The 118323-nt window shown below is 33.8% G+C and overlaps 232 non-coding genes across 232 annotated transcripts; all 232 read right to left on the bottom strand.

Annotated features, from left to right (window-relative positions):
• Positions 1–33409: 33409 nt before the first annotated feature.
• On the bottom strand, positions 33410–33481 carry TRNAD-GUC (transfer RNA aspartic acid (anticodon GUC)). Its single transcript has one exon. It is a non-coding gene; the product is annotated as a tRNA-Asp (tRNA).
• A 9-nt stretch (positions 33482–33490) lies between these two features.
• TRNAF-GAA (transfer RNA phenylalanine (anticodon GAA)) lies at positions 33491–33563 on the bottom strand. Its single transcript has one exon. It is a non-coding gene; the product is annotated as a tRNA-Phe (tRNA).
• Positions 33564–33776: 213 nt separating this feature from the next.
• TRNAD-GUC (transfer RNA aspartic acid (anticodon GUC)) lies at positions 33777–33848 on the bottom strand. The gene has a single exon. It is a non-coding gene; the product is annotated as a tRNA-Asp (tRNA).
• Positions 33849–33857: 9 nt separating this feature from the next.
• On the bottom strand, positions 33858–33930 carry TRNAF-GAA (transfer RNA phenylalanine (anticodon GAA)). Its single transcript has one exon. It is a non-coding gene; the product is annotated as a tRNA-Phe (tRNA).
• Positions 33931–34143: 213 nt separating this feature from the next.
• TRNAD-GUC (transfer RNA aspartic acid (anticodon GUC)) lies at positions 34144–34215 on the bottom strand. Its single transcript has one exon. It is a non-coding gene; the product is annotated as a tRNA-Asp (tRNA).
• Positions 34216–34224: 9 nt separating this feature from the next.
• On the bottom strand, positions 34225–34297 carry TRNAF-GAA (transfer RNA phenylalanine (anticodon GAA)). Its single transcript has one exon. It is a non-coding gene; the product is annotated as a tRNA-Phe (tRNA).
• Positions 34298–34511: 214 nt separating this feature from the next.
• On the bottom strand, positions 34512–34583 carry TRNAD-GUC (transfer RNA aspartic acid (anticodon GUC)). Its single transcript has one exon. It is a non-coding gene; the product is annotated as a tRNA-Asp (tRNA).
• A 9-nt stretch (positions 34584–34592) lies between these two features.
• TRNAF-GAA (transfer RNA phenylalanine (anticodon GAA)) lies at positions 34593–34665 on the bottom strand. The gene has a single exon. It is a non-coding gene; the product is annotated as a tRNA-Phe (tRNA).
• Positions 34666–34878: 213 nt separating this feature from the next.
• Positions 34879–34950, bottom strand: TRNAD-GUC (transfer RNA aspartic acid (anticodon GUC)). Its single transcript has one exon. It is a non-coding gene; the product is annotated as a tRNA-Asp (tRNA).
• A 9-nt stretch (positions 34951–34959) lies between these two features.
• On the bottom strand, positions 34960–35032 carry TRNAF-GAA (transfer RNA phenylalanine (anticodon GAA)). Its single transcript has one exon. It is a non-coding gene; the product is annotated as a tRNA-Phe (tRNA).
• Positions 35033–35245: 213 nt separating this feature from the next.
• TRNAD-GUC (transfer RNA aspartic acid (anticodon GUC)) lies at positions 35246–35317 on the bottom strand. Its single transcript has one exon. It is a non-coding gene; the product is annotated as a tRNA-Asp (tRNA).
• Positions 35318–35326: 9 nt separating this feature from the next.
• TRNAF-GAA (transfer RNA phenylalanine (anticodon GAA)) lies at positions 35327–35399 on the bottom strand. Its single transcript has one exon. It is a non-coding gene; the product is annotated as a tRNA-Phe (tRNA).
• A 213-nt stretch (positions 35400–35612) lies between these two features.
• On the bottom strand, positions 35613–35684 carry TRNAD-GUC (transfer RNA aspartic acid (anticodon GUC)). The gene has a single exon. It is a non-coding gene; the product is annotated as a tRNA-Asp (tRNA).
• A 9-nt stretch (positions 35685–35693) lies between these two features.
• TRNAF-GAA (transfer RNA phenylalanine (anticodon GAA)) lies at positions 35694–35766 on the bottom strand. The gene has a single exon. It is a non-coding gene; the product is annotated as a tRNA-Phe (tRNA).
• Positions 35767–35979: 213 nt separating this feature from the next.
• On the bottom strand, positions 35980–36051 carry TRNAD-GUC (transfer RNA aspartic acid (anticodon GUC)). Its single transcript has one exon. It is a non-coding gene; the product is annotated as a tRNA-Asp (tRNA).
• Positions 36052–36060: 9 nt separating this feature from the next.
• Positions 36061–36133, bottom strand: TRNAF-GAA (transfer RNA phenylalanine (anticodon GAA)). Its single transcript has one exon. It is a non-coding gene; the product is annotated as a tRNA-Phe (tRNA).
• Positions 36134–36346: 213 nt separating this feature from the next.
• On the bottom strand, positions 36347–36418 carry TRNAD-GUC (transfer RNA aspartic acid (anticodon GUC)). Its single transcript has one exon. It is a non-coding gene; the product is annotated as a tRNA-Asp (tRNA).
• A 9-nt stretch (positions 36419–36427) lies between these two features.
• On the bottom strand, positions 36428–36500 carry TRNAF-GAA (transfer RNA phenylalanine (anticodon GAA)). Its single transcript has one exon. It is a non-coding gene; the product is annotated as a tRNA-Phe (tRNA).
• A 213-nt stretch (positions 36501–36713) lies between these two features.
• TRNAD-GUC (transfer RNA aspartic acid (anticodon GUC)) lies at positions 36714–36785 on the bottom strand. The gene has a single exon. It is a non-coding gene; the product is annotated as a tRNA-Asp (tRNA).
• Positions 36786–36794: 9 nt separating this feature from the next.
• Positions 36795–36867, bottom strand: TRNAF-GAA (transfer RNA phenylalanine (anticodon GAA)). Its single transcript has one exon. It is a non-coding gene; the product is annotated as a tRNA-Phe (tRNA).
• A 213-nt stretch (positions 36868–37080) lies between these two features.
• TRNAD-GUC (transfer RNA aspartic acid (anticodon GUC)) lies at positions 37081–37152 on the bottom strand. Its single transcript has one exon. It is a non-coding gene; the product is annotated as a tRNA-Asp (tRNA).
• A 9-nt stretch (positions 37153–37161) lies between these two features.
• TRNAF-GAA (transfer RNA phenylalanine (anticodon GAA)) lies at positions 37162–37234 on the bottom strand. The gene has a single exon. It is a non-coding gene; the product is annotated as a tRNA-Phe (tRNA).
• A 213-nt stretch (positions 37235–37447) lies between these two features.
• Positions 37448–37519, bottom strand: TRNAD-GUC (transfer RNA aspartic acid (anticodon GUC)). Its single transcript has one exon. It is a non-coding gene; the product is annotated as a tRNA-Asp (tRNA).
• A 9-nt stretch (positions 37520–37528) lies between these two features.
• Positions 37529–37601, bottom strand: TRNAF-GAA (transfer RNA phenylalanine (anticodon GAA)). Its single transcript has one exon. It is a non-coding gene; the product is annotated as a tRNA-Phe (tRNA).
• A 213-nt stretch (positions 37602–37814) lies between these two features.
• Positions 37815–37886, bottom strand: TRNAD-GUC (transfer RNA aspartic acid (anticodon GUC)). Its single transcript has one exon. It is a non-coding gene; the product is annotated as a tRNA-Asp (tRNA).
• Positions 37887–37895: 9 nt separating this feature from the next.
• Positions 37896–37968, bottom strand: TRNAF-GAA (transfer RNA phenylalanine (anticodon GAA)). Its single transcript has one exon. It is a non-coding gene; the product is annotated as a tRNA-Phe (tRNA).
• A 294-nt stretch (positions 37969–38262) lies between these two features.
• Positions 38263–38335, bottom strand: TRNAF-GAA (transfer RNA phenylalanine (anticodon GAA)). Its single transcript has one exon. It is a non-coding gene; the product is annotated as a tRNA-Phe (tRNA).
• A 213-nt stretch (positions 38336–38548) lies between these two features.
• On the bottom strand, positions 38549–38620 carry TRNAD-GUC (transfer RNA aspartic acid (anticodon GUC)). Its single transcript has one exon. It is a non-coding gene; the product is annotated as a tRNA-Asp (tRNA).
• Positions 38621–38629: 9 nt separating this feature from the next.
• On the bottom strand, positions 38630–38702 carry TRNAF-GAA (transfer RNA phenylalanine (anticodon GAA)). The gene has a single exon. It is a non-coding gene; the product is annotated as a tRNA-Phe (tRNA).
• A 213-nt stretch (positions 38703–38915) lies between these two features.
• Positions 38916–38987, bottom strand: TRNAD-GUC (transfer RNA aspartic acid (anticodon GUC)). The gene has a single exon. It is a non-coding gene; the product is annotated as a tRNA-Asp (tRNA).
• Positions 38988–38996: 9 nt separating this feature from the next.
• Positions 38997–39069, bottom strand: TRNAF-GAA (transfer RNA phenylalanine (anticodon GAA)). The gene has a single exon. It is a non-coding gene; the product is annotated as a tRNA-Phe (tRNA).
• A 213-nt stretch (positions 39070–39282) lies between these two features.
• TRNAD-GUC (transfer RNA aspartic acid (anticodon GUC)) lies at positions 39283–39354 on the bottom strand. The gene has a single exon. It is a non-coding gene; the product is annotated as a tRNA-Asp (tRNA).
• Positions 39355–39363: 9 nt separating this feature from the next.
• Positions 39364–39436, bottom strand: TRNAF-GAA (transfer RNA phenylalanine (anticodon GAA)). The gene has a single exon. It is a non-coding gene; the product is annotated as a tRNA-Phe (tRNA).
• Positions 39437–39649: 213 nt separating this feature from the next.
• TRNAD-GUC (transfer RNA aspartic acid (anticodon GUC)) lies at positions 39650–39721 on the bottom strand. The gene has a single exon. It is a non-coding gene; the product is annotated as a tRNA-Asp (tRNA).
• A 9-nt stretch (positions 39722–39730) lies between these two features.
• Positions 39731–39803, bottom strand: TRNAF-GAA (transfer RNA phenylalanine (anticodon GAA)). The gene has a single exon. It is a non-coding gene; the product is annotated as a tRNA-Phe (tRNA).
• Positions 39804–40016: 213 nt separating this feature from the next.
• Positions 40017–40088, bottom strand: TRNAD-GUC (transfer RNA aspartic acid (anticodon GUC)). Its single transcript has one exon. It is a non-coding gene; the product is annotated as a tRNA-Asp (tRNA).
• A 9-nt stretch (positions 40089–40097) lies between these two features.
• On the bottom strand, positions 40098–40170 carry TRNAF-GAA (transfer RNA phenylalanine (anticodon GAA)). Its single transcript has one exon. It is a non-coding gene; the product is annotated as a tRNA-Phe (tRNA).
• Positions 40171–40383: 213 nt separating this feature from the next.
• TRNAD-GUC (transfer RNA aspartic acid (anticodon GUC)) lies at positions 40384–40455 on the bottom strand. The gene has a single exon. It is a non-coding gene; the product is annotated as a tRNA-Asp (tRNA).
• Positions 40456–40464: 9 nt separating this feature from the next.
• On the bottom strand, positions 40465–40537 carry TRNAF-GAA (transfer RNA phenylalanine (anticodon GAA)). Its single transcript has one exon. It is a non-coding gene; the product is annotated as a tRNA-Phe (tRNA).
• A 213-nt stretch (positions 40538–40750) lies between these two features.
• Positions 40751–40822, bottom strand: TRNAD-GUC (transfer RNA aspartic acid (anticodon GUC)). Its single transcript has one exon. It is a non-coding gene; the product is annotated as a tRNA-Asp (tRNA).
• Positions 40823–40831: 9 nt separating this feature from the next.
• On the bottom strand, positions 40832–40904 carry TRNAF-GAA (transfer RNA phenylalanine (anticodon GAA)). Its single transcript has one exon. It is a non-coding gene; the product is annotated as a tRNA-Phe (tRNA).
• Positions 40905–41117: 213 nt separating this feature from the next.
• TRNAD-GUC (transfer RNA aspartic acid (anticodon GUC)) lies at positions 41118–41189 on the bottom strand. Its single transcript has one exon. It is a non-coding gene; the product is annotated as a tRNA-Asp (tRNA).
• Positions 41190–41198: 9 nt separating this feature from the next.
• TRNAF-GAA (transfer RNA phenylalanine (anticodon GAA)) lies at positions 41199–41271 on the bottom strand. Its single transcript has one exon. It is a non-coding gene; the product is annotated as a tRNA-Phe (tRNA).
• A 213-nt stretch (positions 41272–41484) lies between these two features.
• On the bottom strand, positions 41485–41556 carry TRNAD-GUC (transfer RNA aspartic acid (anticodon GUC)). Its single transcript has one exon. It is a non-coding gene; the product is annotated as a tRNA-Asp (tRNA).
• Positions 41557–41565: 9 nt separating this feature from the next.
• Positions 41566–41638, bottom strand: TRNAF-GAA (transfer RNA phenylalanine (anticodon GAA)). Its single transcript has one exon. It is a non-coding gene; the product is annotated as a tRNA-Phe (tRNA).
• A 213-nt stretch (positions 41639–41851) lies between these two features.
• On the bottom strand, positions 41852–41923 carry TRNAD-GUC (transfer RNA aspartic acid (anticodon GUC)). Its single transcript has one exon. It is a non-coding gene; the product is annotated as a tRNA-Asp (tRNA).
• Positions 41924–41932: 9 nt separating this feature from the next.
• Positions 41933–42005, bottom strand: TRNAF-GAA (transfer RNA phenylalanine (anticodon GAA)). The gene has a single exon. It is a non-coding gene; the product is annotated as a tRNA-Phe (tRNA).
• Positions 42006–42218: 213 nt separating this feature from the next.
• On the bottom strand, positions 42219–42290 carry TRNAD-GUC (transfer RNA aspartic acid (anticodon GUC)). The gene has a single exon. It is a non-coding gene; the product is annotated as a tRNA-Asp (tRNA).
• A 9-nt stretch (positions 42291–42299) lies between these two features.
• TRNAF-GAA (transfer RNA phenylalanine (anticodon GAA)) lies at positions 42300–42372 on the bottom strand. The gene has a single exon. It is a non-coding gene; the product is annotated as a tRNA-Phe (tRNA).
• A 213-nt stretch (positions 42373–42585) lies between these two features.
• TRNAD-GUC (transfer RNA aspartic acid (anticodon GUC)) lies at positions 42586–42657 on the bottom strand. Its single transcript has one exon. It is a non-coding gene; the product is annotated as a tRNA-Asp (tRNA).
• Positions 42658–42666: 9 nt separating this feature from the next.
• Positions 42667–42739, bottom strand: TRNAF-GAA (transfer RNA phenylalanine (anticodon GAA)). Its single transcript has one exon. It is a non-coding gene; the product is annotated as a tRNA-Phe (tRNA).
• Positions 42740–42952: 213 nt separating this feature from the next.
• Positions 42953–43024, bottom strand: TRNAD-GUC (transfer RNA aspartic acid (anticodon GUC)). Its single transcript has one exon. It is a non-coding gene; the product is annotated as a tRNA-Asp (tRNA).
• A 9-nt stretch (positions 43025–43033) lies between these two features.
• Positions 43034–43106, bottom strand: TRNAF-GAA (transfer RNA phenylalanine (anticodon GAA)). Its single transcript has one exon. It is a non-coding gene; the product is annotated as a tRNA-Phe (tRNA).
• Positions 43107–43319: 213 nt separating this feature from the next.
• On the bottom strand, positions 43320–43391 carry TRNAD-GUC (transfer RNA aspartic acid (anticodon GUC)). The gene has a single exon. It is a non-coding gene; the product is annotated as a tRNA-Asp (tRNA).
• A 9-nt stretch (positions 43392–43400) lies between these two features.
• On the bottom strand, positions 43401–43473 carry TRNAF-GAA (transfer RNA phenylalanine (anticodon GAA)). Its single transcript has one exon. It is a non-coding gene; the product is annotated as a tRNA-Phe (tRNA).
• Positions 43474–43686: 213 nt separating this feature from the next.
• Positions 43687–43758, bottom strand: TRNAD-GUC (transfer RNA aspartic acid (anticodon GUC)). The gene has a single exon. It is a non-coding gene; the product is annotated as a tRNA-Asp (tRNA).
• Positions 43759–43767: 9 nt separating this feature from the next.
• Positions 43768–43840, bottom strand: TRNAF-GAA (transfer RNA phenylalanine (anticodon GAA)). The gene has a single exon. It is a non-coding gene; the product is annotated as a tRNA-Phe (tRNA).
• Positions 43841–44053: 213 nt separating this feature from the next.
• On the bottom strand, positions 44054–44125 carry TRNAD-GUC (transfer RNA aspartic acid (anticodon GUC)). The gene has a single exon. It is a non-coding gene; the product is annotated as a tRNA-Asp (tRNA).
• A 9-nt stretch (positions 44126–44134) lies between these two features.
• TRNAF-GAA (transfer RNA phenylalanine (anticodon GAA)) lies at positions 44135–44207 on the bottom strand. Its single transcript has one exon. It is a non-coding gene; the product is annotated as a tRNA-Phe (tRNA).
• Positions 44208–44420: 213 nt separating this feature from the next.
• Positions 44421–44492, bottom strand: TRNAD-GUC (transfer RNA aspartic acid (anticodon GUC)). Its single transcript has one exon. It is a non-coding gene; the product is annotated as a tRNA-Asp (tRNA).
• A 9-nt stretch (positions 44493–44501) lies between these two features.
• Positions 44502–44574, bottom strand: TRNAF-GAA (transfer RNA phenylalanine (anticodon GAA)). The gene has a single exon. It is a non-coding gene; the product is annotated as a tRNA-Phe (tRNA).
• A 213-nt stretch (positions 44575–44787) lies between these two features.
• Positions 44788–44859, bottom strand: TRNAD-GUC (transfer RNA aspartic acid (anticodon GUC)). Its single transcript has one exon. It is a non-coding gene; the product is annotated as a tRNA-Asp (tRNA).
• Positions 44860–44868: 9 nt separating this feature from the next.
• TRNAF-GAA (transfer RNA phenylalanine (anticodon GAA)) lies at positions 44869–44941 on the bottom strand. Its single transcript has one exon. It is a non-coding gene; the product is annotated as a tRNA-Phe (tRNA).
• A 213-nt stretch (positions 44942–45154) lies between these two features.
• On the bottom strand, positions 45155–45226 carry TRNAD-GUC (transfer RNA aspartic acid (anticodon GUC)). Its single transcript has one exon. It is a non-coding gene; the product is annotated as a tRNA-Asp (tRNA).
• Positions 45227–45235: 9 nt separating this feature from the next.
• On the bottom strand, positions 45236–45308 carry TRNAF-GAA (transfer RNA phenylalanine (anticodon GAA)). Its single transcript has one exon. It is a non-coding gene; the product is annotated as a tRNA-Phe (tRNA).
• Positions 45309–45521: 213 nt separating this feature from the next.
• TRNAD-GUC (transfer RNA aspartic acid (anticodon GUC)) lies at positions 45522–45593 on the bottom strand. Its single transcript has one exon. It is a non-coding gene; the product is annotated as a tRNA-Asp (tRNA).
• Positions 45594–45602: 9 nt separating this feature from the next.
• TRNAF-GAA (transfer RNA phenylalanine (anticodon GAA)) lies at positions 45603–45675 on the bottom strand. The gene has a single exon. It is a non-coding gene; the product is annotated as a tRNA-Phe (tRNA).
• Positions 45676–45969: 294 nt separating this feature from the next.
• TRNAF-GAA (transfer RNA phenylalanine (anticodon GAA)) lies at positions 45970–46042 on the bottom strand. Its single transcript has one exon. It is a non-coding gene; the product is annotated as a tRNA-Phe (tRNA).
• A 213-nt stretch (positions 46043–46255) lies between these two features.
• Positions 46256–46327, bottom strand: TRNAD-GUC (transfer RNA aspartic acid (anticodon GUC)). Its single transcript has one exon. It is a non-coding gene; the product is annotated as a tRNA-Asp (tRNA).
• Positions 46328–46336: 9 nt separating this feature from the next.
• TRNAF-GAA (transfer RNA phenylalanine (anticodon GAA)) lies at positions 46337–46409 on the bottom strand. The gene has a single exon. It is a non-coding gene; the product is annotated as a tRNA-Phe (tRNA).
• Positions 46410–46622: 213 nt separating this feature from the next.
• TRNAD-GUC (transfer RNA aspartic acid (anticodon GUC)) lies at positions 46623–46694 on the bottom strand. The gene has a single exon. It is a non-coding gene; the product is annotated as a tRNA-Asp (tRNA).
• A 9-nt stretch (positions 46695–46703) lies between these two features.
• On the bottom strand, positions 46704–46776 carry TRNAF-GAA (transfer RNA phenylalanine (anticodon GAA)). Its single transcript has one exon. It is a non-coding gene; the product is annotated as a tRNA-Phe (tRNA).
• Positions 46777–46989: 213 nt separating this feature from the next.
• On the bottom strand, positions 46990–47061 carry TRNAD-GUC (transfer RNA aspartic acid (anticodon GUC)). The gene has a single exon. It is a non-coding gene; the product is annotated as a tRNA-Asp (tRNA).
• Positions 47062–47070: 9 nt separating this feature from the next.
• On the bottom strand, positions 47071–47143 carry TRNAF-GAA (transfer RNA phenylalanine (anticodon GAA)). Its single transcript has one exon. It is a non-coding gene; the product is annotated as a tRNA-Phe (tRNA).
• A 213-nt stretch (positions 47144–47356) lies between these two features.
• On the bottom strand, positions 47357–47428 carry TRNAD-GUC (transfer RNA aspartic acid (anticodon GUC)). The gene has a single exon. It is a non-coding gene; the product is annotated as a tRNA-Asp (tRNA).
• Positions 47429–47437: 9 nt separating this feature from the next.
• TRNAF-GAA (transfer RNA phenylalanine (anticodon GAA)) lies at positions 47438–47510 on the bottom strand. Its single transcript has one exon. It is a non-coding gene; the product is annotated as a tRNA-Phe (tRNA).
• Positions 47511–47723: 213 nt separating this feature from the next.
• Positions 47724–47795, bottom strand: TRNAD-GUC (transfer RNA aspartic acid (anticodon GUC)). Its single transcript has one exon. It is a non-coding gene; the product is annotated as a tRNA-Asp (tRNA).
• Positions 47796–47804: 9 nt separating this feature from the next.
• Positions 47805–47877, bottom strand: TRNAF-GAA (transfer RNA phenylalanine (anticodon GAA)). The gene has a single exon. It is a non-coding gene; the product is annotated as a tRNA-Phe (tRNA).
• Positions 47878–48171: 294 nt separating this feature from the next.
• Positions 48172–48244, bottom strand: TRNAF-GAA (transfer RNA phenylalanine (anticodon GAA)). The gene has a single exon. It is a non-coding gene; the product is annotated as a tRNA-Phe (tRNA).
• Positions 48245–48457: 213 nt separating this feature from the next.
• TRNAD-GUC (transfer RNA aspartic acid (anticodon GUC)) lies at positions 48458–48529 on the bottom strand. Its single transcript has one exon. It is a non-coding gene; the product is annotated as a tRNA-Asp (tRNA).
• Positions 48530–48538: 9 nt separating this feature from the next.
• Positions 48539–48611, bottom strand: TRNAF-GAA (transfer RNA phenylalanine (anticodon GAA)). The gene has a single exon. It is a non-coding gene; the product is annotated as a tRNA-Phe (tRNA).
• Positions 48612–48824: 213 nt separating this feature from the next.
• On the bottom strand, positions 48825–48896 carry TRNAD-GUC (transfer RNA aspartic acid (anticodon GUC)). Its single transcript has one exon. It is a non-coding gene; the product is annotated as a tRNA-Asp (tRNA).
• Positions 48897–48905: 9 nt separating this feature from the next.
• TRNAF-GAA (transfer RNA phenylalanine (anticodon GAA)) lies at positions 48906–48978 on the bottom strand. Its single transcript has one exon. It is a non-coding gene; the product is annotated as a tRNA-Phe (tRNA).
• Positions 48979–49191: 213 nt separating this feature from the next.
• TRNAD-GUC (transfer RNA aspartic acid (anticodon GUC)) lies at positions 49192–49263 on the bottom strand. The gene has a single exon. It is a non-coding gene; the product is annotated as a tRNA-Asp (tRNA).
• A 9-nt stretch (positions 49264–49272) lies between these two features.
• Positions 49273–49345, bottom strand: TRNAF-GAA (transfer RNA phenylalanine (anticodon GAA)). The gene has a single exon. It is a non-coding gene; the product is annotated as a tRNA-Phe (tRNA).
• Positions 49346–49558: 213 nt separating this feature from the next.
• Positions 49559–49630, bottom strand: TRNAD-GUC (transfer RNA aspartic acid (anticodon GUC)). Its single transcript has one exon. It is a non-coding gene; the product is annotated as a tRNA-Asp (tRNA).
• Positions 49631–49639: 9 nt separating this feature from the next.
• TRNAF-GAA (transfer RNA phenylalanine (anticodon GAA)) lies at positions 49640–49712 on the bottom strand. The gene has a single exon. It is a non-coding gene; the product is annotated as a tRNA-Phe (tRNA).
• Positions 49713–49925: 213 nt separating this feature from the next.
• On the bottom strand, positions 49926–49997 carry TRNAD-GUC (transfer RNA aspartic acid (anticodon GUC)). Its single transcript has one exon. It is a non-coding gene; the product is annotated as a tRNA-Asp (tRNA).
• A 9-nt stretch (positions 49998–50006) lies between these two features.
• Positions 50007–50079, bottom strand: TRNAF-GAA (transfer RNA phenylalanine (anticodon GAA)). The gene has a single exon. It is a non-coding gene; the product is annotated as a tRNA-Phe (tRNA).
• Positions 50080–50292: 213 nt separating this feature from the next.
• On the bottom strand, positions 50293–50364 carry TRNAD-GUC (transfer RNA aspartic acid (anticodon GUC)). The gene has a single exon. It is a non-coding gene; the product is annotated as a tRNA-Asp (tRNA).
• Positions 50365–50373: 9 nt separating this feature from the next.
• Positions 50374–50446, bottom strand: TRNAF-GAA (transfer RNA phenylalanine (anticodon GAA)). The gene has a single exon. It is a non-coding gene; the product is annotated as a tRNA-Phe (tRNA).
• A 213-nt stretch (positions 50447–50659) lies between these two features.
• TRNAD-GUC (transfer RNA aspartic acid (anticodon GUC)) lies at positions 50660–50731 on the bottom strand. The gene has a single exon. It is a non-coding gene; the product is annotated as a tRNA-Asp (tRNA).
• Positions 50732–50740: 9 nt separating this feature from the next.
• On the bottom strand, positions 50741–50813 carry TRNAF-GAA (transfer RNA phenylalanine (anticodon GAA)). The gene has a single exon. It is a non-coding gene; the product is annotated as a tRNA-Phe (tRNA).
• A 213-nt stretch (positions 50814–51026) lies between these two features.
• TRNAD-GUC (transfer RNA aspartic acid (anticodon GUC)) lies at positions 51027–51098 on the bottom strand. Its single transcript has one exon. It is a non-coding gene; the product is annotated as a tRNA-Asp (tRNA).
• Positions 51099–51107: 9 nt separating this feature from the next.
• On the bottom strand, positions 51108–51180 carry TRNAF-GAA (transfer RNA phenylalanine (anticodon GAA)). Its single transcript has one exon. It is a non-coding gene; the product is annotated as a tRNA-Phe (tRNA).
• Positions 51181–51393: 213 nt separating this feature from the next.
• Positions 51394–51465, bottom strand: TRNAD-GUC (transfer RNA aspartic acid (anticodon GUC)). Its single transcript has one exon. It is a non-coding gene; the product is annotated as a tRNA-Asp (tRNA).
• Positions 51466–51474: 9 nt separating this feature from the next.
• Positions 51475–51547, bottom strand: TRNAF-GAA (transfer RNA phenylalanine (anticodon GAA)). The gene has a single exon. It is a non-coding gene; the product is annotated as a tRNA-Phe (tRNA).
• A 213-nt stretch (positions 51548–51760) lies between these two features.
• TRNAD-GUC (transfer RNA aspartic acid (anticodon GUC)) lies at positions 51761–51832 on the bottom strand. Its single transcript has one exon. It is a non-coding gene; the product is annotated as a tRNA-Asp (tRNA).
• A 9-nt stretch (positions 51833–51841) lies between these two features.
• TRNAF-GAA (transfer RNA phenylalanine (anticodon GAA)) lies at positions 51842–51914 on the bottom strand. The gene has a single exon. It is a non-coding gene; the product is annotated as a tRNA-Phe (tRNA).
• Positions 51915–52127: 213 nt separating this feature from the next.
• TRNAD-GUC (transfer RNA aspartic acid (anticodon GUC)) lies at positions 52128–52199 on the bottom strand. The gene has a single exon. It is a non-coding gene; the product is annotated as a tRNA-Asp (tRNA).
• Positions 52200–52208: 9 nt separating this feature from the next.
• On the bottom strand, positions 52209–52281 carry TRNAF-GAA (transfer RNA phenylalanine (anticodon GAA)). Its single transcript has one exon. It is a non-coding gene; the product is annotated as a tRNA-Phe (tRNA).
• A 213-nt stretch (positions 52282–52494) lies between these two features.
• Positions 52495–52566, bottom strand: TRNAD-GUC (transfer RNA aspartic acid (anticodon GUC)). Its single transcript has one exon. It is a non-coding gene; the product is annotated as a tRNA-Asp (tRNA).
• Positions 52567–52575: 9 nt separating this feature from the next.
• On the bottom strand, positions 52576–52648 carry TRNAF-GAA (transfer RNA phenylalanine (anticodon GAA)). The gene has a single exon. It is a non-coding gene; the product is annotated as a tRNA-Phe (tRNA).
• A 213-nt stretch (positions 52649–52861) lies between these two features.
• On the bottom strand, positions 52862–52933 carry TRNAD-GUC (transfer RNA aspartic acid (anticodon GUC)). Its single transcript has one exon. It is a non-coding gene; the product is annotated as a tRNA-Asp (tRNA).
• A 9-nt stretch (positions 52934–52942) lies between these two features.
• TRNAF-GAA (transfer RNA phenylalanine (anticodon GAA)) lies at positions 52943–53015 on the bottom strand. The gene has a single exon. It is a non-coding gene; the product is annotated as a tRNA-Phe (tRNA).
• A 213-nt stretch (positions 53016–53228) lies between these two features.
• On the bottom strand, positions 53229–53300 carry TRNAD-GUC (transfer RNA aspartic acid (anticodon GUC)). The gene has a single exon. It is a non-coding gene; the product is annotated as a tRNA-Asp (tRNA).
• Positions 53301–53309: 9 nt separating this feature from the next.
• TRNAF-GAA (transfer RNA phenylalanine (anticodon GAA)) lies at positions 53310–53382 on the bottom strand. Its single transcript has one exon. It is a non-coding gene; the product is annotated as a tRNA-Phe (tRNA).
• A 213-nt stretch (positions 53383–53595) lies between these two features.
• Positions 53596–53667, bottom strand: TRNAD-GUC (transfer RNA aspartic acid (anticodon GUC)). The gene has a single exon. It is a non-coding gene; the product is annotated as a tRNA-Asp (tRNA).
• Positions 53668–53676: 9 nt separating this feature from the next.
• Positions 53677–53749, bottom strand: TRNAF-GAA (transfer RNA phenylalanine (anticodon GAA)). The gene has a single exon. It is a non-coding gene; the product is annotated as a tRNA-Phe (tRNA).
• Positions 53750–53962: 213 nt separating this feature from the next.
• Positions 53963–54034, bottom strand: TRNAD-GUC (transfer RNA aspartic acid (anticodon GUC)). Its single transcript has one exon. It is a non-coding gene; the product is annotated as a tRNA-Asp (tRNA).
• A 9-nt stretch (positions 54035–54043) lies between these two features.
• Positions 54044–54116, bottom strand: TRNAF-GAA (transfer RNA phenylalanine (anticodon GAA)). Its single transcript has one exon. It is a non-coding gene; the product is annotated as a tRNA-Phe (tRNA).
• Positions 54117–54329: 213 nt separating this feature from the next.
• TRNAD-GUC (transfer RNA aspartic acid (anticodon GUC)) lies at positions 54330–54401 on the bottom strand. Its single transcript has one exon. It is a non-coding gene; the product is annotated as a tRNA-Asp (tRNA).
• A 9-nt stretch (positions 54402–54410) lies between these two features.
• On the bottom strand, positions 54411–54483 carry TRNAF-GAA (transfer RNA phenylalanine (anticodon GAA)). The gene has a single exon. It is a non-coding gene; the product is annotated as a tRNA-Phe (tRNA).
• A 213-nt stretch (positions 54484–54696) lies between these two features.
• Positions 54697–54768, bottom strand: TRNAD-GUC (transfer RNA aspartic acid (anticodon GUC)). Its single transcript has one exon. It is a non-coding gene; the product is annotated as a tRNA-Asp (tRNA).
• A 9-nt stretch (positions 54769–54777) lies between these two features.
• TRNAF-GAA (transfer RNA phenylalanine (anticodon GAA)) lies at positions 54778–54850 on the bottom strand. Its single transcript has one exon. It is a non-coding gene; the product is annotated as a tRNA-Phe (tRNA).
• Positions 54851–55063: 213 nt separating this feature from the next.
• TRNAD-GUC (transfer RNA aspartic acid (anticodon GUC)) lies at positions 55064–55135 on the bottom strand. Its single transcript has one exon. It is a non-coding gene; the product is annotated as a tRNA-Asp (tRNA).
• Positions 55136–55144: 9 nt separating this feature from the next.
• On the bottom strand, positions 55145–55217 carry TRNAF-GAA (transfer RNA phenylalanine (anticodon GAA)). The gene has a single exon. It is a non-coding gene; the product is annotated as a tRNA-Phe (tRNA).
• Positions 55218–55430: 213 nt separating this feature from the next.
• On the bottom strand, positions 55431–55502 carry TRNAD-GUC (transfer RNA aspartic acid (anticodon GUC)). The gene has a single exon. It is a non-coding gene; the product is annotated as a tRNA-Asp (tRNA).
• A 9-nt stretch (positions 55503–55511) lies between these two features.
• TRNAF-GAA (transfer RNA phenylalanine (anticodon GAA)) lies at positions 55512–55584 on the bottom strand. Its single transcript has one exon. It is a non-coding gene; the product is annotated as a tRNA-Phe (tRNA).
• A 294-nt stretch (positions 55585–55878) lies between these two features.
• Positions 55879–55951, bottom strand: TRNAF-GAA (transfer RNA phenylalanine (anticodon GAA)). Its single transcript has one exon. It is a non-coding gene; the product is annotated as a tRNA-Phe (tRNA).
• A 213-nt stretch (positions 55952–56164) lies between these two features.
• Positions 56165–56236, bottom strand: TRNAD-GUC (transfer RNA aspartic acid (anticodon GUC)). Its single transcript has one exon. It is a non-coding gene; the product is annotated as a tRNA-Asp (tRNA).
• Positions 56237–56245: 9 nt separating this feature from the next.
• TRNAF-GAA (transfer RNA phenylalanine (anticodon GAA)) lies at positions 56246–56318 on the bottom strand. Its single transcript has one exon. It is a non-coding gene; the product is annotated as a tRNA-Phe (tRNA).
• A 213-nt stretch (positions 56319–56531) lies between these two features.
• On the bottom strand, positions 56532–56603 carry TRNAD-GUC (transfer RNA aspartic acid (anticodon GUC)). The gene has a single exon. It is a non-coding gene; the product is annotated as a tRNA-Asp (tRNA).
• Positions 56604–56612: 9 nt separating this feature from the next.
• TRNAF-GAA (transfer RNA phenylalanine (anticodon GAA)) lies at positions 56613–56685 on the bottom strand. Its single transcript has one exon. It is a non-coding gene; the product is annotated as a tRNA-Phe (tRNA).
• A 213-nt stretch (positions 56686–56898) lies between these two features.
• TRNAD-GUC (transfer RNA aspartic acid (anticodon GUC)) lies at positions 56899–56970 on the bottom strand. Its single transcript has one exon. It is a non-coding gene; the product is annotated as a tRNA-Asp (tRNA).
• A 9-nt stretch (positions 56971–56979) lies between these two features.
• TRNAF-GAA (transfer RNA phenylalanine (anticodon GAA)) lies at positions 56980–57052 on the bottom strand. The gene has a single exon. It is a non-coding gene; the product is annotated as a tRNA-Phe (tRNA).
• Positions 57053–57265: 213 nt separating this feature from the next.
• On the bottom strand, positions 57266–57337 carry TRNAD-GUC (transfer RNA aspartic acid (anticodon GUC)). The gene has a single exon. It is a non-coding gene; the product is annotated as a tRNA-Asp (tRNA).
• Positions 57338–57346: 9 nt separating this feature from the next.
• TRNAF-GAA (transfer RNA phenylalanine (anticodon GAA)) lies at positions 57347–57419 on the bottom strand. The gene has a single exon. It is a non-coding gene; the product is annotated as a tRNA-Phe (tRNA).
• Positions 57420–57632: 213 nt separating this feature from the next.
• TRNAD-GUC (transfer RNA aspartic acid (anticodon GUC)) lies at positions 57633–57704 on the bottom strand. Its single transcript has one exon. It is a non-coding gene; the product is annotated as a tRNA-Asp (tRNA).
• A 9-nt stretch (positions 57705–57713) lies between these two features.
• Positions 57714–57786, bottom strand: TRNAF-AAA (transfer RNA phenylalanine (anticodon AAA)). Its single transcript has one exon. It is a non-coding gene; the product is annotated as a tRNA-Phe (tRNA).
• Positions 57787–57999: 213 nt separating this feature from the next.
• TRNAD-GUC (transfer RNA aspartic acid (anticodon GUC)) lies at positions 58000–58071 on the bottom strand. Its single transcript has one exon. It is a non-coding gene; the product is annotated as a tRNA-Asp (tRNA).
• Positions 58072–58080: 9 nt separating this feature from the next.
• TRNAF-GAA (transfer RNA phenylalanine (anticodon GAA)) lies at positions 58081–58153 on the bottom strand. Its single transcript has one exon. It is a non-coding gene; the product is annotated as a tRNA-Phe (tRNA).
• Positions 58154–58366: 213 nt separating this feature from the next.
• TRNAD-GUC (transfer RNA aspartic acid (anticodon GUC)) lies at positions 58367–58438 on the bottom strand. Its single transcript has one exon. It is a non-coding gene; the product is annotated as a tRNA-Asp (tRNA).
• Positions 58439–58447: 9 nt separating this feature from the next.
• On the bottom strand, positions 58448–58520 carry TRNAF-GAA (transfer RNA phenylalanine (anticodon GAA)). Its single transcript has one exon. It is a non-coding gene; the product is annotated as a tRNA-Phe (tRNA).
• Positions 58521–58733: 213 nt separating this feature from the next.
• Positions 58734–58805, bottom strand: TRNAD-GUC (transfer RNA aspartic acid (anticodon GUC)). Its single transcript has one exon. It is a non-coding gene; the product is annotated as a tRNA-Asp (tRNA).
• A 9-nt stretch (positions 58806–58814) lies between these two features.
• On the bottom strand, positions 58815–58887 carry TRNAF-GAA (transfer RNA phenylalanine (anticodon GAA)). The gene has a single exon. It is a non-coding gene; the product is annotated as a tRNA-Phe (tRNA).
• A 213-nt stretch (positions 58888–59100) lies between these two features.
• Positions 59101–59172, bottom strand: TRNAD-GUC (transfer RNA aspartic acid (anticodon GUC)). The gene has a single exon. It is a non-coding gene; the product is annotated as a tRNA-Asp (tRNA).
• Positions 59173–59181: 9 nt separating this feature from the next.
• TRNAF-GAA (transfer RNA phenylalanine (anticodon GAA)) lies at positions 59182–59254 on the bottom strand. Its single transcript has one exon. It is a non-coding gene; the product is annotated as a tRNA-Phe (tRNA).
• Positions 59255–59467: 213 nt separating this feature from the next.
• On the bottom strand, positions 59468–59539 carry TRNAD-GUC (transfer RNA aspartic acid (anticodon GUC)). The gene has a single exon. It is a non-coding gene; the product is annotated as a tRNA-Asp (tRNA).
• A 9-nt stretch (positions 59540–59548) lies between these two features.
• TRNAF-GAA (transfer RNA phenylalanine (anticodon GAA)) lies at positions 59549–59621 on the bottom strand. Its single transcript has one exon. It is a non-coding gene; the product is annotated as a tRNA-Phe (tRNA).
• A 213-nt stretch (positions 59622–59834) lies between these two features.
• Positions 59835–59906, bottom strand: TRNAD-GUC (transfer RNA aspartic acid (anticodon GUC)). Its single transcript has one exon. It is a non-coding gene; the product is annotated as a tRNA-Asp (tRNA).
• A 9-nt stretch (positions 59907–59915) lies between these two features.
• On the bottom strand, positions 59916–59988 carry TRNAF-GAA (transfer RNA phenylalanine (anticodon GAA)). The gene has a single exon. It is a non-coding gene; the product is annotated as a tRNA-Phe (tRNA).
• A 213-nt stretch (positions 59989–60201) lies between these two features.
• TRNAD-GUC (transfer RNA aspartic acid (anticodon GUC)) lies at positions 60202–60273 on the bottom strand. Its single transcript has one exon. It is a non-coding gene; the product is annotated as a tRNA-Asp (tRNA).
• Positions 60274–60282: 9 nt separating this feature from the next.
• On the bottom strand, positions 60283–60355 carry TRNAF-GAA (transfer RNA phenylalanine (anticodon GAA)). Its single transcript has one exon. It is a non-coding gene; the product is annotated as a tRNA-Phe (tRNA).
• A 213-nt stretch (positions 60356–60568) lies between these two features.
• Positions 60569–60640, bottom strand: TRNAD-GUC (transfer RNA aspartic acid (anticodon GUC)). The gene has a single exon. It is a non-coding gene; the product is annotated as a tRNA-Asp (tRNA).
• A 9-nt stretch (positions 60641–60649) lies between these two features.
• On the bottom strand, positions 60650–60722 carry TRNAF-GAA (transfer RNA phenylalanine (anticodon GAA)). Its single transcript has one exon. It is a non-coding gene; the product is annotated as a tRNA-Phe (tRNA).
• A 213-nt stretch (positions 60723–60935) lies between these two features.
• On the bottom strand, positions 60936–61007 carry TRNAD-GUC (transfer RNA aspartic acid (anticodon GUC)). Its single transcript has one exon. It is a non-coding gene; the product is annotated as a tRNA-Asp (tRNA).
• Positions 61008–61016: 9 nt separating this feature from the next.
• Positions 61017–61089, bottom strand: TRNAF-GAA (transfer RNA phenylalanine (anticodon GAA)). Its single transcript has one exon. It is a non-coding gene; the product is annotated as a tRNA-Phe (tRNA).
• A 213-nt stretch (positions 61090–61302) lies between these two features.
• Positions 61303–61374, bottom strand: TRNAD-GUC (transfer RNA aspartic acid (anticodon GUC)). Its single transcript has one exon. It is a non-coding gene; the product is annotated as a tRNA-Asp (tRNA).
• A 9-nt stretch (positions 61375–61383) lies between these two features.
• TRNAF-GAA (transfer RNA phenylalanine (anticodon GAA)) lies at positions 61384–61456 on the bottom strand. The gene has a single exon. It is a non-coding gene; the product is annotated as a tRNA-Phe (tRNA).
• A 213-nt stretch (positions 61457–61669) lies between these two features.
• On the bottom strand, positions 61670–61741 carry TRNAD-GUC (transfer RNA aspartic acid (anticodon GUC)). Its single transcript has one exon. It is a non-coding gene; the product is annotated as a tRNA-Asp (tRNA).
• A 9-nt stretch (positions 61742–61750) lies between these two features.
• On the bottom strand, positions 61751–61823 carry TRNAF-GAA (transfer RNA phenylalanine (anticodon GAA)). The gene has a single exon. It is a non-coding gene; the product is annotated as a tRNA-Phe (tRNA).
• A 213-nt stretch (positions 61824–62036) lies between these two features.
• Positions 62037–62108, bottom strand: TRNAD-GUC (transfer RNA aspartic acid (anticodon GUC)). The gene has a single exon. It is a non-coding gene; the product is annotated as a tRNA-Asp (tRNA).
• Positions 62109–62117: 9 nt separating this feature from the next.
• Positions 62118–62190, bottom strand: TRNAF-GAA (transfer RNA phenylalanine (anticodon GAA)). The gene has a single exon. It is a non-coding gene; the product is annotated as a tRNA-Phe (tRNA).
• A 213-nt stretch (positions 62191–62403) lies between these two features.
• Positions 62404–62475, bottom strand: TRNAD-GUC (transfer RNA aspartic acid (anticodon GUC)). The gene has a single exon. It is a non-coding gene; the product is annotated as a tRNA-Asp (tRNA).
• Positions 62476–62484: 9 nt separating this feature from the next.
• TRNAF-GAA (transfer RNA phenylalanine (anticodon GAA)) lies at positions 62485–62557 on the bottom strand. The gene has a single exon. It is a non-coding gene; the product is annotated as a tRNA-Phe (tRNA).
• Positions 62558–62770: 213 nt separating this feature from the next.
• TRNAD-GUC (transfer RNA aspartic acid (anticodon GUC)) lies at positions 62771–62842 on the bottom strand. Its single transcript has one exon. It is a non-coding gene; the product is annotated as a tRNA-Asp (tRNA).
• Positions 62843–62851: 9 nt separating this feature from the next.
• TRNAF-GAA (transfer RNA phenylalanine (anticodon GAA)) lies at positions 62852–62924 on the bottom strand. The gene has a single exon. It is a non-coding gene; the product is annotated as a tRNA-Phe (tRNA).
• Positions 62925–63137: 213 nt separating this feature from the next.
• TRNAD-GUC (transfer RNA aspartic acid (anticodon GUC)) lies at positions 63138–63209 on the bottom strand. Its single transcript has one exon. It is a non-coding gene; the product is annotated as a tRNA-Asp (tRNA).
• Positions 63210–63218: 9 nt separating this feature from the next.
• Positions 63219–63291, bottom strand: TRNAF-GAA (transfer RNA phenylalanine (anticodon GAA)). Its single transcript has one exon. It is a non-coding gene; the product is annotated as a tRNA-Phe (tRNA).
• Positions 63292–63504: 213 nt separating this feature from the next.
• TRNAD-GUC (transfer RNA aspartic acid (anticodon GUC)) lies at positions 63505–63576 on the bottom strand. Its single transcript has one exon. It is a non-coding gene; the product is annotated as a tRNA-Asp (tRNA).
• A 9-nt stretch (positions 63577–63585) lies between these two features.
• On the bottom strand, positions 63586–63658 carry TRNAF-GAA (transfer RNA phenylalanine (anticodon GAA)). The gene has a single exon. It is a non-coding gene; the product is annotated as a tRNA-Phe (tRNA).
• A 213-nt stretch (positions 63659–63871) lies between these two features.
• TRNAD-GUC (transfer RNA aspartic acid (anticodon GUC)) lies at positions 63872–63943 on the bottom strand. Its single transcript has one exon. It is a non-coding gene; the product is annotated as a tRNA-Asp (tRNA).
• Positions 63944–63952: 9 nt separating this feature from the next.
• Positions 63953–64025, bottom strand: TRNAF-GAA (transfer RNA phenylalanine (anticodon GAA)). The gene has a single exon. It is a non-coding gene; the product is annotated as a tRNA-Phe (tRNA).
• Positions 64026–64238: 213 nt separating this feature from the next.
• TRNAD-GUC (transfer RNA aspartic acid (anticodon GUC)) lies at positions 64239–64310 on the bottom strand. The gene has a single exon. It is a non-coding gene; the product is annotated as a tRNA-Asp (tRNA).
• Positions 64311–64319: 9 nt separating this feature from the next.
• On the bottom strand, positions 64320–64392 carry TRNAF-GAA (transfer RNA phenylalanine (anticodon GAA)). The gene has a single exon. It is a non-coding gene; the product is annotated as a tRNA-Phe (tRNA).
• Positions 64393–64615: 223 nt separating this feature from the next.
• On the bottom strand, positions 64616–64687 carry TRNAD-GUC (transfer RNA aspartic acid (anticodon GUC)). The gene has a single exon. It is a non-coding gene; the product is annotated as a tRNA-Asp (tRNA).
• A 9-nt stretch (positions 64688–64696) lies between these two features.
• On the bottom strand, positions 64697–64769 carry TRNAF-GAA (transfer RNA phenylalanine (anticodon GAA)). The gene has a single exon. It is a non-coding gene; the product is annotated as a tRNA-Phe (tRNA).
• A 213-nt stretch (positions 64770–64982) lies between these two features.
• TRNAD-GUC (transfer RNA aspartic acid (anticodon GUC)) lies at positions 64983–65054 on the bottom strand. The gene has a single exon. It is a non-coding gene; the product is annotated as a tRNA-Asp (tRNA).
• Positions 65055–65063: 9 nt separating this feature from the next.
• Positions 65064–65136, bottom strand: TRNAF-GAA (transfer RNA phenylalanine (anticodon GAA)). The gene has a single exon. It is a non-coding gene; the product is annotated as a tRNA-Phe (tRNA).
• Positions 65137–65349: 213 nt separating this feature from the next.
• On the bottom strand, positions 65350–65421 carry TRNAD-GUC (transfer RNA aspartic acid (anticodon GUC)). The gene has a single exon. It is a non-coding gene; the product is annotated as a tRNA-Asp (tRNA).
• A 9-nt stretch (positions 65422–65430) lies between these two features.
• On the bottom strand, positions 65431–65503 carry TRNAF-GAA (transfer RNA phenylalanine (anticodon GAA)). The gene has a single exon. It is a non-coding gene; the product is annotated as a tRNA-Phe (tRNA).
• A 213-nt stretch (positions 65504–65716) lies between these two features.
• TRNAD-GUC (transfer RNA aspartic acid (anticodon GUC)) lies at positions 65717–65788 on the bottom strand. The gene has a single exon. It is a non-coding gene; the product is annotated as a tRNA-Asp (tRNA).
• A 9-nt stretch (positions 65789–65797) lies between these two features.
• On the bottom strand, positions 65798–65870 carry TRNAF-GAA (transfer RNA phenylalanine (anticodon GAA)). The gene has a single exon. It is a non-coding gene; the product is annotated as a tRNA-Phe (tRNA).
• Positions 65871–66083: 213 nt separating this feature from the next.
• Positions 66084–66155, bottom strand: TRNAD-GUC (transfer RNA aspartic acid (anticodon GUC)). The gene has a single exon. It is a non-coding gene; the product is annotated as a tRNA-Asp (tRNA).
• Positions 66156–66164: 9 nt separating this feature from the next.
• Positions 66165–66237, bottom strand: TRNAF-GAA (transfer RNA phenylalanine (anticodon GAA)). The gene has a single exon. It is a non-coding gene; the product is annotated as a tRNA-Phe (tRNA).
• A 213-nt stretch (positions 66238–66450) lies between these two features.
• On the bottom strand, positions 66451–66522 carry TRNAD-GUC (transfer RNA aspartic acid (anticodon GUC)). Its single transcript has one exon. It is a non-coding gene; the product is annotated as a tRNA-Asp (tRNA).
• A 9-nt stretch (positions 66523–66531) lies between these two features.
• On the bottom strand, positions 66532–66604 carry TRNAF-GAA (transfer RNA phenylalanine (anticodon GAA)). The gene has a single exon. It is a non-coding gene; the product is annotated as a tRNA-Phe (tRNA).
• A 213-nt stretch (positions 66605–66817) lies between these two features.
• On the bottom strand, positions 66818–66889 carry TRNAD-GUC (transfer RNA aspartic acid (anticodon GUC)). The gene has a single exon. It is a non-coding gene; the product is annotated as a tRNA-Asp (tRNA).
• Positions 66890–66898: 9 nt separating this feature from the next.
• Positions 66899–66971, bottom strand: TRNAF-GAA (transfer RNA phenylalanine (anticodon GAA)). Its single transcript has one exon. It is a non-coding gene; the product is annotated as a tRNA-Phe (tRNA).
• Positions 66972–67184: 213 nt separating this feature from the next.
• Positions 67185–67256, bottom strand: TRNAD-GUC (transfer RNA aspartic acid (anticodon GUC)). The gene has a single exon. It is a non-coding gene; the product is annotated as a tRNA-Asp (tRNA).
• A 9-nt stretch (positions 67257–67265) lies between these two features.
• Positions 67266–67338, bottom strand: TRNAF-GAA (transfer RNA phenylalanine (anticodon GAA)). The gene has a single exon. It is a non-coding gene; the product is annotated as a tRNA-Phe (tRNA).
• A 213-nt stretch (positions 67339–67551) lies between these two features.
• TRNAD-GUC (transfer RNA aspartic acid (anticodon GUC)) lies at positions 67552–67623 on the bottom strand. The gene has a single exon. It is a non-coding gene; the product is annotated as a tRNA-Asp (tRNA).
• A 9-nt stretch (positions 67624–67632) lies between these two features.
• On the bottom strand, positions 67633–67705 carry TRNAF-GAA (transfer RNA phenylalanine (anticodon GAA)). The gene has a single exon. It is a non-coding gene; the product is annotated as a tRNA-Phe (tRNA).
• A 213-nt stretch (positions 67706–67918) lies between these two features.
• Positions 67919–67990, bottom strand: TRNAD-GUC (transfer RNA aspartic acid (anticodon GUC)). Its single transcript has one exon. It is a non-coding gene; the product is annotated as a tRNA-Asp (tRNA).
• A 9-nt stretch (positions 67991–67999) lies between these two features.
• TRNAF-GAA (transfer RNA phenylalanine (anticodon GAA)) lies at positions 68000–68072 on the bottom strand. The gene has a single exon. It is a non-coding gene; the product is annotated as a tRNA-Phe (tRNA).
• A 213-nt stretch (positions 68073–68285) lies between these two features.
• Positions 68286–68357, bottom strand: TRNAD-GUC (transfer RNA aspartic acid (anticodon GUC)). The gene has a single exon. It is a non-coding gene; the product is annotated as a tRNA-Asp (tRNA).
• Positions 68358–68366: 9 nt separating this feature from the next.
• On the bottom strand, positions 68367–68439 carry TRNAF-GAA (transfer RNA phenylalanine (anticodon GAA)). The gene has a single exon. It is a non-coding gene; the product is annotated as a tRNA-Phe (tRNA).
• A 213-nt stretch (positions 68440–68652) lies between these two features.
• Positions 68653–68724, bottom strand: TRNAD-GUC (transfer RNA aspartic acid (anticodon GUC)). The gene has a single exon. It is a non-coding gene; the product is annotated as a tRNA-Asp (tRNA).
• A 9-nt stretch (positions 68725–68733) lies between these two features.
• TRNAF-GAA (transfer RNA phenylalanine (anticodon GAA)) lies at positions 68734–68806 on the bottom strand. The gene has a single exon. It is a non-coding gene; the product is annotated as a tRNA-Phe (tRNA).
• A 213-nt stretch (positions 68807–69019) lies between these two features.
• On the bottom strand, positions 69020–69091 carry TRNAD-GUC (transfer RNA aspartic acid (anticodon GUC)). Its single transcript has one exon. It is a non-coding gene; the product is annotated as a tRNA-Asp (tRNA).
• Positions 69092–69100: 9 nt separating this feature from the next.
• On the bottom strand, positions 69101–69173 carry TRNAF-GAA (transfer RNA phenylalanine (anticodon GAA)). Its single transcript has one exon. It is a non-coding gene; the product is annotated as a tRNA-Phe (tRNA).
• Positions 69174–69386: 213 nt separating this feature from the next.
• Positions 69387–69458, bottom strand: TRNAD-GUC (transfer RNA aspartic acid (anticodon GUC)). Its single transcript has one exon. It is a non-coding gene; the product is annotated as a tRNA-Asp (tRNA).
• Positions 69459–69467: 9 nt separating this feature from the next.
• Positions 69468–69540, bottom strand: TRNAF-GAA (transfer RNA phenylalanine (anticodon GAA)). Its single transcript has one exon. It is a non-coding gene; the product is annotated as a tRNA-Phe (tRNA).
• Positions 69541–69753: 213 nt separating this feature from the next.
• On the bottom strand, positions 69754–69825 carry TRNAD-GUC (transfer RNA aspartic acid (anticodon GUC)). The gene has a single exon. It is a non-coding gene; the product is annotated as a tRNA-Asp (tRNA).
• A 9-nt stretch (positions 69826–69834) lies between these two features.
• TRNAF-GAA (transfer RNA phenylalanine (anticodon GAA)) lies at positions 69835–69907 on the bottom strand. Its single transcript has one exon. It is a non-coding gene; the product is annotated as a tRNA-Phe (tRNA).
• A 213-nt stretch (positions 69908–70120) lies between these two features.
• On the bottom strand, positions 70121–70192 carry TRNAD-GUC (transfer RNA aspartic acid (anticodon GUC)). Its single transcript has one exon. It is a non-coding gene; the product is annotated as a tRNA-Asp (tRNA).
• A 9-nt stretch (positions 70193–70201) lies between these two features.
• TRNAF-GAA (transfer RNA phenylalanine (anticodon GAA)) lies at positions 70202–70274 on the bottom strand. Its single transcript has one exon. It is a non-coding gene; the product is annotated as a tRNA-Phe (tRNA).
• Positions 70275–70487: 213 nt separating this feature from the next.
• On the bottom strand, positions 70488–70559 carry TRNAD-GUC (transfer RNA aspartic acid (anticodon GUC)). The gene has a single exon. It is a non-coding gene; the product is annotated as a tRNA-Asp (tRNA).
• Positions 70560–70568: 9 nt separating this feature from the next.
• On the bottom strand, positions 70569–70641 carry TRNAF-GAA (transfer RNA phenylalanine (anticodon GAA)). The gene has a single exon. It is a non-coding gene; the product is annotated as a tRNA-Phe (tRNA).
• Positions 70642–70854: 213 nt separating this feature from the next.
• TRNAD-GUC (transfer RNA aspartic acid (anticodon GUC)) lies at positions 70855–70926 on the bottom strand. The gene has a single exon. It is a non-coding gene; the product is annotated as a tRNA-Asp (tRNA).
• Positions 70927–70935: 9 nt separating this feature from the next.
• Positions 70936–71008, bottom strand: TRNAF-GAA (transfer RNA phenylalanine (anticodon GAA)). The gene has a single exon. It is a non-coding gene; the product is annotated as a tRNA-Phe (tRNA).
• A 213-nt stretch (positions 71009–71221) lies between these two features.
• On the bottom strand, positions 71222–71293 carry TRNAD-GUC (transfer RNA aspartic acid (anticodon GUC)). Its single transcript has one exon. It is a non-coding gene; the product is annotated as a tRNA-Asp (tRNA).
• A 9-nt stretch (positions 71294–71302) lies between these two features.
• TRNAF-GAA (transfer RNA phenylalanine (anticodon GAA)) lies at positions 71303–71375 on the bottom strand. Its single transcript has one exon. It is a non-coding gene; the product is annotated as a tRNA-Phe (tRNA).
• Positions 71376–71588: 213 nt separating this feature from the next.
• TRNAD-GUC (transfer RNA aspartic acid (anticodon GUC)) lies at positions 71589–71660 on the bottom strand. Its single transcript has one exon. It is a non-coding gene; the product is annotated as a tRNA-Asp (tRNA).
• A 9-nt stretch (positions 71661–71669) lies between these two features.
• TRNAF-GAA (transfer RNA phenylalanine (anticodon GAA)) lies at positions 71670–71742 on the bottom strand. Its single transcript has one exon. It is a non-coding gene; the product is annotated as a tRNA-Phe (tRNA).
• Positions 71743–71955: 213 nt separating this feature from the next.
• Positions 71956–72027, bottom strand: TRNAD-GUC (transfer RNA aspartic acid (anticodon GUC)). The gene has a single exon. It is a non-coding gene; the product is annotated as a tRNA-Asp (tRNA).
• A 9-nt stretch (positions 72028–72036) lies between these two features.
• TRNAF-GAA (transfer RNA phenylalanine (anticodon GAA)) lies at positions 72037–72109 on the bottom strand. Its single transcript has one exon. It is a non-coding gene; the product is annotated as a tRNA-Phe (tRNA).
• A 213-nt stretch (positions 72110–72322) lies between these two features.
• Positions 72323–72394, bottom strand: TRNAD-GUC (transfer RNA aspartic acid (anticodon GUC)). The gene has a single exon. It is a non-coding gene; the product is annotated as a tRNA-Asp (tRNA).
• A 9-nt stretch (positions 72395–72403) lies between these two features.
• TRNAF-GAA (transfer RNA phenylalanine (anticodon GAA)) lies at positions 72404–72476 on the bottom strand. Its single transcript has one exon. It is a non-coding gene; the product is annotated as a tRNA-Phe (tRNA).
• Positions 72477–72689: 213 nt separating this feature from the next.
• TRNAD-GUC (transfer RNA aspartic acid (anticodon GUC)) lies at positions 72690–72761 on the bottom strand. The gene has a single exon. It is a non-coding gene; the product is annotated as a tRNA-Asp (tRNA).
• A 9-nt stretch (positions 72762–72770) lies between these two features.
• On the bottom strand, positions 72771–72843 carry TRNAF-GAA (transfer RNA phenylalanine (anticodon GAA)). The gene has a single exon. It is a non-coding gene; the product is annotated as a tRNA-Phe (tRNA).
• Positions 72844–73056: 213 nt separating this feature from the next.
• Positions 73057–73128, bottom strand: TRNAD-GUC (transfer RNA aspartic acid (anticodon GUC)). The gene has a single exon. It is a non-coding gene; the product is annotated as a tRNA-Asp (tRNA).
• A 9-nt stretch (positions 73129–73137) lies between these two features.
• TRNAF-GAA (transfer RNA phenylalanine (anticodon GAA)) lies at positions 73138–73210 on the bottom strand. Its single transcript has one exon. It is a non-coding gene; the product is annotated as a tRNA-Phe (tRNA).
• A 213-nt stretch (positions 73211–73423) lies between these two features.
• Positions 73424–73495, bottom strand: TRNAD-GUC (transfer RNA aspartic acid (anticodon GUC)). The gene has a single exon. It is a non-coding gene; the product is annotated as a tRNA-Asp (tRNA).
• A 9-nt stretch (positions 73496–73504) lies between these two features.
• On the bottom strand, positions 73505–73577 carry TRNAF-GAA (transfer RNA phenylalanine (anticodon GAA)). The gene has a single exon. It is a non-coding gene; the product is annotated as a tRNA-Phe (tRNA).
• Positions 73578–73790: 213 nt separating this feature from the next.
• On the bottom strand, positions 73791–73862 carry TRNAD-GUC (transfer RNA aspartic acid (anticodon GUC)). Its single transcript has one exon. It is a non-coding gene; the product is annotated as a tRNA-Asp (tRNA).
• A 9-nt stretch (positions 73863–73871) lies between these two features.
• Positions 73872–73944, bottom strand: TRNAF-GAA (transfer RNA phenylalanine (anticodon GAA)). Its single transcript has one exon. It is a non-coding gene; the product is annotated as a tRNA-Phe (tRNA).
• Positions 73945–74157: 213 nt separating this feature from the next.
• Positions 74158–74229, bottom strand: TRNAD-GUC (transfer RNA aspartic acid (anticodon GUC)). Its single transcript has one exon. It is a non-coding gene; the product is annotated as a tRNA-Asp (tRNA).
• A 9-nt stretch (positions 74230–74238) lies between these two features.
• TRNAF-GAA (transfer RNA phenylalanine (anticodon GAA)) lies at positions 74239–74311 on the bottom strand. The gene has a single exon. It is a non-coding gene; the product is annotated as a tRNA-Phe (tRNA).
• A 213-nt stretch (positions 74312–74524) lies between these two features.
• TRNAD-GUC (transfer RNA aspartic acid (anticodon GUC)) lies at positions 74525–74596 on the bottom strand. The gene has a single exon. It is a non-coding gene; the product is annotated as a tRNA-Asp (tRNA).
• Positions 74597–74605: 9 nt separating this feature from the next.
• On the bottom strand, positions 74606–74678 carry TRNAF-GAA (transfer RNA phenylalanine (anticodon GAA)). Its single transcript has one exon. It is a non-coding gene; the product is annotated as a tRNA-Phe (tRNA).
• Positions 74679–74891: 213 nt separating this feature from the next.
• TRNAD-GUC (transfer RNA aspartic acid (anticodon GUC)) lies at positions 74892–74963 on the bottom strand. Its single transcript has one exon. It is a non-coding gene; the product is annotated as a tRNA-Asp (tRNA).
• A 9-nt stretch (positions 74964–74972) lies between these two features.
• On the bottom strand, positions 74973–75045 carry TRNAF-GAA (transfer RNA phenylalanine (anticodon GAA)). Its single transcript has one exon. It is a non-coding gene; the product is annotated as a tRNA-Phe (tRNA).
• Positions 75046–75258: 213 nt separating this feature from the next.
• Positions 75259–75330, bottom strand: TRNAD-GUC (transfer RNA aspartic acid (anticodon GUC)). Its single transcript has one exon. It is a non-coding gene; the product is annotated as a tRNA-Asp (tRNA).
• A 9-nt stretch (positions 75331–75339) lies between these two features.
• TRNAF-GAA (transfer RNA phenylalanine (anticodon GAA)) lies at positions 75340–75412 on the bottom strand. Its single transcript has one exon. It is a non-coding gene; the product is annotated as a tRNA-Phe (tRNA).
• A 213-nt stretch (positions 75413–75625) lies between these two features.
• On the bottom strand, positions 75626–75697 carry TRNAD-GUC (transfer RNA aspartic acid (anticodon GUC)). The gene has a single exon. It is a non-coding gene; the product is annotated as a tRNA-Asp (tRNA).
• A 9-nt stretch (positions 75698–75706) lies between these two features.
• On the bottom strand, positions 75707–75779 carry TRNAF-GAA (transfer RNA phenylalanine (anticodon GAA)). The gene has a single exon. It is a non-coding gene; the product is annotated as a tRNA-Phe (tRNA).
• Positions 75780–75992: 213 nt separating this feature from the next.
• On the bottom strand, positions 75993–76064 carry TRNAD-GUC (transfer RNA aspartic acid (anticodon GUC)). The gene has a single exon. It is a non-coding gene; the product is annotated as a tRNA-Asp (tRNA).
• A 9-nt stretch (positions 76065–76073) lies between these two features.
• TRNAF-GAA (transfer RNA phenylalanine (anticodon GAA)) lies at positions 76074–76146 on the bottom strand. Its single transcript has one exon. It is a non-coding gene; the product is annotated as a tRNA-Phe (tRNA).
• A 6005-nt stretch (positions 76147–82151) lies between these two features.
• Positions 82152–82223, bottom strand: TRNAD-GUC (transfer RNA aspartic acid (anticodon GUC)). The gene has a single exon. It is a non-coding gene; the product is annotated as a tRNA-Asp (tRNA).
• A 9-nt stretch (positions 82224–82232) lies between these two features.
• On the bottom strand, positions 82233–82305 carry TRNAF-GAA (transfer RNA phenylalanine (anticodon GAA)). The gene has a single exon. It is a non-coding gene; the product is annotated as a tRNA-Phe (tRNA).
• Positions 82306–118323: the final 36018 nt, after the last annotated feature.

Below are 118323 nucleotides of genomic sequence, written 5' to 3' on the forward strand. Positions count from 1 at the left end.
TGCAATAAAAACAATCCTTTTCGTTTGCATTTCATAATTTATGCAATTATTTTATTTATTACCTATTAATGTGTTATCATTTTGAAGTTTGGAAAACAAATAAATAAGGATTCCTATACTAGCTACATCCATGCACTGCAATCTGGAAACTTTTATTTTCAAATAATTCCTAACTTCATAAAAAGAAAATGTTTAAAAGAAAGAGACTAGATGCTGCAGCCAAAAATAAATAAAATTGAAAGATCATTACAATAAATGTTTTGCAGATTTATTGTTTATTTTTTAAATTCCAATATCTAAAAAAAATGGAACATTAAGGGAACCGAAATGGCGGGACCAAAACAGCGGGACTGAAACAATGAGATCGAAACATCCAGCTTCGCTTCCCGGTTAGAGCTGAATGAAGTTTTTCAGTCTTTAGATTTTTCTCATATTCGATTGTCACATTCTAATAAAACTATTATAATCTTACCAAATCATTATAGTTTTAATAGGGTATTTTAAAACTTTGATTTTTTTTAACTCACTGCAGCGCAATATGAATACAAATATTTTTAAAGGAAACACTAACTATGCTACATTCAACAATGCTATACTCCATATAAATATTCTAGCTTTATTAAAACACCATTTACTTCTCACGTTAAATTATGAACTAAGTTTTTTCACTCGTAAGGGACACATGTTAGAATAAACATGATTTTCGGGAATAGTTTGGTTGCTATTATTAAAATAAAGAGCGTCAAGTTGTTGAAAATATTTTATTTCCCTTTTAGAATAATAAATGTCCGGCGTGTTGCCAAAATCAGACATTAGAAAAAGTATCACACATAAAACTAATTCTCTGAATGCTTATGGAAGTTTGATTAATTGTGCTTTTCTGCTTTATAATGGATAATGTCGTAGGCGTGAATCAGCAGGAGAGTAATTATTGAAGAGGAAACACCTTCTGTCATTTCAATTATTCACATCTATTATGAAAAGGATTAAAGAGTTCAGAAAGCTGCGTTTTGATTAGAATAAGCTTTACGCTTTCCTTTCAAAACTTTAAATCAGTAAAAAATGAGATTAATTGATGATGCCTACGGCAAAGTTATTTTTTTAAGTGATCGAATTGTATTTGAAATTTTAACGAATTGTAATTATGTGATTTAGTATGAATAAACATCAAAGTATGAAAATAATCTGGTTGAAAAACATTAATTATAATTATAAGGGTTTGTTTTGCGAAAAGACTTTGTATTGTGAAAAAAATATTTTTATTCTCAAAGCGAAAAGTTCATCATTTTAAGTAAGTAGATTTTAACAAATCTTGTGTGATTTCTTTCCAATACTTATCACTTATTTAAGTAAATTATTAGTAAATTATTTTAGATTTATTAATAGCGACACTGGATAAAAGCAATAACTGCATTAAGAGATTTGAGCAAAATTTTGCTTTATATATAAGTCTTGTATGACGGATTAAAATAATTTCGAGAAAAAAATGAACTGCGAATTCTAAAACTGCGTTTGTAGTCTCAATTAAATAGTTCGTGTTTAATAATGTATGAGTTAGATATTATTTTTAAGATGTTTTTAACATTACATTTTACACATAAAGATTTCAAATATTCTTGAGTCATAACTTTGTTCATCATTTATAACCTATTTATGTTTCATTGAATAGGAAATGTTTTCTGATTTCTCCCTAACGACACTGGAAGAAACAAAATACCCTAACTGTATTTTGATATTTTAGTGAAAATTCTTGTTTGAATCATTGTTGGCGAATTAAAAAAACCCCTGAAAAAATATTTTAATATATGTTTGTTGTGTTTAACACGTTGAATGCCATAGGGGTCACCGGTGACTGGTACTGAGTTTGTTCGTAGCGCCACGGGGGTCACCGGTGACTGGCGAACCCGAGATTATTAGAAACGTATAATTCGAGTAAATTTTTAATGCTTTTAATTTTTTTATATTATTATCGTTACTAAAATGGTTTGAAGAAATTAATGCAATACATACTGAAAAAGTCACTGTTTTACTTTAACATTTGTTAAATTTGGTCCCTAAGGATACGAATACGAAACTTATATACTGAGCCTAAAATTTTTTTATGTACAAAAATAACAGGAGATTTAATTCATTAACTTTATAACTACTTCTGCAAAACTTGATTACATCTAATAACTGATCTTGTAGAGGCATACTATTTTTTAAGAAGTATTATGTTAATTTTTCTTCATTCGCTTCATATAATATACTTTTTCTCATTATTTTTAATGCCTACATTATTAAAAAAATTTTCACCCAACATCTAATGCTATTAAGAACCAGAATTTTATTCGCACCAACTAGGCTCACCTTATAAAGCCATTTAGTTTCTTGCAACTGGGTACATACTTTAGCCAAGAGGGCTAATATGTTAATCTCATTACCAAATGAACGGAAATTCGAATGCCAGTGTTGACACCACAATACTTCTTCTATTCCTTCAACCGATAAAGAATCATTAGTGTCCTGCACTGAATTGTTAACCTTACACTACTGGAATAGCAGACTCTTAACCATGCATAGATGGCAGCACCAAAGAGCTTATTAACACAAAAAGTCTAGTATTTCTTATTTCTCACGATAGATGGCACCACAAGACAAACTAGGTATGCCGCATTCCCCGGTTCACACAACTCAACCGCATCCTAAATCCAATGTCCATTACCCAACAAAAAGTCTACCATAACCTACCATAGTGCCCATTTAAATTTCATTTTTATGGATTGAAAATCAATATATTACTAATTGTAAATGGTTAAAGAACCGTATAGTTTTGTACTCAAGATTCCATACCAATTGTAAATAGTTTTAAAACTGTAAAGATAAAAAAAAATTCCTAATCATTAACTTTACGGTTAATTGAATGAACGGACTGCTACCGGTTATTATACCGTAATTTTAGAATGAACATTCAAACAGTGTTTTTGTACCAGAAAGTATGATATTCGGTTTTTTCTTCTTCACGAAATAGTGCCCATATGCATTAAAAACAAACTCAGATATTTTGAATAAAATAAAATTTTTAATAAGTTATGTCACTGATAAAATAACCACATAAGTATATTTCAATATTTAAATTTATATAGCGAATAAATCAATATAATTAAATTTGCAATATTTTCTAGAATAATTTAGTTCAAACTATTTAACGGTAAGGGTTATTTTCATGAAGTTAAAAAAAAAACATTATTTTAATACCTGGAAAATATATGAATGCTTGTGTTATTCTTTCTCACACAACATATTTCTAGTCAAGATATCAACGGATTTCTAAAGCATTATTTTAATAAAATTAGTAAAACTACAAAGAAAAACTTTTTTTTTTTGATCTGTGCATGCAGTAGTCAAATATCCTTAATTGTAGCTCATGGTTAGTTGTTATCAGTTCAAAACTTTGTTACCATAAATATAATTGTTTGAGATTTTATTTCTTCGATACTGAACATTTAAACTAAAATCAAGTTGTTCTTGGGGACTGGTAAGAAATCAAAGCCCCTTTGTGTTTCATTGAAATCTTTCGTTTATTCTCATCTCCATTATCATACATTTGCATAACCTCGGATTCGAGAAAAGGAAATTAAGTGTTTACCTTTAGAAATTAGACAGTTAAAAGGAGACAGAAAAAGGGACTGGTCTTTTGATAAGTAAGTTATTACATTTTATGAATCAAATTTTAACTGGAGACTCATTCAACTGGAATTGTGGGAGAAATCCTTCTTGGCAAATTATCTTTCACGTACATAAATAATTTGAAGTATAGGAAAAGAGAGTCAGAAAATTCTCGGAAAAAAATATTTAAATAATAATTTATTTTCTAGCCACTTTATCACATTCAAACAAAACAGTCAAACAACCATAAAAAAGATTTTTACGGTAAAACTGTGAAAAATCATTTATTGACTGTTTTCACCTAATATGGTTAATTAACTAGAATTTATTTATGCTAACTAGGCTCATAGCCTATGATGAGAGATTATTCTCTGAAAGACAGAATTTACGTCATACGGTAAGGATTACAACTTCATGTTTTTATTTTCTATCATTGGATGATTGACTCAACAGCAGATACCAAAAAATCTTACAGAAATAACTGCGTGATGAACACCGTACGATGCCATTTAGTTCCGTACAGCTGGGTACAATGCGTCGATCTCATGACTGGCTGCACGGGACATCAAATTACAGCAATGATACCACTATATTTTTTCAACACATGAGGAGTTTACAGTGTTCTGTACTCCTCGATTGGTGCCCCTGGACTATTAAAATTCTAACAATTGATGTTTACAGCACAAAGCTGCTTAACACAAAAATTCCAGCATTTACTCATTTCTCACGATAGATGACACCACTAGATAAACTAATTAAGCTAAAATATACGGTTCAATAGACAAATCCCAACTCAAAACCTAACCAAGAAATTCCAAAGGAACAACGTGGAAGCATATAAAATTGATATGACCATCATTATTCCATGGTCAGAAAATTATGATCATTTTTAGTTTGCGGTGCCATTTCTCTAAAGCTAAGTAGTTTGGATTTAAAACTGATAAAAAATGTATGCTAACTAATCATTAATTGTCAAATAAATAAATCTACAATTATTTTTTTCGTATCTGCTACTAGATCGTAAAAATCTTTATATTTGGTTTTAATTATTCTTTAATTAAGTAGTAAAACAATTCTTTTTTGGCGTTATCATACCTTTGCATTCCTTGAATTGATAATTGAAGCTTTCAATATTAAAGAGGGGGTATGTTGCAAAACTGCACTTTCATGAAAAACAAAAAGGGAAAAAAACTGTGCCAATTGTGTAAAGATTGTTATAATTGTTTCCGAATTGTTGGATTCTCTTCTTTTTTTTAAATTTCAAAATCGCAATAGATGTTTTTTTCACTAAGTTAATGTAAATTTTACGAAGATGAACTAAATCTATATTCATCAAACAATGAGTTTAATTATTGCTTTAGTATTTATTTTGATTTATTTAACTTATTCTAAAAGTAGCTTATTTCACTCTCTATACTTCGTAATCTCTTTTCAAGTTAAATAGCATTATGCGGAATCATAATCGAGAATTCTCTGAAATTTACTGAAGAGCGAAACGAAAATGAAGTCGCGCCAAAAAAGAGAAAAAATTCGGTCGTTGTTTGAACTCTTATTTAGGTGGCATTTATAAAAAAAAAAAGGTGACATTTATAATAGGTGGCATTTATAATAAAAAATGTAATCCTTTGTATGACGGAGATCAAGATTCTAAAATTTATGGAATCGTTAAACATTTCAAAAATAAGACTGTTGTTTCATAAACTCTTTGTTTTCTTAACATCTTACACATTGTTTGACTTTGAAGTTGTCTTATGTAAATGTTTTAATTTTAACAATGAAAAAATAATTTTTCTTATTGTTTCTGATTATGAGAGATACCAAAACAAAAAGCTCTTTCAGAACTCAATAATTTTTGTGTAAAATGACAAATTAGGATTCTAAATAATTATTATTTTCTATTAACCTTGCACAAAAAGGAATTCAAAATAGCAATTCTTTAAATAAACTTTAGCTTATTTGCAAACATTTCTTCAATTAATTTCGAAAATCAAAGTGTCAAATATTTCAAAAGAAGAGCAAAAGACAAAAATACGTTTGTTAAAGCAAATTATAAGCAGAGCTTAGAATTAATAAAAAATACCTGTCATTAACTAGATAAGAAACAGTGAGAGATAAAAATTTGTATTTTTTTTATTAAAAAAATATTCATCAATAAAATGTTTCTTTGAAATTAGTAGTCTAGAATATCGTCAAATTAACAATTTAAAATTAAGCACAGTATTTAAAATTACTCAACACCAGTATATTTTAAATTGATGCTTCTATCTCAGACAATCTAAAGTTATCTAATGTTATCAAAATTATAATATCTTACATTAATATTATAGTATAAAGTATAATATTATCAACAACAAAAATTTTTTTTGCTGATTGATTGCATTGTAAAATTCATTACATTTATTTTCAATTAGAGTGATTGGAACTAATTTGCTTTAATAGTTCGTTCTCTAACATTTAAGAATTTAACAAAGTTAAGATATTATAAAATGTATTTCAGATTATATTTACATAATTTCTTTCACTTCTTTCAGTTAAATCCCTTTACACTGTGAAAAATAGCGGATCAAATTACGAAAAAAAGAAATGGTAAAAAATACCAGTACTCAGGATTTACAGCACTTTTTGCCGTAAAATCCTTTCTAACTGTAAAATTTCACGGAACAAAAAATCCGATACAGAGGAAAGTTAGGGAAATCGTACAACTCCGAAATAGTACCACCTTTGATTTCTAAAGAAGGATGAAGAGGACAGTGTCCTAGCAAATAAATTAGGAAGATTTTTTCACGTGGAGATGCAGACAGAAACGTTTTTATTTAAGTTTATTGGTTTTTCAAGTTTTCAATGTAATTGTTGAACATACTATGTAAGGATATGGCAGAACTAATGTTGCTTGAAGATTATAAAATGCATCAGATAATTGTTAAACAACGTATTCTGCTATGTTCTACTTGTTTCTTTAGTAGCTATCTATTTTTTGAGGCTAGAAATAACGTTTTCTTCAAAAAGTAGTGAAGCTGCCTCACCCGTACCCCTTGTGGGGCCCTAAAGCATACCGGTTTGATATAGGAGCCTATTCCAAGTTGCACATCTGATATATAAGTTTAATATCTTCTATTACTAGAATAATTACATCTAACAACTAAATTCTATTATAATACGTATAGCACTTTTGATTGCTCCTTTAATGAAATGCAAGTCTGCCTATCTACGAAAAGGGTTTTAAATCGACAGAAATATGTATAAAATCAGGTACAAGTTATACCATTTATAAACATTTGATTTGTTCGTTACCAGTTTCTAGATACCTTAAGTCCCGCAGGGGACTGATCGTTAAGACACGGTTCCCAGCAGATCACCGAAGTTAAGCATCACTGGCTGCGGTCAGTGTACGGGTGGGTGACCACTTGGATTAGTCTGAGTAGGGACCGAGGGTGTGCGGTATTGGTCCTCGTTAAACTATTCTACCGTTAAGTGCTCGACTTCATGCGCAAGTCGTCGGGCTACCGAAGTTGGGGTGCCATCCCCTCTGCAGAGGATCAAAATTGTGATGACATGTGTCTTCGGATCATCTTCAGGGAAGTTTCCCAGACCGTCGCCAATAGCCCATTGTGAAGTTCTAGGGCGACGTAAATTAACAACAACGATCTAGATACCTTAAAATGTATAAATTCAGAAAGGTAGACTGAATCTCGTGGTCGTGGTGGAGTTTACATCCTTGGCTAGAATAAAAGAATTTAAGAAAAATTCTGCATATTTTTTTGAAATGCTTAAAAAGACTGTGGAGGGAAAAAAGTTGATGTTTCTGGCATTTACAACGTCCATGAAACTGGAGTTAGCACTAACCACTCCAGAGGAACAGTCGGTTAAGGCGTCGCTCACACACACCACAGGTTGGAGAACTGGGAGTAGTGAGTTTGATCCTGACAGCCCACAAGACAACCGGTAGGTATACTCAGGATAGTGACTAAATATGCCGTGACTGTAAGTCCACTCGTCGGATGTGGTGTGGAAGTTGCGAGAGAGAGGCACCAGCTTAGGTGCTGTCCACGTCGTCTGTCTAGAGTCAAAATTACGTGGCATTCCTACCATAGCCGTTAAAAGATAAAGCTCTGAGAAACGAGTCTAGGTGCTTGGTCATGGTTAAGTGGTGAGGAATCTGAACTATGCAAAATAAATGTCAGAGGATTTTGGCTAAGCAAGGAAAACGTTCAGTTGACTCATTTCCTAGTGGTGAAAGAGGAGTTAATACCACTGTGTGTTCTTGCAGTGCAGCAAAGTTATATGTACCACTAATGCTTATATTTAAGGATAAGAATGTGTAGTGAGTTGAATTTTGCGGCCGCACCAGGAAGTTTAATTGAAGTTTTAGGAATAGGATATGTTAGTTTTAAGTTATTTGTAAAGTTGCTTTGAGACGCTTTTAAAGTTGCTTGCTTTTGTATAATAAAGCTGAATGTGGAAAGAAAAACTCTACTTCTTCTTAGACTATTTGACTTCTATTCTTCTATTCTTACTTCTTCTATTCTTCTATTCTCTACTTTTCTATTTGGCTCCTTCAAAATATCTAGACGCTTTGGAGTTGGATAGGGATGCTAGAATGTTTATGTTACAGCTAATCGACTCCAACCACTGGACAGGTCATTTTTCAAGCTTCTTAAACTGTACTTTTTTCAAGCAATTAAAAAGCAGTTTTGTTCTGACCGGATCACCATACAATACCTAGTTTCAAATCCAGTGACCGGAGCTTATAATAGAGCTGCAGCAGTTAAAATTTCTGTTAACAAATATTTAGTGTTCTGGTGTGGGAAACATTGGGATTAACAATTTTTAATAAAACTGATTTTTCTCCAGATGAAAAATACAACTTATGTATGTGAATTAATTGTATCCAAGTCCTGAGCCACCTCATGAGGAATGTAAATGCACGAATGGTACGATGCGGTTTCCTAAATCGTACCACTTGCAGACTTTGCGAAAACAATTATCAGTACTAAATTTTCAGTTCAATCTGAAAAGTGTGGTGATTTAAGCAATTCATCTCTACCGTAATTTTTATATGCAGTAATGTTAATTGTAAAATCACTGTACTTAAATAAATATTACTGTAAAATTATGGTATAGAACTCTAATTTTAAAATAAATTTTATGGTAAAATTTATTTAACAGTTACTGCATACAGTGTGCTAGTACTTTTTACCGTAATTTTATCAGGAATTTTTTACAGTGTACCCATTCAATACTTAATACTTATCTCAGAAACTATTTTAAAAACTTAAAATGCAACAAAATCAGCAACTTTAAAATTTTATGGGAGATACATATGTTGCGACGTTTAGAAAATAAGTTAGACATTTAGTTGCGATAAAGAAAATTTTTGATCAAATACTGAAATATTTATTTAAACTCAAAATAAATTGCTAAAATATTTTAATATTTCTCTACTGGTTCAAATTTTGTATCATTAAAATAACAATAATTTAGAAAAAGCAAGTATTGTAAAAAAAAATTTAATTCTTTTTTAAAATCTATAAAAAATACAATCACTAAGAAATAAATGAGAACATAAGTAAAAAATTACATTGCTACTGAAAATAGTAATTAGAGTGAACGCATTTATTCAAAGAAAATCATCAATATAGTATTTGATTTTAAAATGAAGTATAAAAGCCAACGTCTAAATAAATAAAAACTGAAACCAAAAATAGAATGAAATTTAAATTTCCAATTGACAAAATGAGAAAAATCTAGAAGAGCAACTGCATAAAAAATACATTTTTAAAAAATTTAAAAAAAAAATTAACAGCTTTTTTTTGACAATTTAAAATGGAAATTTTCAAGTACTGACACATAAATTCACTGTTAAAAAGCAAATGTAAATTTACAGCATAACTGTTTTTTTAATTTCCAATTGACAAAAGGAGAAAATTCTAGAAGAGCAACTGCATAAAAAATACATTTTTAAAAAATTTAAAACAAAAATTAACAGCTTTTTGACATTTTAAAATGGAAATTTTCAAGTATTGACACATAAATTCACTATTAAAAAGCAAATGTATATTTACATCATAATTGTTTTTTTATTTAATATACATCAACAACATAATAATACCATGAAGGTTTTTTGAAGAAAAAAAAGTTTATTAAAAGGAAAATATTATAACACTCTAAGTCAATATTTCAAATAGTTCTGGAGATTAATTTGAAACTATTTAGAAGCCCTCATGTTAAAAACTTATTGCAATTTATTGTAAACGTAAAATAAACTAAAGATTTTTAATAGTACATTACTGAATTCGCTTTACTAAAAACTATCAATGTTTCTTCCTTTCCAACATTTTATACAGTATCTTCTAACATTTTAGCAATTACACGTACACAGTTTTTATCTCTATCCCTTTTATTTGAAAAGCGGTTAGTATCTTTTTATGTCTCTTACTAATTTTATTTCTTTTGTTCTGAGTTGAGAACTTCCAAAGAGTAAAGGAGAATATCACATTATAGTAACATAGGTGCGGTCTAAAAAAGATCACATTAAAGTCACGTACCACTGCGTACCTATCTAACTTACCCCCTTATCTTATTACCTCCCTCAAAGAGTTTAAAGTCTCAGTTCCGTATCGCCTTTCTCCGTCTTATTGTATCGAAAACACCGATGCACTAACCGAAATTTTTCGAACTGTGCGCGCACTATTCCGTTATTTAATGAGGTCAAAATAATGCCGCGGCATCGAAAAGGGGGTAGATTACAAGATGAAAGTGCGGACTACGGCGTAGTCACCAGCATGCGTAGTCTTCAGGGAAATCAGCAGCAGTTACCAGCTAAGCTTATGCCAGGAAATATTGAAAGAAGAAAAAATAATCAATTCCTTTTTTTTTCCTGTTTCTTCCTTCCCCTTTTCCCGGTTTTCCGTGCAAATAATTGCTGAATTTAATGTTCTTCAACATTCTCCTGGGTGTTTGTTCGGCATATCCTCTTCTTTTCGAAATATAGGTTCACCGGAAAGACTGAAGAAATCTTTGAGGATATTAAAAAAAAATTTATACCATAAAAATGTTAAAGATAATTTTTTTTCTTTGATTGGAAAAGGATTTAGTGTTTTTTTTTCTTTCAATGTAATTGAAAAGTATCGTCAAAAGGCATCATACTCAAAACTGAGTTTTAATTATCTTGTTTATTTAATGCGCTAAAGTTTATAACGTTATTTTTGAAAATTGATCAGTAAAATAAAAAGAGTCTACATATTTACTGTCAGAATAAAATCAGTTGAAAATCATGCAATATTTTCCAAGTACTATTTGTAGACATTCCTAAATATGAACTTTGAATTACTGAAGTCAATATGTGTAATAGTTTGAGCTAACGAAAGGAGGGCAATAGAAGCCTGTTGCATCTGCTATAAAATTTCAATCTATTCACAAGCGAGCTTAATTTCTGACCTAGCTTATTCTACGGCATGTTCCTTTTCATAAATGCTTAAAGGAACTAAGTTTCAAAAAAACTTAATCCGGGATAAGTTTATATTATTAAGCTTATAGAATAATCATCGTTTAAATTTTACTAATGACTCCTAATCGCAAAATACACGGAGAAAAAAATTCCGGAAAAATTATCGAACTGTATTTTAATTACATTTCTAATAATAATAATAATAATAATAATAAAGAATTCTGGTTAATAAAACCAAAGTATACGGTACTTAAATCATTCAATTGGAAATTTTTCCGTTCGTATTGTAACAGTTTTCCGGAAATTCTAGTTTTCAAAATTTTTTCACACATTTAGTACAAAACTTAAAAATAATTTATTTGGTTAAATGTGGTTTAATGTTTTTATGCCATGCTGTAAGGTATCATTAAAATTATCAAATTTTACCTCGTTTACCAAATTTTATCACTTATTTTAAATCCCTATTTTATTGTTTTATCTACCATTTTCTATTGTATTGTATTTAATAACAAAATCACTATCGAAACTTTTCGGTGAAAATTACCGAGCTTTTTCCTGTTCCCATAGAGCTAAAAATATGGTAAATATTACCGCATTCTCGTAGCTTTGATCATACTTATTTCTCAATGCAAGAATAAAACCATAATCGCATCAACTGGTTATCAAAGTTTGAGAGATATCATCAAACGTTATGCAGAAAGGCAACAGTTATGCTTCATACCAAACTTAAATATTATAACTCAGAAAAGGTTTGTAAAATATCATTATTTTCCCATTTAAAAAATATCACACTTTGGGTGTATGCAAATGTGAAAAAAGTAATAACTTTTTCTTTAAAGATTTGAGAAAGTATTGATTTTATTAATTATTCACCTGCCATCTATGCTAAACAATAAACATTAATTTAAATTTTCTTTATCATCAGTAATGCAAAAAATATAAAACATCAGTTTTTAGTTTGGTAAGAGTTATTAAATATTATATAAGTTTCAATCGAGTTTTTTTTTCTTGACAGAAAACCATGGTATGTCATACCATCATATTTTTCTTTTTGAAAGAGAAGTTTAGTTTAAAAAATAAAATTTCATAAAGCATATAATTTAAAACTGATTATGAGAAAAATTGACAATTATTACGATTTCTCTCTTTGTCATTTTTAAAAGTACTAATTTTTTTTCCAAAGAAACGTGAAATCATTGCTTACTTAATTATGAAAAATCAAATTCAAAAAGATTCAGACTTTTTTTTATCAGTTCTTATTTATTCTTCAAGCAAATAAGCAATATTGATTAATGTTCTAGTCTCAAACAAGTTACTTTTATTAAAGCATTCAAAATAAAAACCTATATTGCAGATTCAACGATTTAGATTATTTCGGAATATGTAATTATAAAAACTCGTCACGCACAGCTTGAAATTTCAAGACTTTCTTTTATTATTAAAAATCTTTTGATTTTGTAAAACATGAATTTATAATTAGCTAATTCAGATTTTTTTGATTTTCCAATTTTTTTTTTCTTTAAACAAGAGACGTATAGGATTGTTCAAAACATGATTGATAATAAAATTTTATGAAATAATAATTAATAAGATCTGTTTCTTATAGTATAATATAATGCATTTTTGCGTATAATATATTTTATAGTGAATAGTTTCTTAAAGTAAAATTTGATGTAATAATACTTAAAAAGATTTGTTTTTAACAGTTTATTTTTAATTCATGGAAAATTCTTAAAAAGTAATGCATCTTTTGAATCCGAAGATTAAGTTACATTTCTATTTTAAAAGACTGGACATTAATTATTGAAACTGGATTTTTCATTGCATTTATTGATTAACTCTTTTGAACAAACTAATAAAAAATATGACATGATCAAAGCTATATTTTCTCAAAGCTCTAAGTTTGTCTTTTCAAAACTTATAATTTAAAACTTTTCGCTGTGATTTGAAACAAAACCTGTTTCTAGTTCTAATGGGTACTGGTGGTATTATAATGCAATGATATTAAATCAATCTGGTATTGCAAAAGGATACTAAATTAAGCGAAGATTAAACAAAATAGTTTTAAATAAATTTGAAATTTAAAAACCATGCTATAAATAATATTTTAAAAAACAACCAAACACACTGGTTTAAACATAAATGTACACTGAGAAAAAATTCCTGGCAAAATAACCGTACTATATGCTAATGACATTCCTTGTAAAGAAAATTGTAATTCTGGTTAAAAAAACCAAAATATGCCATTCATTTGGTAATTTTTCCGTTAACTGTTTACAAGAAAATTTGGTTTGCAAAATTATAGTTCTTATTATCATACATTTAGTAAAAAATACAAAACTGAAAAATAAATTTAACCGAATATATGCTTTTCATGCTATGTTGTTAGGTATCTTGATAAATTATCAAATTTTACCACATTTACTTAATTTTATCTCGCATTATAAAGTCATATTATATTGTTAATTTCTCCAAAATCATTTCCGAGGGGCTTTGGCAATAATTACTGAGCGTTTTGGTGTTTCTGTAGAACCAGTAACACTGTAAATGATGCCATATTCTGGTAGTTTGACCATGCTTTTTTCTCAGTGCAATGACTCTCAACAATTCAACACTAATTTGATTACGAAACTATGGCTTATAAAACTTTATAGAAGTAGAAAATTTAAGAAAAGTATCTTTCGATCCCTAAAAAGTTTACAGTGTTTTTTTTTGTTTTTATGTGTATATATATATATATATATATATATATATATATATATATATATATATATCAGTTTCATCGTTCAATTTATATTGTGTAGTACTTTTCTCATCCAGTTAAAATTACAGGAGGCTGCAATCATGGACATATATTTTTTTCTAATTGGTTGTAGCAAAGTCATTAATTTTATAAAAATTAATAATAATACACATATTCAGTTTTGAGGTTGGAAACTTTGCTCATTTGAAATTTTACTCTTTAAAAAAGAAAATACAGATAACAACATACAGTTTACAGGCTTCTCTAATTAAAATAAAAACTCAAATTTTTGAAGCATCTATCAGAAATGAACATTTTATATACTAATATGTTTAGTTTAAAAATATATGCACCTCAAGATCATTGACATTGAATTGTAAATATAAAAAAGTGAAAAAAGTAATTTCGATCCTTTAACTTCCAACGGAAACTTTCGAAAATCTTCATAAATCACCAAAAAAGATTTGAATACTGATGTAATAAATCTATCTCTAGTTTGATTTATTAATTTGAATTTTTGCTTCTGGCCCTCGAAATGCTTAATCTGAATTAGAGGTATTTTCATAAGTTTATGAATATCCGAAAAGTCCTTGAAGAGGTTCTGGAAAACCTTATCCAAGGTAAAATCGAAACATTTTAAGATATTAACAAGCGATAAAAGCCACTGGATGCAAGTCTTTTTGCTCTTGTAAATACGCCGTAAAAAATCTTGTAATTTTAAGAAAAATTTCTAGCAGTGAAAACAGTAAAACTATGCAGAAAATCTTTGTACATAATAGATTTTTTTTTAGTAGGGCAGGGTAGAGTAAAAGTCTTCACACTCGGCGTCAAAAAATTTAAAGCTGGATGTGAGGGATAAGATCGTGTTAGTCGGGCACTAAGTACAGTAGTGCAACAAGTTGATGTGATCTAATGCTGCCATCTGTCGAGGAACGAGAGAGTTGTGATTTCATTGTGCGTGATCATCAATAGAAAGAACTGCTGAAAAGTTGTTCGCCGACTAGTTGGAACCGAATAAGGGATTTTTGGGTTCTTAGTCAGCTGCTTATTCCACCGAGGAAAAATGCGTGGTCCAAACAAACGTGAGTTTAGAAGCTTCATATAGTTGATGCCACAGACTCATCGCTACGTTTCACCTTATGAATCAGGATCGTTAATTTAAAATTGCAGAAACTTCTTGTTGTTGAAACTTTACAGATTATCATGTGGAACTCCATTTGGTTGAAGAAGAGAACAAAAGCAAAATGTCTTGTTTCAGATTTTAATATTTAAGTTTTTCGCCTTTGAAACAGAAAAAAATCTGTATCTAACAAAATCGGTATCAATGAGGTTTCGTGTGTAATCTGTTTACCAAAAATGACAGATCAATATGTATTTTTACCGTACTTTTTTGCACATTTAAAAATTTTCTGTAGGAAAGTTTTCTATTTTTAAAAGTGTTTATTTTTCTGAAGTTTAAAAGAGACTGCCCAAGTGTTCTCTAGTAGTATGCAAGTTTGCTTTAACCCAAATTAATTCATTTATACTATAGATTTTAGAATTGATAATTAATTTGTGTTAAGCAAATAAGTATATATAATCTAAATAAGTTTCTTTTTCATTCAATAGTATTTTTTCTGCTTGATATAGTTTGAGCAAATGACATTCCAAGAGCTATTCCAAGCAAAGAGTTATTGAATTTTTAAGTGCAATCACATAATGTGAAATCTATTCGTAAATACATAGTGAGAAATATGAAACAAGTTAGAAAAGATCGCTAAAAATGTGTACATAAACTAAATTACCACTGGAGGAAGATGTTACCTTATTTATAAGCTCCATACCAATGTCTTTCATGCACGCAAAAGGTTCCTAATAATGGTGTTTTTGTTCAGTAGCTGAAGACACAACTTCACATGCAAGTACGGTTTAGGCACGCATGGACAAATGCATTTTTACTAATTTTGATACATGACTTTCTGCAAAACAAGCTTTATTACTTTTATAATTAAACGTGTAAAATAACTGTATTCAAAAATATATATATATAAGAAACTCTAGTAAAACTCAATTCATGTTTGGAATTTCATAGGCTTTTGAATTTTTTTTTAGCTTTTTATTATTTTATTAAATAACGTTTTTAATAATATTGTATTAAAATTAACCCTTCTGACACTTTTTTAAAAATATTTGTTTCAAAAGCAAATATATTTTAAGTAATCAAAATTTATATTCAAAAACTTGCTCCACCCTTCTAATAGTTTTAAAAAGTGATCGCCTTAAAGCCAATTGGAATTTTTATATAAACAATGATTTATCAAAATAAGGTATTTTTCTCTGTAATTGTCTATAAAACCTAAACATTAATTATTACATTTACGATCAAATTATAAATTAAAGCTACGTGTACAATTCAACACATAACAAAACTTCATTTAAATTTATCACGATAACGACATCTAACAATCCTCGTGTAAATCTTTTATAAGTCATGAAAGACAGAAAAGTAAAAGAAAAATGCTACTAGCTCGCACACTGAAAAAAAAATTATAGTAAAAACTACCAGAATATGGTAAAATTCACAATATTTCTGGGTGGCTATATATGAATATCAAAAAGCTTGGTAACTTTTATTGAAGCACTTTGGTAAGGATTTTTGTGTAATTAACAAAAAAATATGGTTTTTATAATTTGTGATAAAATCTGGTGATTTTATGATGATACCTTAGAGCATGGAATAAGAACTATTTATGCGGTTAAGTTTACTTTTCAGTTTTGCATTTTTTAATAAATGTGCGGTAATAAGAACTATAATTTTAAAAGCCCGAATTTTCGGTAAACCGTTACCACATCAACGGAAAAATCCCCAAATGAATGGTATATTTTGGTTTTATTGTGATTTACTTTACCAGAAATTTCATCGCCATATAGTACGGTAATTTTACCAGAATTTTTTTCTCCGTGTACATTTATATTTAAACTCGTGTGATTGGTTGTTTTTTAAAATAGTATTTAGAGCAGGATATTTATATTTCAAATTTATTTAAAACTATTCTGCCCAATCTTCGCTCTCTTTAGTTTCATTATGCAATACCAGATTTAATATCCTTACTTTAAAATAGCACCAGTACCAATTCGAACTATAAACCGGTTTTATTTCAAAACCTCAGCAAGAAGTCTGAAATTATAAGTTTTGCATAAAACAAAGAAAAAATTGAGAGAATAGAATTTTGATTAAGTCATTTTTTATTAGTTTGTTCAAGAAATCTGATAGTTTAAATACCATATATTTTGGGTTTATTATCCAAAATTACGGTTCTTTTACCAGAAATGTTACTACCATATAGTGCTATAAGTTTACCAGAATTTTTATCTCTTTGCATATATGAAACAAAAAAAATTTAAAAATATTTTGCAGCACATTACTTCAAAAATCATTTTAAAATGTTACCATACTCAAAATCTCCTTTTCAATTGTGAAATTTAATAAACTTACTAAAGTCAGACTTATTCTAGATGTGATATATGAAAGAGTCTCAAGCGTTTTACCAGTCGAATATCTGTTTCTTACTTGAGTAATGTTCTTCTATCATCATGTAGCTTAATCTAAGCTTCCTCGAAGTTCAAATAGGATTTCTTGTGCAAACAATGTTTTCTCAGAACGGGAAAAAAGACAATGCATAGACTAATTCGTGAAAAAACAAGATGAATGAGACACTAAATAGTTACTATAATTTTTGCTTTCTTCGAACAAAAATATGCTAGGATTTATGTTTGTGTTAGTCAATAAATTATATAATTTATGTTCATCATATATTTAAGAAACATTTAAAATTTTATTGAATATATAATGTGAATTGACTAATTTGTGACAATGCATAGACTAATTCATGAAAAAACACGATGAATGAGACACTAAATAGTTACTGTAATTTTTGCTTCCTTTGAACAAAAATATGTTAAGATTTATGTTTGTGTTAGTCAGTAAATTATATAATCTTTGTTCATCATATATTTAAGATTTAATGTTTAAAATTTTATTGAATACATAATTAATAGTACTTTAATACCTTTTAAAGATTTTTATGGTTTTAATACATACAGTGTACAGATAATGCATTTAACAATGTTTCTATAATATAATAGGAAAAAAAAGGAACTTGCTCCATTTATTGATGCTTTAAATACGAGTTATAAGATACAAGGGTATTAATGTAATTAACTTCAAAATATTTTAAATTCGAAAGAAAAGTATTTCTACAACAGTCAGTAGTTGATCTGGAAGATTATGGAGGTTCAGACTCCACAAGTTTGTGATCGAAGTCCTGATCATTGGGAATTGAATCCCAATTCTCCACAATGACAACAAAGTGCCTTAAAAACGTACATCGCAGCTCATTTTAATAAATATTTATTTTTCCCCTTTTTTTTTAAATTTCATAATCGCGTTGTACAGCCACCCCAATTATGAGTGTACAAATATCAATGTTCAACTCCGTAGCCTTGTAATTTTGAACCCAACCCAAATGACGAGGGAAATTCTGGATAAACAATTGGACAAACTAGCCTTCCTGGAGCACTTTTTGATGGAATCAACACACATTTCCGATACAAGGAGAGGAAAACCACAAAAACATTCCTCAGTTAGATTTTTTAAACCCATGATCCGTCTGCCACTGAGAATATTTCTCGTTAGTACTGTGCCTGGTGTGAGCCGGTAGCTTTGTAATTTTGAACCCAACCCAAATGACGAGGGAAATTCCGGATAAGCAATTGGACAAACTAGCCTTCGTGGAGCACTTTTTGATGGAATCAACCCACATTTCCGCTACAAGGAGAGGAAAACCACGAAAACATTCCTCGGTTAGAGGTTTCAAACCCATGATCCGTCTGCCACTGAGAATATTTCACGTTAGTACTGTGTCTGGTGTGAGCCGGAAGAATAATAATATTAATAAGTAATAAATATTTTTAAAAGAAAACTTATTTCTTCCATAAAAATAACGTATTTTGCATTTTTTATAAAATATCCCTTCGTTTAACTATTTCCAAGCTTCTTATTTACACACACTCTCTATTTCTTATTTACACATTCTATTATTGCACACTCGATTAGCTTCTTATTTAACACACACACACAAAATGCTTGAGAACAGTTTTATCAACCAGAATATGAAAGAATTGTTTCACTGTTTGAATTGACAACAAAATTCCCAAATATAAACATTAAAGTATCGCTATTCTGGGTAAAACAGTACAGAATTTCTCTATGCATGTAATTCTAATGGAATTGTTGAAAACCCGGATTTTATTACGGAAATGCTAAAAGTTTGTGTTTCTCAAAAAGCCGAATCTTACCCTCAGAGGGTGAAGAAGACTGAATAAAATATTGGAAAAATTTCTGTGAGTAACACTATTAGAAGGACGAATAACTCACAATAATTAGGAAATTTGCTAAGTTCGAAATACTTCTCAGAAGCAAATTGGAATGTATTTTATTTTCTCAAAATATAACAACTTAAGATTGGAACGACTGTAAGGATTTTTTTTTGTCAAAAATAAACAGATGTTATCAGATTCAGATGGTTTTAAATTTTACATTAACTATTTATAAAACAAAATTACTTTTTCAATTCTGCAAGAATATTTTCTCTCAAAGAAGTAGGCTCCTCTGCTATCTTTTCAGCAAAAATAAATTCTAAAACTTATAGAAATAGTTTTGAAGAATGCGCTTGAAATTATTTTTATGGAAGTTTTTAAAAAAGTATTGCATGGTTAGTTATAGAAAAAAAAAATTTTATCCATAAAAATGAGAATATTTGGAAAGTTAAAAATTAGAACAGATTTGATAATTTATTTACTGAATTGTTACATCGCATATACCATAACAACCCTATAGTAATTTATTCAGCGTGAGATGTTTTTTCTTATAATTTGTATTAAAATACTTCAAAAATGTTTTCGGCTGCTTAATTCTTAAATTGCAGAGTAACTAAATTAAATATATAAAAAGCCTTCAATATCAAGTATCAATATCTTTCGAATATCTATATCAGTTATTACGAAATCCATTGAAATTAGTGCCAAATCCAATAATAAAATAAATTCTGAAGATACTGATTCTTTCACATACCTTGGAATAACAGTAAATAAACAGGGATGCAGGAACGATTATATAAACCAAAGAATAATAAAAGCAAGAGCCTGTTTCAGAAGCCTTCACAAATTTTGGAAAGCTTCAAACATAAAAATAACCACAAAAATGTTTTTAAGGCTGTTGTTCGCTCTATGCATTTGTATCGTGCTTAATGTCAAAACCTCCGCAAAACTGAAATAGGAAACTAGAAATATTCCAGAACAAATGCTTAAGAATTTTTAAAATTCTCCTGGCCTAATACTCTTTCAAATGAAGATCTACTAACAAAGGTAAAATTAACACCCATTCATAAGAAAATTTTGAAAAGAGGATGGAGATGGAGTGATCATATCCTTCGTTTAAAACAAGATAGCCCTGCTAACATCGCAATTACTTGGGCACCCGATGGAAAATGTAAAAGAGGAAGGCCGACCAATATGTGCTCAAAGCAAAACGTAACGGATGAGAGGAGGCAAAAGGACTGACTAAGGACAGGGGTGCCTGGAAAAAGATGATTGAAACCTTATTTGCCAGCTGGCGCGAATAGAATGGGTAAGTATATATAAAATTCAGATGGTTAAAAACTTTATTTGAGCTATTTAAAAAACAAAATTACTATTTTATTCTGTAAAAATATTTTATTTCAAAAGGCATTGACTCCTTAGCATTCTATTCAACAAAAAGGAATTCTAAAGCCAATAGTGGTTTGTAGAGAGAATGTACGAGTGTATCTAAAATTATTTTTTAGGAAGACTTAAAAAAAGCATATACATGGTTAATTATAGAAAAAATGGCTTTTATGCATGAAAATAAGACTATTTGAAAAGAGCTAAAACTTAGAACAGATCGTTACATTGCATTTTCCGTAAGTGCCCTTCAGTAGTTTACAGAGAGTGAGATGCTTTTTTATAATAATTTCATATTAAAACTTTTCAAAAAATTTATTTGACTCCTTAATTTATTCCTTATGTTACATAGTAAATATTAAAACTAAAAATATAAATGAATAAATAAATAATCCTATAAAGGTAGTTTTGTAAGCAAATATATGTATTGCGTATAAAAATGCATTTTAAAATATTTTTATGGAAGTTTTAAAAAATTATTTACATGGTTAGTTATGGAAAAAATTATTTTTATTTATAAAAATGAGAACATTTGGATATTTAAAAAAAATTTATCTGAATCGCTACATTGCATTTTTCATGAGTGTCCTGTTGCTTATACAGAGGGAAATAATTTTTATAATTCAAAAAATTTGTTTGTCTGTTTAATTTATTCCTTTTGTTACATAGTGATCATTTAAACTACAAATATAAATGTCCTTTCATTTTAAATGAACACCAATATCCTTTGATTTTAATGGATATCCATGATAATTTGATTATCCATTAAGTATTTGCACACTCTTTACTTCAAACAAAATCTAGGGGAAATTGAATAAGCTAAGAAATCAATCACTTAAAAAAATATTGTAAAATGCAAATCTGAATATTTATATTAATTTAAATACGAACACTTATTAAAGATTTTTTTTTGAGGAAAGCAAGGCATACATATTTATACAACGATAAGCCATTAACGCGTGAAACATCTGTTCGTTATATAAATTTATTCTTGCCTAGTTATGACAATGAATGATGAATATATCTTGATCACAGATCTCGTTATCAATGAGAACATGAGAAAGTGAAAAAAAAATCCGATTTTGATATAAGCCAGGTCATTATGGCAGTGTGCCAGTGAAATCACTTTGAAGCAACGATGCTATTAAGTTGTTTTGTTTTGCAATTGTTACTAGATTTTTTAAAATAATTTGGAGCATCAAAGTAAAAAGTAAGATATCAGATGATTTTTGTGAAAATTAACATTATTGGATCACAATTTTACAATTATATGAAACATATTGTATTTTTTATGTGGGGTGAATTAAGTCATCTTGGATGATTTTGATTACATTTATGTGCTTTACTTTATCATTAATGAGAATGCTGAAATTGTTTCAAAAATGAAATAGTTTTAAGATGTAGTCAATTTATTAAAAACCACTTTTTGACTTTCCCGATGAGTAGAGTTAAGTGCCAGAGAAATCACTCTAAGGCAGAAATGCTATTAAGTTGTTTTAGTTTTGCAATTGTTTCAAGATTTTTAAAATAATTTGATATATAAGAGTAAGAAAAAGTCATTTTTTGACTTTACCAATGAGTAGAATTAAGTGCCAGTGAAATCACTCTGAGGCAGAGATGATATTGAATTGCTTTTGTTTTGCAATTTTTATCAGATTTTTAAAACAGTTTAATATATAAGAGTAAATAAAAGCAATTTTTTTTAATTTACCGATGAGAAGAATTAAGTGCCAGTGAAATCACTCTGAAGCAGAGATGTTATTAAATTGTTTCTGTTTTGCAATTTTTATCAGATTTTTAAAATAGTTTCATACATAAGAGTAAGTAAAAGCAATTTTTTTAATTTGCTGATGAGTAGAATTAAGTGCCAGTGAAATCCCTCTGAAGTAGAGATACAATTAAATTGCTTTTGTTTTGCAATTTTTGTAAGGTTTTTATAACAATTTGATATATAAGAGAGAAAAGAAAGCCATTTTTGACTCTTCGATGAGTAGAATTAAGAGCCAGTGAAGTAGCGATGCTGTTGAGTTATTTTTACTTTGCATGCCATTTTGTTTGCAAGGCTATTTATTTTTGTTTCGCAACTGTGACCAGATTTTTTAAAATAACATGAAACACCAACGTGAAAAGTAAAGAATCAGATGGTTTTTGTGAAAATTATCATTTTTGGATCATAGTTTCTAAATTATATTTATAAAGAAGTTGCATTTTTATTAGGGTGAATTAAGTCACCATGAAGAGTTTTGGTTACATTTTTATGTGCAACTTTATTGTTATTGAGAATGCTGAAATTGCTTTATGAATTAAAAAGTTTTAAATTACAGTCAATTTATTGAAAACCACACTTCGATGTGTAGAATTAAGGTCCAGTGAAATCACTTTAAAGCAAAGATGCTATTAAGTTATTTTTTGTTTTGCAATTGTTACCACATTTTTTTAAATAATTTGAAACATCAAAGTGAATAAGTATCACATGCTTTTTTGTGAAAATTAACATTATTAGATTATAATTTCGAAATTAAAGAAAGCATTGTATACAGGGGTGAATTAAGTCTAGTTTTGATTTCATTTATGTATGTAACTTTATTGTAACTACGAATTTTGATTTTGCTTTATAAATGAAATAGTTTTAAAATACAGTCAATTAATTGAAAACCATTCTCTGATTTTACTGATGTGTGGAATTAAGTGCCAATGAAATCACTCTGAAGCAGAGATGCTATTAAATTATTTTTGCTCTGTAATTGTCATCGAATTTTTTTAAATAATTTTATATATCAAATGAAAAAAGGAAACAGTTCGTCTCGACCGATGAGTAGAATTAATCGTCAGTGAATCAGCGATGCTATTCAGTTAATTTTGTTTTTCAATTGTTACCAGATATCTTAAAATAACTTGAAACATCAAAGTGAAAACTAAGAAACCAGATAGTTTTTGTGAAAATTGTAATTTTTGAATCATAGTTTTTCAATTAAATACAAGAAAATATTGCATTTTTATTCAGGATTAAATTAAGTAACCTTGGACAGTTTTAATTTCATTTATATGTGTAACTTTAATGTTATTGAAGAGGCTGAAATGAATGAATTTGTTAATATATTAAAAATCAAGTCAATTTTACGAAAAAACACTTTTTTACATTATCTAACCTTGGAATTAAGTGAAATTTTCGTCCATGTCTCTCCTCATTATAAATCTCCCTAATCATAAGTGTTGAAACGAAGATTTTATATCAGTAAATGTTTACGTAAATTTTTGTCAAACCGAAGATTTATTCATTAATTTTAATAGGTGTAGGGCCGACCGGTCTGTGTAGGGGGCAGGGAACTGTCCTTCCATCAGAAAGGTCCTGAGCTCAAATCCCGGGCAAGGCATGGATGTTTCTTTCTCTCTCTGTGTGTGTTCTATGTCCTTTCTCCTTTGTGTGTGAATGTGATCCGCCCTATAAACGGGTTGTGGTTGTGTGAATGGCGTGGCAGAAGTCGAATTCCTGGCCATAGATGGCGCCACTGAAAAACAGGAACAATCGCACCCCCACAGCCTAAACAGGCATACGACAACAAAAAAAAATAAAAAAAATAGGTGTGGTGGGAAGTACAAATTAATTTATTTCCTCTCATTTCCGATTGGTGTGATCAGATGCTTATAACTTTATTAAATAGAAAAAGCACCAATGAAAAGAGCTTTGTTTACATAAATGTGTTTGACAATACAGGTTTGCGTGGGGCCAATAAAAGAGGCTAAAATTGGGGAGTTATTTTCTCTCGTACGTTATGCTTTCATTCATTTATTCAAAACATTTCGCATCGAGTTTATTTGTTTTTATAAACACATAATTTAAAAATTAGGTAATATCTGAACACAAATGTTTTAAGTTTATTGTAAATTCTTTACAGTAGGAAAATTTTTTAAAATTCCCCACCCACGTCCCCACTAAAACAATGCGCTTAATAATAAAAATAATTTTAGGGAATAAGCTAAATGCATTTCTATTTATAAATTAATCTCAGTCCCAAAAATACTTTAAACCAACATTACAGGAAAAAAATGTTCATATACAGGGGTAATAACATGTTTTTGAAAACATGATACATTAGTAGACATTAATATTGCCAAAGCTAATTGGAAAACCTAGTTTTTTACATATGCATCAGCCTGCATCTTGTTACACATATGTCATTGGGAAATTCCTCGTTATTTTTTAATCTGTCTGGTGTTTTTAGGCTTATCAAATCAACCTATATACCCTTAGGCAAATTAGAAAATAAGCGAAGAGTTACTCAGGCTGAATTTGCTCACGCTAATTGTAATGAGCTTTGTATTACTCCGGAACGTATAACAGAGAAGTATAGCGAACCAAGAAGTACAGAGAAGTAAAGTTAACTTCATTTTTAATAAGAAAATTAAAGAATACAGAATAAAACTGACGATGGGGCTATAACGCGCATTGCTTTCGATACCGTTGAAGTAGGTTTACTAAAACCAACTAATCCATATTAGACAACCAAATTACTGAAACACTATTTAAAAAATCATTCCTACAAATTACGTACAAGTATTATACTTCAAATAGTCCAACAAAAAAATCGTAGTATATAGGTGTTCAATAAGGCAAAAATTGAGTGTATAAGAACAAAGATAAAGGGCATTTTTTATTAGCCCCTTAACGATCGGTTAATTTTCAAGAAAACGGTCATAAAAGGGCCTATTTTGCTAAATACATGTATTTGAAAAGTGCTGAAATATAGTTTAAAATAAACTATCTGCAATTACCTTAAAACTATCCTGGTACTGCCATCTGGTGTGTAAAATGAGAGATAAAATGTTTTCTTGGAAAAAGAAATGACTTAGTTTTATTCTTATTGGCGCGTTACTACAGAACACTCCAGCCCGGAAATTTCAGGGGAGCGAGAAATAGAGGGCGAAACCTCATTCCGTGATTTTCACTGGAGCGAGAAGGACGCTGTTAACACAGATATAGGATGTTCAGTAATCGGATTTGCAAAATACGTAATAACATGCGAACATAGATATTCAAAGGACAAATCTTATGCTTCCTCAGCTCATAGATAAATCTATCTTAAGTATTTTTCGATGAATATTCCGAATTTTGTTAGGAATAATTTTTAAAAATATTTTCTGATAAACTTTGATAGTATACATGCTGGTTAATTTTAAAGTAATTCGTTAAAAAATTAAAGAAGCTTTTGGAAGTCTACTGTTACCAAATGTCTAGAACGAATTTAATGTTGTCAGCCACAAATGCGTTAATTTTACTGATTTTTTAATATTTAATGTAAATATATTTAATAAAAATAAATATGTAAATTAAATACATAAATATTTATTTGTTAAGTGATATCAGTACGTTTAATTAGCAGCCTTTTTATGATAATCACAGTAGTATTACACTACAATAAACTATTTTAAATTAACTTTTATTTTCGTTTTCTCGCTCCTTTTCAATTTTATAGGTATTTTTTTTTAGTGTAAATTATATGCATGACATATATATAATATGCGTGTAACATAAAGCATATACGCATTCAAAAGCACTAAAATTACACCGGTAATGACTGTTTTATGATTAAAAATAAATTGAGATTTTGCATGTATAATTTATTTCAAGTAAAGGGGCGTACTTCTTGAAATTTATGTCTTACTCGTAAAAATCATTAAAATGAGGAATTTAAAAATTTATTAGGTTAACAGTAAAAAAATGCTATTACAGTTATTATTATTATTGCTTTTGCTATTTTTTTTTTAAATATTTAGAGTTATTTTATTCATAACTGATTCAATGTCCTATGAGATTGCTTCTATCTATTTTATTATTTTTCTTTTGGGCTGAAATGATTGTTGCATTCAATCAACACGATATTGCTGCTAATGACAGATTTTGCATATTGTAGAAAAAAGTCAATTAACCATGTGACATTTATAGTTAATGCCCTTAAAACTGAATACCTTCATAGAAGCCCAAGCTCATTAATTAAATTAGAAGTAATTAATTATCATTTTCTTTAATGTTTCTTGGCAGAAATGATCAATGCCTCTTAAGGAAAGTAATTATTTCAAAATGAGTTAAAAAGATTTAAGGTGTTCTATTTTTACTCTCTCCATTTCCGGAAGATACCCGATTAAATATTTGCTTATTTACTGTACAATTTCTTATTTTTCTATCAGAGGTTCACAAAGTAATGAACTATATATATATATATATATATATATATATATATATATATATATATATATATATATATATAATAAATACAAGAAACACTAAGAAAGTTAAGAAAAACAATAAGTTTCATATATTGCGCTTAAGCTGCAAGTAAACAGCACTCATTAGATAAGTTCAAAATGAAGAATAAAACAAAGAAAAATTATAGACATATGAAAAAAAGGGGGGGTGGGAAATAATAAGTAAAAAATAACAAACAACATTTTATTAAAAAAAAAAATGAAATGTTAATTTAAAAACCGGAAAAAAAGATATAATCTTTCGTGTGGGCTGAAGAAAAGATTATATCTTTTTTTTTCCGGTTTTTTAATTAACATTTCATTTTTTTTTTAATAAAATGTTGTTTGTTATTTTTTACTTATTATTTCCCACCCCCTTTTTTTTCATATGTCTATAATTTTTCTTTGTTTTATTCTTCATTTTGAACTTATATATATATATATATATATATATATATATATATATATATATATATATCGCCCAGGAACAATGCTTTCATGGGGCACATAAGGACCCATAATCCTCATAGAACAATCCCTGAAGTCTGTAAGCTACTTGAACATAGTTGCAAACCAGGTTCACCCATTCATGGCAACAGTTTTTCCTGCGGGGATGGTGTTTACCAACAGGATAATGCACCATGTCATAAGGGTCGAATCGTCATGGATTGGTTCGAGGAACATTCCAGTGACTTTCAAGTCATGTCTTGGCCCCCAAATTCACCTGACCTTAATCCAATAGAACATTTGTGATCCTACTTGGAAAACCAAATTCGTGCTGCCACGCTACCCCTCGCAATGTGAGGAAATTGCAGGACCAGTTGGTGAGCGCTTGGCATCAGATGCCTCAGACTACCTATCAGCGCCTTGTGGAATCAATGCCACGGCGGGTGCTTGCAGTTTTGAGGGCTAAAGGTGGTCCTATATGTTATTAGCAGGGTGGTCATAATGCAGTAATGACTCTTCGGTGTATATATATCTATACACGCAGAGAGATAGAGAGAGTAACAGAAAGAACGCATTGTGAATTGAATATTTTTATGCAAAAAGTCCATATTTAAACTTAAATAGTAAGCGAAGGAAGTTGGATGATTATTTTTAGTTTAAAATAAAATCTCTATGCACATTATAAATAGCCTGATACTAGCAATCTGGTGTGAAATAAGCATGATTACGGGTATAAGAAATAGATTGTTTTTATCATTTTTGCGTATTGCTTTTAAGCACTCTAGCCCAAAAATATCATGGGCACGAGAATTAGAAGGAAAAACTTCACCTCGTAATCTTGACGGGTTCGCTCCCGAAGGAAAGCGTTAAATATGAAATTAAAAAAAAAAAAAAAAATTTTTTTAATATTTCTTTTATTTTCTTTTATTTTTTAATATTTCTTCATTTTTAACTATAATATTCTAGAGATACTCGATTTCCTTTTCTTTTATTTCCTTCCTTTATCCTTTTAGAATTCTTTTTTCCATGAGTGTTGAGATTAGGATTTTACTAAATGACTAGAACTGATTTCATAACATCCTTGAAACTGTAAATTTCCCTTTCAGACAAAGTTCACAATTCAGAGGTTCAATCTGTTTAAAGTTCAAATATGAAGACCACGGGGAAAGAACGGTTTATGTCCGAAAAGCTGATTCAGACAAAAAAGGATTTTCAGAAAGAAAGGGCTTTCTTCCCCACAGTATGACTCATTTCAGCTGTGTAATAACTCTCGGGGAGAACGAATTTTTCACATTATTAGTATGTCAAAACTTAACATTCGCATTTATTTTTTGAACTAAAAACATGATATGACTATGAATTTTGTTCTAACAACTTTTGGTGCATGCACGTATTGTGTTATAAAAGTAAAAATTTTTAAAAGATTTATTTTATGGAGAAAAAAATTTGAAAAAATTTATCCTTTAGCATGCGTGACTACAATAACTACTGAAGAATTTTTTTCAGGGTGGAAATAATTCTTCCAGTTCATTTCATTATTATCCTTATTTAATCACCCAAAAATCAAAATTGAAACTCGATCGCGAAAATCGACTTTCACGTCACTTGTATATTAAATTCTCATAACCTCAGCTTCAAATTAGTTTTTTTTAAAAATAATTTAAGAAAAAGTAATTAAAAAAAATAAAAAATTAAAAAAGGAGTAAAAGATAACTAAAAAAATTAATTAAAAATAAATTAAATTAAAAAAAACTTAGATGAGATTGCTATTTTAAAAATGATCCTCCTGAAATGAACTCTCCTATGTTACAGTGATAATAAGAAACCAAAATATTTATGAAACTATATGAATTATTCGATAATATAATAATAAACTGCGATCTTTTGAATTTTTAGAACACTGGAGCAAATTAAAAAAAATTTTGTGATTTAAAAGATATATTATCAGATGAAATTTCCAGTCTTTGGTGCTGCCATCTACTGAAAATAATTAAAAACTGAAATATAAAATACAAAATACTGCAACGAATCATTCAAATCTTGTTCATATTGAAATAAATAACAATCTAGATTTTTGATAAAAAGAAAAGATTAGAAAGTATAAACTGAGTTCCTAAGAATAAGATAACAAGCACTGAATGAGATTTTTAAAAATAAAATGCGATTTTTTTTTCTTCTTTAATTTGCCATTGTATCACTATGCACACACCAATATAAACACTCTTATTTTTAGAAAAATCTACCAAAAGGAAAGCAAATATTAAAAGTACTATTTGAAAATGGTCACGGATAGTAAATATTTATCTGATAATATTGATAAGTTCCAAAAGCATTGCAGAAAGTTCATTGTATCATCATATATTATGCCAGAATATATTATATATATATATATAAACATTTTAATAAAAATATTGCACCAGAAAATATTTAATTCTCTAAATGAATAAATTGATCTTGCGTCATTATAGCGTGTACAAAAGTTTATATATTTGAGGCAAACTCCTAAATCACATGATTTTGGAGAAACAATTAATGCAATAAAGTTATACGTTATACAAGTGAACAAAAAATATTTAAAAAGAAAAGACTATCAGAACTATTATTCATACATTAATTAAAAATGTTTTTTTTAATGTAAATGTGTGTGGAAATGATTCTATAATAAATATTTATGGTATGTTATATTTATGGTATATTTATGGTTATCAATGCTTAAATGAAATATATAATATATTTAATATAATACATATTTAATATTATAAAATATTTAATATGAAAATGTTTTTTTTTATATACTCGAAATATTGGGGGGAAAAAGTTTAGATGAAATAGCAATTAAACTGATCAGAAATTTTAAGCATTTATTACATTGTTGTTTTGTTTTACTTTATTTTTATGTTTTTTGCCTGTTTTATTCTTGTATTAATGTAACTTGAGGAATAATAAGAAATAAAAAATAATAAAAACACATTTTTAAACATAATAATTAATTACAAAATACTTTTGCATTCTCAAGCCTGTAAATGTGTGTAGAAGAAAGTTTTCCAAATGTTATTTTTCTACAAATTCTGAAGACGTTAAACAGAAAAGCTTACATTTTACTACTGGGAGGCAATTTTTTAAAAAAAAAATGAATATCAATAAAAAATAAGCTGTCATTATTGACAATTAAGAAACATTTGGGCTCCGGAACTTCTGATTTTTTCATTTAATTTTTTTTCTTTACTCCATTTTTAAAACAGTACACTATAGCTCTGATTTTCAGTCGTAAATATTTCCGGGAATCACAGTAAAAATTGATAAGTAAACTTTAACGAAAAAGTTGTCAAATATACAATGGACACTTATAAAAAAGCTTATTTAAAAAGTTGCTAAACTTTTTTGAGGCAAAAATATATAATTTAATTTTTTTGAGGGAAATATTTCCAACCAGTGCTAAACGGTACCTACTTCACAGCAATGAATCAAAATGTATTGCATTTGTTCTCTACTTTTATGAAGAGCTTTTTTTTCAATTTTATCTTATTCTAGATTTTTTTGTAAAGTATTTATTTTTTTTTTTTTCAATCCAATCTCTTAAATATTTTTATTTGTAATTCATTTAATGCCATAGATTTTTGTGCTTTTCTCCAACAATAGAGGGAGCCATCTGTCATAAAAACTTTTTGTAGCTTACAAGTTATTATTTTCCCCTGAGAAAATTTTTTTCTCAGGAATGTAATTTTTCAGTTATGTTTGCATAACTAAGCTATTTGAAAGATCCTATTTTAGTTAAAATGTACCTAAAAATGTCTAGACTCAATACTAGAAAAAAAAAATTGCGACAAGATAAAAGTTATAAATGAAATCTTTATTTAAATGAACAACTAGATGGGACAACTATTGTGATTTTTTTTTAGCTTTTATTCATATGAGATCGTTATTACTTAAGTTCAAAATTGAATCGTAAATTGCATTTTTCAATTATGAGGATACATAATATATTAATTTTTAATTAACTAATGTTGAAGAATGTTTTTTCTGTTTTTTTAGCCTGTGGTACATTTTTAACTAAATATAAAATTATTAACGAAAACATTTTAAGATGATGTTCCACTGTGGAAATTCTTTTAATAATTGTTTGAAATGCTCACTTTATCAACATATTAGGGCACTTCTTCACCAAAATAGTCACATATACTTTACTGCTATTTTTAGAAAATTTTACAACTCAGTACCGGAGTAGCGATGTTAACAAAGTTTTTTTAAATGGACAGGAGGTTTTTAACTTAAAATCTGAAAATATCGCTATTTCAACAGTCCTGATAGATTTTCTTAATGACCATTACATCATTATATATATGGCTACATTTTTACAGAAATAATCACTTAATTTTTAAATGACACTTAAAAAAAAAAGAATACATTTGGAGGGCATCTAGGTCCGATGTTCGTCACAAGCCGAAAACGGAATCACATATTGAGACCCAAATAAAGTTCGTTTGTCTTACGATAATTTTTCAGCACAAAACATTAATGCATGTTTTAGTGAAATATATTTCATAAATAATGCATATCTAATACAAATATTAGCCCCCCTGACAACTACTTCGTTATGCGTTTGCATCCGATGCCGAAAACAGAAACAGATATTGCTTCCCTATTGAAGTTCTCTTGCATTGCTGCCAATTTTAAGCAGCAGAGTAGGGAGATACACCTTAAGAAAACGTCAGTGTAGGGTATACCGGGCAAATGCATACCAGGCAATGGTACTTATCCTTAAAAAGCATCAGCAATTAGATTAAAAACATAGACATTTAACCTTAAAGAAACATTAATTTCAACATTATATAAATTAAAAAATAAAATACTGCACCTCCAGTGTTACCTGGAAATAATAAATGAGTTGTAGCTACAGTTTTTCAAGACTACTAAAAAATACTTAAATTATTCTTTCAATTGTGAAGTACAAAATTATTCCAGAGTTAACTTTTTGCATTTTTAAATATTTCCTTTAAATTAAATATTCATTGGTTGCTTAAAAGACCCAGATTTATCTCACTTTTGCTACCACTTTAAAAAAATGTCCAGACTGGGGGAACCCAGAGATCAATAACGAATCATAACCCCAAAGCAAGAGATTTGAAAAGAATTAGCAGTCATTTTAGATGAATTTTACATAACAAACACATATTTTAAACATTACAAAAATTAAATAACACTGCAAATTAATAAGAATACATTGCCAAAAGACAACAGATTTGTAAATGCATAAAACGTAAAAAATACAACCTAAAATCCTCAAAATGTAATTTTAAAAAAACAAAGAAAAACTCACCAAGCAGCTAGACAGAAATCCATTTTCAAATATCTTCAAGTTAAGAACATGACTAATCACTCGAGCAATCCATAAATATTAAGAATCTTCCGTTTGACGATATCATAATTGAAATATCTAATCCAGAAATGGTCAGAATCAAAACACACAAATTTCTACAAAAAGTACTAAGCATAACAAAACTTCAGTTTTCGCAACTAACTCAGCAAAGAAACTATAAAGAAATTTACACACCCATATCCCTATAAAGCAAACTGAATAAATTTTTAAAGAAATCTCAGCATTAGACTCCTACAATTTCGACTTATAACCACTTCACAAAATAAAAACGCCTAACCAAAACAATCACTCCGCAGAAAAAAAACGTCGTAAAATTCAAACATAGATCCAAAATTGAATAATTAAATTCCAATGAAATGCTACGTAGAAAAACAAAGTAAAAAAAAATATTCATTCTATCAATCATCTTCACATTCTATCTGCGCAACAAGTCAAAACAGTCTGCAAGCAACGGCAAATATTTACCTCCCTCTACCTATCTCCTCATATGTTCGGTCTGCACATTGACAAATGCGTCATAAACATTGTTAAAATGAAAAATCTCGACATCTAAGGCAAGGAAGAAGAAAAACAAATCCGGATTACATTTTTAAAAAGAATATGCATGGAGCTTCCATAAAAAGGGACTCGGGAAAGCTACGAGGAGTACAGCATCGAAAACACACTGTAACAACACACACACACAATGTAAAAAGAAAGAAAAAGTTTCTAATTCGGATTTCTTACTTAAAAAATAAGCCAGCTCTTTGTTGGGTAAAATGCTCTCCCCGGCGGGGAATCGAACCCCGGTCTCCCGCGTGACAGGCGGGGATACTGACCACTATACTACCGAGGAGCATAGCAATGCCGAAACACGGGATCGAACCAGGGACCTTTAGATCTTCAGTCTAACGCTCTCCCAACTGAGCTATTTCGGCACACCAACGCAAGAAATATTTTTATTTCACATATTGACGAAGCGTGTATTAATGTTAAGTCTGCCAGTACCACTAAATTTCGATCGTGAAGATAGAACTATACCCAGCTATTCTATTTAACAATTTAAAACGCAATGTAACGAGAAAGAAAAAGTTTCTAATTCGGATTTCTAACTTAAAAAAATAAGCCTGCTCTTTGTTGGGTAAAATGCATTCCCCGGCGGGGAATCGAACCCCGGTCTCCCGCGTGACAGGCGGGGATACTGACCACTATACTACCCAGGAGCAGAGCAATGCCGAAACCCGGGATCGAACCAGGGACCTTTAGATCTTCAGTCTAACGCTCTCCCAACTGAGCTATTTCGGCACACCAACGCAAGAAATATTTTTATTTCACATATTGACGAAGCGTGTATTAATGTTAAGTCTGCCAGTACCACTAAATTTCGATCGTGAAGATAGAACTATACCCAGCTATTCTATTTAACAATTTAAAACGCAATGTAACGAGAAAGAAAAAGTTTCTAATTCGGATTTCTTACTTAAAAAAATAAGCCAGCTCTTTGTTGGGTAAAATGCTCTCCCCGGCGGGGAATCGAACCCCGGTCTCCCGCGTGACAGGCGGGGATACGGACCACTATACTACCGAGGAGCAGAGCAATGCCGAAACCCGGCATCGAACCAGGGACCTTTAGATCTTCAGTCTAACGCTCTCCCAACTGAGCTATTTCGGCACACCAACGCAAGAAATATTTTTATTTCACATATTGACGAAGCGTGTATTAATGTTAAGTCTGCCAGTACCACTAAATTTCGATCGTGAAGATAGAACTATACCCAGCTATTCTATTTAACAATTTAAAACGCAATGTAACGAGAAAAAAAAAAGTTTCTAATTCGGATTTCTTACTTAAAAAAATAAGCCAGCTCTTTGTTGGGTAAAATGCTCTCCCCGGCGGGGAGTCGAACCCCGGTCTCCCGCGTGACAGGCGGGGATACTGACCACTATACTACCGAGGAGCAGAGCAATGCCGAAACCCGGGATCGAACCAGGGACCTTTAGATCTTCAGTCTAACGCTCTCCCAACTGAGATTTTTCGGCACACCAACGCAAGAAATATTTTTATTTCACATATTGACGAAGCGTGTATTAATGTTATGTCTGCCAGTACCACTAAATTTCGATCGTGAAGATAGAACTATACCCAGCTATTCTATTTAACAATTTAAAACGCAATGTAACGAGAAAGAAAAAGTTTCTAATTCGGATTTCTTACTTACAAAAATAAGCCAGCTCTTTGTTGGGTAAAATGCTCTCCCCGGCGGGGAATCAAACCCCGGTCTCCCGCGTGACAGGCGGGGATACTGACCACTACACTACCGAGGAGCAGAGCAATGCCGAAACCCGGGATCGAACCAGGGACCTTTAGATCTTCAGTCTAACGCTCTCCCAACTGAGCTATTTCGGCACACCAACGCAAGAAATATTTTTATTTCACATATTGACGAAGCGTGTATTAATGTTAAGTCTGCCAGTACCACTAAATTTCGATCGTGAAGATAGAACTATACCCAGCTATTCTATTTAACAATTTAAAACGCAATGTAACGAGAAAGAAAAAGTTTCTAATTCGGATTTCTTACATAAAAAAATAAGCCAGCTCTTTGTTGGGTAAAATGCTCTCCCCGGCGGGGAATCGAACCCCGGTCTCCCGCGTGACAGGCAGGGATACTGACCACTATACTACCGAGAAGCAGAGCAATGCCGATACCCGGGATCGAACCAGGGACCTTTAGATCTTCAGTCTAACGCTCTCCCGACTGAGCTATTTCGGCACACCAACGCAAGAAATATTTTTATTTCACATATTGACGAAGCGTGTATTAATGTTAAGTCTGCCAGTACCACTAAATTTCGATCGTGAAGATAGAACTATACCCAGCTATTCTATTTAACAATTTAAAACGCAATGTAACGAGAAAGAAAAAGTTTTTAATTCGGATTTCTTACTTAAAAAAATAAGCCAGCTCTTTGTTGGGTAAAATGCTCTCCCCGGCGGGGAATCGAACCCCGGTCTCCCGCGTGACAGGCGGGGATACTGACCACTATACTACCGAGGAGCAGAGCAATGCCGAAACCCGGCATCGAACCAGGGACCTTTAGATCTTCAGTCTAACGCTCTCCCAACTGAGCTATTTCGGCACACCAACGCAAGAAATATTTTTATTTCACATATTGACGAAGCGTGTATTAATGTTAAGTCTGCCAGTACCACTAAATTTCGATCGTGAAGATAGAACTATACCCAGCTATTCTATTTAACAATTTAAAACGCAATGTAACGAGAAAGAAAAAGTTTCTAATTCGGATTTCTTACTTAAAAAAATAAGCCAGCTCTTTGTTGGGTAAAATGCTCTCCCCGGCGGGGAATCGAACCCCGGTCTCCCGCGTGACAGGCGGGGATACTGACCACTATACTACCGAGGAGCAGAGCAATGCCGAAACCCGGGATCGAACCCGGGATCTTTAGATCTTCAGTCTAACGCTCTCCCAACTGAGCTATTTCAGCACACCAACGCAAGAAATATTTTTATTTCACATATTGACGAAGCGTGTATTAATGTTAAGTCTGCCAGTACCACTACATTTCGATCGTGAAGATAGAACTATACCCAGCTATTCTATTTAACAATTTAAAACGCAATGTAACGAGAAAGAAAAAGTTTCTAATTCGGATTTCTCACTTAAAAAAATAAGCCAGCTCTTTGTTGGGTAAAATGCTCTCCCCGGCGGGGAATCGAACCCCGGTCTCCCGCGTGACAGGCGGGGATACTGACCACTATACTACCGAGGAGCAGAACAATGCCGAAACCCGGGATCGAACCAGGGACCTTTAGATCTTCAGTCTAACGCTCTCCCAACTGAGCTATTTCGGCACACCAACGCACGAAATATTTTTATTTCACATATTGACGAAGCGTGTATTAATGTTAAGTCTGCCAGTACCACTACATTTCGATCGTGAAGATAGAACTATACCCAGCTATTCTATTTAACAATTTAAAACGCAATTTAACGAGAAAGAAAAAGTTTCTAATTCGGATTTCTCACTTAAAAAAATAAGCCAGCTCTTTGTTGGGTAAAATGCTCTCCCCGGCGAGGAATCGAACCCCGATCTCCCGCGTGACAGGCGGGGATACTGACCACTATACTACCGAGGAGCAGAGCAATGCCGAAACCCGGGATCGAACCAGGGACCTTTAGAACTTCAGTCTAACGCTCTCCCAACTGAGCTATTTCGGCACACCAACGCAAGAAATATTTTTATTTCACATATTGACGAAGCGTGTATTAATGTTAAGTCTGCCAGTACCACTAAATTTCGATCGTGAAGATAGAACTATACCCAGCTATTCTATTTAACAATTTAAAACGCAATGTAACGAGAAAGAAAAAGTTTCTAATTCGGATTTCTTACTTAAAAAAATAAGCCAGCTCTTTGTTGGGTAAAATGCTCTCCCCGGCGGGGAATCGAACCCCGGTCTCCCGCGTGACAGGCGGGGATACTGACCACTATACTTCCGAGGAGTAGAGCAATGCCGAAACCCGGGATCGAACCAGGGACCTTTAGATCTTCAGTCTAACGCTCTCCCAACTGAGCTATTTCGGCACACCAACGCAAGAAATATTTTTATTTCACATATTGACGAAGCGTGTATTAATGTTAAGTCTGCCAGTACCACTAAATTTCGATCGTGAAGATAGAACTATACCCAGCTATTCTATTTAACAATTTAAAACGCAATGTAACGAGAAAGAAAAAGTTTCTAATTCGGATTTCTTACTTAAAAAAATAAGCCAGCTCTTTGTTGGGTAAAATGCTCTCCCCGGCGGGGAATCGAACCCCGGTCTCCCGCGTGACAGGCGGGGATACTGACCACTATACTACCGAGGAGCAGAGCAATGCCGAAACCCGGGATCGAACCAGGGACCTTTAGATCTTCAGTCTAACGCTCTCCCAACTGAGCTATTTCGGCACACCAACGCAAGAAATATTTTTATTTCACATATTGACGAAGCGTGTATTAATGTTAAGTCTTCCAGTACCACTAAATTTCGATCGTGAAGATAGAACTATACCCAGCTATTCTATTTAACAATTTAAAACGCAATGTAACGAGAAAGAAAAAGTTTCTAATTCGGATTTCTTACTTAAAAAAATAAGCCAGCTCTTTGTTGGGTAAAATGCTCTCCCCGGCGGGGAATCGAACCCCGGTCTCCCGCGTGACAGGCGGGGATACTGACCACTATACTACCGAGGAGCAGAGCAATGCCGAAACCCGGGATCGAACCAGGGACCTTTAGATCTTCAGTCTAACGCTCTCCCAACTGAGCTATTTCGGCACACCAACGCAAGAAATATTTTTATTTCACATATTGACGAAGCGTGTATTAATGTTAAGTCTGCCAGTACCACTACATTTCGATCGTCAAGATAGAACTATACCCAGCTATTCTATTTAACAATTTAAAACGCAATGTAACGAGAATGAAAAAGTTTCTAATTCGGATTTCTTACTTAAAAAAATAAGCCAGCTCTTTGTTGGGTAAAATGCTCTCCCCGGCGGGGAATCGAACCAAGGTCTCCCGCGTGACAGGCGGGGATACTGACCACTATACTACCGAGGAGCAGAGCAATGCCGAAACCCGGGATCGAACCAGGGACCTTTAGATCTTCAGTCTAACGCTCTCCCAACTGAGCTATTTCGGCACACCAACGCAAGAAATATTTTTATTTCACATATTGACGAAGCGTGTATTAATGTTAAGTCTGCCAGTACCACTAAATTTCGATCGTGAAGATAGAACTATACCCAGCTATTCTATTTAACAATTTAAAACGCAATGTAACGAGAATGAAAAAGTTTCTAATTCGGATTTCTTACATAAAAAAATAAGCCAGCTCTTTGTTGGGTAAAATGCTCTCCCCGGCGGGGAATCGAACCCCGGTCTCCCGCGTGACAGGCGGGGATACTGACCACTATACTACCGAGGAGCAGAGCAATGCCGAAACCCGGGATCGAACCAGGGACCTTTAGATCTTCAGTCTAACGCTCTCCCAACTGAGCTATTTCGGCACACCAACGCAAGAAATATTTTTATTTCACATATTGACGAAGCGTGTATTAATGTTAAGTCTGCCAGTACCACTAAATTTCGATCGTGAAGATAGAACTATACCCAGCTATTCTATTTAACAATTTAAAACGCAATGTAACGAGAATGAAAAAGTTTCTAATTCGGATTTCTTACTTAAAAAAATAAGCCAGCTCTTTGTTGGGTAAAATGCTCTCCCCGGCGGGGAATCGAACCCCGGTCTCCCGCGTGACAGGCGGGGATACTGACCACTATACTACCGAGGAGCAGAGCAATGCCGAAACCCGGGATCGAACCAGGGACCTTTAGATCTTCAGTCTAACGCTCTCCCAACTGAGCTATTTCGGCACACCAACGCAAGAAATATTTTTATTTCACATATTGACGAAGCGTGTATTAATGTTAAGTCTGCCAGTACCACTAAATTTCGATCGTGAAGATAGAACTATACCCAGCTATTCTATTTAACAATTTAAAACGCAATGTAACGAGAATGAAAAAGTTTCTAATTCGGATTTCTTACTTAAAAAAATAAGCCAGCTCTTTGTTGGGTAAAATGCTCTCCCCTGCGGGGAATCGAACCCCGGTCTCCCGCGTGACAGGCGGGGATACTGACCACTATACTACCGAGGAGCAGAGCAATGCCGAAACCCGGGATCGAACCAGGGACCTTTAGATCTTCAGTCTAACGCTCTCCCTACTGAGCTATTTCGGCACACCAACGCAAGAAATATTTTTATTTCACATATTGACGAAGCGTTTATTAATGTTAAGTCTGCCAGTACCACTAAATTTCGATCGTGAAGATAGAACTATACCCAGCTATTCTATTTAACAATTTAAAACGCAATGTAACGAGAATGAAAAAGTTTCTAATTCGGATTTCTTACTTAAAAAAATAAGCCAGCTCTTTGTTGGGTAAAATGCTCTCCCCGGCGGGGAATCGAACCCCGGTCTCCCGCGTGACAGGCGGGGATACTGACCACTATACTACCGAGGAGCAGAGCAATGCCGAAACCCGGGATCGAACCAGGGACCTTTAGTTCTTCAGTCTAACGCTCTCCCAACTGAGCTATTTCGGCACACCAACGCAAGAAATATTTTTATTTCACATATTGACGAAGCGTGTATTAATGTTAAGTCTGCCAGTACCACTAAATTTCGATCGTGAAGATAGAACTATACCCAGCTATTCTATTTAACAATTTAAAACGCAATGTAACGAGAATGAAAAAGTTTCTAATTCGGATTTCTTACTTAAAAAAATAAGCCAGCTCTTTGTTGGGTAAAATGCTCTCCCCGGCGGGGAATCGAACCCCGGTCTCCCGCGTGACAGGCGGGGATACTGACCACTATACTACCGAGGAGCAGAGCAATGCCGAAACCCGGGATCGAACCAGGGACCTTTAGATCTTCAGTCTAACGCTCTCCCAACTGAGCTATTTCGGCACACTAACGCAAGAAATATTTTTATTTCACATATTGACGAAGCGTGTATTAATGTTAAGTCTGCCAGTACCACTAAATTTCGATCGTGAAGATAGAACTATACCCAGCTATTCTATTTAACAATTTAAAACGCAATGTAACGAGAATGAAAAAGTTTCTAATTCGGATTTCTTACATAAAAAAATAAGCCAGCTCTTTGTTGGGTAAAATGCTCTCCCCGGCGGGGAATCGAACCCCGGTCTCCCGCGTGACAGGCGGGGATACTGACCACTATACTACCGAGGAGCAGAGCAATGCCGAAACCCGGGATCGAACCAGGGACCTTTAGATCTTCAGTCTAACGCTCTCCCTACTGAGCTATTTCGGCACACCAACGCAAGAAATATTTTTATTTCACATATTGACGAAGCGTGTATTAATGTTAAGTCTGCCAGTACCACTAAATTTCGATCGTGAAGATAGAACTATACCCAGCTATTCTATTTAACAATTTAAAACGCAATGTAACGAGAATGAAAAAGTTTCTAATTCGGATTTCTTACTTAAAAAAATAAGCCAGCTCTTTGTTGGGTAAAATGCTCTCCCCGGCGGGGAATCGAACCCCGGTCTCCCGCGTGACAGGCGGGGATACTGACCACTATACTACCGAGGAGCAGAGCAATGCCGAAACCCGGGATCGAACCAGGGACCTTTAGATCTTCAGTCTAACGCTCTCCCAACTGAGCTATTTCGGCACACTAACGCAAGAAATATTTTTATTTCACATATTGACGAAGCGTGTATTAATGTTAAGTCTGCCAGTACCACTAAATTTCGATCGTGAAGATAGAACTATACCCAGCTATTCTATTTAACAATTTAAAACGCAATGTAACGAGAATGAAAAAGTTTCTAATTCGGATTTCTTACTTAAAAAAATAAGCCAGCTCTTTGTTGGGTAAAATGCTCTCCCCGGCGGGGAATCGAACCCCGGTCTCCCGCGTGACAGGCGGGGATACTGACCACTATACTACCGAGGAGCAGAGCAATGCCGAAACCCGGGATCGAACCAGGGACCTTTAGATCTTCAGTCTAACGCTCTCCCAACTGAGCTATTTCGGCACACTAACGCAAGAAATATTTTTATTTCACATATTGACGAAGCGTGTATTAATGTTAAGTCTGCCAGTACCACTAAATTTCGATCGTGAAGATAGAACTATACCCAGCTATTCTATTTAACAATTTAAAACGCAATGTAACGAGAATGAAAAAGTTTCTAATTCGGATTTCTTACTTAAAAAAATAAGCCAGCTCTTTGTTGGGTAAAATGCTCTCCCCGGCGGGGAATCGAACCCCGGTCTCCCGCGTGACAGGCGGGGATACTGACCACTATACTACCGAGGAGCAGAGCAATGCCGAAACCCGGGATCGAACCAGGGACCTTTAGATCTTCAGTCTAACGCTCTCCCAACTGAGCTATTTCGGCACACCAACGCAAGAAATATTTTTATTTCACATATTGACGAAGCGTGTATTAATGTTAAGTCTGCCAGTACCACTAAATTTCGATCGTGAAGATAGAACTATACCCAGCTATTCTATTTAACAATTTAAAACGCAATGTAACGAGAATGAAAAAGTTTCTAATTCGGATTTCTTACTTAAAAAAATAAGCCAGCTCTTTGTTGGGTAAAATGCTCTCCCCGGCGGGGAATCGAACCCCGGTCTCCCGCGTGACAGGCGGGGATACTGACCACTATACTACCGAGGAGCAGAGCAATGCCGAAACCCGGGATCGAACCAGGGACCTTTAGATCTTCAGTCTAACGCTCTCCCTACTGAGCTATTTCGGCACACCAACGCAAGAAATATTTTTATTTCACATATTGACGAAGCGTGTATTAATGTTAAGTCTGCCAGTACCACTAAATTTCGATCGTGAAGATAGAACTATACCCAGCTATTCTATTTAACAATTTAAAACGCAATGTAACGAGAATGAAAAAGTTTCTAATTCGGATTTCTTACTTAAAAAAATAAGCCAGCTCTTTGTTGGGTAAAATGCTCTCCCCGGCGGGGAATCGAACCCCGGTCTCCCGCGTGACAGGCGGGGATACTGACCACTATACTACCGAGGAGCAGAGCAATGCCGAAACCCGGGATCGAACCAGGGACCTTTAGATCTTCAGTCTAACGCTCTCCCAACTGAGCTATTTCGGCACACTAACGCAAGAAATATTTTTATTTCACATATTGACGAAGCGTGTATTAATGTTAAGTCTGCCAGTACCACTAAATTTCGATCGTGAAGATAGAACTATACCCAGCTATTCTATTTAACAATTTAAAACGCAATGTAACGAGAATGAAAAAGTTTCTAATTCGGATTTCTTACATAAAAAAATAAGCCAGCTCTTTGTTGGGTAAAATGCTCTCCCCGGCGGGGAATCGAACCCCGGTCTCCCGCGTGACAGGCGGGGATACTGACCACTATACTACCGAGGAGCAGAGCAATGCCGAAACCCGGGATCGAACCAGGGACCTTTAGATCTTCAGTCTAACGCTCTCCCTACTGAGCTATTTCGGCACACCAACGCAAGAAATATTTTTATTTCACATATTGACGAAGCGTGTATTAATGTTAAGTCTGCCAGTACCACTAAATTTCGATCGTGAAGATAGAACTATACCCAGCTATTCTATTTAACAATTTAAAACGCAATGTAACGAGAATGAAAAAGTTTCTAATTCGGATTTCTTACTTAAAAAAATAAGCCAGCTCTTTGTTGGGTAAAATGCTCTCCCCGGCGGGGAATCGAACCCCGGTCTCCCGCGTGACAGGCGGGGATACTGACCACTATACTACCGAGGAGCAGAGCAATGCCGAAACCCGGGATCGAACCAGGGACCTTTAGATCTTCAGTCTAACGCTCTCCCAACTGAGCTATTTCGGCACACTAACGCAAGAAATATTTTTATTTCACATATTGACGAAGCGTGTATTAATGTTAAGTCTGCCAGTACCACTAAATTTCGATCGTGAAGATAGAACTATACCCAGCTATTCTATTTAACAATTTAAAACGCAATGTAACGAGAATGAAAAAGTTTCTAATTCGGATTTCTTACTTAAAAAAATAAGCCAGCTCTTTGTTGGGTAAAATGCTCTCCCCGGCGGGGAATCGAACCCCGGTCTCCCGCGTGACAGGCGGGGATACTGACCACTATACTACCGAGGAGCAGAGCAATGCCGAAACCCGGGATCGAACCAGGGACCTTTAGATCTTCAGTCTAACGCTCTCCCAACTGAGCTATTTCGGCACACTAACGCAAGAAATATTTTTATTTCACATATTGACGAAGCGTGTATTAATGTTAAGTCTGCCAGTACCACTAAATTTCGATCGTGAAGATAGAACTATACCCAGCTATTCTATTTAACAATTTAAAACGCAATGTAACGAGAATGAAAAAGTTTCTAATTCGGATTTCTTACTTAAAAAAATAAGCCAGCTCTTTGTTGGGTAAAATGCTCTCCCCGGCGGGGAATCGAACCCCGGTCTCCCGCGTGACAGGCGGGGATACTGACCACTATACTACCGAGGAGCAGAGCAATGCCGAAACCCGGGATCGAACCAGGGACCTTTAGATCTTCAGTCTAACGCTCTCCCAACTGAGCTATTTCGGCACACCAACGCAAGAAATATTTTTATTTCACATATTGACGAAGCGTGTATTAATGTTAAGTCTGCCAGTACCACTAAATTTCGATCGTGAAGATAGAACTATACCCAGCTATTCTATTTAACAATTTAAAACGCAATGTAACGAGAATGAAAAAGTTTCTAATTCGGATTTCTTACTTAAAAAAATAAGCCAGCTCTTTGTTGGGTAAAATGCTCTCCCCGGCGGGGAATCGAACCCCGGTCTCCCGCGTGACAGGCGGGGATACTGACCACTATACTACCGAGGAGCAGAGCAATGCCGAAACCCGGGATCGAACCAGGGACCTTTAGATCTTCAGTCTAACGCTCTCCCAACTGAGCTATTTCGGCACACCAACGCAAGAAATATTTTTATTTCACATATTGACGAAGCGTGTATTAATGTTAAGTCTGCCAGTACCACTAAATTTCGATCGTGAAGATAGAACTATACCCAGCTATTCTATTTAACAATTTAAAACGCAATGTAACGAGAATGAAAAAGTTTCTAATTCGGATTTCTTACTTAAAAAAATAAGCCAGCTCTTTGTTGGGTAAAATGCTCTCCCCGGCGGGGAATCGAACCCCGGTCTCCCGCGTGACAGGCGGGGATACTGACCACTATACTACCGAGGAGCAGAGCAATGCCGAAACCCGGGATCGAACCAGGGACCTTTAGATCTTCAGTCTAACGCTCTCCCTACTGAGCTATTTCGGCACACCAACGCAAGAAATATTTTTATTTCACATATTGACGAAGCGTGTATTAATGTTAAGTCTGCCAGTACCACTAAATTTCGATCGTGAAGATAGAACTATACCCAGCTATTCTATTTAACAATTTAAAACGCAATGTAACGAGAATGAAAAAGTTTCTAATTCGGATTTCTTACTTAAAAAAATAAGCCAGCTCTTTGTTGGGTAAAATGCTCTCCCCGGCGGGGAATCGAACCCCGGTCTCCCGCGTGACAGGCGGGGATACTGACCACTATACTACCGAGGAGCAGAGCAATGCCGAAACCCGGGATCGAACCAGGGACCTTTAGTTCTTCAGTCTAACGCTCTCCCAACTGAGCTATTTCGGCACACCAACGCAAGAAATATTTTTATTTCACATATTGACGAAGCGTGTATTAATGTTAAGTCTGCCAGTACCACTAAATTTCGATCGTGAAGATAGAACTATACCCAGCTATTCTATTTAACAATTTAAAACGCAATGTAACGAGAATGAAAAAGTTTCTAATTCGGATTTCTTACTTAAAAAAATAAGCCAGCTCTTTGTTGGGTAAAATGCTCTCCCCGGCGGGGAATCGAACCCCGGTCTCCCGCGTGACCGGCGGGGATACTGACCACTATACTACCGAGGAGCAGAGCAATGCCGAAACCCGGGATCGAACCAGGGACCTTTAGATCTTCAGTCTAACGCTCTCCCAACTGAGCTATTTCGGCACACTAACGCAAGAAATATTTTTATTTCACATATTGACGAAGCGTGTATTAATGTTAAGTCTGCCAGTACCACTAAATTTCGATCGTGAAGATAGAACTATACCCAGCTATTCTATTTAACAATTTAAAACGCAATGTAACGAGAATGAAAAAGTTTCTAATTTGGATTTCTTACATAAAAAAATAAGCCAGCTCTTTGTTGGGTAAAATGCTCTCCCCGGCGGGGAATCGATCCCCGGTCTCCCGCGTGACAGGCGGGGATACTGACCACTATACTACCGAGGAGCAGAGCAATGCCGAAACCCGGGATCGAACCAGGGACCTTTAGATCTTCAGTCTAACGCTCTCCCAACTGAGCTATTTCGGCACACCAACGCAAGAAATATTTTTATTTCACATATTGACGAAGCGTGTATTAATGTTAAGTCTGCCAGTACCACTAAATTTCGATCGTGAAGATAGAACTATACCCAGCTATTCTATTTAACAATTTAAAACGCAATGTAACGAGAATGAAAAAGTTTCTAATTCGGATTTCTTACTTAAAAAAATAAGCCAGCTCTTTGTTGGGTAAAATGCTCTCCCCTTCGGGGAATCGAACCCCGGTCTCCCGCGTGACAGGCGGGGATACTGACCACTATACTACCGAGGAGCAGAGCAATGCCGAAACCCGGGATCGAACCAGGGACCTTTAGATCTTCAGTCTAACGCTCTCCCAACTGAGCTATTTCGGCACACTAACGCAAGAAATATTTTTATTTCACATATTGACGAAGCGTGTATTAATGTTAAGTCTGCCAGTACCACTAAATTTCGATCGTGAAGATAGAACTATACCCAGCTATTCTATTTAACAATTTAAAACGCAATGTAACGAGAATGAAAAAGTTTCTAATTCGGATTTCTTACTTAAAAAAATAAGCCAGCTCTTTGTTGGGTAAAATGCTCTCCCCGGCGGGGAATCGAACCCCGGTCTCCCGCGTGACAGGCGGGGATACTGACCACTATACTACCGAGGAGCAGAGCAATGCCGAAACCCGGGATCGAACCAGGGACCTTTAGATCTTCAGTCTAACGCTCTCCCAACTGAGCTATTTCGGCACACCAACGCAAGAAATATTTTTATTTCACATATTGACGAAGCGTGTATTAATGTTAAGTCTGCCAGTACCACTAAATTTCGATCGTGAAGATAGAACTATACCCAGCTATTCTATTTAACAATTTAAAACGCAATGTAACGAGAATGAAAAAGTTTCTAATTCGGATTTCTTACTTAAAAAAATAAGCCAGCTCTTTGTTGGGTAAAATGCTCTCCCCGGCGGGGAATCGAACCCCGGTCTCCCGCGTGACAGGCGGGGATACTGACCACTATACTACCGAGGAGCAGAGCAATGCCGAAACCCGGGATCGAACCAGGGACCTTTAGATCTTCAGTCTAACGCTCTCCCTACTGAGCTATTTCGGCACACCAACGCAAGAAATATTTTTATTTCACATATTGACGAAGCGTGTATTAATGTTAAGTCTGCCAGTACCACTAAATTTCGATCGTGAAGATAGAACTATACCCAGCTATTCTATTTAACAATTTAAAACGCAATGTAACGAGAATGAAAAAGTTTCTAATTCGGATTTCTTACTTAAAAAAATAAGCCAGCTCTTTGTTGGGTAAAATGCTCTCCCCGGCGGGGAATCGAACCCCGGTCTCCCGCGTGACAGGCGGGGATACTGACCACTATACTACCGAGGAGCAGAGCAATGCCGAAACCCGGGATCGAACCAGGGACCTTTAGTTCTTCAGTCTAACGCTCTCCCAACTGAGCTATTTCGGCACACCAACGCAAGAAATATTTTTATTTCACATATTGACGAAGCGTGTATTAATGTTAAGTCTGCCAGTACCACTAAATTTCGATCGTGAAGATAGAACTATACCCAGCTATTCTATTTAACAATTTAAAACGCAATGTAACGAGAATGAAAAAGTTTCTAATTCGGATTTCTTACTTAAAAAAATAAGCCAGCTCTTTGTTGGGTAAAATGCTCTCCCCGGCGGGGAATCGAACCCCGGTCTCCCGCGTGACCGGCGGGGATACTGACCACTATACTACCGAGGAGCAGAGCAATGCCGAAACCCGGGATCGAACCAGGGACCTTTAGATCTTCAGTCTAACGCTCTCCCAACTGAGCTATTTCGGCACACTAACGCAAGAAATATTTTTATTTCACATATTGACGAAGCGTGTATTAATGTTAAGTCTGCCAGTACCACTAAATTTCGATCGTGAAGATAGAACTATACCCAGCTATTCTATTTAACAATTTAAAACGCAATGTAACGAGAATGAAAAAGTTTCTAATTCGGATTTCTTACATAAAAAAATAAGCCAGCTCTTTGTTGGGTAAAATGCTCTCCCCGGCGGGGAATCGATCCCCGGTCTCCCGCGTGACAGGCGGGGATACTGACCACTATACTACCGAGGAGCAGAGCAATGCCGAAACCCGGGATCGAACCAGGGACCTTTAGATCTTCAGTCTAACGCTCTCCCAACTGAGCTATTTCGGCACACCAACGCAAGAAATATTTTTATTTCACATATTGACGAAGCGTGTATTAATGTTAAGTCTGCCAGTACCACTAAATTTCGATCGTGAAGATAGAACTATACCCAGCTATTCTATTTAACAATTTAAAACGCAATGTAACGAGAATGAAAAAGTTTCTAATTCGGATTTCTTACTTAAAAAAATAAGCCAGCTCTTTGTTGGGTAAAATGCTCTCCCCTTCGGGGAATCGAACCCCGGTCTCCCGCGTGACAGGCGGGGATACTGACCACTATACTACCGAGGAGCAGAGCAATGCCGAAACCCGGGATCGAACCAGGGACCTTTAGATCTTCAGTCTAACGCTCTCCCAACTGAGCTATTTCGGCACACTAACGCAAGAAATATTTTTATTTCACATATTGACGAAGCGTGTATTAATGTTAAGTCTGCCAGTACCACTAAATTTCGATCGTGAAGATAGAACTATACCCAGCTATTCTATTTAACAATTTAAAACGCAATGTAACGAGAATGAAAAAGTTTCTAATTCGGATTTCTTACTTAAAAAAATAAGCCAGCTCTTTGTTGGGTAAAATGCTCTCCCCGGCGGGGAATCGAACCCCGGTCTCCCGCGTGACAGGCGGGGATACTGACCACTATACTACCGAGGAGCAGAGCAATGCCGAAACCCGGGATCGAACCAGGGACCTTTAGATCTTCAGTCTAACGCTCTCCCAACTGAGCTATTTCGGCACACCAACGCAAGAAATATTTTTATTTCACATATTGACGAAGCGTGTATTAATGTTAAGTCTGCCAGTACCACTAAATTTCGATCGTGAAGATAGAACTATACCCAGCTATTCTATTTAACAATTTAAAACGCAATGTAACGAGAATGAAAAAGTTTCTAATTCGGATTTCTTACTTAAAAAAATAAGCCAGCTCTTTGTTGGGTAAAATGCTCTCCCCGGCGGGGAATCGAACCCCGGTCTCCCGCGTGACAGGCGGGGATACTGACCACTATACTACCGAGGAGCAGAGCAATGCCGAAACCCGGGATCGAACCAGGGACCTTTAGATCTTCAGTCTAACGCTCTCCCAACTGAGCTATTTCGGCACACCAACGCAAGAAATATTTTTATTTCACATATTGACGAAGCGTGTATTAATGTTAAGTCTGCCAGTACCACTAAATTTCGATCGTGAAGATAGAACTATACCCAGCTATTCTATTTAACAATTTAAAACGCAATGTAACGAGAATGAAAAAGTTTCTAATTCGGATTTCTTACATAAAAAAATAAGCCAGCTCTTTGTTGGGTAAAATGCTCTCCCCGGCGGGGAATCGAACCCCGGTCTCCCGCGTGACAGGCGGGGATACTGACCACTATACTACCGAGGAGCAGAGCAATGCCGAAACCCGGGATCGAACCAGGGACCTTTAGATCTTCAGTCTAACGCTCTCCCAACTGAGCTATTTCGGCACACCAACGCAAGAAATATTTTTATTTCACATATTGACGAAGCGTGTATTAATGTTAAGTCTGCCAGTACCACTAAATTTCGATCGTGAAGATAGAACTATACCCAGCTATTCTATTTAACAATTTAAAACGCAATGTAACGAGAATGAAAAAGTTTCTAATTCGGATTTCTTACTTAAAAAAATAAGCCAGCTCTTTGTTGGGTAAAATGCTCTCCCCGGCGGGGAATCGAACCCCGGTCTCCCGCGTGACAGGCGGGGATACTGACCACTATACTACCGAGGAGCAGAGCAATGCCGAAACCCGGGATCGAACCAGGGACCTTTAGATCTTCAGTCTAACGCTCTCCCAACTGAGCTATTTCGGCACACCAACGCAAGAAATATTTTTATTTCACATATTGACGAAGCGTGTATTAATGTTAAGTCTGCCAGTACCACTAAATTTCGATCGTGAAGATAGAACTATACCCAGCTATTCTATTTAACAATTTAAAACGCAATGTAACGAGAATGAAAAAGTTTCTAATTCGGATTTCTTACTTAAAAAAATAAGCCAGCTCTTTGTTGGGTAAAATGCTCTCCCCGGCGGGGAATCGAACCCCGGTCTCCCGCGTGACAGGCGGGGATACTGACCACTGTACTACCGAGGAGCAGTGCAATGCCGAAACCCGGGATCGAACCAGGGACCTTTAGATCTTCAGTCTAACGCTCTCCCTACTGAGCTATTTCGGCACACCAACGCAAGAAATATTTTTATTTCACATATTGACGAAGCGTGTATTAATGTTAAGTCTGCCAGTACCACTAAATTTCGATCGTGAAGATAGAACTATACCCAGCTATTCTATTTAACAATTTAAAACGCAATGTAACGAGAATGAAAAAGTTTCTAATTCGGATTTCTTACTTAAAAAAATAAGCCAGCTCTTTGTTGGGTAAAATGCTCTCCCCGGCGGGGAATCGAACCCCGGTCTCCCACGTGACAGGCGGGGATACTGACCACTATACTACCGAGGAGCAGAGCAATGCCGAAACCCGGGATCGAACCAGGGACCTTTAGTTCTTCAGTCTAACGCTCTCCCAACTGAGCTATTTCGGCACACCAACGCAAAAAATATTTTTATTTCACATATTGACGAAGCGTGTATTAATGTTAAGTCTGCCAGTACCACTAAATTTCGATCGTGAAGATAGAACTATACCCAGCTATTCTATTTAACAATTTAAAACGCAATGTAACGAGAATGAAAAAGTTTCTAATTCGGATTTCTTACTTAAAAAAATAAGCCAGCTCTTTGTTGGGTAAAATGCTCTCCCCGGCGGGGAATCGAACCCCGGTCTCCCGCGTGACAGGCGGGGATACTGACCACTATACTACCGAGGAGCAGAGCAATGCCGAAACCCGGGATCGAACCAGGGACCTTTAGATCTTCAGTCTAACGCTCTCCCAACTGAGCTATTTCGGCACACTAACGCAAGAAATATTTTTATTTCACATATTGACGAAGCGTGTATTAATGTTAAGTCTGCCAGTACCACTAAATTTCGATCGTGAAGATAGAACTATACCCAGCTATTCTATTTAACAATTTAAAACGCAATGTAACGAGAATGAAAAAGTTTCTAATTCGGATTTCTTACATAAAAAAATAAGCCAGCTCTTTGTTGGGTAAAATGCTCTCCCCGGCGGGGAATCGAACCCCGGTCTCCCGCGTGACAGGCGGGGATACTGACCACTATACTACCGAGGAGCAGAGCAATGCCGAAACCCGGGATCGAACCAGGGACCTTTAGATCTTCAGTCTAACGCTCTCCCAACTGAGCTATTTCGGCACACCAACGCAAGAAATATTTTTATTTCACATATTGACGAAGCGTGTATTAATGTTAAGTCTGCCAGTACCACTAAATTTCGATCGTGAAGATAGAACTATACCCAGCTATTCTATTTAACAATTTAAAACGCAATGTAACGAGAATGAAAAAGTTTCTAATTCGGATTTCTTACTTAAAAAAATAAGCCAGCTCTTTGTTGGGTAAAATGCTCTCCCCGGCGGGGAATCGAACCCCGGTCTCCCGCGTGACAGGCGGGGATACTGACCACTATACTACCGAGGAGCAGAGCAATGCCGAAACCCGGGATCGAACCAGGGACCTTTAGATCTTCAGTCTAACGTTCTCCCAACTGAGCTATTTCGGCACACTAACGCAAGAAATATTTTTATTTCACATATTGACGAAGCGTGTATTAATGTTAAGTCTGCCAGTACCACTAAATTTCGATCGTGAAGATAGAACTATACCCAGCTATTCTATTTAACAATTTAAAACGCAATGTAACGAGAATGAAAAAGTTTCTAATTCGGATTTCTTACTTAAAAAAATAAGCCAGCTCTTTGTTGGGTAAAATGCTCTCCCCGGCGGGGAATCGAACCCCGGTCTCCCGCGTGACAGGCGGGGATACTGACCACTATACTACCGAGGAGCAGAGCAATGCCGAAACCCGGGATCGAACCAGGGACCTTTAGATCTTCAGTCTAACGCTCTCCCAACTGAGCTATTTCGGCACACCAACGCAAGAAATATTTTTATTTCACATATTGACGAAGCGTGTATTAATGTTAAGTCTGCCAGTACCACTAAATTTCGATCGTGAAGATAGAACTATACCCAGCTATTCTATTTAACAATTTAAAACGCAATGTAACGAGAATGAAAAAGTTTCTAATTCGGATTTCTTACTTAAAAAAATAAGCCAGCTCTTTGTTGGGTAAAATGCTCTCCCCGGCGGGGAATCGAACCCCGGTCTCCCGCGTGACAGGCGGGGATACTGACCACTATACTACCGAGGAGCAGAGCAATGCCGAAACCCGGGATCGAACCAGGGACCTTTAGATCTTCAGTCTAACGCTCTCCCAACTGAGCTATTTCGGCACACCAACGCAAGAAATATTTTTATTTCACATATTGACGAAGCGTGTATTAATGTTAAGTCTGCCAGTACCACTAAATTTCGATCGTGAAGATAGAACTATACCCAGCTATTCTATTTAACAATTTAAAACGCAATGTAACGAGAATGAAAAAGTTTCTAATTCGGATTTCTTACTTAAAAAAATAAGCCAGCTCTTTGTTGGGTAAAATGCTCTCCCCGGCGGGGAATCGAACCCCGGTCTCCCGCGTGACAGGCGGGGATACTGACCACTATACTACCGAGGAGCAGAGCAATGCCGAAACCCGGGATCGAACCAGGGACCTTTAGATCTTCAGTCTAACGCTCTCCCAACTGAGCTATTTCGGCACACCAACGCAAGAAATATTTTTATTTCACATATTGACGAAGCGTGTATTAATGTTAAGTCTGCCAGTACCACTAAATTTCGATCGTGAAGATAGAACTATACCCAGCTATTCTATTTAACAATTTAAAACGCAATGTAACGAGAATGAAAAAGTTTCTAATTCGGATTTCTTACTTAAAAAAATAAGCCAGCTCTTTGTTGGGTAAAATGCTCTCCCCGGCGGGGAATCGAACCCCGGTCTCCCGCGTGACAGGCGGGGATACTGACCACTGTACTACCGAGGAGCAGAGCAATGCCGAAACCCGGGATCGAACCAGGGACCTTTAGATCTTCAGTCTAACGCTCTCCCTACTGAGCTATTTCGGCACACCAACGCAAGAAATATTTTTATTTCACATATTGACGAAGCGTGTATTAATGTTAAGTCTGCCAGTACCACTAAATTTCGATCGTGAAGATAGAACTATACCCAGCTATTCTATTTAACAATTTAAAACGCAATGTAACGAGAATGAAAAAGTTTCTAATTCGGATTTCTTACTTAAAAAAATAAGCCAGCTCTTTGTTGGGTAAAATGCTCTCCCCGGCGGGGAATCGAACCCCGGTCTCCCACGTGACAGGCGGGGATACTGACCACTATACTACCGAGGAGCAGAGCAATGCCGAAACCCGGGATCGAACCAGGGACCTTTAGTTCTTCAGTCTAACGCTCTCCCAACTGAGCTATTTCGGCACACCAACGCAAAAAATATTTTTATTTCACATATTGACGAAGCGTGTATTAATGTTAAGTCTGCCAGTACCACTAAATTTCGATCGTGAAGATAGAACTATACCCAGCTATTCTATTTAACAATTTAAAACGCAATGTAACGAGAATGAAAAAGTTTCTAATTCGGATTTCTTACTTAAAAAAATAAGCCAGCTCTTTGTTGGGTAAAATGCTCTCCCCGGCGGGGAATCGAACCCCGGTCTCCCGCGTGACAGGCGGGGATACTGACCACTATACTACCGAGGAGCAGAGCAATGCCGAAACCCGGGATCGAACCAGGGACCTTTAGATCTTCAGTCTAACGCTCTCCCAACTGAGCTATTTCGGCACACTAACGCAAGAAATATTTTTATTTCACATATTGACGAAGCGTGTATTAATGTTAAGTCTGCCAGTACCACTAAATTTCGATCGTGAAGATAGAACTATACCCAGCTATTCTATTTAACAATTTAAAACGCAATGTAACGAGAATGAAAAAGTTTCTAATTCGGATTTCTTGCATAAAAAAATAAGCCAGCTCTTTGTTGGGTAAAATGCTCTCCCCGGCGGGGAATCGAACCCCGGTCTCCCGCGTGACAGGCGGGGATACTGACCACTATACTACCGAGGAGCAGAGCAATGCCGAAACCCGGGATCGAACCAGGGACCTTTAGATCTTCAGTCTAACGCTCTCCCAACTGAGCTATTTCGGCACACCAACGCAAGAAATATTTTTATTTCACATATTGACGAAGCGTGTATTAATGTTAAGTCTGCCAGTACCACTAAATTTCGATCGTGAAGATAGAACTATACCCAGCTATTCTATTTAACAATTTAAAACGCAATGTAACGAGAATGAAAAAGTTTCTAATTCGGATTTCTTACTTAAAAAAATAAGCCAGCTCTTTGTTGGGTAAAATGCTCTCCCCGGCGGGGAATCGAACCCCGGTCTCCCGCGTGACAGGCGGGGATACTGACCACTATACTACCGAGGAGCAGAGCAATGCCGTTACCCGGGATCGAACCAGGGACCTTTAGATCTTCAGTCTAACGTTCTCCCAACTGAGCTATTTCGGCACACTAACGCAAGAAATATTTTTATTTCACATATTGACGAAGCGTGTATTAATGTTAAGTCTGCCAGTACCACTAAATTTCGATCGTGAAGATAGAACTATACCCAGCTATTCTATTTAACAATTTAAAACGCAATGTAACGAGAATGAAAAAGTTTCTAATTCGGATTTCTTACTTAAAAAAATAAGCCAGCTCTTTGTTGGGTAAAATGCTCTCCCCGGCGGGGAATCGAACCCCGGTCTCCCGCGTGACAGGCGGGGATACTGACCACTATACTACCGAGGAGCAGAGCAATGCCGAAACCCGGGATCGAACCAGGGACCTTTAGATCTTCAGTCTAACGCTCTCCCAACTGAGCTATTTCGGCACACCAACGCAAGAAATATTTTTATTTCACATATTGACGAAGCGTGTATTAATGTTAAGTCTGCCAGTACCACTAAATTTCGATCGTGAAGATAGAACTATACCCAGCTATTCTATTTAACAATTTAAAACGCAATGTAACGAGAATGAAAAAGTTTCTAATTCGGATTTCTTACTTAAAAAAATAAGCCAGCTCTTTGTTGGGTAAAATGCTCTCCCCGGCGGGGAATCGAACCCCGGTCTCCCGCGTGACAGGCGGGGATACTGACCACTATACTACCGAGGAGCAGAGCAATGCCGAAACCCGGGATCGAACCAGGGACCTTTAGATCTTCAGTCTAACGCTCTCCCAACTGAGCTATTTCGGCACACTAACGCAAGAAATATTTTTATTTCACATATTGACGAAGCGTGTATTAATGTTAAGTCTGCCAGTACCACTAAATTTCGATCGTGAAGATAGAACTATACCCAGCTATTCTATTTAACAATTTAAAACGCAATGTAACGAGAATGAAAAAGTTTCTAATTCGGATTTCTTACTTAAAAAAATAAGCCAGCTCTTTGTTGGGTAAAATGCTCTCCCCGGCGGGGAATCGAACCCCGGTCTCCCGCGTGACAGGCGGGGATACTGACCACTATACTACCGAGGAGCAGAGCAATGCCGAAACCCGGGATCGAACCAGGGACCTTTAGATCTTCAGTCTAACGCTCTCCCAACTGAGCTATTTCGGCACACCAACGCAAGAAATATTTTTATTTCACATATTGACGAAGCGTGTATTAATGTTAAGTCTGCCAGTACCACTAAATTTCGATCGTGAAGATAGAACTATACCCAGCTATTCTATTTAACAATTTAAAACGCAATGTAACGAGAATGAAAAAGTTTCTAATTCGGATTTCTTACATAAAAAAATAAGCCAGCTCTTTGTTGGGTAAAATGCTCTCCCTCGCGGGGAATCGAACCCCGGTCTCCCGCGTGACAGGCGGGGATACTGACCACTATACTACCGAGGAGCAGAGCAATGCCGAAACCCGGGATCGAACCAGGGACCTTTAGATCTTCAGTCTAACGCTCTCCCAACTGAGCTATTTCGGCACACCAACGCAAGAAATATTTTTATTTCACATATTGACGAAGCGTGTATTAATGTTAAGTCTGCCAGTACCACTAAATTTCGATCGTGAAGATAGAACTATACCCAGCTATTCTATTTAACAATTTAAAACGCAATGTAACGAGAATGAAAAAGTTTCTAATTCGGATTTCTTACTTAAAAAAATAAGCCAGCTCTTTGTTGGGTAAAATGCTCTCCCCGGCGGGGAATCGAACCCCGGTCTCCCGCGTGACAGGCGGGGATACTGACCACTATACTACCGAGGAGCAGAGCAATGCCGAAACCCGGGATCGAACCAGGGACCTTTAGATCTTCAGTCTAACGCTCTCCCAACTGAGCTATTTCGGCACACTAACGCAAGAAATATTTTTATTTCACATATTGACGAAGCGTGTATTAATGTTAAGTCTGCCAGTACCACTAAATTTCGATCGTGAAGATAGAACTATACCCAGCTATTCTATTTAACAATTTAAAACGCAATGTAACGAGAATGAAAAAGTTTCTAATTCGGATTTCTTACTTAAAAAAATAAGCCAGCTCTTTGTTGGGTAAAATGCTCTCCCCGGCGGGGAATCGAACCCCGGTCTCCCGCGTGACAGGCGGGGATACTGACCACTATACTACCGAGGAGCAGAGCAATGCCGAAACCCGGGATCGAACCAGGGACCTTTAGATCTTCAGTCTAACGCTCTCCCAACTGAGCTATTTCGGCACACCAACGCAAGAAATATTTTTATTTCACATATTGACGAAGCGTGTATTAATGTTAAGTCTGCCAGTACCACTAAATTTCGATCGTGAAGATAGAACAATACCCAGCTATTCTATTTAACAATTTAAAACGCAATGTAACGAGAATGAAAAAGTTTCTAATTCGGATTTCTTACATAAAAAAATAAGCCAGCTCTTTGTTGGGTAAAATGCTCTCCCCGGCGGGGAATCGAACCCCGGTCTCCCGCGTGACAGGCGGGGATACTGACCACTATACTACCGAGGAGCAGAGCAATGCCGAAACCCGGGATCGAACCAGGGACCTTTAGATCTTCAGTCTAACGCTCTCCCAACTGAGCTATTTCGGCACACTAACGCAAGAAATATTTTTATTTCACATATTGACGAAGCGTGTATTAATGTTAAGTCTGCCAGTACCACTAAATTTCGATCGTGAAGATAGAACTATACCCAGCTATTCTATTTAACAATTTAAAACGCAATGTAACGAGAATGAAAAAGTTTCTAATTCGGATTTCTTACATAAAAAAATAAGCCAGCTCTTTGTTGGGTAAAATGCTCTCCCCGGCGGGGAATCGAACCCCGGTCTCCCGCGTGACAGGCGGGGATACTGACCACTATACTACCGAGGAGCAGAGCAATGCCGAAAACCGGGATCGAACCAGGGACCTTTAGATCTTCAGTCTAACGCTCTCCCAACTGAGCTATTTCGGCACACCAACGCAAGAAATATTTTTATTTCACATATTGACGAAGCGTGTATTAATGTTAAGTCTGCCAGTACCACTAAATTTCGATCGTGAAGATAGAACTATACCCAGCTATTCTATTTAACAATTTAAAACGCAATGTAACGAGAATGAAAAAGTTTCTAATTCGGATTTCTTACTTAAAAAAATAAGCCAGCTCTTTGTTGGGTAAAATGCTCTCCCCGGCGGGGAATCGAACCCCGGTCTCCCGCGTGACAGGCGGGGATACTGACCACTATACTACCGAGGAGCAGAGCAATGCCGAAACCCGGGATCGAACCAGGGACCTTTAGATCTTTAGTCTAACGCTCTCCCAACTGAGCTATTTCGGCACACTAACGCAAGAAATATTTTTATTTCACATATTGACGAAGCGTGTATTAATGTTAAGTCTGCCAGTACCACTAAATTTCGATCGTGAAGATAGAACTATACCCAGCTATTCTATTTAACAATTTAAAACGCAATGTAACGAGAATGAAAAAGTTTCTAATTCGGATTTCTTACTTAAAAAAATAAGCCAGCTCTTTGTTGGGTAAAATGCTCTCCCCGGCGGGGAATCGAACCCCGGTCTCCCGCGTGACAGGCGGGGATACTGACCACTATACTACCGAGGAGCAGAGCAATGCCGAAACCCGGGATCGAACCAGGGACCTTTAGATCTTCAGTCTAACGCTCTCCCAACTGAGCTATTTCGGCACACCAACGCAAGAAATATTTTTATTTCACATATTGACGAAGCGTGTATTAATGTTAAGTCTGCCAGTACCACTAAATTTCGATCGTGAAGATAGAACTATACCCAGCTATTCTATTTAACAATTTAAAACGCAATGTAACGAGAATGAAAAAGTTTCTAATTCGGATTTCTTACTTAAAAAAATAAGCCAGCTCTTTGTTGGGTAAAATGCTCTCCCCGGCGGGGAATCGAACCCCGGTCTCCCGCGTGACAGGCGGGGATACTGACCACTATACTACCGAGGAGCAGAGCAATGCCGAAACCCGGGATCGAACCAGGGACCTTTAGATCTTCAGTCTAACGCTCTCCCAACTGAGCTATTTCGGCACACTAACGCAAGAAATATTTTTATTTCACATATTGACGAAGCGTGTATTAATGTTAAGTCTGCCAGTACCACTAAATTTCGATCGTGAAGATAGAACTATACCCAGCTATTCTATTTAACAATTTAAAACGCAATGTAACGAGAATGAAAAAGTTTCTAATTCGGATTTCTTACTTAAAAAAATAAGCCAGCTCTTTGTTGGGTAAAATGCTCTCCCCGGCGGGGAATCGAACCCCGGTCTCCCGCGTGACTGGCGGGGATACTGACCACTATACTACCGAGGAGCAGAGCAATGCCGAAACCCGGGATCGAACCAGGGACCTTTAGATCTTCAGTCTAACGCTCTCCCAACTGAGCTATTTCGGCACACCAACGCAAGAAATATTTTTATTTCACATATTGACGAAGCGTGTATTAATGTTAAGTCTGCCAGTACCACTAAATTTCGATCGTGAAGATAGAACTATACCCAGCTATTCTATTTAACAATTTAAAACGCAATGTAACGAGAATGAAAAAGTTTCTAATTCGGATTTCTTACTTAAAAAAATAAGCCAGCTCTTTGTTGGGTAAAATGCTCTCCCCGGCGGGGAATCGAACCCCGGTCTCCCGCGTGACAGGCGGGGATACTGACCACTATACTACCGAGGAGCAGAGCAATGCCGAAACCCGGGATCGAACCAGGGACCTTTAGATCTTCAGTCTAACGCTCTCCCAACTGAGCTATTTCGGCACACTAACGCAAGAAATATTTTTATTTCACATATTGACGAAGCGTGTATTAATGTTAAGTCTGCCAGTACCACTAAATTTCGATCGTGAAGATAGAACTATACCCAGCTATTCTATTTAACAATTTAAAACGCAATGTAACGAGAATGAAAAAGTTTCTAATTCGGATTTCTTACTTAAAAAAATAAGCCAGCTCTTTGTTGGGTAAAATGCTCTCCCCGGCGGGGAATCGAACCCCGGTCTCCCGCGTGACAGGCGGGGATACTGACCACTATACTACCGAGGAGCAGAGCAATGCCGAAACCCGGGATCGAACCAGGGACCTTTAGATCTTCAGTCTAACGCTCTCCCAACTGAGCTATTTCGGCACACTAACGCAAGAAATATTTTTATTTCACATATTGACGAAGCGTGTATTAATGTTAAGTCTGCCAGTACCACTAAATTTCGATCGTGAAGATAGAACTATACCCAGCTATTCTATTTAACAATTTAAAACGCAATGTAACGAGAATGAAAAAGTTTCTAATTCGGATTTCTTACTTAAAAAAATAAGCCAGCTCTTTGTTGGGTAAAATGCTCTCCCCGGCGGGGAATCGAACCCCGGTCTCCCGCGTGACAGGCGGGGATACTGACCACTATACTACCGAGGAGCAGAGCAATGCCGAAACCCGGGATCGAACCAGGGACCTTTAGATCTTCAGTCTAACGCTCTCCCAACTGAGCTATTTCGGCACACCAACGCAAGAAATATTTTTATTTCACATATTGACGAAGCGTGTATTAATGTTAAGTCTGCCAGTACCACTAAATTTCGATCGTGAAGATAGAACTATACCCAGCTATTCTATTTAACAATTTAAAACGCAATGTAACGAGAATGAAAAAGTTTCTAATTCGGATTTCTTACATAAAAAAATAAGCCAGCTCTTTGTTGGGTAAAATGCTCTCCCCGGCGGGGAATCGAACCCCGGTCTCCCGCGTGACAGGCGGGGATACTGACCACTATACTACCGAGGAGCAGAGCAATGCCGAAACCCGGGATCGAACCAGGGACCTTTAGATCTTCAGTCTAACGCTCTCCCAACTGAGCTATTTCGGCACACCAACGCAAGAAATATTTTTATTTCACATATTGACGAAGCGTGTATTAATGTTAAGTCTGCCAGTACCACTAAATTTCGATCGTGAAGATAGAACTATACCCAGCTATTCTATTTAACAATTTAAAACGCAATGTAACGAGAATGAAAAAGTTTCTAATTCGGATTTCTTACTTAAAAAAATAAGCCAGCTCTTTGTTGGGTAAAATGCTCTCCCCGGCGGGGAATCGAACCCCGGTCTCCCGCGTGACAGGCGGGGATACTGACCACTATACTACCGAGGAGCAGAGCAATGCCGAAACCCGGGATCGAACCAGGGACCTTTAGATCTTCAGTCTAACGCTCTCCCAACTGAGCTATTTCGGCACACCAACGCAAGAAATATTTTTATTTCACATATTGACGAAGCGTGTATTAATGTTAAGTCTGCCAGTACCACTAAATTTCGATCGTGAAGATAGAACTATACCCAGCTATTCTATTTAACAATTTAAAACGCAATGTAACGAGAATGAAAAAGTTTCTAATTCGGATTTCTTACTTAAAAAAATAAGCCAGCTCTTTGTTGGGTAAAATGCTCTCCCCGGCGGGGAATCGAACCCCGGTCTCCCACGTGACAGGCGGGGATACTGACCACTATACTACCGAGGAGCAGAGCAATGCCGAAACCCGGGATCGAACCAGGGACCTTTAGATCTTCAGTCTAACGCTCTCCCTACTGAGCTATTTCGGCACACCAACGCAAGAAATATTTTTATTTCACATATTGACGAAGCGTGTATTAATGTTAAGTCTGCCAGTACCACTAAATTTCGATCGTGAAGATAGAACTATACCCAGCTATTCTATTTAACAATTTAAAACGCAATGTAACGAGAATGAAAAAGTTTCTAATTCGGATTTCTTACTTAAAAAAATAAGCCAGCTCTTTGTTGGGTAAAATGCTCTCCCCGGCGGGGAATCGAACCCCGGTCTCCCGCGTGACAGGCGGGGATACTGACCACTATACTACCGAGGAGCAGAGCAATGCCGAAACCCGGGATCGAACCAGGGACCTTTAGTTCTTCAGTCTAACGCTCTCCCAACTGAGCTATTTCGGCACACCAACGCAAGAAATATTTTTATTTCACATATTGACGAAGCGTGTATTAATGTTAAGTCTGCCAGTACCACTAAATTTCGATCGTGAAGATAGAACTATACCCAGCTATTCTATTTAACAATTTAAAACGCAATGTAACGAGAATGAAAAAGTTTCTAATTCGGATTTCTTACTTAAAAAAATAAGCCAGCTCTTTGTTGGGTAAAATGCTCTCCCCGGCGGGGAATCGAACCCCGGTCTCCCGCGTGACAGGCGGGGATACTGACCACTATACTACCGAGGAGCAGAGCAATGCCGAAACCCGGGATCGAACCAGGGACCTTTAGATCTTCAGTCTAACGCTCTCCCAACTGAGCTATTTCGGCACACTAACGCAAGAAATATTTTTATTTCACATATTGACGAAGCGTGTATTAATGTTAAGTCTGCCAGTACCACTAAATTTCGATCGTGAAGATAGAACTATACCCAGCTATTCTATTTAACAATTTAAAACGCAATGTAACGAGAATGAAAAAGTTTCTAATTCGGATTTCTTACATAAAAAAATAAGCCAGCTCTTTGTTGGGTAAAATGCTCTCCCCGGCGGGGAATCGAACCCCGGTCTCCCGCGTGACAGGCGGGGATACTGACCACTATACTACCGAGGAGCAGAGCAATGCCGAAACCCGGGATCGAACCAGGGACCTTTAGATCTTCAGTCTAACGCTCTCCCAACTGAGCTATTTCGGCACACCAACGCAAGAAATATTTTTATTTCACATATTGACGAAGCGTGTATTAATGTTAAGTCTGCCAGTACCACTAAATTTCGATCGTGAAGATAGAACTATACCCAGCTATTCTATTTAACAATTTAAAACGCAATGTAACGAGAATGAAAAAGTTTCTAATTCGGATTTCTTACTTAAAAAAATAAGCCAGCTCTTTGTTGGGTAAAATGCTCTCCCCGGCGGGGAATCGAACCCCGGTCTCCCGCGTGACAGGCGGGGATACTGACCACTATACTACCGAGGAGCAGAGCAATGCCGAAACCCGGGATCGAACCAGGGACCTTTAGATCTTCAGTCTAACGCTCTCCCAACTGAGCTATTTCGGCACACTAACGCAAGAAATATTTTTATTTCACATATTGACGAAGCGTGTATTAATGTTAAGTCTGCCAGTACCACTAAATTTCGATCGTGAAGATAGAACTATACCCAGCTATTCTATTTAACAATTTAAAACGCAATGTAACGAGAATGAAAAAGTTTCTAATTCGGATTTCTTACTTAAAAAAATAAGCCAGCTCTTTGTTGGGTAAAATGCTCTCCCCGGCGGGGAATCGAACCCCGGTCTCCCGCGTGACAGGCGGGGATACTGACCACTATACTAACGAGGAGCAGAGCAATGCCGAAACCCGGGATCGAACCAGGGACCTTTAGATCTTCAGTCTAACGCTCTCCCAACTGAGCTATTTCGGCACACCAACGCAAGAAATATTTTTATTTCACATATTGACGAAGCGTGTATTAATGTTAAGTCTGCCAGTACCACTAAATTTCGATCGTGAAGATAGAACTATACCCAGCTATTCTATTTAACAATTTAAAACGCAATGTAACGAGAATGAAAAAGTTTCTAATTCGGATTTCTTACTTAAAAAAATAAGCCAGCTCTTTGTTGGGTAAAATGCTCTCCCCGGCGGGGAATCGAACCCCGGTCTCCCGCGTGACAGGCGGGGATACTGACCACTATACTACCGAGGAGCAGAGCAATGCCGAAACCCGGGATCGAACCAGGGACCTTTAGATCTTCAGTCTAACGCTCTCCCAACTGAGCTATTTCGGCACACTAACGCAAGAAATATTTTTATTTCACATATTGACGAAGCGTGTATTAATGTTAAGTCTGCCAGTACCACTAAATTTCGATCGTGAAGATAGAACTATACCCAGCTATTCTATTTAACAATTTAAAACGCAATGTAACGAGAATGAAAAAGTTTCTAATTCGGATTTCTTACTTAAAAAAATAAGCCAGCTCTTTGTTGGGTAAAATGCTCTCCCCGGCGGGGAATCGAACCCCGGTCTCCCGCGTGACAGGCGGGGATACTGACCACTATACTACCGAGGAGCAGAGCAATGCCGAAACCCGGGATCGAACCAGGGACCTTTAGATCTTCAGTCTAACGCTCTCCCAACTGAGCTATTTCGGCACACTAACGCAAGAAATATTTTTATTTCACATATTGACGAAGCGTGTATTAATGTTAAGTCTGCCAGTACCACTAAATTTCGATCGTGAAGATAGAACTATACCCAGCTATTCTATTTAACAATTTAAAACGCAATGTAACGAGAATGAAAAAGTTTCTAATTCGGATTTCTTACTTAAAAAAATAAGCCAGCTCTTTGTTGGGTAAAATGCTCTCCCCGGCGGGGAATCGAACCCCGGTCTCCCGCGTGACAGGCGGGGATACTGACCACTATACTACCGAGGAGCAGAGCAATGCCGAAACCCGGGATCGAACCAGGGACCTTTAGATCTTCAGTCTAACGCTCTCCCAACTGAGCTATTTCGGCACACCAACGCAAGAAATATTTTTATTTCACATATTGACGAAGCGTGTATTAATGTTAAGTCTGCCAGTACCACTAAATTTCGATCGTGAAGATAGAACTATACCCAGCTATTCTATTTAACAATTTAAAACGCAATGTAACGAGAATGAAAAAGTTTCTAATTCGGATTTCTTACATAAAAAAATAAGCCAGCTCTTTGTTGGGTAAAATGCTCTCCCCGGCGGGGAATCGAACCCCGGTCTCCCGCGTGACAGGCGGGGATACTGACCACTATACTACCGAGGAGCAGAGCAATGCCGAAACCCGGGATCGAACCAGGGACCTTTAGATCTTCAGTCTAACGCTCTCCCAACTGAGCTATTTCGGCACACCAACGCAAGAAATATTTTTATTTCACATATTGACGAAGCGTGTATTAATGTTAAGTCTGCCAGTACCACTAAATTTCGATCGTGAAGATAGAACTATATAGAACTATACCCAGCTATTCTATTTAACAATTTAAAACGCAATGTAACGAGAATGAAAAAGTTTCTAATTCGGATTTCTTACTTAAAAAAATAAGCCAGCTCTTTGTTGGGTAAAATGCTCTCCCCGGCGGGGAATCGAACCCCGGTCTCCCGCGTGACAGGCGGGGATACTGACCACTATACTACCGAGGAGCAGAGCAATGCCGAAACCCGGGATCGAACCAGGGACCTTTAGATCTTCAGTCTAACGCTCTCCCAACTGAGCTATTTCGGCACACTAACGCAAGAAATATTTTTATTTCACATATTGACGAAGCGTGTATTAATGTTAAGTCTGCCAGTACCACTAAATTTCGATCGTGAAGATAGAACTATACCCAGCTATTCTATTTAACAATTTAAAACGCAATGTAACGAGAATGAAAAAGGTTCTAATTCGGATTTCTTACTTAAAAAAATAAGCCAGCTCTTTGTTGGGTAAAATGCTCTCCCCGGCGGGGAATCGAACCCCGGTCTCCCGCGTGACAGGCGGGGATACTGACCACTATACTACCGAGGAGCAGAGCAATGCCGAAACCCGGGATCGAACCAGGGACCTTTAGATCTTCAGTCTAACGCTCTCCCAACTGAGCTATTTCGGCACACCAACGCAAGAAATATTTTTATTTCACATATTGACGAAGCGTGTATTAATGTTAAGTCTGCCAGTACCACTAAATTTCGATCGTGAAGATAGAACTATACCCAGCTATTCTATTTAACAATTTAAAACGCAATGTAACGAGAATGAAAAAGTTTCTAATTCGGATTTCTTACTTAAAAAAATAAGCCAGCTCTTTGTTGGGTAAAATGCTCTCCCCGGCGGGGAATCGAACCCCGGTCTCCCGCGTGACAGGCGGGGATACTGACCACTATACTACCGAGGAGCAGAGCAATGCCGAAACCCGGGATCGAACCAGGGACCTTTAGATCTTCAGTCTAACGCTCTCCCAACTGAGCTATTTCGGCACACTAACGCAAGAAATATTTTTATTTCACATATTGACGAAGCGTGTATTAATGTTAAGTCTGCCAGTACCACTAAATTTCGATCGTGAAGATAGAACTATACCCAGCTATTCTATTTAACAATTTAAAACGCAATGTAACGAGAATGAAAAAGTTTCTAATTCGGATTTCTTACTTAAAAAAATAAGCCAGCTCTTTGTTGGGTAAAATGCTCTCCCCGGCGGGGAATCGAACCCCGGTCTCCCGCGTGACAGGCGGGGATACTGACCACTATACTACCGAGGAGCAGAGCAATGCCGAAACCCGGGATCGAACCAGGGACCTTTAGATCTTCAGTCTAACGCTCTCCCAACTGAGCTATTTCGGCACACCAACGCAAGAAATATTTTTATTTCACATATTGACGAAGCGTGTATTAATGTTAAGTCTGCCAGTACCACTAAATTTCGATCGTGAAGATAGAACTATACCCAGCTATTCTATTTAACAATTTAAAACGCAATGTAACGAGAATGAAAAAGTTTCTAATTCGGATTTCTTACATAAAAAAATAAGCCAGCTCTTTGTTGGGTAAAATGCTCTCCCCGGCGGGGAATCGAACCCCGGTCTCCCGCGTGACAGGCGGGGATACTGACCACTATACTACCGAGGAGCAGAGCAATGCCGAAACCCGGGATCGAACCAGGGACCTTTAGATCTTCAGTCTAACGCTCTCCCAACTGAGCTATTTCGGCACACCAACGCAAGAAATATTTTTATTTCACATATTGACGAAGCGTGTATTAATGTTAAGTCTGCCAGTACCACTAAATTTCGATCGTGAAGATAGAACTATACCCAGCTATTCTATTTAACAATTTAAAACGCAATGTAACGAGAATGAAAAAGTTTCTAATTCGGATTTCTTACTTAAAAAAATAAGCCAGCTCTTTGTTGGGTAAAATGCTCTCCCCGGCGGGGAATCGAACCCCGGTCTCCCGCGTGACAGGCGGGGATACTGACCACTATACTACCGAGGAGCAGAGCAATGCCGAAACCCGGGATCGAACCAGGGACCTTTAGATCTTCAGTCTAACGCTCTCCCAACTGAGCTATTTCGGCACACTAACGCAAGAAATATTTTTATTTCACATATTGACGAAGCGTGTATTAATGTTAAGTCTGCCAGTACCACTAAATTTCGATCGTGAAGATAGAACTATACCCAGCTATTCTATTTAACAATTTAAAACGCAATGTAACGAGAATGAAAAAGTTTCTAATTCGGATTTCTTACTTAAAAAAATAAGCCAGCTCTTTGTTGGGTAAAATGCTCTCCCCGGCGGGGAATCGAACCCCGGTCTCCCGCGTGACAGGCGGGGATACTGACCACTATACTACCGAGGAGCAGAGCAATGCCGAAACCCGGGATCGAACCAGGGACCTTTAGATCTTCAGTCTAACGCTCTCCCAACTGAGCTATTTCGGCACACCAACGCAAGAAATATTTTTATTTCACATATTGACGAAGCGTGTATTAATGTTAAGTCTGCCAGTACCACTAAATTTCGATCGTGAAGATAGAACTATACCCAGCTATTCTATTTAACAATTTAAAACGCAATGTAACGAGAATGAAAAAGTTTCTAATTCGGATTTCTTACTTAAAAAAATAAGCCAGCTCTTTGTTGGGTAAAATGCTCTCCCCGGCGGGGAATCGAACCCCGGTCTCCCGCGTGACAGGCGGGGATACTGACCACTATACTACCGAGGAGCAGAGCAATGCCGAAACCCGGGATCGAACCAGGGACCTTTAGATCTTCAGTCTAACGCTCTCCCAACTGAGCTATTTCGGCACACTAACGCAAGAAATATTTTTATTTCACATATTGACGAAGCGTGTATTAATGTTAAGTCTGCCAGTACCACTAAATTTCGATCGTGAAGATAGAACTATACCCAGCTATTCTATTTAACAATTTAAAACGCAATGTAACGAGAATGAAAAAGTTTCTAATTCGGATTTCTTACTTAAAAAAATAAGCCAGCTCTTTGTTGGGTAAAATGCTCTCCCCGGCGGGGAATCGAACCCCGGTCTCCCGCGTGACTGGCGGGGATACTGACCACTATACTACCGAGGAGCAGAGCAATGCCGAAACCCGGGATCGAACCAGGGACCTTTAGATCTTCAGTCTAACGCTCTCCCAACTGAGCTATTTCGGCACACCAACGCAAGAAATATTTTTATTTCACATATTGACGAAGCGTGTATTAATGTTAAGTCTGCCAGTACCACTAAATTTCGATCGTGAAGATAGAACTATACCCAGCTATTCTATTTAACAATTTAAAACGCAATGTAACGAGAATGAAAAAGTTTCTAATTCGGATTTCTTACTTAAAAAAATAAGCCAGCTCTTTGTTGGGTAAAATGCTCTCCCCGGCGGGGAATCGAACCCCGGTCTCCCGCGTGACAGGCGGGGATACTGACCACTATACTACCGAGGAGCAGAGCAATGCCGAAACCCGGGATCGAACCAGGGACCTTTAGATCTTCAGTCTAACGCTCTCCCAACTGAGCTATTTCGGCACACTAACGCAAGAAATATTTTTATTTCACATATTGACGAAGCGTGTATTAATGTTAAGTCTGCCAGTACCACTAAATTTCGATCGTGAAGATAGAACTATACCCAGCTATTCTATTTAACAATTTAAAACGCAATGTAACGAGAATGAAAAAGTTTCTAATTCGGATTTCTTACTTAAAAAAATAAGCCAGCTCTTTGTTGGGTAAAATGCTCTCCCCGGCGGGGAATCGAACCCCGGTCTCCCGCGTGACAGGCGGGGATACTGACCACTATACTACCGAGGAGCAGAGCAATGCCGAAACCCGGGATCGAACCAGGGACCTTTAGATCTTCAGTCTAACGCTCTCCCAACTGAGCTATTTCGGCACACCAACGCAAGAAATATTTTTATTTCACATATTGACGAAGCGTGTATTAATGTTAAGTCTGCCAGTACCACTAAATTTCGATCGTGAAGATAGAACTATACCCAGCTATTCTATTTAACAATTTAAAACGCAATGTAACGAGAATGAAAAAGTTTCTAATTCGGATTTCTTACATAAAAAAATAAGCCAGCTCTTTGTTGGGTAAAATGCTCTCCCCGGCGGGGAATCGAACCCCGGTCTCCCGCGTGACAGGCGGGGATACTGACCACTATACTACCGAGGAGCAGAGCAATGCCGAAACCCGGGATCGAACCAGGGACCTTTAGATCTTCAGTCTAACGCTCTCCCAACTGAGCTATTTCGGCACACCAACGCAAGAAATATTTTTATTTCACATATTGACGAAGCGTGTATTAATGTTAAGTCTGCCAGTACCACTAAATTTCGATCGTGAAGATAGAACTATACCCAGCTATTCTATTTAACAATTTAAAACGCAATGTAACGAGAATGAAAAAGTTTCTAATTCGGATTTCTTACTTAAAAAAATAAGCCAGCTCTTTGTTGGGTAAAATGCTCTCCCCGGCGGGGAATCGAACCCCGGTCTCCCGCGTGACAGGCGGGGATACTGACCACTATACTACCGAGGAGCAGAGCAATGCCGAAACCCGGGATCGAACCAGGGACCTTTAGATCTTCAGTCTAACGCTCTCCCAACTGAGCTATTTCGGCACACTAACGCAAGAAATATTTTTATTTCACATATTGACGAAGCGTGTATTAATGTTAAGTCTGCCAGTACCACTAAATTTCGATCGTGAAGATAGAACTATACCCAGCTATTCTATTTAACAATTTAAAACGCAATGTAACGAGAATGAAAAAGTTTCTAATTCGGATTTCTTACTTAAAAAAATAAGCCAGCTCTTTGTTGGGTAAAATGCTCTCCCCGGCGGGGAATCGAACCCCGGTCTCCCGCGTGACAGGCGGGGATACTGACCACTATACTACCGAGGAGCAGAGCAATGCCGAAACCCGGGATCGAACCAGGGACCTTTAGATCTTCAGTCTAACGCTCTCCCAACTGAGCTATTTCGGCACACCAACGCAAGAAATATTTTTATTTCACATATTGACGAAGCGTGTATTAATGTTAAGTCTGCCAGTACCACTAAATTTCGATCGTGAAGATAGAACTATACCCAGCTATTCTATTTAACAATTTAAAACGCAATGTAACGAGAATGAAAAAGTTTCTAATTCGGATTTCTTACTTAAAAAAATAAGCCAGCTCTTTGTTGGGTAAAATGCTCTCCCCGGCGGGGAATCGAACCCCGGTCTCCCGCGTGACAGGCGGGGATACTGACCACTATACTACCGAGGAGCAGAGCAATGCCGAAACCCGGGATCGAACCAGGGACCTTTAGATCTTCAGTCTAACGCTCTCCCAACTGAGCTATTTCGGCACACTAACGCAAGAAATATTTTTATTTCACATATTGACGAAGCGTGTATTAATGTTAAGTCTGCCAGTACCACTAAATTTCGATCGTGAAGATAGAACTATACCCAGCTATTCTATTTAACAATTTAAAACGCAATGTAACGAGAATGAAAAAGTTTCTAATTCGGATTTCTTACTTAAAAAAATAAGCCAGCTCTTTGTTGGGTAAAATGCTCTCCCCGGCGGGGAATCGAACCCCGGTCTCCCGCGTGACAGGCGGGGATACTGACCACTATACTACCGAGGAGCAGAGCAATGCCGAAACCCGGGATCGAACCAGGGACCTTTAGATCTTCAGTCTAACGCTCTCCCAACTGAGCTATTTCGGCACACCAACGCAAGAAATATTTTTATTTCACATATTGACGAAGCGTGTATTAATGTTAAGTCTGCCAGTACCACTAAATTTCGATCGTGAAGATAGAACTATACCCAGCTATTCTATTTAACAATTTAAAACGCAATGTAACGAGAATGAAAAAGTTTCTAATTCGGATTTCTTACATAAAAAAATAAGCCAGCTCTTTGTTGGGTAAAATGCTCTCCCCGGCGGGGAATCGAACCCCGGTCTCCCGCGTGACAGGCGGGGATACTGACCACTATACTACCGAGGAGCAGAGCAATGCCGAAACCCGGGATCGAACCAGGGACCTTTAGATCTTCAGTCTAACGCTCTCCCAACTGAGCTATTTCGGCACACCAACGCAAGAAATATTTTTATTTCACATATTGACGAAGCGTGTATTAATGTTAAGTCTGCCAGTACCACTAAATTTCGATCGTGAAGATAGAACTATACCCAGCTATTCTATTTAACAATTTAAAACGCAATGTAACGAGAATGAAAAAGTTTCTAATTCGGATTTCTTACTTAAAAAAATAAGCCAGCTCTTTGTTGGGTAAAATGCTCTCCCCGGCGGGGAATCGAACCCCGGTCTCCCGCGTGACAGGCGGGGATACTGACCACTATACTACCGAGGAGCAGAGCAATGCCGAAACCCGGGATCGAACCAGGGACCTTTAGATCTTCAGTCTAACGCTCTCCCAACTGAGCTATTTCGGCACACTAACGCAAGAAATATTTTTATTTCACATATTGACGAAGCGTGTATTAATGTTAAGTCTGCCAGTACCACTAAATTTCGATCGTGAAGATAGAACTATACCCAGCTATTCTATTTAACAATTTAAAACGCAATGTAACGAGAATGAAAAAGTTTCTAATTCGGATTTCTTACTTAAAAAAATAAGCCAGCTCTTTGTTGGGTAAAATGCTCTCCCCGGCGGGGAATCGAACCCCGGTCTCCCGCGTGACAGGCGGGGATACTGACCACTATACTACCGAGGAGCAGAGCAATGCCGAAACCCGGGATCGAACCAGGGACCTTTAGATCTTCAGTCTAACGCTCTCCCAACTGAGCTATTTCGGCACACCAACGCAAGAAATATTTTTATTTCACATATTGACGAAGCGTGTATTAATGTTAAGTCTGCCAGTACCACTAAATTTCGATCGTGAAGATAGAACTATACCCAGCTATTCTATTTAACAATTTAAAACGCAATGTAACGAGAATGAAAAAGTTTCTAATTCGGATTTCTTACTTAAAAAAATAAGCCAGCTCTTTGTTGGGTAAAATGCTCTCCCCGGCGGGGAATCGAACCCCGGTCTCCCGCGTGACAGGCGGGGATACTGACCACTATACTACCGAGGAGCAGAGCAATGCCGAAACCCGGGATCGAACCAGGGACCTTTAGATCTTCAGTCTAACGCTCTCCCAACTGAGCTATTTCGGCACACTAACGCAAGAAATATTTTTATTTCACATATTGACGAAGCGTGTATTAATGTTAAGTCTGCCAGTACCACTAAATTTCGATCGTGAAGATAGAACTATACCCAGCTATTCTATTTAACAATTTAAAACGCAATGTAACGAGAATGAAAAAGTTTCTAATTCGGATTTCTTACTTAAAAAAATAAGCCAGCTCTTTGTTGGGTAAAATGCTCTCCCCGGCGGGGAATCGAACCCCGGTCTCCCGCGTGACAGGCGGGGATACTGACCACTATACTACCGAGGAGCAGAGCAATGCCGAAACCCGGGATCGAACCAGGGACCTTTAGATCTTCAGTCTAACGCTCTCCCAACTGAGCTATTTCGGCACACCAACGCAAGAAATATTTTTATTTCACATATTGACGAAGCGTGTATTAATGTTAAGTCTGCCAGTACCACTAAATTTCGATCGTGAAGATAGAACTATACCCAGCTATTCTATTTAACAATTTAAAACGCAATGTAACGAGAATGAAAAAGTTTCTAATTCGGATTTCTTACATAAAAAAATAAGCCAGCTCTTTGTTGGGTAAAATGCTCTCCCCGGCGGGGAATCGAACCCCGGTCTCCCGCGTGACAGGCGGGGATACTGACCACTATACTACCGAGGAGCAGAGCAATGCCGAAACCCGGGATCGAACCAGGGACCTTTAGATCTTCAGTCTAACGCTCTCCCAACTGAGCTATTTCGGCACACCAACGCAAGAAATATTTTTATTTCACATATTGACGAAGCGTGTATTAATGTTAAGTCTGCCAGTACCACTAAATTTCGATCGTGAAGATAGAACTATACCCAGCTATTCTATTTAACAATTTAAAACGCAATGTAACGAGAATGAAAAAGTTTCTAATTCGGATTTCTTACTTAAAAAAATAAGCCAGCTCTTTGTTGGGTAAAATGCTCTCCCCGGCGGGGAATCGAACCCCGGTCTCCCGCGTGACAGGCGGGGATACTGACCACTATACTACCGAGGAGCAGAGCAATGCCGAAACCCGGGATCGAACCAGGGACCTTTAGATCTTCAGTCTAACGCTCTCCCAACTGAGCTATTTCGGCACACTAACGCAAGAAATATTTTTATTTCACATATTGACGAAGCGTGTATTAATGTTAAGTCTGCCAGTACCACTAAATTTCGATCGTGAAGATAGAACTATACCCAGCTATTCTATTTAACAATTTAAAACGCAATGTAACGAGAATGAAAAAGTTTCTAATTCGGATTTCTTACTTAAAAAAATAAGCCAGCTCTTTGTTGGGTAAAATGCTCTCCCCGGCGGGGAATCGAACCCCGGTCTCCCGCGTGACAGGCGGGGATACTGACCACTATACTACCGAGGAGCAGAGCAATGCCGAAACCCGGGATCGAACCAGGGACCTTTAGATCTTCAGTCTAACGCTCTCCCAACTGAGCTATTTCGGCACACCAACGCAAGAAATATTTTTATTTCACATATTGACGAAGCGTGTATTAATGTTAAGTCTGCCAGTACCACTAAATTTCGATCGTGAAGATAGAACTATACCCAGCTATTCTATTTAACAATTTAAAACGCAATGTAACGAGAATGAAAAAGTTTCTAATTCGGATTTCTTACATAAAAAAATAAGCCAGCTCTTTGTTGGGTAAAATGCTCTCCCCGGCGGGGAATCGAACCCCGGTCTCCCGCGTGACAGGCGGGGATACTGACCACTATACTACCGAGGAGCAGAGCAATGCCGAAACCCGGGATCGAACCAGGGACCTTTAGATCTTCAGTCTAACGCTCTCCCAACTGAGCTATTTCGGCACACCAACGCAAGAAATATTTTTATTTCACATATTGACGAAGCGTGTATTAATGTTAAGTCTGCCAGTACCACTAAATTTCGATCGTGAAGATAGAACTATACCCAGCTATTCTATTTAACAATTTAAAACGCAATGTAACGAGAATGAAAAAGTTTCTAATTCGGATTTCTTACTTAAAAAAATAAGCCAGCTCTTTGTTGGGTAAAATGCTCTCCCCGGCGGGGAATCGAACCCCGGTCTCCCGCGTGACAGGCGGGGATACTGACCACTATACTACCGAGGAGCAGAGCAATGCCGAAACCCGGGATCGAACCAGGGACCTTTAGATCTTCAGTCTAACGCTCTCCCAACTGAGCTATTTCGGCACACTAACGCAAGAAATATTTTTATTTCACATATTGACGAAGCGTGTATTAATGTTAAGTCTGCCAGTACCACTAAATTTCGATCGTGAAGATAGAACTATACCCAGCTATTCTATTTAACAATTTAAAACGCAATGTAACGAGAATGAAAAAGTTTCTAATTCGGATTTCTTACTTAAAAAAATAAGCCAGCTCTTTGTTGGGTAAAATGCTCTCCCCGGCGGGGAATCGAACCCCGGTCTCCCGCGTGACAGGCGGGGATACTGACCACTATACTACCGAGGAGCAGAGCAATGCCGAAACCCGGGATCGAACCAGGGACCTTTAGATCTTCAGTCTAACGCTCTCCCAACTGAGCTATTTCGGCACACTAACGCAAGAAATATTTTTATTTCACATATTGACGAAGCGTGTATTAATGTTAAGTCTGCCAGTACCACTAAATTTCGATCGTGAAGATAGAACTATACCCAGCTATTCTATTTAACAATTTAAAACGCAATGTAACGAGAATGAAAAAGTTTCTAATTCGGATTTCTTACTTAAAAAAATAAGCCAGCTCTTTGTTGGGTAAAATGCTCTCCCCGGCGGGGAATCGAACCCCGGTCTCCCGCGTGACAGGCGGGGATACTGACCACTATACTACCGAGGAGCAGAGCAATGCCGAAACCCGGGATCGAACCAGGGACCTTTAGATCTTCAGTCTAACGCTCTCCCAACTGAGCTATTTCGGCACACCAACGCAAGAAATATTTTTATTTCACATATTGACGAAGCGTGTATTAATGTTAAGTCTGCCAGTACCACTAAATTTCGATCGTGAAGATAGAACTATACCCAGCTATTCTATTTAACAATTTAAAACGCAATGTAACGAGAATGAAAAAGTTTCTAATTCGGATTTCTTACATAAAAAAATAAGCCAGCTCTTTGTTGGGTAAAATGCTCTCCCCGGCGGGGAATCGAACCCCGGTCTCCCGCGTGACAGGCGGGGATACTGACCACTATACTACCGAGGAGCAGAGCAATGCCGAAACCCGGGATCGAACCAGGGACCTTTAGATCTTCAGTCTAACGCTCTCCCAACTGAGCTATTTCGGCACACCAACGCAAGAAATATTTTTATTTCACATATTGACGAAGCGTGTATTAATGTTAAGTCTGCCAGTACCACTAAATTTCGATCGTGAAGATAGAACTATACCCAGCTATTCTATTTAACAATTTAAAACGCAATGTAACGAGAATGAAAAAGTTTCTAATTCGGATTTCTTACTTAAAAAAATAAGCCAGCTCTTTGTTGGGTAAAATGCTCTCCCCGGCGGGGAATCGAACCCCGGTCTCCCGCGTGACAGGCGGGGATACTGACCACTATACTACCGAGGAGCAGAGCAATGCCGAAACCCGGGATCGAACCAGGGACCTTTAGATCTTCAGTCTAACGCTCTCCCAACTGAGCTATTTCGGCACACTAACGCAAGAAATATTTTTATTTCACATATTGACGAAGCGTGTATTAATGTTAAGTCTGCCAGTACCACTAAATTTCGATCGTGAAGATAGAACTATACCCAGCTATTCTATTTAACAATTTAAAACGCAATGTAACGAGAATGAAAAAGTTTCTAATTCGGATTTCTTACTTAAAAAAATAAGCCAGCTCTTTGTTGGGTAAAATGCTCTCCCCGGCGGGGAATCGAACCCCGGTCTCCCGCGTGACAGGCGGGGATACTGACCACTATACTACCGAGGAGCAGAGCAATGCCGAAACCCGGGATCGAACCAGGGACCTTTAGATCTTCAGTCTAACGCTCTCCCAACTGAGCTATTTCGGCACACCAACGCAAGAAATATTTTTATTTCACATATTGACGAAGCGTGTATTAATGTTAAGTCTGCCAGTACCACTAAATTTCGATCGTGAAGATAGAACTATACCCAGCTATTCTATTTAACAATTTAAAACGCAATGTAACGAGAATGAAAAAGTTTCTAATTCGGATTTCTTACATAAAAAAATAAGCCAGCTCTTTGTTGGGTAAAATGCTCTCCCCGGCGGGGAATCGAACCCCGGTCTCCCGCGTGACAGGCGGGGATACTGACCACTATACTACCGAGGAGCAGAGCAATGCCGAAACCCGGGATCGAACCAGGGACCTTTAGATCTTCAGTCTAACGCTCTCCCAACTGAGCTATTTCGGCACACTAACGCAAGAAATATTTTTATTTCACATATTGACGAAGCGTGTATTAATGTTAAGTCTGCCAGTACCACTAAATTTCGATCGTGAAGATAGAACTATACCCAGCTATTCTATTTAACAGTTTAAAACGCAATGTAACAAAAAGATAAATTTCTAAAAGGTAAAAGTCACTTTATTCCTTGGATCCCTCAGTACTTCCGAATAAATATGGAAATCTATTTCTTTAGCAGGCTGGAAGAAAGTATTTACTGCGCATGCTCCGGGACTCAGAACGCTCGGTAAGCTGAATATTTGGCAAGTAGTAGTACGGCGTGATCCAATGTACGTACGCTTTGTAAATTCGCAACTATAACCTTTTCTGTGTCTGAATAAAGAGACTTTTAAAATTAAAATGACGTAGGCATCTCCCATTTTCATATTTCAAGAGACACCTTACTTAAACAGTTCTTTTAAGTTTTAAATTAAATATATATTTTTAGAAATAATATTTTTTGCACTCCGATTTTATTTTTGCATTCGTAATTAATTATATATATCTCCTTATTTTTTTAAAAAAAAATTCTGTCTTTTCTTTTTTTTTAAACATAAGAAAAAATCAGAATGAGGTCTAGCTATATCGAACTATTTTCAATTATATGCATTGACTTATCACTGCGGTCCGAAAAACTACATTGTTTAATAGTTAACTGTAATTTCTTCATTATAAATGTAGTTAACAACAGCTAAAATCTTTTTTTTAAATGTTATTACAAGCTATTTTTTTGAAATGTAGTTACGATTTCTCTTCTTTTAGGACACGAACTTTGCTGGGGAATTTAATTTACTCTCCCTTCCTTCTACACTATTTTTTTTTTAAATTTGCACACTAGACAATTAGTTACAAAAAAATTAGCTACTACTTGTAGCGATCTATTTCCGACCGCTGATTAATGATATTATTGAATATATATATAAATTATAAATGCTTATTTTATCTTGCTTTTGTCTTCATTTTACTTTGATGGATAATGTTCCTTTTCATTGATTAGTTAAGACTATTCTTTTAAAATAAATAGTTATGATATTTAATTTTTTTTCTATTTTCATTTGATAGATTATATTTCTGATTATTAATTTGTCCTGAAAAAAATCGCCTCTTTCTTAAAAATGTATTTTTTAAAATTTAATTTATTTATGCTCCATAACTGTAAAAAATGCATTTAGCTAATGCTGCTTTCTTAATAATTTGCAAAAATATTTAATGATCCAAAAATGCTAGATTTTTTTTCCTTCCAATTTATAAAGACTTAGTTATACTTGTATGTGTCTATTTTCATTTGATAAACTTTATTTCTGTGGATGGATTAATCATGACTATTGTATAAAATATGATCATGATTCATTTTTCTCAATAGGATCTGTTTCTTATAAATAATTGTTAAAAACCCTTTAAAAACTTCTCGAAATATTTAATTACATAAAATTATTAAAAGCCAAATTATAGCATAATCTCTTTAATTTATAAATAGCCATTTTTACTCATACATCTAGTTTTTGATTTATTGTAATTGTGTGCATTCATTAAACATGCCATGGTAGTTAATTTCATTAATAAATTATTACTTGAATTAGTAATTAATGAATTGCCGTAAAGAATTAATTTTTACACCTTTAAACAATTTTCTTTTTCGGTATATATAAACAGGATGTCTTAATAGCTGTTTGAAAAATTATTACTTTAATATTTTTAAACCTTTCGACATAGCTTACCGTGAACAATTAAGAACACATAGAATGGAAATATTGTAATAGCACAGAGTTTCGGACGATGCGCAGTGCTTATTACCTTCTCAACCTGAAAAAGAAATGGAATAATCCAATATACAATGGGCAGGAACTAATCTAGAGGCCTAGTGAATGGCTGAATCAAGATTCTGAGTATTTACCCTGACAAATTTACCCGAGTAGAGTCTGTATTGACTCTACTCGGGTAAATTTGTTTGTTCAATAGATATCAGTATAACAAAATTAAAAATTTTAAAATTCGTTTGTTCGTTTGAAATACTAACAAATCCTGTAGTTTTTTTTTTTATTGTTTTTTATGTGCCGTGATTGGAATCATTTTAGATTATCTCCAAAGTGCGACGCATGGGGATTTTCGTTCTAAAGCTTTCTCAATTGAACTATTTTTACAAATAACTAATAGTTCCAATTTTTTATTTAAACTAAGATTTAGCATATACTAGACACTATGAAACTTTTTAAACCGTTAAGTTTTTATCAGTTAATAATTAATGATCAAAATTTGTTCAAACAAATCTTGCTCTCGTTTGTATTCTTAAATAAAATGTGTATTTTATGATAGAGCTATTTAAGCAATTTGTTTTGAAATATATATAATTACCTGCATAAAGAGGAAATACATTGGGCATCATTTGTCCAATTTTTTATGGGAGGGGGATAAATTAAAATACACGATTTTCGTTGCTCTAATTTCATATGAAAAGAAAAACTTAAAAGGTAAAAAAAGAAAAAAAACGTGTTTTTTCTGAAAAGATTAATTTTTTTACTTAGTTTAACTTAGTCAGTTTTTACTTATTTTAACTTAGTTAATTTAAGTCGATAATAAGTCATAATTTATGATCAAAATTTGTTCAAACAAATCTTGCTCTCGTTTGTGTTCTTAAATAAAATGTGTATTTTATGATAGAGCTATTTAAGCAATTTGTTTTGAAATATATATAATTACCTGCATAAAGAGGAAGTACATTAGGCATCATGCGTCCAATTTTTTTATGGGAGGGGGATAAATTAAAATACACGATTTTTGTTGCTCTAATTTCAGATGTAAAGAAAAACTTGAAAGGAAAAAAAAAAAAAAAAAAAAAAAATATATGTTTTTTCTGAAAAGATAATTTTGTTTATTCAGTTTAACTTAGTCAGCTTTTACTTATTTTAACTTAGTTAATTTAAGTCGATAATAAGTCATGAAACATTTCGCTTTTTTTTTTTTTTTTCATTGCAAATGCTAAGAAACGTATTGTCATTTCTAATTATTTTGGAGTCACATCTAACCGATCCCCTCATTAAATCACACTTGAAACATGAAGCAGGTAACCCAAGATTTAATCAATTACAACGTTGTTACACCATTAGTTTAACCAAGTAACAAAAAGTTTGAAAAAGAGATGTGTTCACTTTGCAAAATTTAATTTCCTAACTTATTTTAACTTAGTAGATTTCAATCGATGATAAGTCATAAAACATTTATTTTTTGTGGCAAAAACTGAGAGACGTATTGTCATTTCTTATTTATTTGGGAGCCACATCTAACTGCTTTCCTCGCCAACACTACATTTGAAACATGAAACAAGTAACCTAAGTTTTAAAATGATGCGTATTTCAAGGAGTTTGGTACAGAAAAAGAAAAGTAATTGAAGGTAATCTCCAAGTAATTAAATTTACAACTGTCGTTATTGAAGTGCTGCCATCTGTGGCACAATACTGATACTTAAAAATTGATAAAAAGGATTAACTAAATTTGTATAATATTTATTTCAGGATAAATCCAGGGAAAATATTCGTTAAATATTTCAAAAACTAACAAAAAAATTTTTTAATTGACTTTTATGTTCACTATTGTTAAATTTCGTAAGTAATTTCAAAGATATATTTAATTTGACTAAATCAATAATTTTTGACTCAAAGTTTATACATTTCTTAATTTATTAAAAAAAGCTGTGTCATATCGAACCTACTTTTTCTTTATATTTTTCATGCTAAGGTAAAATTTAATATTTAGTTTTAATTATTAATAGTAGAATAGTGCTATTGAATAAATCCATTTGCCATTTTTTATGCAGGTATCTTATTATTTTTTACTGCTCGTTTAGATGAAAAATTGAGTTAATTTTTTTAGTCTCATTCATTTTTTGGTTCATATTTATTGAGAGAAAGAAAGAGAGAGAGGGAGAGAGAAGAGACCAAGAATAAAAAGGAATAATAATAAATATAATGTATTCTAGATGGCGCCACTAAGCCAATAAAAAATTGTCCTGCTTGGTAGAATTTAGAGAAGAGAACAGAAAGAAAAGTATGAGGATAAAATTGCATTTTACTAATGCAGAGGTAAAATTAAGATAGGTGGCCGAAAGTTTAACAATTAGAATTTATTTTCTGCCCTTCCTTTTTGAAAACTATATTTAGTTATGCAAGCAAAAAAGTATATTTACATATGCGCGTGAATTTAGATTCCTTTTTTCAAAAGCAAGGCTTGATTTCGAAATCCGGGCACAGAGGGACCTACTGGTCATAATTTTAAACTAAATTTATACGTTGTATATTCATAAAATACTTGTAAATTCTTATGGCATAAATAAATTCTGATACATAGGCAAATTCGAGCTTATATTTATTTCAATTTTTGCTCACTCATAGTTATATGCAGATAAAATGAATTATTTTTTACATTAAAGGGGACCTAGGCCTGGGCCCATTTGGGCTTTATGATAAATCAGACCCTGACTTGAAATCTATCCCAACGAAGAATTTGGCATCAACCCTGAAATAGCCTTTACTGAATCTTAAATTGCTTTACTAATTATATGGTTTTCTCTTTTCTTTTAAGGGCTTTTTAATTTTTACTTTATGTATTGATAATTTATAATATAGCTCAAAAATCGAAGTTTTCTGTTAACCGTTTTAGCAGGTTTAAATTTTCTGGAAGAAAAAAAACCCCTGAAGAAATCAGTGTTTATCACATCCTAATCCTGAAATAGCTTTTTCGGAAGCTTCATAATTATTTTTCTAAATATATGGTTCTCGATTTTCTTAAAAGAGCGTTTTAATTTTATTTCACTGAACATTCGTTATTTAACTTAACCGGTAATTGTTTTTATGAAATTTTATTTTTATGAAGAAAAAAGAAACAGTTTTCAACATGTTTAGCCTAAATGCCAGGTATTTTTTTTATTTTTTTTATTCATCTAATTTGCTACTAATTGCTACAGATCAATGAGACAAGGTAGATAGGCGTCGAACATAAGGAGCTAGAAAGAGCACATTCAACCTCCCCAATAGTTTTCTAAAACTTTAGAGCTTTTCAACGTCAATTGCATCATTTATTTTTATTTTTAGCCATAAAGAGCTATTTTTTGTATGGCTTATGAATAACAAAATAATTTCACACTCTTTCATGTTAGTGATATTTTAAAAACTATTAAATGATTTTTTAAATTGTTGCAATTCAAAAGTACTGAAACAAAATTTAAATTCTGTTATCAGTTTTTAATTTTAATTAGTATATATTTAATATAGTTTATATGACAATTTAAAATTTTTTAATTGTAATGATTATTTCTCAGCGTAGTGTAATAATTTTCATCGCAGCTTTTTTTTCCAACAATTTCTTAGAAACGTTCTATTTATTTTTGATTCATAGTATTCAAATTGTATACGGAACTAACTGTACGTTTGGAATTTTAAACTTACACTCTGATTTGTTTTAAATTAAAATTTCCATTGAAAATTTGAAAGACTACTGTGTTCTCATAAATTTTTTAATCAATTGGTGCAATAAACTTCATTAGAAATGAATTATATATTTTTTCTTTTTATTACTAATAAATTTCAAGTGTAATGAACGATTTTTTCAATGTATTTGAGCGGAATATGCTCTGAAATAAATGAGTAATTGGATTAAAAAATTTAAATTCTTTTGAAAATTTGACTTCGACTTTGAAAAAGCGTAAAAATGTTAAAAAGTGGTAGAAAATACGATAACATATATCAAAAATTTTATTCTTTTAAGTTTTTAATGGCACCCTTACAAGACTAAATTAAAAATAAAAATATACATTATTATGGACGTAAGTCAAAACGTTCCAGATAAATTTAAAAAACAATATAAATTTATTGTATATACATATTACCTTACATCCTTACAATAATGGGAGAGGCACTTTCAGTTCTTCCGGAAAATCAATTAAAAAAAATTAAGCCAGCTGCATTTTAGGTAAAAATGCTCTCCCCGGCGGGGAATCGAACCCCGGTCTCCCGCGTGACAGGCGGGGATACTGACCACTATACTACCGAGGAATAGAGCTATGCCGAAACCCGGGATCGAACCAGGGACCTTTAGATCTTCAGTCTAACGCTCTCCCAACTGAGCTATTTCGGCACAACAACATTTGAAATATTATCACTTAAAAGCTTATTGTTAGATTTTTCTAGTATAGCGTGTTCAAAAATATTTGTTTTCTTTTGTAATTTATTGACGACCCCTGAAACCTCTGAAAATTTTAAACCTTTTTGCTGAGTATAAGAAATCGTATTAACTAATTACATCAAAAGTAACAAAATAATCCTCTAAGTATTTCAGGAGAAATTTAAATTTTTTTTTTCAAAGACTGGAAGTGTCGCTTCCATTATTCACACAATTTAATGAAAATTTCTTTAGAAAATGGCATCATCGTCCTCTCCTTTCTGAAATCTTCTTTGTTCTTCTTATATAAATTTTTAGCATGCCTTCATAGATTTCTTTTAACATTTTTTTTTTATTTATTTAATGTAAAATAAGTTTTAAACTGTTGAGAAAATTATAATAGTTAGTTTTCTAATTACTAGGTTTTTAAGCACGGATATCTTAGAAAAATTAATTAAAATAAGTACGTAGCTTCTCAAAATTGCTTAAGATTTAGCTAAAAAATATAAAGTGTGAAAAGCTTTTTGTCCCTAGACTTCAAATTAATCCTTGCGCATTAATTAAGGGGTTTATTTCTCGATTTTTGATAAAACGTTACATATATCAAATTTTACTTCATAATTAAGATTAATCTTTAACGATTCCAAAACAATTTTAATTTTTACTCTAGTAGCATTTTGCTAAATTTTAAAATCAGTGAAACTTTTTCTCAAAATTGCCAATTTCAGCACAAAATGAATATTTAATTTAAAGATACGAATAATAAGCCTGAATTTTGGTATATACACTACTGGTCATTAAAATTGCTACAATAAGAAGGCGACACACCACGAATGTGAAATTTGCAGAACGGATAAAGCATGTTGTGGTATGCAAATGATTAGCTTATCAGCGCATTCAAGCAAAGCAGGCGGCGGTAGCGACACCTACAATATATATAAAAGAAGAAATTTGACAGTAAGTATCTCATACAGAAATTGAATTTGAGCGTTGTTTTTGGGTGAAAAAGTTTTTGTTATGCCTCGTGAAAAAAGGAGAAATGCCTACTAGCACGTGTCTGAGTTTGATCGAGGTCGAACTGTGGCCTTTGCGGTTTATCATACCGAAGTATTGCTGTTCGCGTTGGTTCGCGAGTTCCCATGACTGTTAGCAGAATATGGAGTCGATGGGTTCATGACGGTCATATAGAACGCCGTGTAGGATCTCAGCGGCCCCCCATCACTCACAGGTGAGAAGACAGACTTGTTATCCTCATGGCAAGAGATCGTACAACTCCGTCACGAACCCTAAGTCAACAAATGGGGTCAGTTGCAAGACAACAAGTGTCTGCACGAACAGTTCGACGACGTTTGCAGCAGCATGGATTGTCAGCACGGCGACCATGTCTCTCCTTGAAGCTGCATCACAGGCAGGTGGGCCTCCAATGGTGTGATCAACGACGAGCCTGGACGCAGGAATGGCATGACGTCGTCTGTATACAGCATCATGGTGGCAGCATCCGTGTTTGGCGACATCGTTGAAAACGCCCATTGACAGTTTGCATTCGACATCATCATACTGGTCCATCACCTGGAGTAATGGTATGGGGTGTCATTGGATACACGTCTCGATCACCTCTTGTTCGCATTGCCGGCACTTTGAACAGCAGCCTTACATTTCTGATGCTTTAGAGCCAGTTGCTCTGCCTTAGCTTCGAGGCATTCATAACGCTACTTTTCAGCAGGACAATGCACGACCGCATGTTGCTCGCACTGTCCTGACCTTCCTTGACACAGAACATGTTCGCCTGTTGCCCTAGCCTGTTCTCTCACCAATTGAAAACGTTTGGTCAATGGTTGCCTAACGACTGTCACGGACAGTCACTACGGTTGATGAATTGTGGCATAATGTTAAAGCTGCATAGAATGTTGTACCCGTTCATGCTATCTAATCTCTGTTCGACTCAATGCCCAGGAGAATAACTGCTGTTATTGCAGCCAGGAGAGGCTTATCTGAGTACTGATTCCTCAGGATCTATATATCCAAATACCCTGAAAATTTAATCACTTGTTCTTCCAACTATAATGTTTGTGCCCAATAAATATCATTCTGTTATTTGCATTCCTTTCAGGTGTAGCAATTTTAATGGCCAGTAGTGCATAATCTTTTAATTATTTATGTTAATTAAAGGAAAGCTTTTACCGGAATATTTATGCGAAAAAATCTTATTATTTCGAGGGTTTTTCAAAGATCTTCGTGTGAAATAAATACTTTAATAAATATTTTTTCAAAAAAGTTTTTGTTAAATTAAAGTAAAGTATGTATTTAATACTAGAACAATTTTTTTAAAACTTGAGTGAGTTATTAATTTTTTTTAAATTTTCCTTAAAAAATGACACTTTTGCTTTACATGGGAGTTTTTCTTAAGTACTATTTTTGCAATGTGTTTTCTTTTTCATTTCAAAAGAAGTTATTTCCGTTGCACTGCGAATAATTCCGTATCACATTACGGTCAAAAGTTCGGGCACCCTAAGTGCCGTATTCGTAAAATTCCTTTCACAGCAAAATATATTGTTTCCATAAAATTTTCTATCGTAATTTTTACAGTAATATTTATTTAATTACAGTGATTTTACAGTAAATATTGCTAAATAATAAGGTATATCAGAATTTTTGTTCTGTAATATTTTTACAACCGAAATTTTTTACAGTATGCTTGTTTTTTTTTTCTTTTTTTTTTTTTTAAATAATTTACCGTTTGTAAGCGTAATACGAAAATGCAAATAATATAAAAACTACATATAAATTTTCATTTGCTACTTGACCGAGTAGCATGTTTCGATATATAAAGCTTGTGGCAACTTTTTATAATTGTGATGATTTTACTAAAATCTGATTGCCTATTTTTTCCCTGAATTGAAATTAGCTTTATCAGCATCATATGAATTTCGGGTACATGTTTTTTCTTATATCATATGGTGCATATGGTAAGTAAAATCAATATCTTATTTCATGTCATGTACATATTTTATTATTATATATCTATTATGCATCTATTAGTAAGCTATTTAATTAAAGCTTCGAAATTCTCTTACAAGGTATCTCCACAACTAATCATTTGCGGAAAATAGTGTTAGGTATTAGAAATAAACCATTCTTGAAATAGGACAAAACATTCATTTAAAACAGTAGTCTCTAAGCACTTTAGCCTTATGGTTACAATAACTCCTTCAAATGAATCTAAGAGTAACACAAACACTTTCCAATGCAAGCGAATTTAGAATGCCTATTTACCACCAATTTAGAGCATTTTGATTAACTTGTCCTATGGCAACACACTTACTATAGCAATAGCACCAAAATTAATCCAATAGCTATTGCAATAGTTCAATACAAATTGCAACATACTCACTACAGTTTTTAAATGAGGCGCAAATTTTTGTTCTGGAACTAGCCAGCGAGAGAAATTGACAACTCTCTATTGCATTAATTACAGTAAAAAATTTTCAATTTTATAACTTATATCAGTTATTGTGGTTCTTGGATAATTATTTCGCTAGCTTAACCCACCTTAAAAATTAATTAATTTTAAAAAATATAATGAGTAGGACTTGATACCAGGCATAACAAGCTTGCTATTATGGAGCTCATTTGTCCCGCAGGGCGTAAGCCCGATTAGAAACATTAATGTTTCTTTTAAACATGTGTTGGTACTACTTGATTTCCACTGCGACCGCTCTTAAAACGACGCCAAGAATAACGTTCAGCTAGAATTACGCGCATTTAGTTTGTGGCTTCCATATTTCCGTGATTGATTTAATTTTTAAATCAAAAGGCCTGTCTTTCCCATAGGGTTTTTGCCACATGAATTCCGCATGCTAAGAATCTAGAAGATGACGAGCCATGCCTCCTTGTTCCTAACATGAAGAGGCTCTTTTTCTTTTTTTATAACAACTTTTCACATTGCACCTCCGCCAACTTTCCTTTACATAGAGTTTTATTCAGTGTCCACTGACGCATACTCTATCACGAGGTAACGCCTCTTTTTCCTGGAAAAACGAAACGGCATCTTCCTTACTTCTTGGCAAATTAAAAATCGTCAAAAATTTTTTTTCATTGTTTAAATTGAAAAAACATTTTTTTTAATTGAATCGTGGTTTTAATCTAAAGCCTAAATGGAACCGAAAGTGTGTATGGTTACTCTTAGTTTGGCTACTTTTGGCTGCTTTTTTTCCCACATGATTTGTTAGTTAATAGCAGTCGCCGTGAAAATCTAGTAGCATACCCTCCAACTTATGAAGATTTTGAAAATAATTCTTTGTAGTGGTAGCGAACCAAAGTAGAAATTTTTAAAGCAAATGGATCTCTCATAAAACTTTTATCAGAACTTAAGAATCTGGCCATATGGCCTGCACTTTTATAAGTAATAGTGGACAAGTTACGCAAAAATTAATTTTTTTTAAATATTAAGACATTCATTTTGCTACCGTCTGAAAAGAAGATTTTTGAAACTACGGAAATTCCGTAGCAGTTGGAGGGTATGTAGTAGTATCCACGTGCTTCAGAGTCAAAGTGACTCAGAAGATAGAGCTCTCGTCTCACAATGAGGTGACCCGGGTTTGAATCCCAGTGGTGTCTGGTAGATACGATTTCTGCTCTCGGTTGCCATTATTCTATCTAGCCACCTTCAACGAAGCCCTGGCTTTTAGAGACTTTTCTCTTGGTTGCTATTGGTCGCAATTATAGCGCAAGCCTTTATTTCTTTTTGAATTTATTACCCGAACTAAAAAAGAGTTAAACTTTCTTTAATTATTATTAAGAAAATGCCAAACCGGAGAGCAGGTCGTCAAACACCGTTGGAATGGAAAATCGCCTTGAACGGACCACAATGCTGACGTAAGATGTCAAAGTGGTAGACGGTTCACGAGTTAGAAACCCCTTGCCATTGGTCAAACCGTGGTTTGCTTCTCGATGTAACGCAAATGGAGATTAGTTCCATCAAAAAGTCCTCCACATAGCTAGTTTATCCCAATGCTTGATCCAGGATGACTAGTTTATCCTAATGCTTGTCTCCTGGATTGGGTTCGAAATTACAAGGCTACGGAATTGGAGATTGACTGTCGTAAACTCAGGATTGAATCAGCTGCTCAACGCCGGTTTTAAATTTTAAAAAAAAACTGAAGCAGGTGTTTTAAAATTATGTCGTTTTAGTACTTCATCCATTATGCATCAGAATAAGTTTACAAAGTAAGTTAAAGAAAATTTTGAGACCTAGAAAAAAAAGCAAAGCTCATTTTTCAGCTTGTAAATTTTTTCAGTTCAAAGGCTGTAATTATGTAGTTTTAGTACTTCATCCATTATGCATCAGAATAAGTTTACAAAATAAGTTAAAGAAAATTTTGAGACCTAGAAAAAAAAGCAAAGCTCATTTTTCAACTTGTGAATTTTTCTAGTTCAAAGGCTGTAATTATGTAGTTTTAGTACTTCATCCATTATGCATCAGAATAAGTTTACAAAATAAGTTAAGGAAAATTTTGAGACCTAGAAAAAAAAGCAAAGCTCATTTTTCAACTTGTGAATTTTTCTAGTTCAAAGGCTGTATATTTGATAAGATCGTTCATTGTCCAAACGAAATTTCGAAACTAACAATGTAAATCATAAATATTTCACTAAGTCATCGGAACTTACGAAACAAACAATAAAACAATTAAAAATATATAAGTCAGCTAAAGGTTATATTGCGAAATAAAGTTAAATATCGTTTTACGACAAATATTAATTAAAAATATGTCAGCCCTTTTAACAACAGGAAATACATATCTGTTTTATTTTTATTCTGAATGCGATGTTTCATCTGATTAGAACAATAAAAAGAGGATTGAAAATGCGTCACATTTAAAAAGTCGAACAAATTGTGTGTCTAAACGCGTGGCGTGGAATTCGAATGAAGAGAGAAAAAAAAGAAAACAAAACAAACAGATTAAAAAGACTAATAGAGTGTGACCATGATAGAGCGGAAATTGAAAATCGGCGTCTAGGAAATTTTAAAAAATGAATGGAAATGACCAGACATTAAAGGAAGCATCGGGTTAAAAGAGAAATGCCAGCTAATTCTATCTATAAAACTACTCCCCACTGTTTATGGAAGATAACTTCGATCCTCTTTCTCACGCTAGCTTTTGGCCTTAATTAGAACTTCCTGTATCAAAGTTTTCATAGACAAAACTTTTTACGATCGAACTTGTGGTTCTTTTCTGCTTTTTAGCAAATTCTTTCCTTTTCAAGAACTCGCCCTTAGCCGCAATTTCTGGACTCTTTTCATGTTGCTTTCTTTTTCCTGTAATATTTATGTAACAACATTTTGGATGTAAACATTCATATTTACATCTCGAAGCTTGTAGTTTGTATAAGATTAATTGCTGCCAGCTGGTTTATATTTTCGATATAAAATTTCGTATAGTAAATAATTTGTTAATACAATGTTTTGTATAGTAATTAATTTGTAAATAATTAAATACAATGCAATTATCAAACTAAAGGGATTTAAATACTTACATTTTTTTAAATATGAGTGGCTTTAGTTAGAAAGATAGGGCGAAATTAACAGTCTAGGAAGAACGAAACGTCCAAGTTCTTTTTACATAGATTGATGTTTACTTGCTATTTGAATCTCTAAGGAATTTTCCGATTAAAAATACTTTGAAATAAGCTTTTTATCAATCAGCATGATCTGTTAAATGTTATTTAGCATGACTAAGCATTTTAAAAATTAAGAAATTTTTTTACAGCCTGTTAAAATTTGTCCATGGCCATATAAATCGTTTTAACTGATAAGTAATCAAACTGAAAGTATGCACTTATTTTTAGCAATGATTCTTGTGGCAAAATAAAACTACTCAGATAAAAAGTTTTAAAAATTAAAGAATTGGGAAATTTTTTTAAATAATTTTGAAACTTTTAAAACGAAAATTGAACACCGTAACTTATTTTTGAAAACAAATTGCAGATTACATGTTGAGTATGCATATAAAATTATCCAACAATTATTTGCTTTAATTTTATTTTAAAAAAATTGTCATAAAGGTACTGAAAGAAAAGATAATAGATATAAGAAAAGAAAGAAAGTTGTAGCTGATAATTACATGTATATAACTTGCATGTAACATGTATATAACATGATAATTACATGTATATTTTGAGCTGAAAACGCATCATTATGAAATAAAACGCAGTTCAAAATGCGCGTTTGAAAAGTAAAAGTAGCTCAAAAAGCACATCTTAGAAAGTGATTACAGCATGATGCGCGCATTTGAAAAAAATAGACATAATTTAAAAAACGCATGTTTGAGGAGATGGATACATCCTGAAATGCGTGTGTGAAAAATTAGACATAACTTGAAACGCATATTTGAGGAGATGAATACATCTTGAAATACGTGTGTGAAAAATTGGACATAACTTGAAACGCATGTTTTAAGAAATGAACAGAACTTAAAATACGTGAATATAAAATGGTCATAGCTCAAAATGCATATTAATGAAAAAAAGTAAAAAAAAAAAAAAAACAGTAAAAAAATTTGTTCCTTTTTAACAATGAACTTAAAACCATCAACCCTTCTGTGATCGCGATAAACCTTAATTTTGACAATGAGTTTTAATTTTTAGCCCCAGTGATACTTTCGAATCAATATGAAAATTACTTGCTTAGTTTATTTTCAAAACACCACGAATAATGTTTGTTAGTTAATTTTTATAGAATACAATAGTAAATCATAGCAGTAGTTAAAATGAAGGTTAATTTTTGAAAATAGCTTCAGTCTGTATTCTTAAACACGCATCTTAAGCTATGTTCATTTCAAGGCAAGCCAATTTTTTTAACGAGACCACTTAGAACTTTCTCCAAAATGAAAAGCTCATCAACGATTAATTTTTTTGTATGCAAAACAGGTACAGGCTATAAATTTTACATGAGAAGTGCATGTTTGGCTTTTTTCTAAGCAACTGGCATTTTAAATGTATTTGTTATGAAGAATAAGTTGTTTAAATATGAATATTTTTTCGCAAAGCTGAAATTAGAGTTATACAGTTATACTATGTACAATTCAAGCTTTTAAGCTTTCAAAGATTCCACCTCATTTTTTCGAACTTGCTCTACCATATTTTCAATCATTTATCCCTTCAATATGTCTAAAAAATCTTTATAAATGTAAATTTATTAAATGCTTTTTGCAAAAATCTATACAAAATTTATTATAAAATGATATAACCAATTATTTTCCTTTTCAATTATAGAACATCAAAGCTTTTCAAATTTAGCTCTTTCTTTTTATTATTTATGAGCAGTTCTAACTGAAAAAAATAAGTTTTTGAATAGTTTTCAGTAAATAGGCGGAAAAGTAATTGATTATCTATGATAAATAGGATAGAATTTTTAAACAAGCTGTTCAACCAATTCCAAAAGAGCTAAAGGGAAAGGAAACGCATTTCTCGAGAAAAAAAAAACTTAATCCCTGCATTTCGTACAATTCAATTGAGAAAAACTAAAATTCAATTTAATCTGTCGAAGTAAAAGAAACAGGACTGAAAAAACTCAGGATACCGATTCATTTTTTTGTTCCCAAGTTGTCATTCGTGGCAAATATAAATCCGTTAATAGTTTTATCGTTTTCCAATTTATCGATCGTATAAAGAATTCGTTTAATCCCAGAACTTTGTCAATATTAGCCACAGCCCTCTTAATTTTTGTTTAATTAAATATTGATTGTATTCTCTGCTATTGTCAGTATTATGAAAATCTATTGGATATCTTTTTTTCTGAATGTTTTCCTTTCCTTTTTTTTCTTCTTTTTTTTGCGAGCTTTCACATATAAGGTTTTAGACGTTACACAAATAATATTTTTAATTTCTACAATTGTATTGCTATTTTAACTGGAGTTGGGTTTTTTTCTGTTCCACTTATTTAATGTTAATTTTAAGTATGCTAGATTGCAAAAATATTGTAAGAAAATGGATTAATATATCACTTTTTCGAGTAATTGTAAATCATTCATCGAGCAGTACAGTTCAACCCAGAGAAAAAGCAAGATAATTGATTTTTAAAATAAACATTATAAACTACATAGCTAAAATAATATATAATATGAACTTAGTAGATAATCTACATCACATCTCAAAAAGAAGTCAATTATTAAATATTTTGTAGTTTGCTTTTTTGTAAAGAAAATGAATGTATCGAATTTCTCACGAAAATTTTATACAAATTCTACGTAAAAACAAATTTTTTTTTAGAATTAATTTACTATATCTTGACTTTGAAATAAGACCAAAGTGAATTATTTTTTGTAAAATAATGTTACCGATAATAATAAAAATGTCCACTTTTTTCTATAGGAGAAAAATTTTGTAAATATTCAACGTCAAAAACAATACATTTTAGATAAAGGGTAGATTAATAGGGAATAATATAGTTTCTTAATAATAAAAATGTCTATTTTGCACTATAGGAGAAAATTTTTTAAAAGATTTTAAGTCGAAAACAATACATTTTAGATCAACACTAGATTAAAAGATAATCTATTTTATCTCCTCCCTCAAAAAGTTCAAACTAATTATTTGAATAATATATTGTTTCCAGGGTGAAGCAATTTATAAAATGCAATTATATCCTTAATTAAAACACAATTTCTGTTTTCACTGTTTGGTACACGGTTGCAAAGTTTATAAAGGTTGTATAGAATTATACTGTCAAAAATTTTGAACGCACAAAACATCGTGCAAATTTATTGAAACCTTAATTCGATGCAACTTTGAACCACGATACTGTCTGAATTAAACCATCTTACTATGGATTTCACGATATTATGATTCAACTTGAACTGAGATCTGGCTTAATTTAACACTTTATAAAGGTTTCAGCAAACTTGCATGACATTTTGGATTAAGACACAAAGGTTAATGTTCAACGTTGAAATTATTTTAAAGACTGTATGGAATTATACTGTCAGAAATTTTGATGCAGGTTGAACCAAAATATCGTTAAAAATCCATTTAAACCTTAATTAGGTGCAAATTTGAATCACGTTACAATCGAAATTAAACCATCTTACGATTGATTAAATGACATTATGATTCAACTTGAACGGAAATCTGGTCCAATTTAACAGTTTATAAAGCATTATTTTTTGAGTATATTTTAATTACATAATAATATTTTTATTAATTTGATATTATTTACTAAAATCTCTAAATCAGTCAATACCGGTTTCTACATTACTCCACCAGCTCTTCTAATCAGTCCACATTAGTTTCCTATTTCTTTAAAGAAAAATACACTGATACGATTTAGAAGCAATTATATTCAATTACATAATTTTTTACATAGATTAAATATTTATCAACAATCAGTAACTTAATAACGAAAAATAATATGAAATATATGCTGCTATATTTCACTGGTAGTTCTCTTTGTAAATTAAACAATATTAAATGTCAATTTAGCGATACTGAAACATTCATGAAGGCAATTTTAACATCTATTAAGACAAAAAGTATCGTGAACAACTTGAAAATGGCGTTTCCATTACGTAGATAAGAAATCTGCTTTCGAAAACACAATTGATCCGAAGAGAAGGAGGATACCTGATTATTATTTAATTGCCCTTTTGTGTTTAGTATCTGAGTTAAATGCTTGCAGGTGCACTACTTTTTATGAAGAATTTCAAATACCATAGAGATATTCTTAGTTAAACAATAAAATGTTTCTCTTCGCTACGCCTGATTTTTATTTCTTTTCTTCCTTTGTTCTATAAAAATGGCAAAATATGTAAGCGCACGTCCGTCCTAAATAGCACCGTAACGACAGTGACCACCCAAACAATTGGGAAAAATGTCCATTTGACCAAGCAGCAAATCTATATTGATTTAGAAGAGAAAGAGTAATTCTGTTTTTGAACTTTACCCTCCTATGATAAGGAAAAACGAAATAGTAATTTACCAACAAAAAAGTCCAAACAGTGCCCAAAAAGACAAAGGATTTGGCAATTAAGATGTCTTATAGTCCTGATAACCTTAATTGTTTCAATGTTTTGCGAGTGACCCTAAAAATTAGCAGGATAGGGACCAAAAGCTGGCTTCATTCAATCGCTGAACTATTCTAACAGAAGTAGCCAGACGAAAGTTGCTGGTATTCCTTACTTCCCTTTATTGTCTAGTATGTTATGAATACGTCAAAAAAAATAATAAATAAATGCAGTGCTCAAACTTAGGTTCTTGTTCGGACAGATTACCGAATGTCCGGAATGATTATTGAAGACAATAGTTATGCAGATGGACCTATTCGTTTGTCGATCCGCACGTGACAATTCTCTTGACCATTGTTCTTTAGGTTCATGACCCTGGCGTTTTCGGTGTAAGGTTACTAATCTTCATTGAATATTTCTAATACTTGTATTTAAGGATTTAATCCGACTCAGCATGACTATATCCAATATTTTTAGCCATTATACTGGTTAAATATAAATACTTAGTTTTAAATGAAAATATTTTCTTATTCTCATTATGTATCACTGAACCCTTAGGTGTAAATTGTGTACATAGACACTTTAATTATTAAATTATGATGACTGTGCATACACTGTAAATATTCCAGATCAAATTACAGTATAAAGTACCGGTGCATTTTTCTATTTTTACAATAAAATATTATATCGTAATTTTTATAATAATATTTCTTTAATTAGAGTGATTCAGTGATTTTACAGTAATTATTAATGTAAAAATTACAGTATATAAAATTTTTTGTTCCGTGACGTGCTCCGGTAATAATGGATTTTACGGTAACGAATATTAATGAACTAGGAAACTATTACAAATGATACAATAAATTCATTCACAATATCTGTTAATTAAACTGCCATTAAAAAAAATTTATTTGGCATTGCTATTTGTGAATCAAAGTCAATTAATTGATAAATATGTATATAACTGAGAAATTTATAATTTTATGTTGTTAAAAATTTTTTTTTCGTAACAATATCCGGAATCGAATAGATCTTTTCGACTCCATTGCCTTATTTTAACTGACCATTACTCTCGTATGGTATTACATGAATTTACTAAAAACAGTTATCTATATTCATTTTCTTTCAAAATATCAATTTTAAATATGTTTCAGAAAATGACGTTAAAGATTTTATCAATCAAATATCAGCAGTTTCATGCATGCGATAGACCAAAATAGAAAAAAATATGGGTATTTTCTTGATGTTCAATTTCATTGAAATGATGTTTTTCTATACTGACACCTATTAAGTATTCGAGCACGCAATCTGTATCAAATATTGCACGTAATTCTTAGATTAGTGCATTCAAAAAGCAATATTCAAATACTTTAGGGCGTTGTGAGCTTTCGCTTAAGTAAAATACAATGTATGGGTTTTATCGTCGCTGTGTAAATTGTAACTCTACTTTAACCTTAAATTACACTGATCAAAGAGGTGATACATTAAATTCTACGCTATCTAAAGTAGTTTTTTCTTTAAAAACTATGGCTGAACGATGGATGCACTGAATAACAAACTATAATCAATCTTTCTTAAATCTTCACAGTTGATAGCTTTGGGTGTGGTGGTTAATATGCATTATAACATCTCTCACACTAGAGATAAGATTAGTTTAGTAAAACATATGGCTTTTAAGTATCTTTAAATGTTCTTAAAATGCAATTTTTAATTATTATTTAACAAATGTTCCCTAAAAATTCGAATAATATTATTTTTTAGGTGTAAAGAACTGAACACACAGTATAGCCTAAGTATTACAGGCATATATTGATAGTTATCTTTAAGGCACAAATGATTTTCTCTGAAAATTTGAATACTATTTTTTACTAGATGCAAACTACTCAGCACACAGTATCTCTCAAGTATAAAGTTAAATATTGAAAGTATCTTTAAATACCAGATGATCATATTTGAATTTAATTTTTTTTTTAAATGTTTTCAATGTAAATTTTAACAGTTATTTAGTATATATTATCTAAAAAAATTTGAATAATCTTATTTTCTAGATGCAAACAACACTTTATCGCCCAAGTATAAAGCTATACATTGATAGCTAACATAAAGGTGCGGATGATGATTAGATTTGCAGTTCTTTTTCTTTAAAAGTTTTAGAGTGTAAATTTTAATTGTTAACTAGGAAATGCTCCCAGAAAAATCTGACTAATTTATTTTCCAGATGCAAACAACACTGTATCGCCCAAGTATAAAAATTTATATTGATAGCTTTCATTAAGGAGTATATGATGATTAGATTTGCATTTATTTTCCCTTTGCTTTAAAGTGCAATTTTTAACGGTTATAAGCAAGCAGAAAAATTATAACAAGCACTGGGTTTCACAGAAATAGAGATACTTGTGCTTTCCCGTTGCGCCTATGGACCATCACAGCCATTGAAGCTTTGCTCTTTCAGTTATTTGGTGCATTATAATTTTTTTTTTCTGGTGGGAGGGTTGGCGAACTATATAAGAATCATAGAATTAGACTTTAAATAAAGTATGAAAAAAAGACACACATTCCTTTTAAGCATCTCAAAATTTTTATAAAAATTTTTTGCTTGATGCGAAAGTATTATGTTGCATTTGGTTTAATTTCTTTTCGCACATAAGTTTCCTTTCATTGCGTTGAAGTGAAACTATACATAAATAGTCATAATCCACAGCATAAAATCGACGCCATGTGAGTCTAGTATGTTTTAAACACTTGAAAGCACCATTCATACCTTCTAACGTTTAGAAATATATTCTAGAAAAGAAATAATTAGGAAGAAAGAAATAATAATTTCATCATAATAGAAAAAAATAGCTAGAAAGTTAGAGGACGTAATTAAAAATTACATCATAAAACTCATTTAAACACATTACCACCGTTTTGAACAAAACAAACTAAAAAGTATGAATTTAAAAAGACAGATTATAAGGTATATTACCATTCTATTTGGTAAAAGGCATTGCTATCAAAGTCATAATATTGTCAAATAAATGGTAAAATGAATTATACATTCAGAAGAATAGTTTGGTACATTGTAAAAGATTGCGGATCAAATTACGATAAAAGTATCACACTCAGGGTGCCAGTACCTTTTCCAGCGAAATCCATTTTTGCTGAAACATGTTACGAAACAAAAAATCTGATATACAGTAATTTTTACAGCAATAATTACAGTAAACTCACTGATTAGATCACGAATTAGATTAATATTACTGTAAAAAATGCAATATAATATTTTACGGTAAAAATAGATTTTACGTGAATGATGCATCCTAAGTACCGGTATTTAATCCGTAATTTGAACTCGAATTTTTTACAGTGTAATTCTACCGTGATTGTCTATATTATAGCAGTAAACCCAATTTTTCTGTTAAATATACTTTGCAGTGTTACGCTTTTTTTTTTAAATGAATAAGTAATAAAAACTATAATTTTGAGAACTGAAATAGAATTCTCTATTAACTATTACCATCACGAATGGAAAAACTATCAAAAAATTATTTTAGAGTTCATTTTTTTCAATCTCATTTTCTTTTTTCGGAAATGTCTTTACCGCCCATACGTAGTATTTTTGTAGAATTTTTTCTCAATAAAGTATTTTCATTCTTTTTGTTATTTGATGTGAGTAACATATTATAGAATCTTTGTTAATTTTGCTTAAATTCGTTATCAAACACTTTACTTTTGTCAATTTATGCAAACAACTTTAAATTTTAATATGAATTTTTTTCTAAATTATTATTGAGTGTCCATAATTTTCTATTCAGTTTAGATTGTTTTTCTTTGGTGAGATAAATTATATGAAACTTGCCAATCATCGCAATTTCGATCTTTCTATCTATTACGAAAGAGTAATGAAATATTTATTATTATTTACAGTAAAATGATTTCGATATTGTTATGTCATAGTTAACTTTTTTTCACAACTTTAAATAAGAATATACACAAAGTCCTTGATGAATTTCTTTAGTTTTTACATAAAAAAATTTATGAAACGAATAAATTAAATTATCAAAATTATTTTTACTTGATTATTAAAGCAAAAATTAATTCCTAAAATAAATTTTTGATTTTTTGAGTAAATCAAATTTGAGATATAATGCCTTGTTAAAAATCTTTTAATGTTACTAGAATATTAAAACCAAGTCAATTATAAATTTTGTAAAAAAAACTCTTGCTGTCAATTATGACAAGCATAAACAATTTTTAATCACCGCTTTATATCCAAATATTAAGATTTTTGTACTGGTATTATAAAATATCAATAATTTTTTATTCAGCTTAAGATCTATTACTTTTCCGAAAGAAATTAATTAAAACTTGAACCGTGGAACATTTAGCAAAATTTCGATCTTTCCATCTATTTCAAAAGAACAATAAAATATTTTTTCTTATTTAAATATGCAGGCCATTTTCTTTACAAATGCATGAAATATTTTGAAAAAAAAAGTGTATTGTTGGGATTTCAGTCCCTAGTTACGATCGACCTGCAATCATATTCAATAATGGGTTTTAAGAAAAAAATTGCGAATAAAGAACAGTTTTCTCCCTTATTGCAAATAGTTTCTTCAGCACTCATCAGTTCTGTATCCGGTGCTAACGATTTCCGATTTAGTTACAGGGTTCTATGTTTGTAAATTTGTATTTTGTTGAATTGAATGTATTTTCAAGTAAAATACATTTATATGCTGCATTTTTATGTTATCTCCGATGAAAATAATTTATCCTTTTAACGGTTTGATGAAAAAAAAAATTTTTTTTTCCGCTTATCATTTTACCCTTTCAAGATTTTCTTGTCATTTTCTAGAAAAACAAAAAAAGTTGGTTTTTTCTTTAAACTATTTTTTTTATTTTATGCAATCGTTTTTAAAAGCTTTTTGAACATTTTAGTATGAAATGTGGCAATAGAGTAAGTATATCTGGCAGGTTTGGCAATGAATATGATATGACAAATATGAATTATAGGGAATTTTCTTCATATTTGGAGAACAAAGGGTTATATCTATTTTACCCAATGGTAAATGGTTTGCCAAATGGTTTGGGTAAAATAGAAATAATGGGTTATTTCTATTTTACCCAAAATTGAAGCCTGGACTCATTCTATTTGAGGATTACTAAATTTTGACAAATCAATAAAAGAAAAAAATCGGTTTTCCCCGAGAGTTATTACGCAGTGAAAATGGTATCTACTGTGGAAAAAAATTCTTCATATCCGAGCTCTAAGTTGTTTTTTCTCTGAATCAGTTTTTATGGACATAATAGTTTCTCCGCCGTAGTTGTTATTTTTTATCAAAACTATGTTAAACTATTCTTTTAAAACTGTTGCAACAAGCAAGCTATTTATGTAGAAGTTTTATTTAATTCTTAAATAAATCTCGATGCTTCGTATCTTGTTCAAAAATAACTTTTAAAGTTAAAAAAAAATTTTTTTTCAAGCAAAAGCTTATAAAAGTATTCGGTATGTATTTTTCAATTTTTTTTTCGAATTTTAATTTCTGTTTTTAAAAAATGAAACTTATCAAGGGTTTTCATGGACAACTAATTGTTAAATGAAAACTGTGTATGACTTGTTCAAAAATGGAAACCTCATTATGAAACTCTGATTTTTTTTTTAAAGATATGAAAGACAAATTATTTATTAAACGAAATTATTTATTAAAAGAAATTTTTCTTCGTATTTGAAGACCAAGGGTTAAGAACGGTTCATGTCTATCCCCCCCCAAAAAAAAAGAATGATTGGATCAAAATCTGTTGCATTTTGAGGACTACTAAGTATTGACAAATAAATAATGTGAAAAATTGATTCTCTCCGAGAGTTATTGCGCAATGAATATGGGCCGTACTGTGAAAAAGAAAACTATCATTACTTCGCGTAAAATCGTTTTTTCTCCGAATCAGCTATTATGGGCATAAACCGTTTTTTCTCGGTTTATTTCATTATTTAGAAGAACTACTTTAAAATTTCATTTTAAAACTGTTGCAACAAGCAAGCTATTTATGCAGAATTTTTTTTATCCCGATATTTCTTATTTTACGTCTTTTTTTTTAAATTTTTGGTTTAAAATAAAAGAAAATAAGCAAAGGGTTACATGAATATCAAATTTCGGTATTGTTTATTTTATTTTTAAAATTTCAATTTTTGTTTTTGATTGAAAGGAAGCATGTCATGGCTATTTAAGGATAACGAACTGTGAAACAAAAAGTATGTATTACTTGTTCAAAAATTTAAACCTAGTTATTAGATATTTACTTTTTAATGGAAAATATTAATGATGTGTTTTCTTACATTTTAACAACAGAAAACACAGTTTTAAGAGCATTAGAAGACACAGCTTTTAGATAAGTTAGAAGGTCTATGATAATCAATGATCTACACATTTTGTTAAAATGTCTATTTCAATGTCATTTTCTTACTTTCTAACATAAATTTTTGTTTTTAAATAAAATTAAACATTTTATAGCACTTTCTAAATATCAGATCGCTCTAAAATAATTGTGTATTAGTTTTGCAAAATTTAAAATCTCATTCAAACAAAATTCTTATGGATAATATGAATAAGGTGTTGTTTTATATTTTAACATTAGGAGACATTCTTAAGCGGATATTAGCCAAAATTAAAATTAAAAAAATTATTTAATTCTTTATCAGAAAGTATCGAATCAATTTTCGAAAACATATTTTTATTTTAATTTTTTACTTTTTCTCTATATTTTAATGAGAGAGCTTTAAATATAATGAAAAATTGATTCTTGTTCGAATTTTAAAAATTTAATTGAAGTTTGAATTTTTATTTACAAAAAATTGTAAATAAAAAATCAACGGCTAAAAAGCTTTTAAAAATATGAAAAAATACGCCATTAAAATAGAAAGCAAAAATTTTTTAAAATTTTTTTTTCTATCGAAAACAAAAGGTAGCTGAAAGTGTCCTGTGTATGTTATTATGACCAACTTTATAAGACGCTTTTTTATAACCCATCTTTTTAAAGAGTGAAAGCCAAAAGTCAATTCTCATAGTCAAAATTCTCAAAACGTCATAATTTGACTCTTTAAAGAGTCAAATTATGATATAATCGCGATAAATTGTTTTAAAGCAGAAATAGAAGAAAAACGTTGATGAGTGGTAATTTGTATGAAAAAAAGGATTTCTAGCATTCATCGGTGTTATATTCTATTATTCAGATAAAAATACAAAGCAAAATACTTTTTTTTAAATTTTATTTTCTATCGAAAACAAAATGCAGCTGAAAGTGTCATGTGTATGTTATTATGATCTACTTTATAAGACGCTTTTTATAACCCATCTTTTTAAAGAGTGAAAGCCAAAAGTCAATTCTCATAGTCAAAATTCTCAAAACGTCATAATTTGACTCTTTAAAGAGTCAAATTATGACATAATCGTGATAAATTGTTTTAAAGCAGAAAGAGAAGAAAAACGTTGATGAGTGGTAATTTGTATAAAAAAAGGGCTTATAGCATTCATCGGTGTTATTATTCAGATCTTGTGCATAATTAATGTACACATTGTTTTTGTTACAATAGAACTTGTTGTTTCGTTACAACTTTAAATTGCAATATTGTTCATATGGGTGATATTACGCAATGTCTATTTATTTATTTATTATTCTTTCAGTGGCATGTTTTCTTTCCCCCTTCAAAGAAGTCGCATTAATTCAATAACATTTCTAAAAGTTCCGATATCAGTTTGAAATTCATGAGCTACTGTCCCATTTAAGATGACAGCGATGATCCAACATATAATTTCGCCCTTTTTATGATTTCAATTCGTCAATCGCATAGTCTTACCCCTCCCTCAAAAGGTTGTTTCAACCATCACTTTCAAATCTACTCGCGAAGTGAGGCTTCTTTCAAATTTCGAGTAATTAGAGGTGGTCTTGCACGGTTGTCAGAGAGCAAGTGCAAGTAAAGTTGACGATCAACGGTATTTACCAAGGTTTGCTCTGGATGGTGAGTTCCGAATACTGATAATAATGCGTCTATTCCATGTTCTTGATCGAAACCATGGGAAAAGTATGGGCGTTTTCTTGACATTGAAGAACAGAAAGTGGCAATGACTGCTATTTATACGAAATGAAAGAAAGACGATGCATATAAAGAGGGGAAATTCAAGCAAAAGAGACCCGAAAATAAAAACCAATTCCTTTGATATATTTTCTTAACGTGATTGGAGTTTTGGAGATGCTTTAGTGTAAATGCTATCCTTAGCCCAGGGCTTTACATGTCACTGTTTGACCTAGGGTCGTCCGAATTCAGATGAGGGTGTGGTTTCTTCTTACAACCTTGAAAAAAAAAAAGAAACTATCATTTGAAATAGGGGTAGGGGTTAGGTCTCTGAGAAATTACCGATTTTTTAGGGGGGGATGACAGTTTGCAGTAGATATTTGATGAGCAATTGGAGATGAAAACTCACCAAAAAGAGGGGTGAGCCAGGTAAACAGGCATTCCTTCGATTAATTTTTTTCTCTTTAATATATCGCTTTCGAGTGCGTGTCTATTTGCCCTGAGGCAAGCACCATTGCACTTGAAGATATTTCAGCTGTTTTCATATCAATTCGGTTGCAATTAACTCCCTGTTTCGGATAGGAATATGCGGGAGACAAACTTCTTTTTTTTATGGGATGGGTCTTATTGAAAGTGCATATTGCCGTCACGTTTTTATTATTATTTTGTACGTTGTATTCTGTAATTGCCTCGAACGGCAAAGACACCAATATTCTGTATTCTGAAATAAATTATTGTTGAAACGTAAAGATAAATTGTTCAATTTCTCGTTGTAGATGTAATTTTGAGATAATAATAACGAAAAAAATGAGGATATTTATATGTAAGTTACCTTTAAACAGATTTTGTTAAAGAGCATTTTCGTGAACTCATTCATTGTTTTAATAACATACTAGAACTTTTTTTGGACATAAGTGTTTTGAATGTACTAAGATAATAAATCAATAACTAACATCCATTTATAAGTCAATTTTCGAATACATGGCATTTATAAATGACAAAAGAAATAAACAAAACAATTGTTAAAAATAAAATAAAAGCAGAAAAAATACTTGGAAGAAATAATTTGAGCTGTACTTCAAAATCTTCATATTTTGAACGAACTATACTTCAAAAATTCAAATAAAAGGCGAAAAAAATCATAGTAAAATTAATACTACCTAACTGATATATATATATATATATATATATATATATATATATATAAACAAATAAAGATTGTTCTTTTAGTAACTCATTTATTTTACCTGAAATCGATATTTTGTTGATAATTTCACCACGTACTAGATAATTTTAGCCTGTATCTATATCCTCTTGCCGTCTTTTTTGTAATCCTAAATAAAAATGACGCATGCCCACTGGCAACCAGAGCAATAAAATATGATGGTAGCGACTTTTTGAAACGCGAAGAAAAAAGTTAAGGAAAAAAAATAGAAAAAAAACTAGTTTTAAGTTAAAAAAGGAAAAATTAGGATACTTAACCAAAAAAAATTTTTTTATTTGGGATATTTTTTATTCTTTTAAGATATTAACTTTATGATTAAATTTATAATTTTCTTAGTTTAGGAAGCCACTTACTATATTTAAAAGAAAGTCTTCAAATTGAAGAAGTCTTCAAATTGAAACGTACTGTGATATAATTATCACTGCATTTTTTACTTAAATGCAACGTTCAGAAATATAAACGCTTATAAATCACAGGTAATTTTATAAATCCTATTCAATATTAAGGAAAAAAAGTGGTACAAAGTGGTACTCAGTGGTACAAAAACCCATGGAGAGCCAAAACCTACCGTGATCTTAAACATTTAACATTAACGTAGTTTAAAATTAAAATAGCATTCCATTTAAAAATGCATTAATTGAAACTACTGTAAAAAATTTTTTATAAATCACCATGTTGCTTATGGAAAATGCATGGTCACGAAAAACTTATATATAAATTTCTGAATGAAATCCAATCCTCTAAATATTTATTACTTTTTCTTCAAAAAGAAAAAAAGAACACCGCTTGGTAAAATTTAAATCTCAACCTATCGAAGTTTAGTATGCGTAATAATGCGTCATATCTCTTCTATAGAAATAAAAAAAAGGAGTAAGATGTATAATAAAAAAGTGAATTGCACCTGTTGTTCCTGATAAAGAAAACATTTCTCCCTAACTTCTCTGTGAAAACTGTCTCAGTGACTATCTGTCTGTGAAACTGTCCCTGTGAAACTTGAAATTCGTTGCCCGTTTTCAGACGATTTAGAATTTAAAAGAAATTTAAACAAACCTAATCGAGAACATCTGGTAGTGTAATAAATAAAATGTAGGATAAACATCGTCTGTTTTTATGATAGTTATTTTTTTTCCTTGTTTAAAATCGCCTCTGTTCACGAAATACGTGTTTTTCATTAATTTCGTCTGCGTTTTTTTTTCCTTCTATACTTCCAAAAACATTTTGTAAAGAGACATTTTGTATTTATCTTCGTTACAGATAGATTTTTCTTTAAAAAAAAGCTCAAATATTGATTGTTTTTCCTTACTAAGTTCTTTTTTTATCTTATTATTTAATTCTAAAGTTTGAAAATTTTTTAGGAACAACATAAAAGAGCGTTCGTTCGCTTTTCCTTTAAATTATTATCCTGATAGCTAGCAGCGGACAAATAAAACCTAATGCAATGAAAGATTTTCACGCCCCTGTAAAATGCTTATAACAATATAGGAGATTTCAAAAACGAAAACCCGCTGAACATTAACGTACCTTGAAATCTATATCTGATTTCCTAACCATGGGAGGATTTCGCGGTTTTCCTCTCCATGTAACGCAAATGCGGGTTAGTTCCATTCACGAAAGTACATTTCACCCAATACTTGGTCCAAGAATTCCCATAGCCTTATGGATTGGCTTCAAAATTACAAAACTATGGAGTTGAACATTAGAAGTAAACCCAAAAATCGGGTTTGCTGTGCAACGACGGGTATAAAAAAAAAATTAAAAAAAAAACATTGAAATTGATATCCGTGCTACATTTACTGTATTTGCATAAATACCCAAACGAATTCAATTTTCATTTTAAAGTGGCGTTACTATTTAATTTTTCATAAAATTAGATAATTTGGTGTTTGTATGAGAATGTCTTTCTTCATACAGTATTTCTTTATTTAATGAAGAGGAGGACTAGTTACAACATTGGGAAAACATGCATGTTGAAATACAGTTTAGAGTCTTGAATTAATTAATTTTATGAGAATTTCTTTAAATCAAAAATAAATAAATTAATTATCCTTAATTTCTATAGTCTTTAAATAGAAAACTTATGAATTTCGTGATTCCAGAGAAATAAATCAAGGAATTTACTTCAAATGATGACAATATTATTACTATTATTTATTCAGATAATAATGAACGTCTATAGCGAAATATCAATAAATCACAAAATAATAAATTAATTATCGTAATTATTTTAATTTCTTTCAACTGAATACTTTAGAATTTTGTGAGCTTGTATCCTAGAGAAGTAAAACAAGGAATTTTGTTGAGACGATGACAATATTATTGCATTCAGATAAAATTCTTATTGATTATTCAGATAAAAATGAATATCTATATGGAAAGCAATGCTGTATTCAAAATCAATTAACTATAATTGTATGTGATGTTCGAACCAAATTCCATTATTGTTATCTTGTAATTTGCTTTTATTTATTCTTTAAATATTAATATAATTCAATGGCTTCTGTAACGATTTAAGCAATTCTCATATTCTTGCTATGGCCTCTTGGCAAAGAAGTTCTATCTAAATGCCGGTTGTGCCGGTAGTTCTGAACGATTTGCATTTACCGCTAGACAGTTAAAAGTAATCGACAGAATAGGTCAGTAGTAGCTTTTTCAGATCTGCCAGCTAGTATTTATGATTGAACTTAAATACGCGGAGAATAGATTTTTTACGTCGGAAAATTTTAGATAATTGCATTTATTTTCGATGATGTTATCACTACATGTTGAGGAATGAATTTTATTGATAAAAAATGAGGAAAAATTCAGATTCTACAGTTTGAAGAATGTAATTCACTAATAAAAAATTAGCATAACTTTAGATTACTCCGTTTATTTTCCGTTATGTTATTACTGCGGGTTGAAGAATAAAATTTATGAATTAAAAAAGAGGAAAAATTCAGATTCGACAGTTTGAAGAATGTAATTCATTAATAAAAAATTAGGATAGATTCAGATTATTCGGTTTATTTTTGATGATGTTATCACTGCATGTTGAAGAATGAATTTTATTAATAAAAAACGAGGAAAACAGTTTGAAGAATGTAAATTAATTAATAAAAAATTAGGATAAATTCAGATTATTCCGTTTAATTTCGATGATGTTATTATGTTGAAGAATTAATTTTATTTATAAAAACAACGAAAAATTTAGATTCTACAGTTTGAAGAATGTAATTCATTAACAAAAAAATTAAGATCAATTCAGATTATTTCGTTTATTTTCGATGAAGTCAATACAACATTGTGAAGAATTAAATTTATTAATTAAAAATAAAAAAATTTAAGATTCAACAGTTTGAAGAATGTCATTCATTACTAAAAAATTAGGATAAATTCAGATTATTCCGCTTATTTTCGGTTATGTTATTACTGCGGGTTGAAGAATAAAATTCATAAATAAAAAATTGAGGAAATGTTAAAGGCTGAAAAAATCTTTCAAAGATTTGATCAGAATTAATCAGTGTTATCAGCAATCAGCATTTACAATTCCCATACAAATTTTTTCAGCCTTGACGGCTTGGACTTGAATAACCGAACTTGGTCAAAAACAATTTTTGCACAGGAAAAATTTTATTTGTTCAGTTTATTTTGATGATGTTATTAAACGCTAAAGAATGAAATTGATTAATAAAAAAATATTTTTAATGATTTTATCAAAATTAACGATGATTTGCATTAAATCTTACATTTACATTATTAGGTCAGTAAGCAGCTGCTTCGACACTTATGACGATTTTTCTGCGCCACCATACATTCATGGCGTTGTGATCTGGAAAAATTTGAGTGTCTTGTTTATTTTTGAAAATGTTATGGTAGATATAAAATCAAATTGATAAAAGAAGACCGAGAAAGGAAGTAATATTCCTGTACCTAGTACCTATAAAGCTTTTAATCATTAGTTTTTGTGAAAAATAAATTTGCATTGTGTCAATTGTCGGAAAATTTTTAAAACATTTGCTTTTTTTAATTATTACTTCAAGATTGAGACCAATGAATTTTTTAAATTTTCTAGGACATGAATACATTATAAATTTTTTTCAACCAAATTAAAATAATATTATTTCCTGATTTTTTTAAAAAAAAAATACTGTTAATTTTATCTGGGATAAAAAATATGGAATTATTTTATTAATTTGTTTAAATAAATGAATAAAAAAATCACACTGCTTTTTAAAATTTACATGCATTATAAATTGCGTTAAGTTGATATGATGAGAAATTTTTAACTATCCAATTCACCTCTCTCTTTTGGAAATGACATAAATATTTTAATTATTATTAATCATAGTTCAGTAATAATAATAGGTGAAAGCCTACTTCCAAATACTAGGTAAAGGTGTTTCAATAATAAACATATTTTCATTAGATTTTAATTTATGGGTCTAATTAAGTCAAGCGATGGTTTCACGCTATTTTATAGCTCTTCTCAAGAAATGTAATATTGTTTTTGTGTTTTTTTTATTTAATCACAATCGTGTTTTATTTCATCATAAAATATAAATTTTAAATCTAGGGAAATAAGGAAATACTAAATATATTGAGTTTCCATGTTATTAGTAGTATTGCAATTTATCTCACCAAAACCAGAGCATTAAAAGCTATAATTAGAAAGAGGGATTTTTATTTTAATTAGTTACAAGTAGAAATTCCAGTTTCCGATCAATATTTAAAGACTATTAATTTTGTAGTAATGTTATCTTCTAAATGGACTTATTAATTTTTGTTTAAACTTTATTGTTAAAGTTGAGGACATACTATTATTATTCATAAAAGTTTTAAAAAAACTGTAACGTAAAATAGTTAAAGCAAGTTAAGAGAATATTGCAAAATAATAAAAATCAACCGTTATGTATTTTAAAAGTTTAGAAATGAAAAATGTGAAAAATGTTCGTTCTCGTATGATCCACTTTTTCCATGCAAGAATGTATTTATATTTCGTATCAGGAAATTCACGTATTTTGCAACAAAATTGTAACACTAAACCTAATGTTGGAAAAATTTAACTATTTTGACTTTTTTAATTGTTTAACAGAAGCTTAGAATTACTTTTCGTTTGAAATAGTTTCATGAAATTCAATATTCTGGCTAACAACTTTCCTACTTTATTCATTTTCTATTCATATACTATCGTTGTTTGGCAAGCATTGAATAGCACCATTTTTACGGTTAAAGTTTGTCAGTTCCTTATAATTGTTATTATCATTAGTTATGAGCATAAATAAAAATAAAAGTAAATAATTAATTATTTAAATATTAACAATTAATTATTATAGTCTAGAAGGAAAAGTACTATTCTAAAAGATAAAAGACTTCTTAAAAAATTACCCTGTTTAGTTTATTGTTCAGAATAACTGAGAGGACACATACGAATTTACACGATGAATAATAATAAAATTAGCTAATCTGGATATAGCTCTAAATGCGTGTTTAAGAAAATGGACTCAACTCAAAGTGCATTTTCTGAAAAATGGACATAACTAATGTATCCAAATTAATTTTTAATGTGATGTCGTTCATTTGCCTAAATCATTTAGTAAATTTTTTTAAATTAGTCTTTTTCTTTCAAAGACTTCAAAAGTCAACAGTTGATTTTTCAAAGTTGCTACGGGTCGTATAAATTTATAGTAGAAGCATTAATTTTGCGTTTTACAAATTTAGATTTTTAAGAACCATTTTATTGTTTAATGTTCTAAATACGAAGAAATCGCTTGAAAAGTTACAACTGTAACAAACACATCCATTCCAACCTAAATTTCCCAGACTTCGCTTTGTAATACATAGTGTTATAAAATATACAAAGAAGTAATTACGAAATTCCCTGTTTAATTATTAAACTTGGATTAAACATGGAAAAGGCGCATTTTTCGTTGTGTCACTTTTCTTGAACACGTTCTTTAGTTGTATCCATTTTCTTAAACACACCTTTCAGGCTATATCCATCTTCTTAAACACGTGTTTTTAAGTTGAGTTAATTTTCTTAAGCACGCATTTTAAGTTGTAAATATTTTTTTTAAGCACGCATTTTGAGCTGTGTCCATTTTCTTTAGGAGGTTTGAGCTGTGTCCAATATAAAAAGCTCTTCGACTTACTGATAAATTTATCTAATTTATGGATGCATTAACTACACGTGATTTTCAAAATAGAACGTGTCATCACGGACATCCTGCCTTAACTTTGACAAATTATGCACCACTTTGTATCGAAGCTATTTGATTTTTTCACTTGATATTATTTTTGTTAATTGAAATATGTTATATATTTAGTATATAAAATACGGTGCATATTTAGTAATTATTAGGTAAATGAGTTTTTTTTTCTTCAAATATAAACGCCATTTTAAAGCGACATTGGAGGAATTTTACCCAAATTATGGAATATAATTTCATGTACCAGTTAATTATTTTTTTATTATTTTTATTTATCCCATCATCCTTTATCGTTGTGATGATGTGCTTATAAAATATATTTGATGATTTGAAGCATGAGAAACAATATCAAACCAAAAAACATGATCCAGATAGCCGTTCACAAACTTTTCCTGTACAATGACAGATAATTTTGAATGTAAGATAATTCTAAAATATTGAAGAGCATATAAATCCAATGTCTAAAATGAATAGGAACACAATTTAGAAGATTTTAGTATCTAATTTGACTGCAATGGCTTCAAAGATAATCCCAAGTAATATAACTATAGCGTTGCAAAGATATTGAGACTTGTTTAAGGTGGTGTTGTACCAACAAAATAATACTCTTCATTTTTAGCATTAAATATCATCGCAAAAAAGAAATTAATTTAATTAAGGATATTGATGAAAAGGACATTGTTCCAAAGCAAACAGCCATTTATAAGCTTCTTCAGTACGACTAATTTAACAGTTAATTTGGTGCAATTGGTAATCGATAATCCCTTCACGATTTTGGATCACAAATATCATCACAAAAAAGAAACTTATTTAATTAAGGATCTTTATGAAAAAGACATTGTTCCAAATCAAACAGTCATTTATAAGCTCCTTCAGTACGACAAGTTTAACAGTTAATTAAGTGCAATTGGTAATCGATTATCCTTTCACGATTTTGGAATTGAAGAATTTGATTCCAATAGCTCTATTCCTGTAAGAACATAAATACCGCCGCAAGGATTCGTGTTATTTAATTCTACAAGGCAAATGTTATACTCTCCTCGCTACTGTAATTGTCCGAAAAATGGGTGGAAAGCTACACAGACTAGTGAATCGTTTCATTCCTTTTGAAATTCGCAGAAGCACTTCCTTTGATAATCACCTTAACGACCCTTTTTTATGAAAGACTCATTTACATACATAATGAGAGAAAGAATAAAGTGAGTAATAGTGAATGACAATGACTGGTGAATATCAAAATTCACAAAACTGCAATAAAGTAAAAACGCTGCTTATGAAAATATATGCATTAATGGTAGCTAGAGATTCATTTCATTTCATTCTTTGCCATCTTCTCATTATTTCTGGAATTGTTGCCCGAGGTTAAAAACAACTTTCCACCCTAATCGACTTTGATTTAGTGAGTAGATATAAAAGAAGGATGCTGTGAGAATACGAGAAAAGGTGTGCTTTCTTTTTCGGGCAAGACTTTAACTATTTTTTTCTTGTTTTCATGAATTTGGCATGGGTAGGAGCATCCATGTAAAAGAATGGTACATGGAGGGATGCAATGAATTAGAAGGTGTGGCCATACATAACTGTATACTTCAGAATTGATGCAGTCGAACCTGTTTTTTTTTATGCAGTAGGTTTGAGAAATAGTGAAATTGTCATTTTTTTCTTCTTAATTTTTTCATACTTTTATGAGTGTTTCAATTGACTAAATAAAAAGAAACTTTCAAGAACTTTCCCTAAGTTGCCATCTTTACTCTTTTGTTGTAGGGTTTGGAAAATTGCTTTTTTGACAGTAGCTGAAGTTAATTGACAGACATTTTAGAAAGTTATTAGATTTTAGATTTGTTTCATATTTAATAACCTTTTCACGAATTTATACCAAGCGATGCATTCGTCAACATTTCTTACAAATCATTGCATTTCGAGTGAATCAACATTATTTTAATATGGCAACAACAATTGATCTCCCCTTTTAACATATTGACTGGAAAATGTTGATCAAAACTTTTAGAAATGGCAGTAACCGTTTTTGTTAAAAATATATATCTTAATATAAATCTTATACTTTGAAGAAGAAGCTGAAAGCTTAATTAATTTTTGATCATTTGGGTTTCTAAAAATGTTCATTTTGTTAAAGAGTGATGATTGAATATGAAAATTAGAAAATCAAATTATAAAATTAATATATTGCGAAAAATTGAAAATTGAAACACTTATTTTATTTGTAAAAAGGAACTTAGAAGTAACTACGTAAATTGCTAACTCCTGACCAAGATTCTAAGATTTTTCAATTAAACGTTAAAGGTCTGAAATTGGTGCCTTAATAGGGTCCAGGACAAATTTTTAAACTTTTTTTCTAAATTAAATTTTTTGACAGCATATTTTTATTTACTAGTCTAAAATCTAGAAAATGCTTATTAAACTAATTTACGAATTTCTTGAAAAGGAAGTAAATTAAAAACATATACATTAAGTATATACATTATGTATATACATTATGTATATACATTATGTATATACATTATGTATATACATTATGTATATACATTATGTATATACATTATGTATATACATTATGTATATACATTATGTATATATATTACGTATATACATTATAAACTTCATTGCAGTTTTCTTTAATAAGTTTTGAGATCTATCGCATTAAGTTTAGCCTTGCTTTAGGAAAAAAAAATGAAATTAAGTCTCATGATCTGATTGAGATCAAAATATAATTCTTCATCATTTCAACAATAATTAACTGAATTATTTTTTAAATAATAAAAAAATTACCATATGCCCAATTACGAGAATGATCACTAAGTTTTGACATCCTTACAGAAGTATAACCTAATGCATTAGCCTATAAAAAAGTTATTTAGTTAGTTCAATGAAATATATCTCTTTTGAAGCCTACATTAGAAAAATGACAAATAAAAAGAAATCATAAATAAAAATAATTTCAAGTTTCAGTTATTTTAATATCTAATTAACTATATCATTTTTATTCGTCATCGAAATGAAATTTAAAAAAAATATAAAGCGTTTTTCAACCTACGAACGTTTTCAATACGTCCTATCTACATATATATGTGGGATATGCCCACTTTCATGCAGTTTAAGTGCCTACATAAAAGAAAATCAAAAATTTTAAACATTTCTTTTTTTAATAAAATAATCATCAAAAGTTTTACTTACTATCAGACTGCAGTTAATTTCCATAAAATTTTTCCTTCTTTTGTTCAGAAAGATAAAATAACTCTTCATATAACTAAATACTGTTTCGGAATCATTTAAGATGTTTTAAAAAATGGTGGAAGCATTGAGTTAGTTCCACAAAATTATTACAGAAACAATTTAAGTTTTCTTTAGGTTTTTAAACAATTTTCATTTTTCATTTCTTTGGATATCGATCGTTCTCTGATTCAGGTCAAAATTACGATCTGTGGATGAATGAATGGATGTATGAATGGATGTATGAATGGATCCGCCCTATAAGCGGGTGCGACGTATGGTGCGGCAGAAGTAGAATTCTTGGCCATAGATGGCGCCACTGAAAAACAAGAAACGCACACTCTGCCTTAAATTTGCTTGGTTTCAGCAAGCAGGCTTGCCCATGTGGCAAGTAGCATTAGAAACAACAACACAATATACCACACAATATGGATGTATAGCATGGTAATGAATTAAGTATTCGGGTGAAGTCTTCCGAGAAAACTTCGCTGGACAAAACCTCACATGGACAAAACTTCGCGCAAACAAATTCTAAAATTAATAATTAACATTAAATTATAATTAATTCATGCAATAATTTTAATAGAAAATATTTCATATATTATATAATTTTCATAAATTTAAATTTATAATTAACTTAATTTTAATAAAAGTAAAAATAATAAATTGAATAGTTGTTAGAGATAATTTAGTAATTTTTAGCATACAACGATAAGCAAATATTTATTTGTGTAGTTTCAATAGATTTATTGATCTGTAGAAGTTTTCTTTGAAATTACGATATATGGAGAAAAGTGCATAGAATCAAAAATGCTAAAGAATTTTAAAAAGTTTATTTTTAATTTTTTAATAAAGTTTTGTTGAAAAGCCTTTACTCACGGAGGAGTTGAGAAATGTTTAACTTGCAAAGTGGTGAACTAAAAAACGTTGGAAATCTATGATTTACATAAAGCATAGTAATTTATTATTAAAAATTTATTTGTTCATTGGAGTGTTTAATCAGCTCGAATAAATTGTTAAAAAGTAAACTCAGCCCCCCCCCCCCCAATGAAAATCTTCAACAGAAAATTAACGCTATGACAGTACTTGCACTAGATAGAGCCAAGGTCAAGTGCTTACATATAACATGGTCTTTAAGAATATTTTTCATGAAACTAACATTATTGTCATTCAAAATATCATTATCATTTACAAATTGTTTGAACCATTAGCGATAGTCATATTTAAAAAAAAACGCATTCTGTATTTCATTAGTCAATACATGCATGAAGGGCTCTTGAGTCACAATTAGATAACATAATGTAGAGTCCCATCTTTTTACATCAATCTGTTCCCATATGTTCTGTCTAAACCTTATTTCCAGACAGAAGTTTTGCCAGTTTGTGGAATTTCTACTAGATAATAGTAAAAAAATATGGAAACCTATGTGCCGTTATTTTTGAAATGCAATTAGTTCATTTGGAAAGTGGCGTAAGTCCAAGGCTTTTAACAGTTAGTGTTTTAACGGACCTAAAAATATTGGCGAAGGTTAATCAATTTGAGTAATATTTTTTAAGTCATAACTTGATAAAACATTAATTAAATTGCAACAACTAATAGGAAAATAATTAAAAAATAAATAAAAATCATCAGCTCCAAATAAACTTGTTCCTATTTCAAAAACAATGGCTTATATTATGGCTTACATGCGAAAAGTGGCATTTTTCACGAAAAACGCTGTACTGAACAATTAGAAAATTCAGCTTATCTTCATATGTCTTCAAATCTCACACATATAATATCAATATCTCATGACTTAAACTAAGTACCAATAATTTAAAAAAATATAAAAAGTACTTTAATTGACTAAATTTTAAAGCAAGAAAGAAAATACAAAAATCCCCCTTAAAATATAACTAGGATATACCAAACAATGTAAGAGGTTATTCATAAAATTCTCAGAAATAATAAGTAAGAAAACATTGCCAAGAAATTTTGTTTCTTTGTCATATAGTTATAAATGTATTTTTCACGAACGCAAATTTACAAGCAAATAATATATTTTCCTTCTCGCGGAGTAGAGTATATGGTATTGTTAGTGGGCCAGTCAATATTAGAATGTTTCATTTATTATAAAAGGTCCTTCGAATTTCTAAAAACACCCAACTTTTTCTTAAGTGGCCCATCCCTGTGATTTCGACTAAAATCACAATGAGTAAAATAACATCTTTCAACGAATAATGCGTAAAAGAGAAAACTTTTGCTTGCAGCGGTTTTATAATGATAGCAGAAGAAGAAAATATGAATTATACTTTCCAGAACTCCAAAAGAATCAAAAGAAAAAATTATAAAATTGTTGGAAATGTAACCGCATATTAAATAGCAACAGGTTACCAAGTGTAACAATATCTCAAAATTACCTCATCCAAAGAAAGACTAGCATTCTCCTTGAACTTCGTCGAGTAATTTCATAGCTTGAGAAAGATCCGGGTTACAAAATTTTTACCTTTGCCTGTTATTACTATTTTTACTCAATCTTACAGATTCCCTCAGTCCGTAGACTTAGTCAGTGAATTAAGGGACATTTCACAAATTTCAATTTTGTGCTTCTTGCTTACAGGTCGATGAAAATTGATAGTTATGATGGATTATGTTGGGGACATTTCTGATTGTCAAATGCATTAGAGTAATCTAATGCTAATACTAATTTTTTCCGGGAAAAACTCAATTTAATATCCTGTGACCCAAGGTGTAATTAATGACAGAAAATGCGATTTTTATTAAATAATATGTAGTTTTAAAACTCTTAAATGTAATAAAATATTTTTGAAAAATTCAATTAATTTAATGAACTTTTTTTGTATTATTTAATTATAAAACAAAAATGAGGAATTTTAATTTGTCATTCAGTTTATCATTCTTCATTCCTTGCATATTGTAGGATATTTTTATAGAGTATTTCTTCATATTTTAACCTTTAACCCTTTGACGCAGATGGGATACCGGTGTCCCTTTTATGTATATTTTTTGAAGCTCTGATTTCGAGCAAAACAATATTTTGGTTATTTTTAGTTATAAAAACAATCTAATAGTTACTAAAAAAAATCTGTTAGACTATTGGAATTATATTTGAACTAAAATCCCAAAAAAGAGTAGTTCACTTTTTTTTTAAATTCATATTCAAGAATTTATCAATAACTGATTTTGTAAATTTATGAAATTTCACTGCTAAATAACTATTTCGCTTTGATCTAAATAACTGCAAATAAGTGCGAATTTGAAAAATTATTGTTTTGAAGTGAGTCGTGTTTGGAATATTTTAATTAACGCAGAAAACGGAATTAATTAACGGAAGATTAACGCAGAAAAAGACACCAGTGTTTCATACTGTATTTCATAATCAGAAATTATTAAAATGCTAAATACAATAATTTTAACCTATTTTGACCTAAATTAATAGAAAACAATGAAAAAGGTATGAAAAATATTTTTAGTAAAAATTCTATATGTCGAAGGGTTAAGCAAATTCAACTAAGCTCAAATAATAGGATATTTATATGCCATAAAACGTTCTAAAAATATTATTTTGTGAAGAAGCATAATACAAAGTTATTTTATGAATAGTTACATTTCCTCAATATAAATTAAGAAACTGTTTCTTAATACATATGTTCAATTTCTTTTATCAACATGAAATTTAAGATAAAACGTTTCAAATTTAAATTTTTCATAAATATTTAAAAAAAAATTTTTTTTTTGATGAATATGAATTGCCTTTTTTAATTATTTATGCTGTGCATTAAAAATTTGTACATTTCAGAAAGTTTTTTCGGCCTTTTATTGAGTTATAAGAGATACGAAGTTTGAATGTCAATAAATTTATTTCCTCAATAAAATGCTCCATAAAAAAAAACTGTTTCATAATGCATTTATTCGATTTTGTCATTATTAAACATGCACAATATCCGAAAAAAAAACTTTTTGAATTATTACGTGTTTCTTTTTTATATTTATTTCTTTATATTTATTTATTTACTTTTTCTAAATTTTTTGGTAAAACTGAGTTGTTACTTAAGATGATTTACGCAATGAATAAACATTAGTACAGCTTAGGAATTTTTCCTCATCCTTGTAGTGAGCTATAGAAGGTACAAATAAATTGACGTCTTCTTTTCAAATAAATTACAAAAATTAACTCTAAATAATAAATAAAACATGAAAAATATAAAAATAAATAAATTTTAAAAATAAATAAATTATAAAAATGAATAAATTTTAAAAATAATTTTTTTAAAAATAAATTTAATTTTAAAGAAGTAATATTGATTATTTTTTTATTTATTTCTTTCCATCACTTAACACGCATTTTAAGCTAAATCTTCTCAAATACCAATTAAATATTTTAATTTTTATTTTATTTTGTTTTATAAAACTGTATTACTTTTTGAGATTATTTATACTGTTCTTTTTTGTGTAGCTATAACATTTGTATAGTTCGGAAAACTTCTCACAGCATTGTAGTGAGATGCAGAAGGTAATAGGAAAAAAAAATTCTTTCAAATTCATTTTTTAACTATAACTTCATACATCCAATACAAATATAGTGGAAAAAACACTAATTAATTAATTAATTTTTAAATATAAAAAATCAAATAATTTGAATTTTTGTAAAAAAAATTTTTTTTATTATTATTTATCGATATTATTTCCTATACCATCGATTTATGCCTTAGGTAAATTTTTGGTCTGATAACGATTGTAACCATTTTTTCTTGAACGATTTCTTTAAGACTCTATCAGCAAATATGTTGAAAATTGTCTCGTAAAACTATACACACATTAATTATCAAAACTATCTAATCATATTATACTTTTAAATTAATACAAGACAAAGCTAATCAATAATGTGAAAGGTTATTTTACTAATGTAATACAATAATTTATTTACTGAGACAAAAATTTACTGAAAAAAAAAAAAGAAATTTCTACGTTATACAGAATGAACTGAAAAAAATACCAGACTTAAAAAAATATCTTAAATCACATATTTATGGCTTTCATCGATAAATAATGTGAAGATCACACTTCTTTAATTTCGAACTATATAAAAAAAATTTTAACTACTATGTTAATGTTTTCCAATTTTTTTTTATTAATTTTTTTTATTACCCATCTTGAGACCAAGAGGAAAGAAATGTTTTTGTCCATTTTTTACAAAAATATTGACTGGACCACAATTTGTTGCATTTCGAGATTACTAAGTTTTGGCAAATAAATAACGTCAAAAATTGGCTCTCCCCGAGAGTTTTTACACGGTGAAGATGAGCCGTACTGTAGGAAAACTCTTCATCTCTTATCCTTAGAATCAGTTTTCATGGACACAAACCGTTCTTCCCCCATGGTCTTCCTGTATGATCAATAACTATATTCTAAAACAAATGAGATAATATTTATTATAATTATTAAAATCTATACAGCAGTAATGAAATGTTTAAAGAAATGTAAATGGCAATAACATTATACCTAAAGAAATATCCAACATGTATTTACTAATAAAAAATATAAATTCTGAGCTGAAAATATTAAAAAAATGTAGTTTGAATAAGTAAACTAAACTATTTATTAATTTATATTAATTTATAAAAAGCGTTGGACAGCTAACCCAATTCGGAGTGTTTACGATTTCAACTCCATAGCCTTGTAATTTTGAACCAATTTCAGAAGACGAGGGAACTTCTGGATCAGGCATTAGGACAAACTAGCCTTCGTTGAGGACTTTTTGATGGAACTTCCCCCTCCCCAATTCGCATTACACGGAGAGGAAAACTGCAAAAACCTCCCACGGTTAGTCCGACGGAATGAGGATTAACCCATGATGCTTCTACTACTGAGGATATTCTATGCCAGAAATGTGGTCGATAAACAGAATTCGTATCGTCCAGTCAACGCTGGGATTCGAACCTTTGTTACGTCTATTTTGAGGGGAGTGCTCTATCCCCGGAAACATTATATTCTTCGATGAAAATGATAGCTCATGGGAATACTTCGCGAATTAAGTTGAAAATAGCTTATGGATAGAAACAATATGTGATTATGCTTAATAATATTATGTTGCAATATGATGCTCTAAGTAAATGTTTAAATATAAAACAAGTAGTGCTGGCCCTAATTTCTCCTAAAACTCGTAAAATAAATGAAAAAAAGCTTTTGATTTAATGGGGAGATTTTCCTGTTCTAATCAGAAATACTAACTAGACTTACGTAGTAACATTTACAAAGTAAGACTAAGATTGGTACGCACTGAGACTGATTCATTATATACGTCCCGAGTTC

The sequence above is a fragment of the Parasteatoda tepidariorum genome, chromosome 11 (genome assembly GCF_982258835.1).
Source record: "Parasteatoda tepidariorum strain Cologne lab strain chromosome 11, Ptep-v5.0, whole genome shotgun sequence".
Classification (NCBI taxonomy): domain Eukaryota; kingdom Metazoa; phylum Arthropoda; class Arachnida; order Araneae; family Theridiidae; genus Parasteatoda; species Parasteatoda tepidariorum.